This window comes from Erinaceus europaeus, chromosome 5 (genome assembly GCF_950295315.1).
Source record: "Erinaceus europaeus chromosome 5, mEriEur2.1, whole genome shotgun sequence".
Classification (NCBI taxonomy): domain Eukaryota; kingdom Metazoa; phylum Chordata; class Mammalia; order Eulipotyphla; family Erinaceidae; genus Erinaceus; species Erinaceus europaeus.
The window spans coordinates 110,850,157-110,994,335 of NC_080166.1; the positions used below are offsets into that span (position 1 = coordinate 110,850,157).

The window sequence follows — 144,179 nt, forward strand, 5'->3', positions numbered from 1 at the left end:
TGACATGAGTGAAATGTATTTCATGGTTGTCTTTATTTGCATTTCTCTGACAATCAGTGACTTGAACATTTTGTCATACATTTGTTGGCCTGTTGGATATCTTCTTTGGTGAATGTTCATATCTTATCCCCATTTTTGGATTTTTTTTTTTTTTCTGAGTTTGATGAGCTCTTTGTATATTGGCCTCTTGTCTTATGTATGGCATGTAAAGAACTTCCATTCTCTAAGGGGCCTCTTTGTTTGGGTGGTGGTTTCTTTCTTTGTTGTTGTTGTTTATTGCTGTTGTTGTTGGATAGGAAAGAGAGAAATTCAAAGTAATGGGGAAGAGAAAAATATTTACCTGCAGACCTGCTTTACTGCTTGTGAAGCGACAGTGGCATTCTTTATGCAAACAGTAAATCTGAAAAAGAGAATATCCAGAATTCACTCCCATTCACTGTTGCAGCAAAATCAATAAAATACCTAGAAATAAACATGACCGAAGAAGTGAAAGACTTGTATACTGAAAACTATGAGTCACTATTCAAAGAAATTTAGAAAATGATACTAATAAATGGAAAGACATCCCATGCTCATGGATTGGAAGAATTAATACCATCGAAATGAATATTCTCTCCAGAGCCATATACAAATTTAATGTGATACCCATCAAAGTTCCACCAAGCTTTTTTAAGAGAATAGAATAAAAATTACAATAATTTATCTGGAACCAGAAAACACCTAGAATCGCCATAACATTCTTGAGGAAAAGGAACAGAAATGGAGGCATCTTTCGAGGTCTAGGCCCATCACGTCTGTTTGGGAATCTCAGGACTCCCCGAATAGGGCCCCAGCTGATGGGGTGGCCTGATAGTGACTGAAGAGTCAACATTAAAGTATGCCAGTCTCTTGCCCTTATTCAACTATTGCAGTCCTTACTTTGATAAGGTTAGCTTTGGAGTGAATGAGAGAAATATAACAGGAAGTAGGTGAGGAGGGTATCTAAGTCTAAGTAGACACTATTCCATTAGGAACTTTATGGTGTCTTTTTAGGTCTTTCTACTTGCTTGCTGCATGTACTGACTCACGGCAGACTATCGTGCACTTTTGCTTTCAGGTATATATTTTGCCCTAATTTATGGATACAATGTGAGTATATGCCTTATCTCATGGGACCTGGTCTATATCTAGGTTTTGGGACTTTCTAAGGAAGTGGACCACCAGAAATGGAATTAGAGAATCCTATGAGAAAGGAAAGGCCTCACCTAAGTAAATAAACAAATCTTTTTAAACTAGCAGATATAAGTGACCAAAGTAGGAAAACAAAGCAATTTTAAAGCACAAGTCTATCTGATTTCAGATTGGGAGTACCTAAATTTATGCCCTTTAATTTTCCTTATAGCAATACTTGTCTATAGAGTTATTTCTTTTCAATTGCTTGGTCTCTGGGTTATTTTATCCCTTAAATAAACCAAATAACTGGAAATTATGAATGTAAGTAGTATGTATGAATTTTTTGTTTAGTTTTTCTATTTTAAGAGAAAGAAGGCAAACATGTCCTTTCACTTTTCTTTCTGATCACTGCATATTAGCCTTTTCAGTTTAGTGGATTTGTTCAGTTAAATACCAGAAGTGCAACTGTTGGATAATATAGTCTTTTAAAACTATTTTTAGAGGAAACTTCAGTTATGGTATCAGTTTCCACCAACAGTATATAAGAGCCCTTTTCTGCATATCCTCACCAACACTTGTTATTTCTTTTTTTTTTTGTCTTTGTTTTTTTAATAATTGGTCTCATTTTTCACTTCATTGAAATATTTAATGTATTTGTATGAATCACAAACTAACATTTCATTACCTATTGAGAAAGTAAATATTTGTCAAATCAAACTAAATTGGCTCATATTATAATGTTGGTTTTGAGGCAAAAAATTGAGCCTAAATTAAGTTAACTCCTTTATATCTGTCTTTTACTACATAGATACTTCATATTATTTCTGAGTAAGACTAAACTATATAACACAATTTTAAATATTCCTTTTCTACAACAAAAAGACTTAAAATAAAGGAAGGAATATGGGAGATAAAATTGAATGAAAATGTGATGAAGATAAACATATATGAGTCTATAATGTCTTGAGTATGACCTATCTTCTGGTTCAAATGAGAAAAATAGATTTATCTTGGTTCCCTTCTTTCAAACCTTTCTGAACATGTTAGCAGCATCTAATTATAATGACAAAATCTAAATATATCCTAATGACACTGGCAGCCAAAGTCAGCAGTACTCTCTCAGTTCCCCCTTGATGGCTGCACAGTTTTGGAAGCTAGTTTGCAGACTCTCCATAGGCAGACATCTGTAGAGGGGAGTTTCAGCTGGAGAGGACTCAATCTCACTGCAATCAGTTCTAAAGAAAAAGGAGGAGGAGGAGGAGAAGCTGACAACTCTGCTTTCATACAGGTAGTTTATTCTCTTCCCACTTTCTCAGCTTATCCTGCCCCCTTTTTGTAGATTCATAACTAAATATGTTCTCATGCTCATATTATTATATTGCAACAAGAAGACACTATACATTCTTCACACACACACAAAAAAAGATCTGATTGACCAGTGAAAGAGTTAGTGATCCTGTGAAAAAAATCATTGAACTTTACCATTCAATTAACACTCACTTATGCAATCTACAAGTAGCCCATAAGTGTCAGGTGCTTGCCTATGTGCTGAGTGTACAATTTTTAATAAGACAGAGAAATTTTATGGCTTAATGAAAAAAATTGACAAATAATTTAATAGTAGTGTGTGACAAGATATTAGGAAATAAGCTTCAGAATGTGAAAAAGGAAAATGGAGGGTGAATGGTGTTCTCATAAGAGATGACACAAAACAAAGATTTTCTTAATGTTTTTTAAAAATTTTAAGTAAACTCAAGAGGAGACAAAATCTTCTCAACTGGACATAATTTGCCATTGGTTGTAAATATCTCAGGCTCTGTCACTGAACAATAACAAATTTCCTGTTGCACTTGAATATATATTATCTGTAAAGCTAATAGGTAATATAGCAACGATATGTAAATTAGCCAAGAGAAATAGAGTACAAAGGCTATATTTGAAATTCTCTGTGCAGAACTAGTCTCCTGGTGAACTGGTTGCAGAAAAGCAAACATTTCTGTCTCAAAGAAGGAGCAATACAGATACCAGAATAATCCATGCTCCTCCTTTTTTTTTTTTTCTTTTTAAATCTGGAAGAAAGCCCTCACAGGGAGAGAGACTGTTGTATCGGAAAGCCAAAGTAGCATAGTGAATGAAAACATCAAAGTGTGAAATGTTGTGTAAAGATAACCTATCTCACATATTTTAAGTAACACAAAATGATGACTAAGAAGTGATTTTTGTGTTTTAATAATGAAATTCACTTTATCCTGTCCAATATAGCACGTCAATTCATAATTTTTCATCAAAGGGTTTTCCAGTGGCCCAATTATAGCTATTACTGAGTTATTATCATTTTTTATTTATTTTGACCCAAGTTCTACATTAGCTTAAGGAGTTGACATGAAGGAAGTAAGTCTTCTTTCTTTCTTCTATTGTAATGGCCAGTGCACCTTTGATAGTCCTAGTCAGTGTACAAACCAAGTAAGGTACAGGTGACAGAAAATAGGTTTTATAGCAAGGAAGACATGGACTTTAAATCAAATTTTATTACTTATTATTGTGAAATCTTGAATCTACATCAGAGCTCCCTGGATATGCATTAGGAAATATATTTAAATTATATTTCATCAAATTCTAAAAAGTAGGAGGTAAAATACTTATAATTTAAAAAAAAAAAAGGAAGCCATTAAACTTGCCAAGTGTCCAGCAATTGTCCTATTACACAAAAAGGGTCTTCTGCAAGGGAATACATAAAATTGTGTTATAAATGGGGTTTATCAAGTCCCCGGACAGGGAACAAACTAAATATTATGGAATTTGAATTTGGCAGTAGAAGAATATACTGAAGCTCTGGTTAATCCCACAATTTCCTGACAAAACATGGAGATGTAATCAGAGAATATGATTATCATTTAACTAGAAACCTAGAATGCATTCCTACAAATGAGTTTTGACCTTAAAAAAAGCAATTTCAGGAACTATGAATCCATATAAACCAATGAACATGCTATTATATTTAACCCCCAAATCATCATGGTCAGTTCAAAATCCACATAAAATCAGTATCACATCAGAGTCAAAATTTAGTCATCATTAAAAATCCAAGTATCAGGCAGAGGGTAGATAGCATAATGGTTATGCAAACAGACTCTTATATCTGAAGCTCCAAAGTCCCAGGTTCAGTCCCCTGCACCACCATAAGCCAGAGTTGAACAGTGCTCTGGTTAAAAGAAAGAAAGACAGAAAGACAGAAAGAAAGAAAGATCCAAGTATCTATTTCATGTACCATTTACACAGTAAAATTAATTTCTAATAAATTTTTTACTATTTGTTTTTCTTATTTTTAATTGTTTATTAGTGATTCAATAATGAATAACAAGATTGTAAGATAACAGGGGTATAATTCCATACCAGCCCCACCAACAAAATTCCATGTCTCATCCCGCCACTGGAAGCTTCCCTATCCTTTATCCCTCTGGGAGTATGAACCAAAATATTCTCTCTCTCTCTCTCTCTTTCTGTTTTCTAACCCTTCTTGCCATGTTGTATCTTTTATTTTATTTATTATGTGATTTAATATTGATTTACAAAATTATATATGTCACAGGGGTATAAATCTACTCCATTCCCACCAAGAGGTTTCTGAATCTTCAGTTGCCCCATTGCAAGCCACCACATGGGCCAGCCATCATCTCTACCATTATCTTTCTACATTTATACATTATTTCCCCATTTTTCTTCCTGATCCAATCCTCTTTTCCCCCCCAAGCCATTCATGACAACATTATTACCTCCATATGTCCCTCTCCTTTTCCTCCTCTTTCTCTGGGTGCTGATAGAGCTGGTGTTCAGAGCCCTCTTAATTTCTTCCTCCTATCATTTCTTCCCCACTGGGAGTATGGACCAAGGTTATTTTTGGGGGTGCATAAGGTAGGAGTTCTGGCTTCTGTAATTGCTTCTCCACTGGACATGGACATTGGCAGGTCAATGTATACTCCCAGCCTATTTCTATCCTTTCCCAGTGGGCCAGAGCTCTGGAGAGGCGAGGTTCCAGGACACATTAGTGAGGTCATCTATCCAGAGCAGTCAGGATGGAATCATGGTAGCATATGTAACTTGGTGTCTGGAAGGTAGCAGGACATAATTTGAGACAAAATGGTTAATGAACAGAAACCAAAAAGCAGGAGTACAGCAGATGATATTAGGGATTTTAGGGTAGAAGAAAGTTAGAAAGTCCATCTTGGACATGTTCCTGGGGGCACACAATTATGATAGTTTTGCTTGAGTTTGATAGCTAGTATAAAGTTGGATAAAAATATTGTCTGAGAAAACGGTGTCAGAGTAGAAAAAAAAAAGGGCTAGAAAGTTGGATTAGGGTAGTGAGTAGCTTCCATTCTTGAAAAAAAAAATTCTGTGGATACAATTAACTATTTACTGTCATCCAAACTGACCAGGATATAAACCTGTGTAACCTCTGAGTTCCTGTTGGTCCGAGCTCGCAGGTCATGGTCATGTCTGGGAACACTGCAGACTGCACTCATTTCAGGACCAGTCTTCCTTGAGTGGCAGGCAGGATACCCCAATCTCCCTTCAGAGACAGGGGCTATCCCTACTGTCACTACTTTATGGTGAGGGCAAGGTCCAGGGAGGGCCCACAATAGGGCTTATGATGATGTTCCTTGTTGCTGAGGAATTATTCTGATGCAGTCTCTGCCCCCAGGTTTTACCACCCCTGCAAAATCCTAGCAGTGTCCCCTTCAACCAATCCTGGCCCCACACGTCACCCCTGGTTGTCGCCCAATAAAAAGCCCCCTCACCCCCCCTGTCTCTCTATCTCCCTATTCCTGTCAATTTCTGGCTGTCTCTATCCAATAAAAATAATTTTTAAAATGATGCATTGTATGCACTAAGCTACTCTATACAATAACTATTGTTTTGTAGGATAAGATAACCTGTTTTTGAATAATGCTGAAAATAGATTGCCTACTACTTTACTAAGGATAGTGCCAAGTAAACAAATCTGTTTTTTGAAATTCAAGAAGTTTAGAAAATGAAACATGGGGGATGGGTGGTAGCATACCAGGTTAAGCGCACTTAGTAGAATATCAAATTATTAGCTAGAAATTGACAGGAATAGGGAGATAGAGAGACAGAAGGGGGGTGAGGGGGCTTTTTATTGGGCGACAACCAGGGGTGATGTGTGGGGCCAGGATTGGTTGAAAGGGGCACTGCTAGGACTTTGGGGGGCGTGGTAAAACCTGGGGGCGGAGACTGCATCAGAATAATTCCTCAGCAACAGTTCCTTTTTTTTTTTAATTATATATGTATTTTATTTATTTTTTTTAATTTTTTTTTTATTTAAGAAAGGATTAATTAACAAAACCATAGGGTAGAAGGGGTACAACTCCACACAATTCCCACCACCCAATCTCCATATCCCACCCCCTCCCCTGATAGCTTTCCCATTCTCTATCCCTCTGGGAGCATGGACCCAGGGTCATTGAGGGTTGCAGAAGGTAGAAGGTCTGGCTTCTGTAATTGCTTCCCCGCTGAACATGGGCGTTGACTGGTCAGTCCATACTCCCAGTCTGCCTCTCTCTTTCCCTAGTAGGGTGGGTCTCTGGGGAAGCTGAGCTCCAGGACATATTGGTGGGGTCTTCAATCCAGGGAAGTCTGGCGGGCATCCTGAAGACACCTGGAACCTGGTGACTGAAAAGAGAGTTAACATACAAAGCCAAACAAATTGTTGAGCAATCATGGACCCAAAGCTTAGAAGAGTGGAGAGGAAGTATTAGGGAGGTACCGATGCAACAGTTCCTGATGCAAGTGGCCAGTGGTGGTGGAGAGAGGGATCCATTAGAGGACCAAAATTATTCTTTATGGGATGCAGAAGGTGGAAGGTCTGACTTCTGTTATTGCTTCTCGACTAGAGATGGGCACTGGCAGGTCAATCCATACCCCCCCACACACACACCTGTTTCTATCTCTCCTAACAAGATGAGACTCCCCTGAAAATATGTAAAATAGTAAAATGACTGTATTTTCTCAAAAAATATTTTAAGGTTAAGTTAGAAATGTATGCAGATTCTACTAAGATGACTATCTTTAAGAGCACTACTCTTGAAAGCTCAGAGGAAAGTGCACAATTTGCAAACTTAGGGCCTTGGCTCTCCATGTGATCAAATTAGTGTTCTGGTCTCTCATTAAGTCAATATTTTTTGTAAAAAAAGAGAGTACAACTCTTGGTCCAGTTCTAGGTACTGATCTTAGGATATTTTTTTTGAAAAACAGAAGGAGGAGGAGAAGCATCAGATTTTATTCCATATTTGATTCCTACACTCATAGATAGGACGATATTTTAGCCTATGAGAAATGATTTCCTTTCTAACTTGCTTGCCCTTTATCAGTAACCTAGTTACACTGTGGCTGCTGCTGCTCGAGAGCCAAGTCAGCTTTCTGAGGGAATAGCAGCCAGCTGAGGAACAGTGTTAGCCCTCTGCAAAAGCTTATCTAGGCGAATGACTATATATTATCAGCTGAGTAGCAAGTGAATCACAACATACATCAGTGGTAGTGGCAATGTTATTCATATAATATTTAATAAGTAAGTTTATGTAATTGAACCAAGTTTCATTAGGACTTGTTGCAATAAAACTACAGACATTTCTCAAAAAAAAAAAAAAAAAAAAACAGGGCATCCAGCTAGAGGCTATAGACTGTCTAACACTGATAAATACACAATCACAAGCTTTTAGAAGCCAGAACAAAAAAAATAAAATAAAAAACAGGACAGCAAAAAATGCAACAGTCAAAACAGGGAGGTTGAGTGGGCAACCTAAAAGCAGGAAATCAAGGGAAATTTCATCTTGCTATCACTAATTCTCAGGTCCACTGAGCAATTATTCTTACAACACAATAGAGCTGATCTTTCTCTTTGATTTTTTCATTAATTGCATATGTCTTTCATTATATTTCTGTTTTTCAAAAAATGTGTCCTCATTGCAAAGATCTATTCTTACAATATCATTTCTCTATTACTGTTTGACAGAAGTCTGTATTCTATTTCTGATTAAATTTCTGTTTTTCAAGAAATGTATCTTCATTGCAATAAGACCTGTTCTTAAATATGGTTTCTTCCATTGCAGTTTGTCACAGGTCTTTATTCTAGTTGTTAGAAGTATTTTGTTGTTGTTTGCCAAATATTGGAATGATAAAATGGAAAAAGTTATATATCTTCACCTATGTGGTATAGTTTAAGCAAATATTAACCATTACAAACTAATTTCCTCAAATTTAATGTGATGATAATATGAAAAAGTACATCAGCATTAACAAACAAAGTTTACTTACGAGTAACTAAATAACTAAAATAGGTAAAAATTGGGGAGGGGTAAAAGAGTTCAGTTGCCTACAAGTTATAAAATTTTACGAAGCCAAAATCACTAAAAATGTTAGTCAATATTAATTCTGATTGTAGTATATAGTAGTAATAGTAGTATATATAATAATAGAATATAATGTAGTGCAAAGCACAAGGACCAGCGTAAGGATCCCGGTTCGAGCCCCTGGCTCCCTTTACAGGGGCGTCACTTTACAGGCGGTAAAGCAGGTCTGCAGGTGTCTTTCTCTCCCCATCTCTGTCTTCCCCTTCTCTCTCCATTTCTCTATGTCCTGTCCAACTACGACATCAGTAACAACAACAATAATAACTACAACAATAAAACAAGGCAACAAAAGGGAATAAATAAGTAAATAAATATTTTTTAAAAAATATAATGTAGTATATAATAATAACAGTATATAGAATAAGTAATTATTGTATTATTCCTTGGCCTTTTTACATTTTTTCAAATATAATAAAGAGAAAATTAAAATGTAGTCGTCATTATAAAGTAAATGGTTAAATCAATATACATGGCTTTTTGGTGAGGTATGTTGGTTATAAGATAGTATATGTTTCAAAAAAAACAAAAAAATTTAAAAATTTTAAAAAAAGATAGTATATGTTTCACCTCTCTTCAAATCCAGTCTATAACCAAGGTGCCAATTTCCCTCTTCCACTGCATTTGATCCCCACCTCCTTTCAGCACCCTCTTCTCTCCACTTGGTGACTTCAATTCTTCATACTAGAATCTTTGCATTTGTTTTTGTTTGGCTTTGTATATTTCTTTCCTTTGCTTCTCTATATGCCATATATGAATGAGGTTATCTAGTGCATGTCCATCTTCTCCTGGCTTATTTCACTTAGCATGGCCACATCCAGCTCCATCTATGTTGTCAGGAAAAGGTAAGGTTATATAGTATCCCATTGTGTGTATACACTGTATCTTCATTATCTACTCATTAGCCATTAGACAATTGGGTTGTTTGCACATCTTGAACATTATGAATGTCACTACAATGAACTTAGGTGTGCATAAGTCTCTTCAAAGTCTAGGTATTATTTTTTAAATGTTACTTACCTTGCTAAGTGGGAAGGAAAATATCCCCTTTATATAGTGTTTGTGCACATTTAAAATAGTAGAGCTCTCTGGAAGCATTTTGTTAATTATAAGAAATGTTTGTTCTTTCTCACTTAATGATCAATTTTAGTGATTCATCCTTTAAAAATTGCCAGGATGGGGCGGGGTGGTGGTGCAACGGGTTAAATACACATGGCACAAAATGCAAGGACCGCTTAAGAATCCCGGTTCCAAGCCAGACCTTCTGCACCCCTTGGGGATCCTGGATCCATGCTCCAGGGAATGGAGAATGGGGAAGTTGTCAAGGGAGGGGATTGGATACGGAGTTCTGGGGGTGGGAACTGTGTGAAGGTGTGCAGGGGGCAGGGGTCACTTCACTGGTGGTGAAGCAGATCTGCAGGTGTCTTTCTCTCCCCCTCTGTCTTCCCCTCCTACCTCCATTTCTCTCTGTCCTATCCAACAATAACAGCAATGGCAACAAGGGCAACAAAATGGGAAAAATGGCCTCCAAGAGCAGTGGATTTGTAGTGCAGGCACCGAGCCCCAGCGATAACCCTGGAGTCAAAAAAAAATTGCCAGAAATGTGGTCAATGATTTATACAGAGAGATGTTCAATGCAGTACAATCATAGCAAAAGAATGTTCAACAATGATAAAGTGGTTAGTTAAATTATGGTAGCTGTCTAGTAATTGCTGTTTTCATATGTATCAAGCATAAGTGCCTTGAAACTGATACAGTGACTTCATACTTCAGAGATCCTCTAACACCTTTCATCTTTTCCCCTAGCACTGTTCACAACTTTATGAGGTGAATAAAGAGTCTTGCTTTTATTCATGTCAAAAAGGTTCAGTTCTACTTTCACATGTGAGGCAGGAAGGGGTGGTATGGACACATTCCTTTCTTTAAATGGTAAAACTCTAAAACTTCATACATTGCATTCCATTAGAAATAAACCACATGGTAACACAAAAGTATAAGTTAATCTGAAAAATAAAGTCATAAATTCCATTACTATGGGAAAAGGAGTGACAGGCTTGTAGCAGGCAATTTCTGCCACTGTCTACTTCTTTGATATGTGCTCTTTTCTTCAAACATATAAAATATACTCATACACTGCCCCCAAAAGAGAAAAGTCCAAAATTTTACCTAATTATAAACTGTAGCTTACAATTCATGACTTACGAAGGCTATCAACAGAGGAAGTGTATCTGTACAAGTAACACAACAAAATAGATTAATTTCAAAATCATTATTAAGTGAATGAAGTCATACATTCATTTATATGAAATGGAAGCCAGATTTAAGTTACATGAAATCCAAACAGAGGCAATGTTAATCTAGAGAAGAGTCAAGACTGGGCTTGGGGGTGAAGTGGGGAGAAAAAGCAGAAAATGATGTGTGGAAATTTACAGGGAATAATTGAAATTATATCTTTTTGAGGCAGTAGTTACATAGGTTTGTATACGTGTCAAAACTTACTGAAGTCTGTGATTTTTTTTTGTGTGTTGTGCAAATTATAAATCTGTGTATGTGCTCCTCCTCCTCTTCTTCCTTCTCCTCCTCCTCCTCCTCCTCTTCTTCTTCTTCTTCTTCTTCTTATTATTATTCCTATTCTTCCCCTTCCCCCTTCTCCTCCTCCTCTTCCTTCTTCTTCTTCATGTAAGTGATAGGTTAAATAGAGTCAAATTCCATGTCGTATTTCCATGGGCACCCTGAGACTAGGCTTGCTGTCTTCCTAAGCCTACAATTTGATTTGGATGTATTCATATTCATTTCATAGCCCTTAAGTTGATCATTCACTCCGTGAACATTTCTTGAATCCCCAATATGTATCAGGCACTATGTTATGCAAGTTCTTCCCTTCCCTATATTTTAAAATGGGTGGGATCTGGGAATATAATAGTCCTGACTGTCGCAATCCACATTATCCCCCAGCCCAGAAAGAAAAGGCCACAGATGTCGAAGGAGCAGAGAGAAAAATTCCAAAAAGCATGCATTTCTTTATGCTTTTCATTGTGACAAAAAGCTAGTCACACCTCTACCTAAATGCATCATATCTTCCTACATGTCATTAAATATGACACGTCATTAAGTGTATTGTCACTTTCTGCAACATATGTGATCGCTGAGTGCGTCCACTATTCCTATCGAAGAATGTCAAAGATGACAGGTCCCAATGTATAAAGACAGAATGAAATTTTCAAAAGCTTCTTTGGTACTTTTCCCTACTCCTCTTTTTGTTTTCCTATCACTGTTCTATATGAAACTATTTAAAAATACATATAAAAATCTGGGGAATGTTATGCATGTAAAAAAAAAAAAAAAGAAGTAGAAACGCAAAGCAGAAATTGACTGAGTTTGGAGTATGGCACCAAAGTAAGAAAGCAGAAGTATACTAGAGTTTGCAGTGAGTACCTCCCTAATACTTCCTCTCCACTTTTCCAAGCTTTGGGTCCATGATTGCTCAACAATTTGTTTGGCTTTGTATGTTAACTCTCTTTTCAGTCACCAGGTTCCAGGTGTCTTCAGGATGCCCGCCAGACTTCCCTGGATTGAAGACACCACCAATGTGTCCTGGAGCTCAGCTTCCCCAGAGACCCATCCTACTAGGGAAAGAGAGAGGCAGACTGGGAGTATGGACCGACCAGTCAACGCCCATGTTCAGCGAGGAAGCAATTACAGAAGCCAGACCTTCTACCTTCTGCAACCTTCAATGACCCTGGGTCCATGCTCCCAGAGGGATAGAGAATGGGAAAGCTATCGGGGGAGGGGGTGGGATATGGAGATTGGGCGGTGGGAATTGTGTGGAGTTGTACCCCTCCTACCCTATGGTTTTGTTAATTAATCCTTTCTTTAATAAAAAAAAATAAAATAAAATACATATAAAATTATATGTATAATTTCCATTTATCAAAGCAAATTTTCTGTCAGTCTCGCATGTCCAGTCTTGTACATAAAACATTTTAATATTACAAAATTAAATACTTTATTTAAATTTATTTATTTATTCCCTTTCGTTGCCCTTGTTTTATTGTTGTAGTTATTGTGGTTGTTGGATAGGACAGAGAGAAATGGAGAGAGGAGGGGAAGACAGAGAGGGGGAGAGAAAGATAGACACCTACAGACCTTCTTCACAGCCTGTAAAGTGACTCCCCTGCAGGTGGGGAGCCGGGGGCTCCAACTGGGATTCTTGTGCTGGTCCTTGCACTTTGTACCACCTGAGCTTAACCCACTGTGCTACTACTGCCCAAATCCCACAAAACTAAATCTTATTTAAAGATGTAGATGTCTTTTACACATCCCTTCTCCTCTTAAAAAAAAAAAAAAAAAAAAGCACTGATAAAAATATATTTATCTGGGAGTCGGGCTGTAGTGCAGCGGGTTAAACACAGGTGGCGCAAAGCACAAGGACCAGCATAAGGATCCCGGTTCGAACCCCGGCTCCCCACCTGCAGGGGAGTCGCTTCACAGGCGGTGAAGCAGGTCTGCAGGTGTCTATCTTTCTCTCCTCCTCTCTGTCTTCCCCTCCTCTCTCCATTTCTCTCTGTCCTATCCAACAACGACAACAACAATAATAACTACAACAATAAAACAACAAGGGCAACAAAAGGGAATAAATAAATAAAATAAATATTTAAAAAACAAAAAAAATTTATCTGAAAAGTAAAACTTTACAGTGAAAATCTCAGTGTGAAAAGATAACACTAAGTACATTAGGGGGAAAAAAAACTAACTGGAGTAGGGAGACAGCATAATGGTTATGCAAAAAAGATTTCAGTGCCTGAGGCTCTGAGGTCCCAGGTTCAGTCTCCAACACCACCATAAACCAGAGCCAAGCAGTGTGCTGGTCTTTCTCTATGATTTTTTTTTCTCTGTATCTTTCTTTCTCTTTTTAAAATAAAAGGAAAGTATAGATAAGAATGTAGTGGGTCTATAGTTGTAATCAATGATGACTTTCTATCAAAGATAAAAATGACTTTTCAAAAGGGTAAAAGTATCATTGCAAATGAACTAGGAATTGAAATTATGGCAAGAATGAGATAGTCCCATAATATAAATTAATTCTGTTTTTTAAAGTAGAGGTTACACTTATCAATAACAAAAAAAAAAACTGCCAATAATAAAATGAGCCTACTTGTTGGAAATTTCAAAGGGTTGGTGTAAAATCAGATGTAATTGAAGTTTTAGGAGATGAAATGTACCAAGGTATTAATATCATCAGTGGCTTCTTGATGTTCGGCTTATTCAAATCTGTTGGAAATGGGCAGTCCTATAGAATATGGAACATGGTCTTCGATGATTAGACGTTTTTTCCAACTTCTAGTACACTGACCTGGCTTCAGACCAAAAGTATGCCTTGTACTTTAAGAAATACTTTTGTATTTAACAGCTCAATAATTGTTTCATGGATTTCTTCACAGTAGCTTAAACAGCACTAGTTCACATTGTATGGCACTACCTGCTCTTTGGCAGTCGGGCGGTAGCACAGCGGGTGAAGCACATGTGGCGCAAAGTGCAAGGACCTGCTGAAGGATCCCTGCTCGAGCTGCCGGCTCCCCACCTGCAGGGGAGTCGCTTCACAGGTGATGAAACAGGTCTGTGGGTGTCTATCTTTCCCCTCTCTGTCTTCCCCTCCTCTCTCCATTTCTCTCTGTCCTACCCAACAACAACGACATCAATAACAACAACGATAACTACAACAATAAAACAGCAAGGGCAACAAAAGGGAATAAATAAATATTTAAAATAACTACCTGCTCTTCTAAGTAATATATGCTTATTTGATGCTTATTTCTCCTTTTACTCAAAAGATACCATATAATATCAAAATTTTTAAATAATTTTGTGTTGTTAGGATCCACGTCTTAAATTCAGAAAGAGTAAACAAGCAATTTTTTAATCCGAAGTGTGTGTTTTAATATGTAAAGTACAATAAAGTCATCTGAAGATCATAATATCAGCATTGATTTATGGATTAGTTGTTGTAGATAATCATCCAAAGAGCTTAGAGACTCTCAAATCATTCTATAGGAGGAAAACTGTCAGAATCTTTACAATTCACTCGTTCTCACCCAGCAGGAAGCCAGGCCTTAAATAGGGACAGAAAACTTGCCTTAATAAACCCAATATTTCATATAAGTCAAAGATGGGATTATTTAATTTAATAGGAATCAAGAATTGCAAGACTACAAGAGAGCAGCAGAGCCTGCAGTAGTGCGTGTATTACCATTTATACAATCTATCAGAATTCTGGCCCTGGTCAAACAATGCCAGCCTGACACAACAGTGGCATGATTTTGAAATTGATCTTTTGGGAAGAGGGTACAGCATGGGGAGTTTTACCCAGGTTGATTTTATCTGTCTCTACCAGTTCTTATTTTTCTCTCATTTGTACATACAATAAGTATTAATATTTATCCTTTAGTATGGAACTATATTTCTGTAATCTTATAATTGTTAAATCACTAATTTATATATTTTAAGTTTTATTTACTTATTTGATAAAAGCAGAGAGAAATTGAGAGGGAGGGGAGATAATGAGGGAGAGAAACAGATACACCTGTAGCACTGCTTCACTGCTCATGAGGCTTCACCGTTACAGGTGGGGACAAGGCTGGTGGGCTTGAACCCAGGTCCTGACACATGGTGATGTGTGAGCTTAACTGGGTGTGCCACTGCCCAGCCCCCTAAAACACTAATTGTAAAAACTATGTATTTCTCCTGTAGAAGTTGATTTGCTAGCATTTGTGAAAAAGCCACATAGTAACAAGTACATAATTTCATCATAGATGGTGATGTAATTTAAGAAGAAAGCAAACGGTTACCTGGTATTGCTAGAGTAGATGTTAATCAGCTCAATACTAGTCCATTTCCCTTAAGAGTAAATAATCTGAGGGGGCTAGGCTGTAGCGCAGCAGGTTAAGCACACATGGCGCAATGCTCACGGATCCTGGTTGTAGGTCCCTGCTCCCCACTTGCAGGGGGGCCTCTTCACAAGCGGTGAAGCAGGTCTGCAGGTGTCTATCTTTCTCTCCTTCTCTCTACCTTCCCCTCCTCTCTCCATTTCTCTCTGTCCTATCCAACAACAACGACAGCAATAGCAATAAAAACAACAAAAGTAACAATGATAAACAACAAGGGCAACAAAAGAACAACAAGGGCAAAAAAAAAGGGAAAAAATAACTTCCAGGAGCAGTGGATCCATAGTGCAGGCACCGAGCCCCAGAAATAACCCTGGAGACAAAAAAAAAAGAGTAGTCTGTTTATTATTATTATTATTATTATTATTATTATTGGGTAACTTTTTTTTTCAATGATTTTTCTACTTGAGAAGTCATTTTTGGGCAGGGGTAGATAGCATAATAGTTATGCAAACAGACTCTCATGCCTGAGGCTCCAAAGTCCCATGTTGGTATTCTTCATATTGGCTTGGTCCTCTTCCCCCCACCTCTAGGAGATTGTGGTTTAGCCCTGCTAGTTTCCCGGGGCCTGCTTGTCCCCGCCCCAGAACCCTGACGAAGGGGCAGACTTGAGTTCCAGAGTTCTTGGCGCAGCTGTGAGGAGAAGGATGCAGGAGAGATCTGTGTGGTGATTAGTTTGGGTTAGTTTATGAATGGTTGTTCGTGAATAAAGAAATACAGCTTCCCGGCCCAGCCGTGTGTCCGCAAGCCTCTGTCTCTGTCTGGAGCCCGGAACTTAAACGACAGTCCCATGTTCAGTCCCCTGCACCACCATAAGCCAGAGCTGAGCAATGCTCTGGTAAAAAAAGAAAAAAGAAAAAGAAAAAAGATAGAAAGGCTACATTATTAAAGGCTAGATTTTAAAGTTATAGTATCAAATGAAAAAATATGGTTACATGGGAATGACCAGAAATAGAAAGTGCTTTCTCACATCTATAATCTCGAGAAAATGTTCATATTTCAGTTGGATCAGGAGATTAAGATCATACTTCACAGGGTAGTAGATAGTAGAACTATATTGCCAAGCAGAGGAAAGCCATTGTAAGTACTTATAGATAATGTGCTTAAAACATATTCTCCAAAAGAAAGATGAACTGTATGTAATCATATAATTATAAATATAATCTCAGGGTAATTTTTCTAACATCCTATCAGTATTTCTGTGTTGATCTATGAAAGCTATAACCATAGCAAAATATCTGAGAGTATGTTTCATTTCTCATAAAAAGGGCAAGGTCTGACATGAAAGTACTAAATTGGAATCTTAATTAGCCACTAAGAAGCAATGCAATCTTGAACAACTAATATTTCCAAGGTTTCCATCTCTAAGGAAGGAAAATAAAAGCTTCAGAGGTTTGTTGCCTGACTTATTTGAAATAACATGAAAATAACCTAGTGCTTAGTTGAAAGCAGCTATTTCACACCTGGCAGTGTTTTCTTTGTTTTCATTCAGGCTAGGGATCAAAATTTCTATAATTTCTTATTATTCCTCTACAAGGTTAGGAATTCTACATACAATAGACACTCAATAATTGCTGAGCGATGGCATCACAATAGCTCAGTAAGCCTGAATATTCAGACTTTTATCACCACCACTTCCATGTAAACTCGGTTTCTACAACAGGATTACAACCACAAAAAGGATTAATGATCAAATTAAAGAGCAGTAGATATTTATGACTTATACTGGAATAAATTCTAATGGTTCTAGTGGAAAAAAAAAACTTTGCACTTATATGAACTCTCCCACCTCCCATCATATCTAAGTTAAATAATGCCCAAATATAAAATTATGCTACTGCATGCTAACAATAGAATCCAATATTGATTTGTTTGTCCAAAACACATAAAAAGCAAATCTTATGGAGAGCTTTCTGATGTTAATAGTTTGCCTGATCACATTACCTGGAATACAACACTTTATCTATTTTTAAATGAGTGTAAAAAAAAAAAATCAATGTTCACTCCCTGTACTACCTGTAATGTTGCTACTGCATGATGTACTCACAGTTTTCTAGCTATAATTTCAAATCAAAACTGCTTCAAAAGTGCCACCTACATTAGCTTTATTTGGACCTGCCTTGAGACAATTGTTACAATATGAGCTACAATTGCGTACATTAAAATACAGCAGAAAAACTAACCACTGTGCATGCTAAATAGTTGTTTTTCTTAAACTTAAATATCTCAGGTGGCTCACTTTTATGCCCTAAGTCCCTATGGGCATTTTTCTATATTAAAAATTGCCTGCATTCAGGTAATTATTTGCAAAAACTCGAATCAACAATCCCTTTGCTTATTTGTGATACTGTCTCAATTTTTCTATGTCTGTTTCTAAGCTGCAAGGGTGCCATGAGAGCTGAATCTTTAGGAGTTCATATTTGCTTGCTATTTCTCTTTCATCTCAAGTCAGCCTCTCCTGCTACAAAGGGCATGTGCTAATGATCCAAGTCACAAGTGAATATATAAAAGAGGGGGAAAAAAGACTATAGTCATATTAATGAAATGAGGAAGGGGGGTTTTAGGCAGAAAAGTTTACAATGCTTTGAAAGGTAGCCCTGTTGCCATTCACCGTACCTTATCTATCCTTCCCATTGCCAGTCTCCTACCTGAAATCTGGTTTATACTGCTAGCATAAAATAGCACCAAAACCCAAATGTGAAAATTTTTATTCCTTAAATAACTGGTTCTATTTTAAACCACACACCTCTGACTACAGGTCAGTGTTTGCCTGAAGCTAGGTCAATGAGAGTCAATGCAAATGAAGGCAATTCCCCAGCAAGGAAAAAAGTAACTTAGGGAACTTTTTGGACGTAATTCTTTTTCAAAGCTGCACCAGTGATGTTCTGTAAAGTGTGGCTTCATCATCCAGGTGCTGATCCAAGATCTCCATGATGATCAAGTAGGTTTGTGAGAATAGAAGCTACTTCTCCCACTAGACCACTCACACAAGGCTTTTATTGATTCATGGCTACCACCATAGTAAATGAAAATAATACGGGTCACAATGAAAGACCCATGGTGCACTCTGTACACCATAGTAATTACAACATTAGTTGTTCTTTTTTGAAAAGTATTCATTAGAAATTGTCTAACACAAATCTCATTAGAGTGGATAATACCCCTATCTAATCCTCCCTTATGAGCACATAAAGCCAGGAAATACAGTTGAAGGGCTAAGTGTCTGGGTCTTAAGTTCCAAGACCATGGAAATTCCTTTCTCTACTCTCAGTGACTTTCTGTAGTAATAAATTGTTCTTGTTCCCAAGATCCTACCTGAAATTGGAAGTTAAGAGAGGAAAAACAAACAAAAAAAAAATAGATAGAGGTTCTCTTTGAAGATTTCTCTGTTGGCTTCAGACTACTTGTTTTTAAATTTAGCTACCCATTTGGGGAGTTTTCAAAAATGAAAAGACCATAGGGTGGTATGGTTTGACAAATACTTGCTAGATTCCATTGTTTAGAGTTTAGGCCAGAGGTTCTCAAATTCTAATGAACATATTAGTTACCTGGGATTCTTGTTGAAATACAGATTGTAATTTTTTTTTCCTTTTTTTTTTGTATATAAAAAGAAAACACTGACAAAACCATAGGATAAGATGGGTACGACTCCACACAATTCCCACCACCAGAACTCCATATCCCATCACCTCCCTTAATAGCTTTCCTATTCTTTATGGACCCAAGATCATTGTGGGTTGCAGAAGGTTGAAGGTTTGGCTTCTGTAATTGCTTCCCCACTGAACATGGGCATTGACAGGTTGATCCATACTCCCAGCCTGTCTCTCTCTTTCCCTAGTGGGGAAGGGCTCTGGGGAAACAGAGATCTAGGACACATTGGGAGGTTGTCTGTCCAGGGAAGTCTAGTTGGCATCATGCTAACATTTGGAACCTGGTGGCTGAAAAGAGACTTAATATATAAAGCCAAACAAATTGTTGAACAATCATGGACCTAAAGGCTGGAATAGTGCAGATGAATTGGGGAGTGGGGGATCTCCATTTTGTAGATAGCTAATAGGCATATTTTAGTTATATTCCAAAGGTCCTGTGGCTATACTAGTTTTTTTGTTTGTTTGTTTTTCCCCTGAGCCTGAAATCTGATATGCAGATTGTAGATTTGATTGTGTATGTCTTGGTAGGGTTCTAAGATTCTACTTTTCTTACAGAATCCCAAGTGATGCCAATACATTGGATCTAGAGACCAAATTATAAGCGAGACTGTAAATCAAACGGATATAGAGTGCAACGAGACAAAATGCCCTTTATCAATAAACTAAATCTTTACTTTTTTAATCACAGTATAACCTATTCCAGTGAATATATAATGACATATGCAAATAATAAACATGAACATGCAACTGAAAAAGCCACTAAAGTATAACTGCTAGCGAATAAATCTGGCACTCAGGTATCACATGACTAGAAATGTGATTTTGTTGTATATTCAGTTTAGATACAAAAATATTTATAAAGATATCAATCAGATATTCTATTTGGTAAATCTTCTATGGGACAAAACAGATGAATGTGGAGGTGATTATTCTTGGCAAAATAGGTAAAGAGGTAAAAGACAATTACTGGGTGGTTTCAGTCATGTGGAAGCTATAGAAATGAAACACATTGACTTACAAAAAAAAAAAAAAGAAAGAATGTTAGAAATAAATTGACCTGCTCACCCTAAAAGCAGACTGGGGAAACTTAAAGAAAAGCAGGAAGGAAAAGTAACAGTCTAGCAACCAGATAGGTGGCTTAGCAGTTGGGTGGAGGACTTGCACACCTAAGGCTCCAGGCTCAATTCCTAGCAAAACATACCAGAGCAGTTATCTGACCCCACAGTCTCTTTCTCAATAAGGAAAACTTTTTGTTTTAACATTTTACTTTATTTTTGAAAAAATTTTAATTATTGATTTATTGGATAGAGATAGCCAAAAATAGAGAGGGAATAGGGTGATAGAGAATAAGAGAGACAGAGACACACCTGCAACACTGCTCCCCCACTTGCAAAGCTTTCTGCCTATAGTTGGGAACTGGGAGCTCAAGCCCTGGTCCTTATACATTGTAGCCTGTGCATTCATCCAGGTGCACCACCACCCAGCCCTCTTAAAATTTCATTTTATTTTACTTATTTCTTCATTTTTTAATAGAGACAGAGAAATAGGAAGTGGGGGTAGAGAGGGAGAGAGAAAGAGACACCTATACCACTGCTTCATCACTCATGAAACTTTCCCCTGCAGGTGGGGACCAGGGGCTTGAACCTGGGTCCTTGCATACTATAGCATGTGTGCTCAACCAGATACACCACCAGCTGGCCCCCAGAAAATCTTTTTTTAAGTGATAGCCTATACTGGTAATTGCAAGATTTTTTTGCTAACTAAAAGAACAAAGGAGTCAAATTAAAAGCAATGAGTAGCTAGCATAATTTACTTCAAAACAATAGATATGAGCTTGTTTTAAACACTATGTATTGAAAACTATTTGAATGTGTGTGTTGTATGTGTATCTAATACACTTAACCTTCCATGGGCTCTTACAAGGTACCTTTCTTATCCTCATTTTTAATAGGAAAAAAAAACAGATACAAGAGGTTACACAAGGTCAAAGGAAAAGGTAAACAGGATTCAAAGCCTCAATTTCAGAGTCCAGAATTTTATTCTTACCTGCTTTATTACAATTTCTTGAGAAAGAGAGAGAGAGAGGGGAAAAAAAAAAAAAACCTTTGATAGAAATTTGATAACCAAACCTACTCTTTACTCAGTAAAGCAAGCTTTAAGGAATTATCCTTCTATGTACAAGAAATGCTTTTAGAAATAGTCAAATGCCGAACTTGCTTCCCCACCTCCAGTTCTTCTAATCCATTTTGAGCACTTACATGAGCACAGGACAGAAATTAGAGAGATAAAGTTGATCATAAGATTTCTAAAACAATCGCTATCAGTAACTCCCAGGCAGACTAGGAGTGAGGAGGATGATATGAGCCCTAAAAAGCAGAAGATATGAATGCTTGTTTGAAGGAATTCATATTTTATTGTGAAAGACTGAATACTTTCCCCTAAATTCTGGAAGAAGCCAGCTTCAGCTTAAGACTTATACCAAATTGTTCAGAAAGGAAATAGTGTAATGTCATTGATACAGCAATTAATAGCACAGGAGCACTGGTGAGCTTGTTAGAAAAGCAGAGTTTGAGACCAGAATTGGCAGTTTAAAATAGTCCCCAGATAATCTATATGCACAATATTATTGGTGAAGTACTGGTGTAATGTAGTAGAAGAAAAAAAGCAGAGATTTCTAGATTGATAGGTAGCAGACTTCACTTAGAGAACTTGATGAAATCAAGTACTCAGGTACGTGTTTTCAAATTCTTGTTTTTTTTGTTTCTGTTTTTTGCCTCCAGGGTTATTGTTGGGGCTGGGCACCTGCATCAGGAATCCACTGCTCCTGGAGACTATTTTTTTTTCCCTTTTGTTGCCCTTGTTGCTTAATGTTGTGGTGGTTATTATTATTGTTGTTGTTATTGATGTCCTATTTGTTGGATAGGACAGAGAGAAATGGAGAGAGGAAGGGGAAGACAGAGAGGGGGAGAGAAAGACACATGCAGACTGCTTCACCACTTGTGAAGCGACCCCCTGCAGGTGGGGAGCCAGGATCCTTACACCTTCTGGTCCTTGAGCTTCATGCCATGTGCGCCTAACCCATTGTGCTACCGCCCAACCCCCTCAAATTATTATTCTCTAAGCATTACTTCCTTTTAAAAAAGCACGTGATGTGGGAATAATGGGAGGAAATAAAGTACATTAGAGATGGAAGTCACCCGCACATGGTGCAAAGCGCAAGCAAGGACCAGCATAAGGATCGCGTGTTTGAGCCCCTGGCTCCCCATCTGCAAGGGAGTTGCTTCACAAGCGGTGAAGCAGGTCTGCTGGTGTTTTTCTCTCCTCGTCTCTGTCTTCCCCTCCTCTCTCCATTTCTCTCTGTCCTATCCAACAACGACAACATCAATAATAACAACAATAAAACAACAAGGGCAACAAAAGGGAATAAATAAATCTTTTAAAAAAAGTTGCTAGAGAGATGAGACTCTGATATCCCCAGCCAGATGAGAACTCAACCAAAGGTCATGTACTCTCTCTCTTTCATTGTTTATAAAGCATGGGGGGGGTTATTATTCATCTTATTTGTGACTTAATATTGATTTACAAAATTGTAAGATAACGGGGGTATAATTCCACACCATTCCCACCACCAAAGTTCTGTATACTCATTCTCTCCATTGGAAGCTACAATAGTTCTCCCAACGTCACAGATATGGGTTAGCTGTAATTTTTATATCTGTCTATATTTATATATCTTTGCCCATTTTTTCCCCATACTCCTGCCTTCTCTTCCTTTCCATGTCACACCTACACCTATGGCTACTTTTGAATGTCCTTCCAAAAATATTGCTTGGGAAGGTGGTGTCAGAGTTGAGAATCAGGCTGGAAAGTTGGATTAGGGCAAAGAGTAGCTCCCAGTCTTGAAGAGAATCTATGAATAAAATTAGCTGTTTACCTCATCCACTTGACCCATTAGCATAGAAGCCTATGTAGCCACTGAATTCCTTCCTGTTGGTCTGAGTTTGCAGTTCATGGTCACAACTGGGAACATTCTAGGCTGCACTCATTTTCAGGACCAGTCTTCCTCAAGTGGTAGGGTAAGATGACCCAGCCTCTCCTCAGAGAGGGGGGCTGTTCCTACTATTGCTACTTTATAGTAAGGACAAGTTCCTGACGTGACCCCCCAAGAGGGAGAGGACTTATGTTCATGTTCCTGGTGGAAGATCACATCCTCTTAACAAACTTCTCCAAAAGTAGTTCTAGGGGAAATATAAAATTATTTTATCAGCCTGCAAAATACAAAGTGGCACATGGGGAAGACTTACCTTAGAACTGCTTCAGTTTGAACTAGCAATGAGAAGATCAGAAACATTAATTACATCGTTCACGTTGGTCAAAAAAAATTATGAGGCTAAGGAGTCAGAACAGGTTTTTTTTTTTTTACTCTTAACTCCAATGTTCAGGAAACTTACAGTGACCTGGTGTTTCTTTGTCTGATTTATTATCTTCCTGCTGCTATTTTAGCCACTGTCCTCTTTTTGTCCTTAATAAGGACAGTCACAGTCATCTTTGCAAAAATCTTTGGCAACCTTATTAAGTCATCCTTCACCTTTCTTCTCAGCCTGGCTAAATTTATTCCTATGAAGGAACCATTTTTCCTGTTCCCTTTCACTTCAGTAAGAAATCAAATCTGTCCTCTTCTTCTTTTTGTTTTTTTCTTTATTGGGAAATTAGTGTTTTACATCCGACAGTAAATACAATAGTTTATACATGCATAATATTTCCCAGTTTTCTATATAATGATACCCCCACTAGGTCCTCTGTCATACTTCTTGGACCTTGAGAGCTTGTTTGGAGGTTCTAGCAAGGGAGCGCAGCTACTCATATACCCTCCATGAAGACCAGTCTGTTTCTATTCAGGGAAGGCCATCCTCGTCGACTTAATGCACAACTTCGGGAGGGACGCACATGGAGCCGTGAGGGAGGAAGGGAACACCTGCCTAGCCAGCCAGATCAGCAGAATCAACCCTGGCGATCAATGGGGTGACAGATGTGAAAACCAGATTGCCCTCACATCCTGTCATCCTTCTTGGACTTGTTTTCTCCCACCACCACTCACCCCAGAGTCTTCTCTTCTTCTAGCGTTTGCCCTTCTTCCGTAGCCAGTCAACAGCATCAGGTTGAGCCTGATGTAAAGTTTTGAGACCTCCTTTGAATCTGGAGAGGTGGCAGTCGTTGACTATGTGGGTCATAGTCTGTCTGTAGCCGCAGGGGCAGTTCGGGTCGTCTCTGGCTCCCCAGCGTTTACTTTGGTGCAATACGCCAATTCCAGCTCAGGTTCTACTTGTGTTTTCTCTTCTGATCTTGTTTTTCAACTTCTGCCTGAGAGTGAGATCATCCCATATTCATCCTTCTGTTTCTGACTTATTTCACTTAATATGAATTTTTCAAGGTCTATCCAAGATCAGCTGAAAACAGTGAAGTCACGGTTTTTTATAGCTGAGTAGTATTCCATTGTGTATATATAACACAAATTGCTCAGCCACTCATCTGTTGTTGGACACCTGGGCTGCTTCCAGGTTTTGGCTATTACAAATTGTGCTGCTAAGAATATATGTGTACACAGATCTTTTTGGAAGGGTGTGTTAGGTACCTTAGGACATATCCACAGGAGAGGAGTTGCAGGATCATAGGGGTAGGTCCATGTTTAGTCTTCTGAGAGTTCTCCAGACTGCTCTCCACAGAGGTTGGACCAATTTACATACCCACCAGAAGTGCAGGAGGGTTCCTTTGACCCCAAAACCTCTCCAGCATTTGATGCTGCTACCCTTTCTGATGTATGACATTCTTACGAGAGTGAAGTGGTATCTCATTTTTGTCTTTATTTGCATTTCTCTGACAATCAGAGACTTGGAGCATTTTTTCGTGTGTTTCTTGGCCTTTTGTATCTCTTCTGTGGTGAATATTCTGTCCATGTCCTCTCCCCATTTTTGGATGGAGTTATTTGTTTGCTTGTTGCTGAGTTTGGTAAGCTCTTTATATATTCTGGTTATTAGCCTCTTGTCTGATGTATGGCATGTAAAGATCTTCTCCCATTCTGTGAGGGGTCTCTTGGTTTGGGTAGTGGTTTCTTTTGCTGTGCAGAAGCTTTTTAATTTAATGTAGTCCCATAGGTTTATTCTTGCCTTAGTCTTCTTTGTAATTGGATTCGTTTCATTGAGTGTGTCTTTAAAATTTAAGTGGAAAAGACATCTGCCAATATTTTCCTAGAAGTATCTGATAGCTTCTGGCCTAACATCCAAGTCCTTGATCCACTTGGAATTTACTTTTGTATTTGGTGAAATATAGTGGTTCAGTCTCATTCTTCTGCATGTTTCAACCCATTTTTTCCAACACCATTTGTTGAAGAGACACTGCTTTCCCCATTTAATAGTCTGGGCACCTTTGTCAAAGATTAGATGCCCATAGGTGTGGGGGCTTACTTCTGGGCTCTCAATTCTATTCCACTGGTCAGTGTGTCTATTCATGTTCCAGTACCAAGCAGTTTTCATGACAATGGCCCTATAATACAATTTGAGATCTGGAAGTGTGATACCTCCAGTTCTATTCTTTCTTTTAGACCCCTCTACAGCCATGAGCAACCTTTACCAGAGTTTATAACTGTTTATCTTATGGGACTAAACTTTGATAACCATATTCAGACTTTATAGACCTAGCGTACACTTAACCTTGATGATAATTGCTTATTTTGCCTTTTACCTGTTTCACCCTAATAGACCATGTATTGATTAAACCAGTTCCCAGCTCCCGCTGTGAATTCTTCTATATGTAGCACAAGCAGCCCCCGCACCCATACCTCTTTTTAAGTTAATTTACAACACACGAGCCACACGTGTTTGCACTCACTGGTGATTTGGTGGGTTCCTGAAGTCGTTCTAGTCCTGTCTTGTTGTGGTTTCAGGTGGTCTCCTTTGGTATTCCTAGTTGACTTGGGAAAGGAGCGGAGAGAAACACAGCTGCTGCTCCTCCATAGCCCCACCTCCGAAAGTTTGTCCTCTTCTCTTCTTACTGCCTTGAATTCCTTTCAACTTTTAGAGACTTTTTTTTTTAACTTTGTAAAGTTTTGATTACTGAAAGAGCTGTATAGCCCTCACCTGCCTCTTGCCTGTTATTTCTTTCCACAACACCAGAGGCAGGCCTCCTGTAAGGTATGGCCTACATCCTGAGTAGTCCTAGTACGTGCTGCTGTGTGGTCCCACACTAGACCTGGTCCAGCAGATGCTATCCATAGGGACAAAATTAAAACCCAGGCACTAGTGTGAGTTTTCACTAAACAACTCTCATTCCATAAAGAAAAAAAATTACTTTCTGTTCTAAGACTACATATTTATTATTTCTTCTGTTTTTCCTCAAATAATTTTCTTTTGTTGGAGTAGTGAGACTCCTTTCCCTTATAATTAACCCTATTTTGCAAAGCCAAAATTCTGACAAGTATCAATCTCTTCATCTCTGCTATCATATCATTGTGTTCTTCTGTATGATCTTAGAGGCTTTGCTATGTTTGTGATCCTGGTTCAAACCCACCCTTTAAAGAATTGAAGGAAACTTTAGTATTATGGTTTCTTTCCCTTCCTCTATCTACTTCTATGTTTCATTCTTTCTACCTTTTTTTTTTTTAATGAAAAAAAGTACTGAACTTATTCAAACTAGTCACCTCTAAGCTGGTTATCCACCCTGCCTGGACCTTCCTGCAAGAAAACAAGAAATTTTTGTTTGTTCTTGCTTTTTGGTGGAACACCAAAATAATTGCAGAATTTCAAGCTCTGGGCCAATTTGTATTCAGAGGCAGAGAGACAAGAGAGAGAGAGGGACATCACAGCAAAGAAATTTCCTTCTATGCCATAGCGCACACACACACACACACACACACACACACACAAACAACTGCCATGTAGTTTTCCAAGTTTTGAAACTGGGTCATAAGCACAGCAAGGCACATGTTAAGCTGGTTTGAAGTTTTTAAACTATGTAATTTTCTGGCTATTAGCACCATTTTGTCTTCTCACCATTTCTGATACTGTTCACTGAGAAACCAATAAGAGTTATTAGTTATCACTGATAGCAAACAAATGAGATTTAAAAAAAATTAATAATAAAAGGTGTATTTGTTCCACTCAAGAAATAACTGCGGCATCCAAAAATTTAGGATTTTCTTTCTTTTTTTTTTTTTTCCCTCCAGGGTTATTGCTGGGCTCGGTGCCTGCGCCATGAATCCACTGCTCCTGGAGGCCATTTTTTTTCCACCTTTTGTTGCCCTTGTTGTTGTAGCCTTGTTGTGGTTATTATTATTGCCATTATTGATGTTGTTCGTTGTTGGATAGGACAGAGAGAAATGGAGAGAGGAGGGGAAGACCAAGAGGGGGAGAGAAAGATAGACACCTGCAGACCTGCTTCACCTGCAAGTGGGGAGCCGGGGTCTCGAACCGGGATCCTTACGCCGGTTCTTGCGCTTAGCGCCACATGCGCTTAACCCACTGCGCCACCACCCGACCCCCAGGATTTTATTTCTTCATACAACCCCTAAAAGTCTTCTTGGCCAAACTCCCACAAATTTCCTCAGACATTTCTCCAAAGGATCTAAATGATCTCCCATTACCATTTGGAGATAGTAAAATGGAGTGTAGAATTTTAGTGGCTCTGACTTCCTACTTTTTTGATTCACTCTGGACATTGGTCAGAATAACCTGCTGGGAGACTCCAGTATAAAGACCCTTCACAAACCCTTTGCCTTTCCCTTCATTTATATAACTGAGGCTGAACTTGTCAATGAAATTTTCCAAAGGCTATTAACTACTATACTCTTAGCCAAGGATTTACATTCTTTCTTCTTTCCCAATCAAAAGCAAGACCTTTTTTTTTTTTTTACCTTAACAAATAAATAGGAGTAAATGACATTTGGAAGTAAACTAAGCTCTTCTACCCTGGTTTTAAAAGCTACCCAATCTAGCAGAAATGTATCAGAGACAGTTAGATCTTCTCTCCCTTTTTTCTTCCTACTGCAGCTCTTGTGATGTGGACTAAAGGTATTTCTAAAATGGAAAATTTAAGTCTTTTTTCTTCTGCCTATGCTATGGCTATTCATTTCTTTTTTCCCCTTCTTTTCCTCCATTTTTTTGTTTTTATAACAAATGAAATGATGAATCACTAAATTTAGGTGTATTTTTTTTCCCAAATATCCGTTGTTTTTACTGGGTTCTTAGGTCTGTGTTCACATTTATTTAAAAAAAAATCATCATTTGTAGACTTTTATTTAGAAATGTAAGGCATCTACAGTGACCAGGACATTCCTTGACTTCATCTTGTTAGTCATCATTATTATTTCCCACTGTTTGCACAATCACCAAATACTTAAAGTAACTCTTCTACTTGTAATATTTACTTATTTTTACCTCAAACTTATGCAAATCTAGATTAATTGTACCCAGACTATGTACATCATTTTTTAATTAGCAGAGTTCACTGTGCTTAGAGAATATGGTGATTAAATAAGACAGCAAAATGACTAATCCTTCATAAAATTTATAAGTTTCTCACCCCAAAACATTTCAACTTAAGAAGCTTTCATTCACTTGAACAATTCAGTCTTGCAATAAAAGACAAGAAGGCAACTAATGTGAGCTAAAGCCTCATCTTTGCATTAACATCAGTCAATAGAAGAAAACAGCATAACCTACTTATAATTACATTCAAGGTGTTCATACTATTAATCTGAAAAATTAAACATGCAAAAATAAATTCTACTGATAAAATATTACTTTCTAGCATATTAGAAAAGGCAATAAAATCACTCTGGGTATAAAACACTGTGTGGTGAACCCTACTTACAAATAGTTACAGGGTAGTTTCCAGGGAAACCAAAACTCTGCAGATACACAAACTAAAATGCAGATGTGTGCATCTCTAAGAACTAAATCCAGTTTTCACTGCTAATGAAGCAAATTCATTTCCAGAGTTTTATGCTGAATACCATGCCTCTCTAAAATGGAATAAAGATCTGATGCTGTAAGCATGAACACTGATGTTCTTTCAAGATGAACATATATTCAGTCAAATTTGATTCTTAAACCCACATAATATATGTTCTCCATAGATTGTCAACTAGTAACCTACTCAGTAACCTTGTTCTTTGGTGTCTCACCAGGGACCCTGATGAATCATAGTCTTACAGGGTGTATTGTGTGCCAACTCTGGAACAAGTGCAAATGTACATTTCCTCTCCAAATGCCACACTACTGCCAGGAAACTAACAGATGCACCAACAAATGTTGCAAGTCTGCCTATTAAACATGGAGCTCATTGAATTTCTATTGCATTTCTCCAGCACAAGTGCATTTGGAGCAAAGAAAGAAATTAAAATGAAGTCAGGTGTCATTCAAGAAAATTACAGTCCCACAGAGGATAGTTTTGAGTTGCAGCTTTGAGTTGCCATGCTGTGCCTTTCACAGCTGCCTACAGTTCTTGTCATTAATAATCAGTAAATAAGATCTGCAGGTGGGCCTGGAAGGCACCCGAGCCAAGATGGTAGTTAGAGCTTCTGTCTCGAAGATGGGTGGCCAGGCTCATTTGCACAACCCAGCTTATGTTTCCACACAAAAGTGCAACCCTACTTAGCATAGCTTCGGGGAAGCTGCCACAATATAGGGGATGCTAATTACTGTAACCAACTGGCAACGATGCATCCAAAATTAAATGGTCTATGACTGAGCAGATGAACAATTTTTATGGCCCAAAGATCAGGGAACAGTGATAGTTTGTTAAATTAACTGACAGCCTCTTTGGTCTAAGTAGGTGAGTTGAAGTCATTTGAAAGCCATGTTTGCATGCAGTTACATACCAGAGTCTCTCCTGCGTAAGTACAGTTCCCCCTGCAGTTTTATGTGGGAGTATGGCTACATTGAGTACATAAAATTTAAAAAGTTCCCTGGTTTAGTTCATAAATGACCAGGAGAAGCTATACTGAATCCCTGTGGGATTGGTTTTCACACACAAAGGTTTGATCTTTTAAAATTCACCTTCAGCTAATTCAGATGTTATAGTTGCATAGAGAGGTGTTTAGTAATCTTACAGAACCCTGCATGAACAAAAGCTTTTAACTTTTAATTTTCAACATTGATCACACTTAGGAATTAAGCAGTTTCACTAGCATATCAGAAATTGCTGGTTTTCTATGTTCATTTACAATAGTTAATGCATGTCTACTAAAACACTTCCTGAAAAACAAAAAAATGAAGAGCATAGTCTCTATAATTTCCAAAGCTTTGCTTTTAGCAAATATTTCCATATCAGAACTTGAGCCAGAGTTACTCAGCTTCTGCACTGCATCCTTTTGAACTGCATCCTTATTTGTTTCTGAGGTAGGGCAGACATGGTGCAGAAGGACTGATCTGTCCATTGTACAATGTTTAAATCAACATCTCTGACCTCTATCCACTAGATGCCAGTAGCAACATTCACATGTGCCCCAAGTTCTAACAATGAAAATATCATGACATTGCCACTTGAACTCTGAAAAACAAAATCACGACTCTAGCTAAGAACAGTTACCAACAGTTCAGCAGAAATTTTTCCAAATCTATAATGTTATATTAGGTTGTGCTAAATGAAGAGCATAATATGGGTTCCTCCCTATAAAATAGCAATCATGAGGACTGTCCCGCTCTCTGAAAGGAAGGTTGGGTCATCCTACCCTACCACTCAAGGAAGACTAGTCTTGAAATGAGTGCAGCCTAGAATGTTCCCAGCTGTGACCATGAACTGCAAACTCAGACCAACAGGAATTCAATGGTTACACAGGCTTGCTTCTATGCTAATGGGTCAAGTAGATGGGGGTAACAGTTAATTTTATTCATAGATTCTCTTCAAGACTGGGAGCTACTCTCTGCCCTAATCCAACTTTCTAGCCTGATTCTCAACTCTGACACCACCTTCCCAAACAATATTTTTGTCCAACTCCATGTTAGCTATCAAAATCAAGCAAAAAATTACAAAAGTCATAGGCCTCTAGGTACATAGTAGACTTTTTCACTTCTTTCACCCTAAGATCCCTATTCTAATCTGCTCTATTCTTACTTTGTGGTTCCAGTTCATTAATCACTTTATCCTGCTTTATATTTTAGCACCTTTCAGCCATCAAGTTGCACATGCTATCATGATTCCATCCTAACTTCCCTGCACAGATGACCTCACCAATGTGTCCTGGAATGTTACCTCTCCAAGCCTAACCCCACTAGAGAAAGATAGAAACAGTCTGAGGTTATGGATCCACCTGCCAATATCCATGTCCAGCAGAGAAGCAATTACAGAAGCCAGAATTCCACCTTTTGCATTCCAAAAAGAACTTTGGTCCATTCTCCCTGCAGAGGAGAAGTAATGGAGGGAAGATGACCAGAGGGGCCTGAACTTCAACTTCATCAGGAGCTGGAGAGAGAAGGGGAAAAAAGGAGGGACATTCAAAAGTACTCATAGGTTGCTGGCATTTACGTGAGGTAGATTCCAGCAAGGAAGGTAAATGACCGGTTCTCTCTCGCTCATTCAAGAGACGACTCGAAATAGAGACAAGTGACACCAGGGAAAATTGGGACACTCTCAACTCTTGATTTATTCAGGGGTGGGCTTGGATATATAAAGAGAAAGTTAAAAATTACAGGTTTCTTAAAGGTCAGCTTGCCCCTATGGTAGGGGGCTGGTATGACAAGAATTGATGCAGATACATAAAGGTCAAGATAATTAGTCTCCTGATGCAGGCATTTAATTACCCAGAGGCATCTGAGAGGAGAATAGGGGTTAAACCAGTTAAGGCAAGATAGAAGATAAGCAAATTAAGGACATCAAAGGGCACTGTTAGGAGTGTGTGATAAGGTGTGTTTTCCTTTGTGATCAGAAGGTGAGGTGAACTTTGAGTAAATGAACCTTAAAGCAGGCAGCCATGTGGCCTGCAGTTAGCAAGGAGAAACTGTGAGATCTCTGTGGGCTTGAGAGGCTAACAAGGCAAGCTTAGTCTGGGAGACTTTTTCCCTCTTGGCTCATCTCTATGACGAGAGAGATTAACAAGCAGGATGTCTTTCCAGACCTCCATCCAAGGATGGGAGAGCTCCCCTAAGCTCTACCAAGCTTTCACATAGTCCCACAATAGGTGTAGGTGTGACATGGAAAGGAAGAGAAGGCAGGAGTATGGGGGAAAATGGGCAAATATATAAAAATATAGACATATATAAAAATCACAACTAACCCATATCTGTGACGTTGGGAGAACTATTGTAACTTCCAAAAGAGAGAATGAGTATACAGAACTCTGGTGGTGGGAATGATGTGGAATTATACCCCCGTTATCTTGCAATTTTGTAAATCAATATTAAGTCACTAGTAAAATTAAGAAATAAAGAGTGGAATGTGAGTAAAGGTTAGGTTAAGAAATAACCTGTGTTGGCTCAGAGTGGTCTCTGCTCATCAGAAAGTTGTCATCTGCTTGCTCGTCGACTGTGGCTCTGAATTGGGCAGCAGAAGTGGCGCTGTGATCCAAGAAGCGGCCTAAGACTTTGGCTTAAGGTAGGAGAAGATGGCCGGAAACAAGCAGACTGCGTGTAAGTCGACCAGTGGAAAAGTGCCCTGCAAACAGCTGGCAACTAATGCCGCCAGGAAAAGCGCCCCCTTTATCGGCGGAGTGAAGAAGCCTCATTGCTACAGGCCTGGGACCATGGCGCTGCAAAAAATCCGTCGCTATCAGAAGTCTATGAAGCTGCTGACCTGGAAGCTGCCTTTCCAGAGGCTGGTGAGGGAGATCGCCCAGGATTTCAAGACCGACATGAGGTTTCAGAGCGCTGCCATCGGCGCGCTGCAGGAGGCTAGTGAAGCGTACCTGGTGGATTTATTTGAAGAAACTGTCTGCCATCCACGCCAAGAGTCACCATCATGCCCAAAGACATCCAGTTGGCTCGACGGATGGGATGGGGGGAGAGCATAAGCGAAGGCAGTTTTTATGGTGTTTTGTAGTAAATTCTGTAAAATACTTTGGTTTAATTTGTGACTCTTTTTGTAAGAAATTGTTTATAACATTTTGCATTTGTACTTAAGTCATCCCATCTTTCACTCAGGATGAATGCCAAAAGTGACTGTTGACAGACCTGTGTTGTGAACGTAGTTGCTCTGAAGTGACAAGTTGTAATATGCAGATGGGATGGGATGGGTGATACTTCTTGCTTCTCATGATGCATATTTCTGTATGTTAATGACTTGTTGGGTAGCTATTAAGGTACTAGAGTTGATAAATGTGTACAGAGTCCTTTTGCAATAAAACTGGTTATGATTTGATCCAAGTGTTTAACAATTGGGGCTGTTAAGTCTGACTATACATCACTGTGATAGAATGTGGGCTTTTTCAAGGGTGAAGATACAAGTCTTAACCACAGTGTAACTTACAGTTTCCTAAAAAAGAAAAAGAGAGAGAGAGAGAAAGAGAAGTAGACCTAGCAGCTATAGAATAAATACACGATGTGCATTTATAAAAGCTATTTTATATATTGTAGTGTCAACATTTTTAAATTAAATGTTTTACATTCACATGTGGTGAGGAGTCAGTCTTGTCATTCAGGTGTGTGTAATTTAGAGTCCAGTTGGTTTTCTCCTGACCAGACTGCACATGTTCTCATAGTAGTAACATGGTTTGTGCATTATATCCCTTGCATAAGTCCTCACTCTACCACTTGTTAACTAATCCTCTAGTTGATAATGCAAACACTAATGGGGGGGCTTTATTTATAACTGCTCTAGAATATACGAGTTACTCACACCAACATCATTTGTTAACTAATATTCTGAACTAGTTAGTGCAGCTTTTCTTTGTGTTGTGGTTAGTCTCATAACTAGGCTGAGTTTTTCTCTAGCGAGAGGAAACCGTCCTTTCTCCTTGTGGTGTTTGTATTATAACCCTTACCTAACACTCCCTATAGGGCGCACAGCTCCAGCCTATTGAACCTTTGCCAGCTGAGGTGGTGTTGGGTTGGGCAACATCTGGTATACACTCCTGGGAAAATCACTATAGATAGTCTTCCTAGTGGTTTTAAAATTTATCCTTTTGAAGATTTTAGGTCAATTATGTATGTTGACTAAATTTACAAATAAACTTGTTTATCCAAAAAAAAAAAAAGAAAGAAAGAAAAGAAAAGAAAAGAAAAGAAAAGAAAAGAAATAACCTGTGTTAACCAGAGTCTGCGATTATAATTTAACAGGGGATATAAGCATGTGAATAGGACATTTCAATAGGATCTGATAAGGGCTAAAGTAGAAGAATGCACAGCATAACCCTGGAAATATAGAGGAATGACAAGTGAAGTGCTGAGAATTCTATTAATAGTATTTCCCTGAGTATCTGAACTGGCACTTGAGGAATGAGTTACAGTAGGTCAGGTAAAGAAAGATGAAAAGAGCATTCCAGGCAGAGAGCAAAGACAAAGAGGTGTACTGTAGTAGCATATATCTGAAGTACTAGAGCCAATTCTAAGCAGTTAGATAATAAGGTGTTTTTTTTTTTTTAAGTCATGTTGGAGGAGGAGGAGGAGGAGGAGGAGGAGGAGGAGGAGGAGGAAAGAATGCTGAGAGAGGAGCCAAGTGGTGACGCACCTAGTTGTGCAGACCACACAGTATCATGTGCAAGGAAATGGGTTCAAGCCCCTTTCCCTCCTCACCAATACCCACCAGCAGGGGGCAAGTTTCAGGACCTGTGAATCAGAGCTGCAAGTGTTCATTTCTATTTCCCCCAGCCCCTCTCAAAATCTGTCTTATGAAAGAAAGAATGGAAGGAAAGAAGGGAGGGAGGGAGGGAGGAAGGAAGGAAGGAAGGAAGGAAGGAAGGAAAGAAGGAAGGAAAGAAGAAAGGGAGGGTGCAAAGAAAGAAGGAAGGGAGGGAGGGAGGGTGGAAGGAAGGAATAGAGATAGGAACGAAGTATATTTTGAGGCTTTTTTGTTATAGGAAGTTTCTTCATTATCATTAATTCAGATACTAGTTAACTGTCATATATATATACATACATATATATATATATATATACATATGTGTGTGTGTGTGTGTGTATCTTCGACTTTTACATGTTGATTGTTTACTAATTAATGGGAAGTATGACCTTTTCTGTACATTAGAATGTAACACCACGCATATTCTACCATCCTCTAGAATCTTCTCTCACATATTGAATTTCTCCAGAAAGCAGTTATCAGTCTTCTGTGACAGTTGAAAACATGAAAGAATTGAAGATAGATAGCTGTAAGAAACTTAAAATTTAGTCAGGAAGATAAAACTCAGCAAAAGATTATGGATGATAAAAAGTAGGAGAAGTTTCAAAGATAAGGTAAAGGTTTTTTAAATAGAAGAAGCAGAGGGCTGAGGAGACAGCATAATGGTTATGCAAAAGACTTTCATGCCTGAGGCTCCCAAGTCCCAGGATCAATCCCCAGCACCACCATAAGCCAGAGCTGAGCAGTGCTCTGGTCTTTCTCTCTGTATCTTTATCTCATTAAAATAAAATAAAATAAAATAAAATAAAATAAAATAAAATAAAATAAAATAAAATAAAATAAAATAAAATAAAATATTGAAGAAGAAGGAGAAATACCAGTAGATTTTCATGATCAGGAAAGAACTAGAGAAGAATCTTTTTTAAATTTATTTTTTATTTAAAAAAGGATAAATTAACAAAACCATAGGGTAGCAGGGGTACAACTCCACACAATTCCCACCACCCAATCTCCATATCCCATCCCCTCCCCTGATAGCTTTCCCATTCTCTATCACTCTGGGAGCATGGACCCAGGGTCATGGGTTGCAGAAGGTAGAAGGTCTGGCTTCTGTAATTGCTTCCCCGCTAAACATGGACGTTGACTGGTCGGTCCATACTCCCAGTCTGCCTCTCTCTTTCCCTAGTAGGGTGGGTCTCTGGGGAAGCAGAGCTCAAGGACACATTGGTGGAGTCTTCAGTCCAGGGAAGCCTGGCCATCGTCCTGATGGCATCTGGAACCTGGTGGCTGAAAAGAGAGTTAACATACAAAGCCAAACAAATTGTTGAGCAATCATGGACCCAAAGCTTGGAACAGTGGAGAGGAAGTGTTGGGGGGGGGGGTGGTGGTAATCACTGCAAACTCTAGTGTACTTCTGCTTTCCGGTATATATTTTGCAGTAGTTTATGGATACATGTGAACATATGCTCTCTCTCACAGAATCTGGTGAATATCTAGGTTTTGGGACTTTCTTAGAAAGTGATCTACCTGAGACGGAATTAGAGAATGCTATGAAAGGAAAGATCTCATCCGAGTAATGAAGCTGAAGGGTTGTCATTCCACACCTGAAGTCTCTGGACACAGTCTGAAGTGAAGCATGTTGAGGAGGCAATCCTTGCGTTGATTAGGTTGCGATCAGCTGATGCAATATTATTTGATATGGATTGGGAGAGGCATGCAGGAAAGTGGGCCCTATCCTAAGGTTCCAGGACTGGGAGAAATATAGGCTCTATAGTGGAGATGTGAGGTTCCTGCTGTCTTAGGGTTCAAAAAGACAATCGATAGTTAATGTTATCATCACATTATTTGGTAATTAGGTTAACTTTGAAAAGTCCTTTTGTTAGGGTTTGCTGTATAGTACCTAGTATCTTGTAAATAGCTGTTCCTGGTTGCCTCTGATCTACTTGACCTAGGCTTTTGAGAGAGTCTGCATATCAAATACATAGCCTATATATTAAGAAGACTCTGTGTTTTAAAAACTTCGAGACATACAATTAATTTTTCCCCTCTCATATTAATTTACTAGTGATTTATATGACTACACTTTACTAGGAGTGTACATAAAAACAATTCCCACCACCAAAAGACTGTGTCCCATCCCACCCACCCCCACCCCCCACTGGCCCAGGAAGCCACGTCTACCCCTCACCACAGGGTTTTTACTTTGGTGCCCTACTTTCAATTTAGTCAGATCCTGCTTTTAGTTTCACTTTCAGATCTTCTTTCTCAACTTCTGTTGATGAGTGGGATCATTTCATACTCATCTTTATCTTTCTGACTTAGCTCACTTAACATAATTCCTTCTAGCTCTGTCCAAGATGGGTCAGAGAGGTGGGTTCATTGTTCTTGATAGCTGTATAGTATTCCATTGTGTATCTATACCACAGCTTTCTCAGCCACTCATCTGTTGTTGGGCACCTGGGTTGCTTCCAGGTTTTAGCTGTTATGAATTGTGCTGCTATGAACATAGTAGTACACACTTCTTTTTGGCTGGGTGTTATGGAGTCCTTGGGGTATAACCCCAGGAGAGGAATTACTGGATCATATGGAAGGTCCATGTCTAGCCTTCTGTGAATTGAGGGGGTTACTTACTTGCCCTATTTTTATAGTTCATGATAAACACTACTTATTTTTTAGCATTGTGCTAGCATATTGGTTAGCATAAATAATTATAAGAACATTCAAATTTTAATAGAAACTCATTAAAGTCATGCATTAATATGGATCATGCTTCTGCAACCAAATGCCAAACCTCTAGGAAATGACTTTTGCCCTTCTCCTTCTGACTTCAATAAAATGACATCCACTTTTCTCAGCCCCATAGACTAGTCAGTAATAATGCCTCCCAAACACAGATGCCTCTGTCCCACACCCCTTAGGGACTCTGTTGCCCAGAGCCAGTAAACTTAGGTGCATTCCAGCCTAGAGCAGGTAATAATCCTGTCCAGCTAGTTAGCATCCTGAAAATTAACTCCTTCCCTTCCACGGGGCAGATGTGGGAATCTCCTCCTGTTTTTTTATGCTTTCTTTAAAATCACAGAATTTCCCTTGTAAACGGCATGAGATTGTTTATAATCTGTCTTTTTCTGAATCTAAAGCTCCTACACAAAAGACAATATTGTATAAGTTACTAGACATATACAAAAAATGGCATGTCAGCAAATTATTCTCATGTTTGGATGTATTTATGAATAACATGGAGACCCACAAGCTAGAAAACATAGATCTGACAATGGGCTTCTATCAAGAGCACTTCAAGGCTGAATGGTGGTGTGCCTGGTTGAACACACATGTTACAATGCACAAGGACTCGGGTTCAAGCCCCCAGTCCCTACCTTCAGGGGGCAAGCTTTGCGAGTGGAGAAGCAGGGCTGCCAGTGTCTCCCTGTCTCTCTCCCTGCCCATTCCTCTCAGTTTCCAGCTGTTTCTATCCAATAAATAAAGATAATTTTAAAAGAATAAATCAAGAACTATTTTTATAAAGAATATGAAGGGGGTAGGTGGAGGCACATCCAGAAGAGTGCACATTATTATCATGCACGTATTATCAAGACCCAGGTTTGACCCCCAGACTCTACCTGCAGGGGAAGAAGCTTCAATAGCCGTGGAGCAGTACTGTACATGACCCTCTTTCTTCTCCTTACTCTATCTCTTTATCCTCTCAGTGTCTCTCCTATCAAATAAAGAAAAGCAAAATATTAAAAAATAAAGAAAAATTTTAAAAATATAAAAATTTGGGGGGTCAGGTTTTGGCACAGCGGGTTAAGCGCAGAGCACAAGGACCGGCATAAGGATCCCCATTCAAGCCCAAGGCTCCCCACCTGCAGAGGGGTCACTTCACAGGCGGTGAAGCAGGTCTGCAGGTGTCTTTCTCTCCCCCTCTCTGACTTCCCCTCCTCTCTCGATTTCTCTCTGTCCTATCCAACAACGAACGACATCAACAACAGCAATAATGACCACAGCGAGGCTACAACAAAGGGGGCAACAAAAAGGGAGGGAATGGTCTCCAGAAGCAGTGGATTCATGGTGCAGGCACTGAGCCCCAGCAATAACCCTGGAGGCAAAAAATATATATACATATATATATATACATATATATGTATATATATATATATATATATTGAAAATTGGACAAAAGCTGTAAATGAACACTTGACCAAAAAAAGATATATGATTAAAATAAGCATATAAAATGATCCTTTAGAGGAATCAGTTGGTGGTGTACCCAGTAGAGTGCACATGTTACAGTGTACAAGTGCCCAGGTTCAAGTCCCCAGTCCTCACCTGTAGGGGGAAATCTTCATGAGTTGTGAATCAGTGCTGCAGGTGTCTCTCTCTCCCTCTATCTCTCTATTCTCTTTCAATTTGTCTCCTTTTCTATCCAATAAATAAATAAAATAAGAATATTTTAAAAGGTCCTTTAGGAGAATTCAGATTAATGCCTTAAGATTCTCCTGCCCTGTTAGACTGATTGAATTTATAAAAGCCTAAACCAAACCAACTATTGGGAAAGACTGGATGTAACTGCAAGTCCCAAATACTGTTGGTGGGAATTTAAAATGATAAACTGCCTTGGACAACATTCTGGTAGTTTCTTTAACATGAAAACACTAACAAGCTAGATCTGTCAATTGCTAGAGGATTGCTTTGTCACTCAAAGACTTAACAAACTCAAAGACTGAGCTTCAATTTTAGGTATTTTTCCTTACTGGGCAAATGAAATATAATAAGACAACTAGCAAAAAGAGGCTTCCCTTCTGGTGTCTGTCTCAGATGTGGCCTGTATGCTTACTGCCCTACTGCTTAGCTGTGCAGATTCCATGATACTGTCCTTGTACAGAGGATGCCTGTTGCTAACAGTATTGTGCCAGCAGGGGCTGTCAGTTTTGCAGCTGTTTCTCAGCTGTTTACAACAGAGCTACTTTGCTTCAGGATGAATCTATGCTTTGGCTAGTCACCTGGCTTAATTTCTTCTGCTTATTCTCTATAAATCTGATGATGACTGTTTAAGTTGTTATGCTATGCTATTGAGAATACAGTAAACTTTGATAGTCTCCTTAAGAGATGAATTATAGTTTAGTGGCTGCCCAGGGTAGTGCTAGACATTCCCCTTTGGCCTAAAATGGCTGTAAGATTAGCTCATGCAGTTCCAGAGGTATATCTGCCCCCTAACTCTGCATTCTGGAACTTTCTAAAGCTTTCTAGTCACTGTGGGGTTAACTCCTATTTCACTCCTATTTTTGCTGTTTAAAGGATTTTTATTATTCTTGAAACGACGAGTCTGATGAAAACGAGTGGCATAATTCTATCCATCCTTACCCTCATCTACCAAGACCTTCCTCTCTTTAGCAAATCCAGCCAATGTTCTATGCCCAGACCAAATCATTTTTGCTCTAGGAAATATTTCAAAATTCCAGCCTATAGAGATTCAACTCTCTTATTCCTGGATGCATACAGCATATACAACACTCAGCCTTCTAATTCTACAACACAGCCCACTTTATACACAATTAATAGTAATTTTTTTGAAATAAAGCTCTGATCACACACTTTTTTAAAGAATTTTTTATCTTTATTTATTTAATGGATAGAGACCACCAGAAATCAAGATGCAAGGGGGTAGTAGAGAGTGAGAGAGACAGAGAGACACTTGCAGCACTGCTTCACCACTTACAAAGCTTTCCTCCTGCAGGTAGGGACTGGGGGCTCAATCCCGGGTCCTTGTGCACTGTAATCTGTGCACTCAACCAGGTGCACCACGGATCAGCCTCTGATTACAGACATTTCTACTGAGAAATTTCTATTTGGTTCCAGAAACTAACAAAGCAAAGTCCAAAGTCTATTAGATAGAGTGCTTTTCAGATCACTTCAGTGGGAAGTTCCCAAAACTTTGAGCTTTGCTTTAACTTTCATTAGACTCTGGTCATAGATCTTATCATTCCTTGCAATTGGATCTGAATGGGGTTAATTTCTAAGAGGTTGGGTTCTCCAATGTGAACACCCAAACTTGTTCGTTATGGATCGAAAAATCTAGAAAAGAATTAGAAGGCACATTCTGGTTAGTGTTGATTGCCCGGATATGCTTCTACCATGCTAAACAGTATCACGATCAGAATATGGAATGGAAAAATCAAATTTTGCTATTCTGATCATGATAATGTTTGACATGGTAGAAGCATCTCTGAGCAATGATAGCAGTAATGTATAACAGATAAATAATCAGTACTCAAATAATATAATGCAATACAGTTAATAGCAGTATTAACCTTGGCATAATTAAACATGTCCATGAGATTTCCAGAGGCATCTCAAGGTCTTCTGAGTCACAGGATCATAGTTAAGGATTTCAGTTATCATTGTATCTCCTGTTTCTCTTGTTTGTGTAACCCCATTCTGTTTTGATAGAAGACTTACTTTAGTACCTGTTTCCATCATCCCAAATAAACCCAAAGAGAAATGTTACTTTTATGACGAGAAGACAAAAAAAGTTTAAATAAGCTTCAGTGTTAGTACTGCAAAGCCCTTATAAAAGCAGTACAGCAAGAGTGGCCCCACCTAGCTCCTCCCCAGGGACCTCCATACAGGCTGGGTATTTTTCATATTACTCCTACTTTTACTACATGCTGTTGTTTTAGGTTTGGTTTGTTACTTGGTACAGTTTGATAGATTACTGTTTGGGTGTGTCTGGGAATATTAGATTATATATATATTAATATACATATATTCTCATAATATTGGCTTCTCTGCTTGATGCCATTTTTGCTTAGAAGAGATTTCATAGGAAGGCATTACTTTTAGATAGCAGAAAATCCTTACCAATGCTAGTATCTGGGATTTCTGATTTAATTCTCTGTTGGTTCCATAGTTACATGAAGGCAGGTGTTTGTGGCAGGGGTATGTATATCTGCATACAGCATGATTACATTCTGAATAAAGATAGCATATGTTTCCTTTCCTGCTTTTCTTTTATTTTCTAGAACATGGTCTCTATTTTTCTCTGAAAAGCATAGGATATTCCAAGGTAAAACACATTCACCAGATATAAAAATGTGACTTTAAGTGGCAATGTAAATTTTTCCTGTTTGGCTCATTCTTTGATTTCTAAAGATTTGTTCTTTTGTACTTTCAAAAATTTGTTTTAAAACAATGCTGCTGTATCCCTGCAGGTCCATCCAAGTTATGATTAAAATGGTAAAACACTGAATAAGCTATTCAAATGTCAGTGAATTTAGAATTTCTTTTTAAATGTATCCTGTTATCATTCAATAAGACAATTTTCTGGTGACTATCATTATTTATCTATTGTGTTGATTTCTCAAATCTGTATAGACACTTTAAAACCAAACTGTTTTATTAATTTGTTTATTTTTTCTTTCTTTTCTTTTTTGCCTCGAGGGTTATTGCTGGGGCTCAGCGCCTGCACCATGAATCCACTGTTCCTGGAGGCCATTTTTCCCCCTTTTGTTGCCCTTGTTGTTGTAGCCTTGTTGTGGTTATTATTGTTGTTGTTGATGTCGTTCGTTGTTGGATAGGACAGAAAGAAATGGAGAGAGGAGGGGAAGACAGAGAGGCAGAAAGACACCTTAGACCTGCTTCACTGCCTGTGAAGCAACTTCCCTGCAGGTGGGGAGCCGGGGGCTTGAACCCGGATCCTTACACTGGTCCTTGCGCTTTGCACCACATGCGCTTAACGGGCTGCTACCACCTGACCGTTATTTATTTATTTTGCCTCCAGAGTTATCACTGGGACTCGGTGCCTGCACCACGAATCTACTGTTCCTGGAGGCTACTTTTTCACTTTTGTTGCCTTTGTTGTTTTATGTTGTTGTGATTGTTATTGTTGTTATTATTGTTATTGTTGTTGGCTAGGACAGAGGGAAACTGAGAGAGGAAGGAAAGACAGAGGGGGGAGAGAAAGATAGACACCTGCAGACCTGATTCATTGCTTGTGAAGAGACTCCCCCCTCCCCCCCACATGGAGAGCCGGGGGCTGGAACCGGGATCTTTAAGCTGGTCCTTGTGCTTTGCGCCATGTGCTGTGCTTAACCGGCTGAGCTACCTCCCAGCCCCCCTGTTACATTAATTTTTAAGTGCAGATTTTAAATCAAGAGACTCTTATGGGAGGGGAGGGGGGAGGGGAGGGGAGGGGAGGGGGGAGGGGAGGGGAGGGGAGGGGAGGGGAGGGGAGGGGAGGGGAGGGGAGGGGAGGGGAGGGGAGGGGAGGGGAGGGGAGGGGAGGGGAGGGGAGGGGAGGGGAGGGGAGGGGAGAGGAGAGGAGAGGAGAGGAGAGGAGAGGAGAGGAGAGGAGAGGAGAGGAGAGGAGAGGAGAGGAGAGGAGAGGAGAGGAGAGGAGAGGAGAATTTAAAAAGTACCCTCATGAGACTTGGCATATAAACTCATGGGATTCCAGTTATTAGAAACTGCTACCCCCCACCCCCAACCCCCTTCTTATGTTTGGTCTTATGATTTCAAGTCAGGTTTAAAACCTCAAAACCACTCATCCAGACAAACAGGTAATCAGAAAGATTATTCCTTCCCCATCTCCCAAACCCCAATAATTATCAAGTCAATTTTATGACATGACTCCAAACACTGGATTGTGGTGACAAATGCTAGATCCAGTTTCTTCATAATCCTTTTTTGGTGTGGTATACTTGGCAGAACTCAGGTGTGGAAGCCAGCATGAATCCTCCAAACCAAACTGCTTATCGCTGCACGTGGTGTGTGATCACTTGTACATCAATAGGTTTTGGCCTTAGTCTACCACCACTTAATTCCTCCAGCATGAATCCTCCAAACCAAACTGCTTATCGCTGCACGTGGTGTGTGACCACTTGTACATCAATAGGTTTTGGCCTTAGTCTACCACCACTTAATTCCTCACTTAATTTCAGTCTGGCAACTACAGTTCTTTTCAAATCTCTTTGCAAGCGATGTCCAAAGTCCCTGAACATGGTTGAACCTCCGGAGAGGACATGAGTGTACATAGTTCTCTTGTGATAAGTGTATTTGCCTTATTATGAGAAGGATTTTTTTTTTTACTTTTTTAAAAAAATATTTATTTATGTATTTATTTATTCCCTTTTGTTGCCCTTGTTGTTTTATTGTTGTAGTTGTTGTTGATCTCGTTGTTGTTGGATAGGACAGAGAGAAATGGAGAGAGGAGGGGAAGACAAAGAAGGGGAGAGAAAGACAGACACTTGCAGTCCTGTTTCACCGCTTGTGAAGCGATTCCCCTGCAGGTGGGGAGCTGGGGGCTCGAGGATTTTGTTTTATACCTTAATAGCCACTAATTGATATCCTGACCCATGTGATCCATGAGTGGAAAACAAAAGAAATCATTCAGCTGCCGAGTTCTTCATGACTAAGTGCAGGATGCAAAAAATTACTCTCATGCAAAAAGTACTCTCAGGTAGTACGCAATCTTTTATAGAGCTTCAGTCAACAGGATGAAAACAGAATCCTGCCTTTGACATCCACATTGGAAGATCTGTTCATACCTAGTATAAGAGCAGGAAGAGGAGGAATGTGCATCTAAAAGACAATGGCAGCCAGGATCTCAGAGCTGGGGTCTCTACTCTGCTACTTTGGTAAATCCCATAATCTCTCCATTTGTAGATCCTGTTATGATACTCCCGGAGGTGATATTTCCATTTGTTCTCTAGCATTCAACAAACATTTGTGAAGTACCACTTAGCCTTAGGTGAAACTAAAATATTCTTTTAAGAATTACCTAATTTAAAACAGTCACCCAATTTGCAACATTTTAAAATATTTAAAATTATAACTTGAAGTGTCACAATGCCAGGGGCTAGCCAACAATAAGAGTATTCAAAAGAGAAATTACTGTAGAAATAAGCATTTTCTGATAGTCTAGAAGAGTTGGGCTCAGTATTTCCATTTATAAAGTGGTTCATTAATAGTGCAGTGGTTGGCACATCACTGTAGTTAATAAAATATTTGTTGAGTTAGTAAATGAAGGCAGAGATCATGCTTGTCTCATTCACAGCTTTGTACATTTAGACCAGTGCCTGGAACATAAAAGTACTTAAATATTGCTATGGAAGAACAAATCCCACCTATTTATTCTGCAATCAGTTTTATTGTGATTACATACAAATTTAATGCTCAGATTCAGTATTGAAACTTCAGTTCCTACTCAAAAAGCTGGCGGTTGATTGCAAGCCTGTGTTATATAACTTTCACACTGGACTCTTAGGACCAGAAGACAGAACTTTGTCTGAGTTAGATTTTCCTTAGTTTTTAATAAAGGTATGTTAAATGAGTAAATGCTCATTTCCTGTAGTTATGTAATGAACGTGAAAAACTATCAATTTGAAATGGCGAAAAATGGGGTTATAGAATGGCTCAGTGGGTAAAATGCATCTCGCGTCATCTATGGTACCCAGGATTTGGTCTTCAGCACCACATGGGAACATAATGAACAGCATCAAGGAATTTCAGGGGTGGTGGAATATTACCAAGGTGTCTCAGTCTCTTCTTAAAAAGAAAGTTGTGGGGGCCCAGGCTGTGACACATCTGGTTAAGCACTCATTACAGTCCACAAGGAATCAGGTTCAAGCCCCTGGTCCCCACCTGCAGGGGGAAACTTCAGAAGTAGTGAAGCAGGTCTGCAGGTATCTCTCTATCTCCAGCTCTATCTCCCTCTACCTTCTCATTCACTCTCTGTCTCTATCCAATAATAAATTTAAAAATACTTAAAAAAAAAAAAAAGAAAGAAAGAAAGTTGTGGTGTCACGGTGTCTGGTATCTATCTGCCTTTCTGTCTGTGTCTATCAGTCACTGGATCGACCTTCTCGTGGTGCATCCCGTGAGTACCCATGCATTGGGGAAACTGACGATCCTTCCTAGCCGACTGAATCCACATAGATCCCAGTCACTTTCAAAGCCAGCAACAAGCAGCTCCTGACAGCTTTCAACCTGACGCTGTTGACTGGCTATGGAAGAAGGGCAAACGCTAGAAGAAGAAGTCTCTGTCTCTCTTTCTGAATGAAAAAAGTCAGCTTAGAGCAAGGAAATCACTCATGTGCAAGGTCCCAGGGATACCAAAATAAAAATGAAAAAGGATTCCCCAAGCAAAGCAATCCACATACTTGGCCCCACTATAGTGAAGTATTTCAACCTTCTTAGGAAGTTATACACTTTACCTATTAAATACTTTTAAATTTTTTTTCCCTTTTTGTTGCCCTTGTTGTTTATCGTCATTGTTATTGTTATTATTGTTGTTATTGCTGTCGTTGTTGGATAGGACAGAGAGAAATCGAGAGAAGAGAGGAAGACAGAGAGGGGGAGAGAAAGACAGACACCTGCAGACCTGCTTCACTGCCTGTGAAGGGAACCACCTGCAGGTGGGGATCCAGAGGCTCAAACCAGGATCCTGATGCCAGTCCATGAACTTTCCACCATGTAAATACTTTCTTACTGCAGTTGTTTTAAGTCTGGAGAAATATTCTGAGTGTTAAAAGAAAAACTTTCAACGGGCTAGCTGGTTGAAAGCACATGTTACAGTGCAAAAAGACCCAGGTTCAAGCCCCTGGTCCCCACCTGCAGGAGAAAAGCTTCATATGTGGTGAAGCAGCAATGCAGGTATCTCTCTGTTTCTCTGCCTCTCTATCACCACCTTCCCTCTCTATTTCTGGATGTCTCTATCCAAAATAAATAAATAAAGATTATAATAATTTTAAAAGCTTGCATGGCAAGAAAAAAATTTTTTAAAAAGAAACCTTTCATAATAAAGATAACTAATTGTTAAGTTTTCATACAGACAATAAAGTTATTTTCCATCTTAAAAAAAAACTGTGAAAAAAGAGACACATGTTCTTCTGCTTTAGTAACAAGCATTTTTTTTTATGCCACCATCTTGAGATATTTTAGTTGAGAATTCCCAGCTTATGAGAAGATGGTACCATGCACATGCAACTGGGCCAACACCTCTGATTAATTTTTAATCCATCTTTTATGAGTTTTCTCAGTGTTAACTACAATCCAAGTGGTGTGAGGGGGGAATGTATAAATTTTATAACAACAACAAAAAAGATTGTCTTTCAGGAATGAAAAATAAATTTAATCTGAAATCAATATTTATGAAGTTGTGATTAATTGACTGATGACCAAATGATTACAAAACGTCTGTCTGAAACATCTACTCAAATTTATTAGCTTTGACCAAAAAAATTAAAAAACAATCTGAACTGGGTCAATGAAAGAATAATGCATTCCTAATCAATTTTTAATAGCACTTAAGATTTTATATTTTTTTAAACTTGCTTTTAAATAATTTATCATAAAAATGAATCTGATTTAAACACGGGGTAAAAGGTGTTTCATAGCTATTTGATGGTTTTCTTAGCAAAGAAATTCAATTATGACTGACTTTTTATTACTGAACTACTTTATTAATAATAATACATCTAGCACTTACATAAAGGCACTAGGCCAACAATCTCAGACTGTCCAAGTCAGATCTAGGATTTCACTCACATTTGCCGATTATCTGGTGATTTACCTTACCTAGGCCTCCATTTTCCCCATTTGTGAAAAGAAAGATTTACATAAAATTTCTTAGTAGTCTTTATATCAGTAGTTCCAAAGGCTTATGATTCTAAGGGTTTTAGGAGACTTTAGCCTGACAGAACTCTAGCTCACAGAGCTACCCCAAATGCTGCTGCTGCCACTTTTTCTCCTCCTCCTCTTTCTCCTCTTCCCTCCTCCACCTCCTGTTGTTGTTATTATCATTTTTATTATTCAGTTGAGTGAAAGGGTTTCCTTTTTTTAATGTTTTATTTAGGGGCTGGGTGGTGGCATACCTGGTTGAGCACACATGTTACAAAGTGCAAGAACCCAGATTCGAGCCCCCAATTCCCACCTGCAGCAGGAAAGCTTTGCAAGTGGTGAAGAAGTGCCGCAAATATCTATCTCTCTTCCTCTCTATCATCTCCTTCCCTTTGGCTGTCTCTATCCAATAAGTAAATAAAGATAGCATGGGGATAGTTAGTATAATGGTTATGCAAAGACTCAGGCTCCAAAGTCTCAGGTTCAATCTCACATCACCATAAGCCTGAGCTGATCAGTCCTCTCTTAAAATAAATAAATAAATGATCATGTTCATTTATTGGACAGAGACAGAAAAAGTTGAGAAGGGATGGGTATATAGGAACGGACAGAAAGAGAGAGAGACCTATAGCACAACTTTACCACTTGCAAAGCTTCCCACCTGTAGGTGATGGTCTGGAGGCTTGAAACCAGGTCCTTGCTCACTGTAATATATGCGCTCAGTCAGGTGCATCACTGCTTGACACAGGACTGACTAAAATGCTTCTTAAGTGGTTGAGAAATTAAGTAGTCTATAGGACTTGTAAGTAAGTTTTGTTTTCCTATTAGAATGATGGCAGCATTACTTTATGTTTTATCTATTTAGAACATGAGACAGGAAGGAAGAAGGAAGGAAGGAAGGAAGGGAGGGAGGGAGGGAGGGAGGGAGGGAGGAAGGAAGGAAGGAAGGAAGGAAGGAAGGAAGGAAGGAAGGGAGGGAGGGAATGTCCTTCATAGTAAGGGATAGTTCCTTACCTAAAACTATTAGCATTATTAAAAGTAAAGCCAGGGAACTAACTTAGGATCAATCTAGAGGCAAGCTGGATGGAGTTCAAATCAGTCTGAATTGTTAACACTAGTTAGATGTGCTGTTAACCCTTAACACACCAGTTTAGGTGTGCATTTACCTACATAGCAATAGTGAACAAAGCAATTATGTTGGGGTAGGATCCTATTTGTGCTTATATATGTTGTAATATTCAATTTAGATGTCTGTAAGGTCGGGGGGGGGGGGGAGATAGCATAGTGGTTATGCAAAAAGGCTTTCATGCCTGAGGCACCATAGGTCCCAAGTTCAGTCCCCAGCACTATGCTAAATCAGAGTTGAGCAGTGCTCTAGTTAAAACAATAATAATGTGCTCTAGAATGTTTAACAGTGGTTACCACATGGATAAGAAAGGTAAAGCACCAGTAAAGAAGAACTTTTGATTATTAGTGACATTTTCTTTCTTTCTTTCTTTCTTTCTTTCTTTCTTTCTTTCTTTCTTTCTTTCTTTTTTGCCACCAGAGTTATTGCTGGGGGTTCAGTGCCTGCACTATGAATCCTCTGCTCCTAGAAACCATTTTACTTTTTTTTTCTTTCTAATTTTATTTTATTATATAGGATAGAGAGAAACTGAGAGAGGAGGGAAAGATAAAGAAAGGCAGAGAAAAATAGATGCCTGCTTCTCTGCTCCTTGAGCTTGGTGAGCTTAATGTGAGCTTAATTGGGTACGCCACTGCTTAGCCCATCAATGGCGTGAGGGTGTGATTTTCTTCATCTCATATTAAGAGAGAAAAAAAAAAGCAATATAGCCTTGAAACAATGATTAAAGTGAAATGGCCTGGTTGGTAGAAAAGGAAAATATTATGACTCATGGGATGGGACTTGTGGATTATAGTCACAGTACCAGAAACTTGCTAAGTCAGATATAAGCCCTGCCATAAAGAAATAGTGAGCACTGCTCACTCCTTGGTGGTGTTTTCCTTTGATGCTGTGCATGGTGCTCCCATAGAGTGCTGGGGCTCAAACCCAGCTCCTCAAGCATGTTAAAGTGTGCGCTCTACCAGGTGAACTATCTTCTGGGTCCAGGGAGCTTCTGTATCTGAAGTTTAAACTGTGTAGTCAGGAACATGAAATTTACAGTAGCCAATTTTGTGTATTCCCATATACATATACATATACATGACTCTGCCTTCAAAAGCCTGGGAATAACCAAACCAGGTGACTTTTACACCCTAGTATTCTGAAAAAAATGATCATTAAACAAAGAATCAGTATGACTTATTTTCCCAGTTCTCCAGTTCCATATATATGATAGTTTTCAGTGCCTAGGAAATGAAGTTACTGAACTGTCAGAAAGACCCCTGTCACCTGAATTAGTTGTGAGTTTAAGTGAATTTCTAGCTGGTCCAATCTCTTTATTGACTGGCTGATCCTTTCATATTGCACATATTGACCTCTCTTAATTAGAAGTACAAATAAACATTTCTTAAAAAAATTTTATTTTATTTATTTATTCCCTTTTGTTGCCCTTGTTGTTTTATTGTTGTAGTTATTATTGATGTTGTCGTCGTTGTTGGATAGGACAGAGATAAATGGAGAGAGGAGGGGAAGACAGAAAGGAGGAGAGAAAGATAGACACCTGCAGACCTGCTTCACCGCCTGTGAAGCGACTCCCCTGCAGTTGGGGAGCCGGGGTTCCAACCGGGATCCTTATGCCGGTCCTTGTGCTTTGCGCCACCTGCGCTTAACCCGCTGCGCTACAGCCCGACTCCCACAAATAAACATTTTTACTAACAGGAGACTAAGAATAGCAAAGCACACCACTCCCAAAATACTGAGAATAAGGCGAGAAGCATAAAGATATATATATATATATATATATATATATATATATATATATATATATATATATATATATATATATATATCCAAAAGGGCAGGGCAGTGGCACATCCAGAAGAGCTTGCAAGGCACAGTATATCTGGACTTGAACCATATTAAGGATTAGGGTCCAAGCCCAGGGTCCCCACCTGCTGGGATTGGGGTGCAGTGGGAGAAAGGCTTCATGGGCTGTGTTGCAGTGTGCTAGGTGTCTCGCTTTCTCCTTTCTTCTCTTTCTCTCCCTCTATATTTCTTTCTAGCAGAAAAGAAAGAAGGGGAGTGGGAAGGCCACCAGAAATGGTGTAGCTATGCTAGAGGCTAGCTCCAGTGATAACCATAGTTAAATAAACAAACAAACAAACAAACACATGTCAGAAAAGCCAGGGCTTCTAACCCTGAAGTTAGTTCAGGTCTATAGCCTCTGTGTAATACTGTCTCTTTTTATGCAAGATTGGTAAAAGTAATCCCACTGGCTTTGTGTCCAACTCACATTGTATTTGTTTGCATGAATTGATCACATGGCTTCTATTCAGAATAATTTGTAGTTAAATTCCAAATCTAATTTATATTCAGAATTCTTTTCGGAGTTTTCAACATTTTCCTTTTTCACTGATGGGAAATGCTAATTTATAACTTCACAGCTCAACAGGACCACGGTACATTTCAAAACCATCATGTCCGTGAAATGGAGGCTTTCCACGCTGGTGCAAGTACATTCAGGAATGTGGATGGACTTGCACCATGTGCAGCTTTTCGATCGTGTGTGCAAATCAAAGGCCGGGTCTCTGCTTCTGGAATCTGAGATAGAAATCACGAGAGGGTTAATGGTGAAAGCATATCTTCACCCATATACACCCAAAACGCCTCGGGGGGAAAAAAGACACTTTGATGTTTCCAGTGACGTTTCATATTTTAAAAAGAGCTGAGTGACAGAAAGATGTAACAGAAATATATAGATAAAGCTTTTTTAAAAACGCATCTGTGTGTGGCGGGGGGTGGTGGTGGTGGTGGTGGCGGTGGTTAATCTTTAAACAGAAATCTACCTCTGCCTCTCCCTCCAAAAAAGATTAAAAAATCTCTTTTCCGCATCTTTCCGCTACTATTTTAACCCAGTCACTTAAACTTTCAAGATTCTCGGTGCCTGCAGTTAACAGTCTTCCTTCCTTTCTCAATAACAGAGCTCCCGAACCGGGGAAAGTCGTTGGCTTTCCGGTCTTTCAATGAATGGAAAGTAGAAAGCGCGTTTCGGAAGCGCGTTTTCGTCTCCTCCCGGCGACGGGCGCTGGCCCTGCCAGGCTGCCGTAGCCGGCCTCGCTCGGCCCCAGTCGCGGCGAAGATCCGCTGTCGGCGGGACTTCCGTGTTGGCGGGATTCTGAACGCTGCCATGGCTCAGACCGTGCAGAACGTTACATTGTCGCTCACTCTGCCCATCACGTGCCACATTTGCTTGGGGAAGGTAAATGGATGATCCTGGGCACAGCTACCAGACAGGGTGGGGTGTGAAGTGGCCTGCAGAAGCCGAAGGACCGGCTGTGAGCGCGGCGGGGCCGGGGCGTGGAGCGCCGAGGTGGAGCGAGCTGACCCGCCTTCTCTCCGGGCGAAGGGAGGCCGCGTCCCCGGAGGCCGTGGGAGCTGCCAGGATGGATGGGTCACCTCTGCGCTTCTTTCCGTGGAGGATGACAGCCGCCTGGGGCCTGGGGGGAGGGCGGCGAGACGGCTTTGCCACCGCCCGTGGCCTCCCCTGGCCGGTGCCGGCTTCCAAGGAGGCCTAGTGCGAGAAACGATTGATTGCAACAATATTTTACACCCCATGTGCAATCTTGCGGCGCGTGGAGCGCTGTACAGCAGCTTTCCTGGGAGTCTCGCGCAAGGTTCTTTCGCCCCCTGTACAGCTCAAGTGGTCGTGCTCTTGGGCCTATTCCCCTAGCAGGGGAAGTCCTTTCCGTTTTTCTAAGATCCTTTCCTTTTCTTAACCCAGTCTTGAGGGATTCCTTGCTTTGAGTTCAGAATTGTAAACTCCGTGCCCCGGAATGGTATTTAGAATGAAAGGTGTGGTCTTTTAATTCACAGATCGAATAGTCTCTCTTTGAGAAGCAAAGGTCCCCAATTCTTTGTGAAACAAGGTGGTGGAATTAGCAAGGTAGTTCTGAATGCCCTAGCTTATCCCTGGCCTCCTTCATGTCCTTCTTTGCCATTCTTTCAGTTAATTATTTTAAGTATTTCTTTACCAGATAGGTCAAGGAGGGTGAGAGGGCACTGAACATCACAACTTTTCCAGCTTGGATTGTTTTTGATGTTTGTGTATCTATATGTGTTTACACCCAATTTCAGTGAAACTATAGTGCAGGTGTAGGACTAAGAAGAACAAACTTTACAGACAGATCAAGCTGCTTGCTGGTCAGTTTCATGATCTGCCTTAGGTATTTGAGTTTCTGTGAATTTACTCAGATCAGAAAGCAGAAGTCCAGCTTCGGAGCAACAGATATCACTCTCACTTTAAGATTTAGCAATGCGCAAGAGAATGACTGCATGTGTGTCAGCATCTCTGTGCCACATGGGGTGCCAGGGATGAAACTCCAACCTCATGCTTGAAAGCCCTGTGCTCTACCACTGCCCCTCCTCAGCCCCTGATATCTCTTGATACCGACCAGAATGAAATGCCAGCAAAATAGCAAATGTGTTGTGAAAGCCTGATCAGTTCTGACTGGAGAGATCAAGGATGGTCTCATGGAGCGCTTGACATTTGAGCTGGCATTTGCTACCACTGCCTGTATACATGACTGGGAAGAGAAGATGAAGTTTCTGTTTGCTGCAACCTGCATGTGGCTTCTAACCTGAAGTTCCCATAGTATATGTTAAATTCTGATTTAATTTCTTACAGTAGTAATTTTGAAGAGTGACAAAAATATCCATGGGTAGTAGTTTCCCCTGGGTCTTAATTGTACACATTACATATCAAGTGTCCATGAATTAGCAAGCTGGCTGTGGTAATTGCGTATTGCTTTGCCAGTTGGATTATCCATACCTATGCTTTTTGTGATTAACACAAGTGATACCAAGTAGAATACAGTTATTCACAAATTACAGAATGCTTTTTGTGCATTTAATTATTTCATCTGCTCTCACTACCACTGTGAGATAGGGTAATTTTAAAATAAGGAAACTAGGCATCAGAGAGATATCTCATTGCGTAGGGGTGAGTTTTGCCATGTCTGTGCCCTAGGTTCAAGACCCAGAACTACATAGGAGTTACCCAGAACTGTGGAAGTCCCAGTAGTGTGGTTTACTTATTTTTATTGCCACCATGGGGCTCGGTGCCTGCATAATGAATCCAGCGCTCCTAGTGTCCATCTTTCCTTCCCTCCCTCCCTTTTTTTTTAGTTTTAAAGGAGGTAGAGGGAGAGAGAGACATCTGCAGCACTTGCTTCACTACTCATGAAGCTTCCTCCCTGCAGGTGGGGAGGAGGGACTCACCTAGATTCTTGAGCTTGGTAATGTGTGCACTGCCCCCCCCCCATGTATTTCTCTGTCTCTCCCACTCTTATCTAAATGAAAAACAGTCAGCCTGAGCGCAGTGAAATTGCACACATAACAATGAAATCTGTAAATAAATAAAGAAATCAATAAATAGGAAAATTAGGACTTAGAGCTTCAAGATCCTCTAGTGTTATTACCTGAAAATTCACTTGAGTTTACCCATGACAAAAGACACTTTTGGTAACTTTACACTTTTTTGTTTGTTTGTTTTTACTGTCTACTATGGAATTAAAGAGATATGGCAGTTAAGGAACAGAGTTCTGTCTTTAGACTGCATGAATTATAATCTAGGTTCTTCTGCTTAATAGTAATATGACCTTACAGGTGTTACTTAACCTCTCTTAACCCAGTTTCCTTATCTGCAAAATAGAATGGAAAGAGTGCCTCTACCATTCTTACATTTTAGGTGAGAATTAAGTAACGTAGTTCATATCCAGTGCTTGGCATAAAAGTGGCGCATAGTATTAATATTCAAGAAACCATGAGTACTGGGGCAAGCCTTTAAACTGAAGAATTTTTCCATTTGCATTCTTCCCAGTTGCTTTATGAGGGTCAAGCACTTTTAAATGAACATTTGCCATTTCTGAGTGTGTGAGACTGGGTCATTCTGGAAATTGCCACAGTTCATAGCAGTGTTTTTTGTTTTGTTTTGTGTTTTTTCCTTCTTTTGTTATTATCATGGTTTCACTACTTTCGCCTTATGGCCTTGACTATTTGTGAAGCTTCCCTCTTAACAGGTAGGCACTAGGGGCTTGAATCTCAGTCCTCACTTATGGTAAATGTGCATGCTCTATGAATGTACCACCACCTGGCCCAGCATTGTATATTTCTTCCTCTAAGATGACTAGACTTACTAAACCTGCTCCAAGGAAGAAATGACATAGAATGGTGGTTGAGTGCTGGCGCTGCCCTTTATAGCCTGCATAATTATTTACTTGCATCTGCTTGCAAAACAGAACATGAATGTGGTGCTACAAAACCCCCAAGTTTGTTAGAAAAATTCATGTGAATATCCTAGACTGGTGGTTCTAAATAGGGTGGGAGTGCATTTCACCCCAAAGGGATGAAATGTCTCCTAGGAGGTATCTCATGGCTAGAATCCAGCTGATAGCTAAAATGTCCCACTTTATACAGAACAGCCTATAACAGGAAGAAAAAAGTCTGAAATAATCACTCTTTCCAAAGTTGAGAAATTCTGTCCTAAGCCAATGATTTTCTTCCTAGTAGGTGAGTCTAGAGTGATACAAATATTAATGGACAACACGTTTAGGCATGATTCTCTCCAGGTACATTTGTTTTTTAAGAAAGTGTTTTTTGTGATGGAGTAAAATCTTGTAAGACAAACCATCTTTTAGAAACAATAACTGAGGGAGTCGGGCTGTAGCGCAGCGGGTTAAGCGCAGGTGGCGCAAAGCACAAGGACCGGCATAAGGATCCCGGTTGGAACCCCGGCTCCCCAACTGCAGGGGAGTCGCTTCACAGGCGGTGAAGCAGGTCTGCAGGTGTCTGTCTTTCTCTCCCCTCTCTGTCTTCCCCTCCTCTCTCCATTTCTCTCTGTCCTATCCAACAACAACAACAACAATAATAACTACAACAATAAAACAACAAGGGCAACAAAAGGGAATAAATAAATAAAATATTAAAAAAAAAGAAACAATAACTGAAACTTCATAGTAGGATTTGTAGATTATGGAATTAATCTTTGTATCTGGAATTACCCTTCAGAGTTGTTTTCAATGAGCAGAGCCCACTTTTCACATCTTGTTTTCTTTTCCTCTTCCTCCTGAGTCTCAAAGAAGCATTGCCTTGGGATATCACTTCAATATGCTTACTCCAGTTGAATGTGGAATTTTACTTGTCACCCTTGCCATTGTCACGTTGCATTTTTATTTCATTAGAGTACTGTTTTGTTGCCACAGATCTCATTTGAAAGTAAATTGGGTATAAAGTCTAATAACATAAGCAAATTGTGACTGTTTCTGTATCTTGAGACGATCTTGTTAAAGAAAATTATGTGCTTGTTTTGGTGGTGTATGTAATAGGAGCTTGGGAGAAAAGAATGGGTATACAGGAGTTGAAGGAGGACTAGACACTTTATAATTTGCATCTGTAGGTTCCACTCAAATAAATAACAAGCAACTCGTTTTAGTAGTACTTTCACCTTTGTATATTTCCTTCTAAGCTAAATTTAAACTTGTGTTACATTTTTTTCTTTTGGTTAATTACTCAAGAGAGAGGCCCAGGGTAATGCCCCCAGCAAATGCAGACTTGGGGTCTCCTGCATGCAGGTCCTGTACTTTACTGCTGAGTCAGTTGAGTCTTAGTGTCTAGAAATCATCATTTGGCAAGTACATAGTCAAAGAAATAAATTGGTCAGCTGTTTCAGTCATTCAACACAAAGACAGTGACAGTCCCAGGGATTAAACAGTGAAAATGATTCTTTTGTGGTTTTCATTGACATGGATTCTCAGCAGACAGAACCCAGTAATCTGCCTGTGGCTGTTCTTTTATCATGTTTTGTAGATTAAATGCGAAGATGTTTCTGGTTTCTCACAGTTTAGCAGTGACCATTAACCTTTTGTTTCTTGAGATGTTTTTAGGGATATTATTACAACCTTTCATTTTCATACATCAAAAACCAGTTTTATTAATGTTAGTGTGTTCAAGGCATTGTATCAGGAGTTGTGAGTGAACAGGACAATAACCCAGTCCTTAGGGAACATGAAATCTAGTAAAGAAGGCAGAATATAAACTATTTTCTAAGTATAACTGAACACAAAAAAGTGAATATTGAATCAGTGCATAAGGAGCACCTTTTAAGAGTCAAAGAATAGGGAGTCGGGCGGTAGTGCAGTGGGTTAAACACACATGCTGCAAAGCGCAAGAACCAACATAAGGATCCTGGTTCGAGCCCCTGGCTCCCCACTTGCGGGGAGTCACTTCACAGGTGGTGAAGCAGGTCTGCGGGTGTCTATCTTTCTCACCCCCCCCCCGTCTTCTCTCTCCATTTCTCTCTGTCCTGTCCAACTTCAACAACATCAATAACAACAACAATAATAACTACAACAACAATAAAAAACAACAAGGACAACAAAAGGGAAAATAAATAAATAAATAAATATTAAAAAATTATAAAAAAGAGTCAATAGTTTTTTCTGGAATGTCTTACAGGAAAGATATAATTTGATTTGTGCATTTTTATTTTACTTTTTGCAGAGCCAGGTCTTTACACATACACACTTTTACTACTCCATGGTTTTTTTTTTTTTTTTTTCACTCAGATAGAGAGACAGAGACAGAAAGCACCTCCAGCATGGTACTGGGACATAAACTTGAGCCAACCACAGTAAGACATATGGCCTACTTGGTAACTTGTCTTTACAGCCCTGATTTTCATCTTTAAAGTGTAGGACAAATTTTATTTTGATCAAAGAAGCTAGAGAAGCCATTAGGACATATCAGTCTGAGAGCTGAGAGCATAATAAACAGTGAGCTCCCACTGTTTGTGTTCTTTTGTGTCAGACACTGAAGTAACAGATCTTGAGACTAAGAAGCAGATTTTGCTTGTCTATGAATGCTACTCATAAAAGTTAGAGCAAGGAGAAACCATTGGTCTTTTGCAACAAAGCAGTGAAAGCTGCTGATTCACATCTTAGGGGCGTTGTTCTGGTGTCAGTATGAAATAATGTACTAGAGAGGTGGATATTTGAAAGCAAGGAAACTTGTACAACTTCAAGGTTGTAAGACTGAGAACTTCAGCACATTATCAAGGTGAAGAGGAAAGCTAAGGGGTAGATAGTAAATAGAAGAACATCTAGAAGTAGATTTATTAGGTTTGGACAATTCTGTGATGCTCTACTTCACAACATCTCTGAGATCTGGTTGCATCTTATAAGTAGTGGCCTTTTATAGTTATAATATTGGTAGGTAGAATCTTTTCTTAGTGGCATATAAAATATTGGTGCATTTTAAGATTTGTGGCCTCTTACATGTGATGCATGATACCAGACTTTGGTAAGAGATTAGGTGGTGAGGATAAGTAAAACAGATGAATCAAAGACAGATTGAGTTTTCTGACCTAGGAGTATAGAAGCAGGAGCAAAAGTATAGAGAAGGCCAAGTTCAACTTTGAACATGCTATGGGTGAGACAACTAAGAAGTACTTATGGGAGTCGAGCAGTAGTGCAGTGGGTTAAGTGCACGTGGTGCAAAGCACAAGGACCAGCGAAAGGATCCTGATTCGATCCCTTGGCTCCCCACCTGCAGGGGGGTTGCTTCACAAGCGGTGAAGCAGGTCTACAGGTGTCTTTCTCTCCTCCTCTCTGTCTTCCTCTCCTGTCTCCATTTCTCTCTGTCCTATCCAACAACGATGACATCAATAACAACAATAATAACTACAACAATAAAACAACAAGGGCAACAAAAGGGAATAAATAAATAATTTTTTTTTTAAAAAGTCCTTATGTGGAGTTGATTCCTGGGCATTTAAATAGAGTTACATTATTGACCTTTACTTTTGTTTAGAGACTGTTCTATGGAAGTTTCTTTGCTAGCATTATTACCATTATTGAATCTTAAGCAGCACCTGAATGAAAAGTGCACTGGGTTAAACCATAATTTTATTTTTTTTAATTTTTATTTATAAAAAGGAAACACAAAAACCATAGGATAAGAGGGGTACAACTCCATCAATGCCCACCACTAGAACTCCGTATCCAGTCCCCTCCTCTGATAGCTTTCCTATTCTTTATCCCTCTGGGAGTATGGACCCAGGGTTATTATGGGATGCAGAAGATGGAAGGTCTGGTGTCTGTAACTGCTTCCCTGCTGAATATGGATGTTGGAAGGTCAGTCCATACTCCCAGCCTGCCTCTCTCTTCTCTTAGTGGGCCGTGATTCTGGGGAAGCGGGGCTCCAGGACACATTGGTGGAGTCCTCTTCCCAGGGAAGTCAGGTTGGCATCATGGTGGCATCTGGAACCTGGTGGCAGAAAAAAGAGTTAACATATAGATCCAAACAAATTGTTGACTAATCATGAACCTAAAGGCTGGAGTAGTTCAGATGAAGAGTTGGGGGGGTCCTCTTTTTTATATATAATTTTATTATTTTTATTTTTTTAATATTTATGTATTTATTCCATTTTGTTGCCCTTGTTGTTTTATTGTTGTAGCTGTTATTGATGTCATTATTGTTGGATAGGATAGAGAGAAATGGAGAGAGAAGGGGAGGACAGAGAGGGGGAGAGAAAGATAGATACCTGCAGACCTGCTTCACCGCTTGTGCAGTGATTCCCCTGCAGGTGGGGAGCCAAGGCTCAAACAGGGATCCTTGCGCTTTGCACCATGTGTGCTTAACCCACTGTGCTACCACCCGACTCCCAGGGGTCTCCATTTTGTAGATAGTTAGTAGTCCTATTTTATTTAGATTCCAAAGAGCTCATGACTATACTAGTTTGTTTTTTTTTTCCCCCTGAACTTGACATCTGATATGCAGGTGGATCCAAGTTATTGTCTGGGAAGATGATGTCATGGCTGGAAAAAGGACCAGAAAGCTGTATTAGGGAAGAGAGTAGCTCCCAAATATGGGAAAGGTGTATAAATGTTGTTGACTATAAACCCTATCAATTTGATCTGATCTGGGCCCCATAATTTTCAAGAGCTGTAAGCGGATACCCACAAGAAACTAAAGAACTTAAATGACTCATCAAGTGGCCAAGTGAGAATTAACCCCGGTTGTGTGTGTGTGTGTGTGTTTTGATGATTTACAGCAAACACAGTTGTTAGTATATGTGTAATATTTCTCAGTGTTCTACCAAACACTCTGACTCCCAGCCTGTGGTGGAGGAATTTTGTCTTTTGAAGCCTGAGCTGTGCCATTTACTAAAGTCTTATTATCCAGGGATTGGCAGGGACTTTTAGCAAAGAAAAGTTAACCCTCATGATACATGAGATTGTGACTGAAAATAGGATGCTATTAGATAAGATAGACCATGATTAAACATAAAAAGCTGACTTATCACCTCTGGTGTTCCCCCAAAATCATTTTATTAGGGGAAAAAATGGTTTGCAGTTCAGTTGTTGATACTTGAACTGAGTTTCTTATCTGCCCACGATCAGTGTCAGCACACTCTTCCCATCGCCAACACAAGTTTCTTCACCATTAACTAAGTATCTCACTCTCCCTGGTCCTTCCATTATGCCTTCTCTCCAGAGTTTCTTCAGCTTTGCAGAGGCCCATCTATTGACTCTGTTACTTTTTCACTGTCATCATTAACATTCACACACTCATTTCCCTTATTAGCCATAGTAATTTATTATCATCATCCCTTGTCTCTTCCTTCTTCCTTGGCCAAAGCCCAGCTCTGGGTAAACCCAATTACTCATCTACTTCCTGCCTAAACCTGAGCAGCTAAATAGTGGTTATGAAAAATGTGTTAATTAGCCTTACTTTACAGTCAAAACCACAGACCTCAAATAGAAGCTAAAAAAGTGTTTGGAAGCTCTGCTACATGTCTTAAATAAACTTTTTCACTTTCTTAATATTTTTAATATTTTATTTATTCATTCATTTATTGGATAGAGGCAGAAACTAAGATGCAGGGGGGAGATAGAGTCAGAGAGAGAGAGAGAGAGAGACACCTGCAGCACTGCTTCACCTTTTGTGAAGCTTACTGACTGTAGGTAGGGACCAGGTGCTTGAACCCCTGTCCTTGTGCATGGTGGCATGTGCATCCAACCAAATGTGGTACCATCCAGCCCCACTGTCTCACTTTTCAAAATAACTGTTTTATTTGTTTTATTCTCTTTGTCAAGTCTTACTGTCAACTAGTAATCTCACCTCATGTTTAAGGATAATGTAGAAGCAATTGAAACGAGTTTCCCCATTATTTATCTTTTTTTTCCTAATCTCACCTTTATTTGATAAAACAGTAAAGTTAAGAGGGAAGGGGGCAATAGAGGGGGAGAGAGAGACACCTGCAACACTTACTTCAGTGCTTGTGTTACACACACAGGTAGAGGCTGGGGGCTTGAAATCAGGTCCTTGCACATGATAATGTTTGCACCTAACTAGGTGTGCTAGGGCACTGGCCCCTCCTCACCTTTCTGTTAACAGATTTTTAAATTTTATTTATTCATTGTTTATTGGATAGAGACAGAGAAAATGTGTGGTTCGGGAGATGGTGCAGCAGATAAAGCACTGGACTCTCAAACATGAGGTCCTGAGTTCACTCCCCAGCAGCACATGTACCAGAGTGATGTCTGGTTCTTTCTCTCTTTCCTCCTGTCTTTCTCATAAATAAATAAATAAATAAATAAATAAATAAAATCATAAAAAAGAGAAAGACAGAGAAATCAAGAGGGAAGGGGAAGAAAGAGGGATAGGGAAAGACACCCGGGTCACAGCTTCACTGCTCGAGAAGCTTCCACCTTACAAGTAGACACCAGGGACCTGAATGAACCTGGGATCCTTGCACCTGGTCACATGCGCTCAACAAGGTGCAGCAGCACCTGGCCCACTTATTAACAGATTTTTTTCCAGCCCTTTTGTATTAGTTCTCATGTTGCCAGCCTGGCCTCCTCCCGCGCGCCGCCCCCCCACCCCCTTTTTCTTTTGTAAGCAAAATTTTCTCCAAAGGCTTTGGAATTTATTTGCCTTTTTAAGGACTTTGCTGTCAATAGTCCTAATCCCTCCCCTCTTCCTATATCATTAATATCCCCCTCTTTACCATTATGTCCTTCATCATGAAATGTTAAATATTCTCGTGTCTTCATTTCTTCACCTTTCATTGTCTTGACCTCTGGTCAAGTTGCCCTTTCTCCCTGCCTCTCACTGAGCTAGTGATTATCAGTAACAGATCCAAGTGACCTCCATTCAGGCAGATCCTGGTCACTTCTCTGTCTGCATCAAACCCCACCTGTCCTCTGTATTTAACATCCTTGGCTGCTGTCCCTCTCCTGAAAGACTTACCAGTTTCTGTGGGAACATTCCTGGCATCCAGCACACGCCTCCTCCCCCTCCCCCTCTCCCCTCCTCCTCCTCCTCCTCCTCCTCCTCTCCTCCTCCTTCCCTTCTACTTCTCTGCTAGCTGGAATGCTTTGTCCCTCCCTAGCTGCTCTGTCAGTGCAGGGGATCTGCCCCAATCCTGTGCCTTATTTTTATGCCACCAATTCTTAGACCCTGCATTGCCATATGTGTCCCACTTAGCACTTGGCTTTAGTAATCACAAATTTGGCATGATCCAAACAGAGCTTTTGATTTCTACCACATGTGAAAGCTGTTTCTCCTGTCTGTCTCACCTTACTTGATGATAGTGTCAAGCATTGAGTTGTCAGAAGATGTTTGTTTTCCATTTTTCTTTCTTTTCTGATAGAGACGGGGAGGGGATGGTGATGCAGCGCTGTTCCATCATTCTCGAAGACTGGTTTGAACTCCTGTCCTCAGTCATGGTGACGTGCACTCTACCAGCTGAGCCACCATCCGACCCCAATAGTCTCTTAAATCACCCACTCTGCTGCACTCTGGACAAGCAGTTTGCTCTAAATTAGACTGTATCCACATTCTAGTTATGACTTTAGCCCTGCATTGAAAGTAATGTTTTTCTTTTCATAGGTACGTCAGCCTGTCATTTGTATCAACAACCATGTATTTTGTTCAATTTGCATTGATTTATGGTTGAAGAATAATAGCCAGTGCCCAGCTTGCAGAGTCCCCATCACTCCTGAAAATCCTTGCAAAGAGATTATCGGTAAGAGCCTTTTTTTTTTTTTTTTGTAAACATGTGGAAACAGATTTGAAATAATCTCTAACTGATATACCTTTGGAGAAAGACTGAAATATACAGTTTTCAATTATTTTATTTTCCTAGTGTTATGCTAGTGGTTTGTGTAATTTTCTGTAGAGCATTTGGGGATCACAAAGTACCATGAGTGACACTAAAGGAAATCTTAAGAGTCCAGTGGAATTTATGTTCTCATAGATACTATTCATATGGACCCACAATATAGTGGTTTAAATCAGTAGATGCTTAAGATCATAAAAAGGTCTTCTGACAAGTAAAATCAATTAATAACACTGATGAGGGCTTCATGAAGTTTGCGACTTTTAAAACAGAAGTTTATGGATAAATAAAATTTCAGCTGACAAAGATTGGGGAGGAGGGTATTTCGTGAAGAGAGACTAGTGTGAGCTAAGGGTGATGCTGAAAAGCACAAAGCAGTTTTTGGAAATGATCAGTAGTCTAATTTTGGACTGACTACTGAAATAAGACTCTAAAGGTAAATTAAGATCTCAGAGGAATCTTGAGTAACAAACTAAATCATGGACTTACTCGGTGAATAAGAGGTAATGTAAAATGGAGACTGTGTCTTTGAGCAAAGGAATGGCAGACTTTAAAATGTACTTTTGGAATATTATTGAGCCAGGATATAAATAGATCAAGGAGGAAATGTTTGCCCACGTGAGGGAGAATGTAAAAGAATATTCATGGTCACACTAGTGGGGGGAGGAAGGTGGAGAAATGTTGTATGCTTTACATTGGGTTCTAGTTCTCCCCCGCCAAGAGAATTAGATCAGTCCAGTTAATTTCGCGGCCTGCTTGGCCCCGCCCCTAGGAACCCCGCCAGAGTTGCAGAGTTCCAGAGCTGCTGAGTTAGAGAGTCCCAGAGTTCAGAGGGTTCCTGAGTGCCAGAGTTCGAGAGTTGAAGAGTTGCAGAGTAAGAGAGAGTGCTTGTGCCGCCGCAAAGAGACAGCAGAGTTCTTTCTGTTTGGTGATTAGTTTGTCTTAGTTTATAAATCGTTGTTCCTGAATAAAGAAATACAGCTTCCCTGCCCAGCCGTATGTCTCCGCGTCTCTGTTCACCACTGTGAAGCTAACCCGCCAAGCAAGAGCCTCCGAAAATTTTAACAACAGAGAAACTTGAGTTATAAGATCCTTGGAAAATAAAGCATTTAATAAAATTTTTTTTAGTGTCTGGTTTTTATTCTGCTCACGTAAGTTATTTCTGTTAGACTGCAAAAATTGAAATGTTTCATGATTTTACTTAGGAAAAACTGAAAGTGAATCTATAATTAGAATTGTCTGGAAAACCAGAAAATTTAGTAAGTTGTAATGATTTCTAGTTAACTGAACTTTAATGAGATGTTGATAGAAACAGGAAGGAAGATATGTATTAGAACAAAAGAACTCGGGGACTTTGGAAGTAAGAGATCGGAAAGAAAAATCAGAGATAGCTCCAAGGTTTCTTTATTAGGTATCTGGGTGAAGTTAAAAGAATTTTTTTTCTGTTATGCTGTATGCTGCAGTGCTCACCCTTCTGCCTCGAGATTTTACCTGTACTGAATTTCACCAAGGAGTCAAGACTTTTCTTACAGAATACAAGCTTTGATGATTAAAAATAATTTTAATGTTTTTTTTTCTCAGCTTCTTTTCACAATCTCTTCTGCTTTCATTCATTTATATCCAAGTGAATTTTATAAAATTCCTCAAGTAAAATAGTTCATCCATCCTTGCATTTGGGTAGAACATTCTGAAAAAGAACATCTGTAAAATGCCTTTACTATCGTGATGCTAGAAAGTGCTAAGAAGTAACCACAGTTTAAGTGAAGAGTTCTCAGGAAGAATTCGTTTTGAATGTATCTGTAATGAGTCATTTTGGAAATAAAATTAATGTGACTCATGAGATGTTACAACAGAGTTTTTAGAATCAGTGAAAAGACATGTCAATCTTTTCAATTGTGTTACTAATTAAATTGGGTTGCTTGACTGAATACTATGATTGTAGTAACCTGTATAATGTTATATATTATACAGATAATATATGTTGGAAATATATATTAGTAGTATATAAACATTGATGTCATTATTTAACAGTTGTCTAGTATTCAGATTTGCAGTAGTCCAAACAAGATAATAATAAAAGTAACCTTTGCCTTCATTGAGTTTACTGTAGTAAGATACATAGGTAAATAATAATATTTTACTGAAGGCATGTTTTCTGGTATAGCTTTATATGTATCTAACTCAGGATTGAGATTAAGAAACAGCATAGATGTCAGCTTCAAGTTTATATAAAAGGAAAGGATGGAAATTATAATGAACTATATGAAACAGTGGCAAAGTCTCATTTTTGTCTCCTCAATTCAGAATGAAGAGTTACATTACTGTTTTTGTTTTTGTTTTCCTATAGGAGGGACAAGTGAAAGTGAACCTATGCTAAGCCATACAGTCAGGAAGCACCTTCGGAAAACTAGACTTGAGTTACTCCATAAAGAATATGAGGTAAATAGTACTTAAAATATAAATCAATGAAAATAATAATTAAAATGATGAATGGTAACACTGACTTGCTTCAGTCTCTGAACTTGAGTAAACATCCAATAAAATCATGTTTTAAATGCCAGATTTAAAATATCTTATTGGTAAATTCCCTTTCCCTATTTCAAAAAGAGGAAAAGTTGTCCTAAAGAAATAGGTTATTTTGCATTTGCTTTGCTAAGAAGTTGTGTGAGTGTTCCAGGAGATGGTGCAGAGATTGAGAAGTCATGAGGTCCTGAGTTCAGTCCCCAGCAGCACATGTACCATAGTGATGTCTGATTCTGTTTCTCTATCTCCTCCTATCTTTCTCATTAATAAGTAAATAAATTTTTTTTTAAAGTTGTGTGATAAAAAATTTTTGTGAAACTCAGTCTTCCACAAGACATTATGAATATTCTGGTAAACAATAACTATAACTTTTATTCTGTTTTTGTTTCTGTCTATAATTCCACTGGTAATATAAGGCAAATTCTGGTATGTCCACTACCAGCAAAAAGGTTTTAGCATGAAATATGTTACCTTCTAAATGTGATTTTTTTTTTAATTTTTAGCACATGTATATCTTTATTTTGGGGATTTTTTAATTGTTATACTACATTATATTACAGATTCAATTATAATATTACATATTTTTAAGTTGTGTATCATTGAATATCAGTGCATGTTTCTCCTGATTTACTTGCCCTCACCCCCCTTAACCACTAATCAGTCTTAGCATCCAAATTATCATCCCCCCTTATAATTAATAATTGTTTTACAAAATTATAACTTTTCAGGATATATTTTACACTCACCCATAGTGTAAGTCACCACACCTTTCAACAAAGTTCTGTGACACTCCTACCTCCACATTATTTCACTTAGCATAATCACCTCCAGGTCTATCAATTCTATTCCAAATGATACCGTCTTATCTTTTATGATTGGGTGGATATATATCCTACAACTTCTTTATCCAGTCATTGACCTTAAGCATTTAAGTTTTTTTTTTTTAATATTTATTTTCTCTCTTGTTGTCCTTGTTGTTATTCATGTCGTTGTTGTTGGATAAGACAGAGAGAAGTCAAGAGACGAGGGGAAGAGAAGGATAGACACCTGCAGACCTGCTTCACTGTTTGTGAGGTGACCCCCTTGCAGGTGGGAAGCTAGGGGCTTGAATCAGGATCCTTACGATAGTCCTTGCACTTTGCATCATGTGCACTTAACCCTCTGCGCTACCACCCAACCCCCAGCATTTAAGTTTTCTCCTTAGGGTGGCTATTGTCAGTAATGCAACTGTGAACATAGAAATGCATATATCCTGTTAAATTAGTGTTTTCGTGTGCTTCGGATATATGCCTAGTATTATTGGATCACAAGGTATTTTTGCATTTATTTACTTATTTATTTATTTATTACCAGAGGTAATAAATAAGGTTAATGGATTGAACTTGGGGCTTTAGAGCCTCAGGCATGAGAATCTCTGCATAACCCCTGCCCTTCAATTTTATTTGTTTAAGGATTCTCCATACTTTGTTCCACAGGAGCTATACCAGTTTGTACAAAGTGTGTCAGGGTTTCTTTTACTCCATATCCTTGTCCACATTTGTCATCGCATGTTTCATTAATGTGAGCCATTTTTATAGGTATGAGGTGGTATCTCATTGTGGTCTTAATTTGCATTTCCCTAATGATAAGTGATGTGGGGCATTTTTCATATGTCTTGACCAGCTGAATATCTTCTTTAAAGAACTGTCTATTCAGTTCTTTTACCCACTTTTTTATTATAATTTTTTTGCATTGTTGTTGAACTGTTTAATTTCTTCATACATTGTTGATATCATTCTCTTGTCAGTTGTGTGATTGATGTGCACATGTCTTCTCCCACTTGCCTGGATGCATCTTTTCTTTGTGGATTTTTTTTTAAAATATAGAAGCTTTTCAATCTAAACTAGTACCATTTGCATATTCTTTCTTTAGTGTCCTTTTCCCATGACTTTGAGTCTTCAATTAGAGTAAGGTGATACCTCAGTGTTGTTTTGACTTGTATTTTTGTAATAGAATATGATGAACATCTTCTCATGTGTCTGTTGGCCATTTTGAACAAATTATCTATCTATCATCTCTACCTATCTATCTATCTATCTATCTATCTATCATCTATCTATCATCTATCTATCAGAGATGCCACTATTCAGCTCTGGCTTATGGTGGTGCTTGGGATTGACCCTGGGGCCTTAGCACCTCATGCATGAAGTTCTTTACATAACCGTTATGCTGTCTCCCCAGCCCAAAATGGAGATAATACGTAGTACAGTTCCATCTTTAAGTCTTTGGAGAAGTGTCAGTGTCTGTTCAGATACTATGCTTTTTTGTTTGGGGTGTGTGTGTGTGTTTTGTGTTGTTGTTACAACCAGTGTTTCACCATGAGCTCTGGAATTATTTCTCAGAAAGACAGAGACAGAGAGAAAGCGACCAAGCTAGAAACACCACAATGCAAAAGTTTCTTCCATTGTGACTGTGCTGGAACCCAAGTCACATGCATGGCACAGGATACAGTCTAGTTGTGAGCTACTTGGCCAGCCCTGCATCTGGTTCTTAACTGCATCATTAGTTAAGTTTAATGATTGCTTTGCATATTTTGGATATAATCCCATGTTGGATATATTATGTGCAGATATTTTCTCCCATTCAATATTAAGATATCTTTTCATTAGCAGGTTTCTTAGAGCCATTTATTTTTGCTTATATTTCCCTAGACACAGAAATCAAGTCTATAAAGTCATCATGTTAAGATGTATGCCAAGGAGTGTATTGCTTATACTTTTTTTTTTGATTTGACTAAAAAGACTGTATACTTTATAGTGTTGAGTCTTACAAGTCTTTAATCCATTTTAATTAACTTTTTGCATATGGTCTTAGTGGTCTGTTTTTATTTTGTTACATGTGACTGATCAGTTTTCTCAAAACTGTTTTGTTAAACAAATTTTGTGCTGTTGTGGACGTTAGCTTCTTTGTTATAAATTGGTTGTCAAAGTATGTATGGTTTTATTTCTGCACACTCATTATGATCTATTGATCTGTGTGTCTGTTTTTATTCCACTACTGTGTTGTTTTAATTATTGTTTTGTAGTGAAATTAGTAAACATTATGACTCCATTTTTGTTCTTTTGCCTCAGAAATGATTTTACTTTTTGAAATTTTTTTTGTATTTCATAATTTGTTCTACTTATAGATTATTTGGAATCTTGATAGAGTTTATGTTGAGTCTGTATGTACGTCTAGGCAATATAAAGGGTCATTTTTGTATGTGTGTGATGTCAGTCCAATCTATTAACATGGTACATCTTTCCATTTCTTTATGCCTTCTTTTTCTTTCAGTAATGTAGTTTTCCATATTTTTGCTTCTTTGGTTAAATTTATTATGAAGTTTTACTTCTTTCTGATGCAGTTGTAAATGAGATTACTTTCCTCACTTTTCTTTCTGCAAGCTAATTATTTGTTATTTTTTGTTTTTGTTATATATTTCATTATTTTTGTTATATTGTTGCTAATTGTTTGTTATTTTTGTTATATTTGCTAATTATTTGTTAATTATCTAATCATAGAAGTGGAATGTGATTTTTGTATACTAATTTTATACCTAGCCACTTACTGTATTTAGGATTTCTAGCAGGTTATTTTATTTATAAAAAGGAAACACTGACAAAACCATAGGATAAGAGGGGTACAACTCCACACAATTCCCACCACCAGCACTCCGTAGGGGCTGGGATATGGAGTTCTGATGGTGGGAATTGTGTGGAGTTGTACCCCTCTTGTCTTGGTTTTGTCAGTGTTTTTTATTGAAGTTTTGTGATTTATTTTTCTGTGTATCATGTCATAAAATAGTGATAGTTGTTTGCAATTTGGATTCTCTTTATGTCTTTTCCTTGTTTAATTGCTTTTACTAGCACTTCTAATACTCTACTGAATAGTAATGATAAGAGTGACCATCTTTGTATTATTCCTGATCTTAGAAGGAAAGCTTTCACCTTTTTGTTATTGAATGTATCGATAAGTAATGTACTTAAATATTAGAGTTCTGTGTTGAAGTAGAAGAACATTCCTTATTCCTAGACTGGAAGAATAAACCTTATTAAAATGTCTGTTCTACCAAAAGCCATCTATAATTTCAATGCAGTCTCTATCAAAATTCCAATGGCATTTTTCAAGCAAATTGAACAATTTGTCCAAAAATGTGTGTGGAACCACAAAAGGCCACAAAATTGCCAAAGCACTTGTGAGAAAAAAAAAAAAAAAGGAAAAATATGGAAAAAAGGAAAAAATATAGGCAACCCAGAAAATGGGGGAAGATCACATGTCAGGCAAGTGACTGATATCAAACATCTGTACAGAATTGGTACAGATCTACAAAAGAAGCAAAAATGCCACAGTAAAAAAGGAGGCCAAAGAACTAAGCAGTTTTCTAAAGAAGGGATCCATATGGCCTACTAACACATGAAGACATGTTCTATTTCACTTACCATTAGAGAAATGCAAAATAAAACTACAATGAGACACCGTCTCACACCTGAGACAATGGCTTGCATCCGCAAACCAAGAAATGAGATGTGTTGGTGAGGTTGTGGAGAAAAAGGACTCTGCTACACTGCTGGTGGGAATGCAAACTGATGCAGCCTCTGGAAGACTGTATGGACAGTCCTTAAACAAATAAAAATGTAATTACCTTATGATTCAGCAATTCCACTCTTTGGCATTTATCCAATGGATACTCAAACGCTAATTTGAAGGGCCATATGCACCCCTATCTTCATAGCTGCATTATTCACAGTAGCCAAAGAGTAAAAGCAGCCTAAATGCCCATCATCAGATGACTGACCAAAGAAACTATGGGATATATACTCCATGGAATATTACTCTGCAGTCAAAAAGATGATATTGTGTCACTTGGGACAAAAATGGATGGAATTGGAGGTGATGAGGCTTAGTAAAATAAGTGAAGCGATGAAAGACAAGTACCAGATGGTTTCACTCATATGTGGAATCCAGAGAACTGATTCATATGAACTTGCCAACAAAGCAAACAAAAAAGACACCAAAGCAAGCAAACTGCTTGTAAAACATTTGAGAACTATGGTGGTTCTCTCTGTGAGCTGGGAGGGTGGGGATACAGAACTTTGGTGGTGGGTGTGGCATGGAACTATACACTGTGAGCTTACAATCTTATAACATTCTATTAATAACAAAGATTAATTAAAGTTCTGTGTTTTAATATGTACATCAACATTATATATATATGTGTTTATACACACACACACATAGTGAAGTGATTGCTTCAGTTAGACTAGTAGCCTCACTTTGTGCGTGGTGAGAGCACTGGAAATTGCTCTCTTAGCAAAGGTCCTGTGTAGAGGACAGTACTATTAATTATAGTCATCATGCTGTACATAGACTTTCTAATCCTATGTAAGCTGCAACATTTTACCCATTTCCTGATTGTACCACTCTTGTTCATGCAAGCACTAGTCACTCTCTGATTGTATATAGTATTATTTTGAAAAGGATTATGGAAGGAAATGGTAGATGGTTTCAATCCTACTTCAGATATAATATCCAAAATATAAACAAAGCTATACATCACTATGTTCTATACTGTGTTTTTAATTCCTCTCTGTAAAGCAATAAAATATACCTGGGAATTTTCTTCTGAAACAGAATATACTTCCTTGTATCCTTGTGTGTTTTTTTTTATCTTAAAATTGAAGATTTGACATTTTTAATTATAAATTAGCTCTGAATTAAAAATGAAACTGGTGAAAAACAACAATTTTTACTGGTCAAATACATCTTGAGAATTTCAAGTTGATGTGACTTTTTATCTATAGAACCATTATGTTGGGAGCTGGCAGTGACGCACAGGGTTAAGTGAACATGGTGCAAATCACAAGGACCTCTGCGAGTATGCTGGCTCGAGTCCCTGGCTCCCTACCTGCAAAGGCGTCACTTCACAAGCGGTGAAGCAGGTCTGCAGGTGTCTTTCCCTTCTCTATTCTCCCCATCTCTCTCAATTTCTCTCTATCTTATCCAACAGGAACAGAATGGAAAAGATGGCCGCCAGGAGCAGTGGATTCATAGTGCAGGCACCGAAGCCCCAGCCATAACCTTGGAAGCAAAAAAATAAAATATAAATAAATACCCATTACAGTGCATAATTTGTGTAGATTCCGAATTTTGATTGTAAAAAGATAAAACACATTGATCTTAGTTTAGCATACATTTTCAGAACTTGTGTCTTATGGCTTTTTTTTTTTTTTTGCCTCCAGGGTTATCACTGGGGCTCCGTGCCAGCACTACGAATCCACTGCTCCTGGAGGCTATTTTTCCCATTTTGTTACCCTTGTGGTTGTTATTATTATTGTTGTTATAGCTGTTGTTGGATAGGACAGAGAGAAATCGAGAGAGGAGGAAAGAAAGACACCTGCAGACCTGCTTCACCGCTTGTGAGGCGACTCTCCTGCAGGTGGGGAGCTGGGGGCTCGAACCGGGTTCCTTCTGCAGGTCCTTGCGCTGGGCCTCCTGCTTTGCACCATGTGCGCTTAACCCACTGCTCTACCACCTAGCCCCCGTCTCATGGCTTTGTAATGCTTTTTCAGGATGAAATAGATTGTCTGCAGAAAGAGGTAGAAGAACTTAAAAGTAAAAATCTCAGCTTGGAGTCACAGATCAAGACTATCCTGGATCCTTTAACTTTAATGAAGGGCAACCAAAACGAAGACAAACATCCAGTTACAGATACTCCAAATAAAATTGATCCAGAAACTGTATCAGAGTGGAAGAAAAAACTAAGAACAGCTAATGAAATATACGAAAAAGTGAAAGATGATGTGGACAAATTAAAGGAGGTAAGTTATAGTTGTTTTCTAAAATCTATATGATGGTTGTCTTTTAAATTCTGTGATATTTTAAGTACCGTCAAAAGTTCATAAATAGACATATTATCTTGTCACTAGATGAGTTGTGGGGGAAGTCCAAAAACCCTGGATAAACATTTGTAAGCAGTGGGAAAATTTTTACTCCTTAAATAGCACCATTTGGGGAGAAATATCAGGTGGTTCCTCTTATTACTATACTTGAAGGTGCCATCATGCTTTCATGAGTTTGCATCATCCTTTTAAAAAAGGACGTTAATTATTTAAAGGTTGTATCTCTAGTTCCCCTCTTCGTGGTTTGCTTTAACTTTATAAAATTTATTTAATAAACTAGTTTATGCATATAAAGCAAACACAGTATATTTTTCTGCCTATAAAGTGAAAAATGTGGACTATCTTTCTGACTTTTAAGACTGTAAATAGTTAGCAGACTTCAGGGGAACTATAACAGTTTAGGCAGTTGCATACAAAAAAAAAAGATTATCATGACTTACGTAGTAGGTTTATATTTAGTAGTTGTTCTTTCATTTAAAAAGAAAAAAAAAGACCTAGGATTTTTTACTCTAAGAAAGGAGTTAGAATTCATGGCATCAGCACTAGAGGTTATAATCAAATGTCATTCAGTTTTGCTGGTCAAAGGATCCGATCTTAGCCCCCCGCCCCCAGATTTATATACAGTGGTGTCCTACTATATTGAATGTTGGTAGTTTTGTGGGTATCCAGTGCACAGTCATTCATCTGAACTATCTGTGCTCCCTTGAAATACTATTACTGTACTGAATTACTAAATTCTGCTCTTGAAATTATTTATGAGCTCCATATTCTGATGAAGTGCCTCCACATACTGGGCCTGAGATCCTCACTGGGAAACGTGAAAGTTAGTGTAAATAAAGCCAGCTTCACATACTATATGTAAAATAAATGCTACTTAGACTGACAAAATGTCAGGATGAGAGGAAGAAGGGAACGAACGTAGTGTTTTCAGAGAATAAAGAAATTCCGATATAATTACATACTGAGTTTTTTACTAGTTTAGGGGAAATAGGTACTGATGCCCAGTGTTGCCATGTTTGGTCGTCTTAAGAGGAAGACGTGAAAAGGAAAGACAACCGGAAAGCTAGAATATTTTATCAGTCCATCATGTCTCCTTTCCTTCTTCTTCTTCTTTTTTTTAATTGGATAGAGACAGAAATTCAAAGGGAAGGGGAGATAGAGAGGGAGAGAGACACCAGCAGCACTGCGTCACCACTTGTGGGGCTTTCCCCCTGTAGGTGGGGGCTAAGGGCTTAAACCTGAGTCCTTAGGCATTGTAACATATGTGCTCAACCAGGTGTGCCACCACCTGGTCCCTCATCTTTCCTTCTTACCTCCTTCTGAGCCAACAGTAAGTTCTATGTAGCCTCCTTTATACTTAGTAAAGTCGATTAAAATTGTTTGGCAATAAATGCATTCCAAGGCGTGAGGCTCTGTGTGAAAACTTTACTCTGGACTTCTAAGAGTGTTGTGGGTGATATTTGTAAAAGAGGAGTACAGTTGTAGTTCTGTTTTTCCCCCCTTTTAATCATTACCCGTTAAATGCTCAAAGCTGTCTGAGATGTTAGTTTTATTGGGGATCTTTTTAATAAGCACGCCATTTTGAATGCTTAGTAATGGTGTTAAATAGGATAAGGCAGTTAGCAATCTGGAATATAAATAGATTTTTTTAAAAACAAGGACTACAGTGATAAAACTTGATTGTGGAGTAGTACAAAAACAATATAGTGTAAATCAAATACAGGAGTACAAAAGATTCAGAATAAAGGACTGCTTATAATGAGTAAAATGGACCCCCCACACACACACTTTCCATGTACTAGGTGAGTTCTGAACAATGGTGAGGCTGTTATCAATATCCAACTGTAGTAAGAATGCAAAGTTATTAGCCAAAGTCTTCATTATTTGTTTAGGTGCACTGGTCAGAACTCTGTTCTTTGTAACTTTCACCTACCTAATCTACTGAACTTGAAAATCTTTCTGGTTTGAACAACTAGACAGCCTATAATGAGAATACTAGAGAACCATAGGACTAGTGAGAGACTTTGAAACATGGCCAGACAGTACAAAGGGGATGAAGAAAAGAAATCAAACCAGTTTCTAATTTAAGCTTGTCATCATCAAAAAGCATTCACTAAGTGCTTCCTCTTATGGTGCTATACTTTAGAGCTTAATTCATTGTCTGTGCATAGAAGGAAGTAGATGATTTTCCTTATATCTTCCGGAAGGCAGTAATGGTATTTATCAGTCAGTCACTTAAAGAACTAACCCTCCACCATCCTGGTTGATTTGCAGCCACAAAGATAAGCAAGTTCTCAGAGCCCATATGAAACATGTGTGAGTCAAAACAACAGAATAGTTAGGCTTTGTACCTCAAAAACATCCCTTTTCTCTCTTTCTTCCTTTCTTCTTCCTTTTTTTAAATTTTTGCTTCTCATATTCTTGGTGTATTTGTGAGTTGGTGCGCAATTGAAATACAAGTTCTGGAAGTTGCCAAAGACATTGGTCAGCTTTTTTTTTTTTAATCTGCTTCTTAATTCTTCCTGTTTTATTTTTTTTGTTGTTGTTAACAATATTTTTGTCACCCATTCACTTTTAATATTACTATTTCTAGTCAAACAAAATTTTTTCTTGCTAGCTTAGTGAGAATGATTTCTAAGTCTAGGGAGTTTTACTGTTCTTAGGATTTAGTTAATAATTTCAATCACTAGGGATTTGTAGAAAGTAGATTTAAGAAGACTAAAATTTAGGCAAACTACTTTTCAGGCTTCCCAGAATCAGTATCAAGCCTCTAGATTTTCTAATAGTTTATGTTTTATTTAGCAAACTTTAGGTGTCGTGCAGTTTAAAAAAGAAAGCCATACCTTTTTCTTCAAAAGGCAGTCTGTGGAATTCATTAAAAAAAACATTTATTATTGACCCATGTTGAGAGCTCCACATGTTGTGTGGGCCAGGACATTTAGAAAGTCTTTCTGAGGGAGTCCGGCGGTGGCGCAGCAGGTTAAGCGCACGCGTGGCGCAAAGCGCAAGGACTGGCTTAAGGATCCGGTTCGAGCCCCGGGTTCCCCTCCTGCAGGGGAGTCGCTTCACAGGCGGTGAAGCCCGTCTGCAGGTGTCTATCTTTCTCTCCCCCTCTCTGTCTTCCCCATCTCACTCCATTTTTCTCTGTCCTATCCAACAACAATGATGTCAATAACAATAATAACCACAACAATGTTAAACAACAAGGGCAACAAAAGGGAAAATAAATAAATATAAAAATTATAAAAAAAGAATAAAGTTTCTGAATAAAGAAAAAAAATTGCTTTAATTATACTAGATTTATTACCATCAAAAAGCTACTTAAAACAATCAGAAATCATTCTTTCAGCTCAAGCTTTGGTTTGTTTTGCAAATAATTGTGTTTGGTGTGTCACCATACTTTGTATATTCAATAATGTGAAAATGAAAAAAAAAAAAAAAAAACCTACGCTTGGTATTAGTAAATTTCCTTAATGATTCTAAACTAACAGACAGCTCTGTTTATTTCCCTTGGTAGGAAATTTGCATGGGGTGCTTAAGGGAATATGGATTTAGAATTCTTGGTGAGTGGTATACATGTGTCATTTCTAGTGGTGATTTTCAAATTTCTAAAGAGCACATCCCAGTATCCGAGTAGCCCTTTCCTGTTACCACTCTAAAAACTATATAGACTGCTCATGTCACAATTTTTGAAAGGTACTTTTGTTTTTTCTTACAATTAAGTATTTCAAATTTTTTTTTTAAGGTGAATAAAAAATTGAAATTGGAAAATGGTGGCCTGGTGAGGGAGAATTTACGACTGAAAGCTGAAGTTGATAACAGATCGCCGCAGAAGTATGTATTTTGCTCTCAGGGCAGTGATTCAGATTATGTTGAGTTTTTGAGATTGAGCTACTGTGATACTATGTATTTTTCCATTTGGTTCCTTTCACTGAAGTATGTTAGTTAAGTATGATATTGGGTTGTGGGAAAACTCATTACACATTTTTACATAGAAAAATACATCATGGCTTTGCCAACAACTCAGTATCTTGTCTCTAAAAGTCAAGTGTATACTGAAGTTATCAATATTATCTTAGTTTCAATTGAGGCTAATTTTGAAGGAGTAACTTCATTCTTTTTTATCTGATTAGCAAAGAGATTTGTGATATAATAAAATTGGGGGGGGCAGGGGAGACAGCATAATGGTTATGCAAACAGACTCTCATGCCTGAGGCTCCTAAGTCCCAGTTTCAATCCCCCACACCACCATAAGCCAGAGCAAAGCAGTGCTCTGGTGTTTCTCTGTGTGTGTGTGTCTCTCTCTGCATCTCTCTCAAAAATAAAATTAATGAATAAAAAAAAGAAAGAAAATTTTGTAAACCTTTGCTTGATTTTACATATAACTGTGTGAACGTCTTAAATAGTAAGGAGGTTAACACAATGTCCTTGAGATATTTTTTGAAATTTTAATAGTTAGCATACATAGTACTTTTTCTTTGCTAGGTATAACACCCTTTTATATAGAACTATTACTATTCTCTATTTACAGATAAGAAAATGGAGGTGGGGGTCAGGCGGTAGCGCAGGGGGTTAAGCACACATGGCACCCAGCTCCCCACCTGCAGGGGAGTCGCTTCACAGGCGGTGAAGCAGGTCTGCAGGTGTCTTATCTTTCTCTCCCCTCTCTGTCTTCCCCTCCTCTCTCGATTTCTCTCTGTCCTGTCCAACAACGACAATAATAACAACAACAATAACTGTGACAACAATTTAAAAAAAAGACAAGAAAAGGGGAAAAATTTTTTTAATTAAAAAAAAAAAGTGGAGGCATGGTAAGATTAATTTGTCTAAAATTGCAGAGCTAGTAAGTGGTGAAGTGGGATTTTAAGCCATGTAGTTCAGTCCCATGTTACATACTCTAATATATGTAACAATGAATTCCATTACACTAAAATGATATAATACTTGAATACTCATTCCTCTTAAATTCTATACGACATAGAATTTAAAGCTTTTGTTGTGGCTTGAATTAATATAAGTAAGTGAATTTTGACTTTTGTGATGGGATAGGTTTTCTTTTTTTTTTTTAAGTTGGGGCTTTGTGCACATGTAATTTTGTTGCTTCTATACTACTTTTTCATTCAGATAGAAATATAGACAGGTAAGGAGAGTCCACACACAGCACTGGAGCTTCCTCCAGTGCTAACTACCTCCTGTGTGGTATCAGGGTCTGAACCTGGGCTGTAAACATGACAGGACACACAGCCTACCCCATGAACCATCTCTCCAGTACTAAGGTTGCTTTCATTTCATTCCAAATGATAAAAGATTTAAAGTATTAGTTCATTTTATAATTAAGTTGTATAAATGTATGAGTTAAGAGTTGAAAATGGAGGAAAAACAGGTGATAGTATTTGATATTTCACTTCTTTTTGGAAATGAAAAAGTGACAGGAGAGAATGTTGTCCCCCACGCTCTCAGAGGAATGATATATCAGAATGCCATACTTCCTTCCAAATCCAGCCAGTTATTAGACTTCTTTCTGTTGGAAAAATACATGGGAGATATAAGAAACAATGGAAATGCATCCTGCCCAAAATAGCTCTTTGCTTATCATTTGAAAAGGAGATAATGCTGCTTTCACTAAAACCAAGTGTGGAATCAGGAAATGGTAGAAGTAAACCATAATTACTCAGAGCAGTGAGAACTAACAAGTAGAGAAAGAAGCATAGCTTTTATTTTTAAATAGTTTCTTCCTCTGCTCTCCAATCTCATTTTTCTTCCACTTTGGATAATGTCCTACTTTGACAAATTAGTGAAATAAGCTTAGGAAGTGTTGTTGTTATGCAGTGGTTTGAATCTCTTCTCATTTATTGGCAGCTGGCTTTGCCAGTCATAGTAATGTGTGTCCATTAGCCATTTCCCACAGCATGCTGAATGGAACTAAAGCTATTTCGTTTATAGCTTTTATTTCTTGAAAAGTTGCCCACCAGATTTCAAATTATTGCCAGCCACTAGGATGTGTGTTTTTAAATATCCATGGCTCCAACCTAATAAAGAAATGAAGAATCTCACCTGAAGAAACCTGGCCCGTCCACTAACGCAGCCACACTTCTTTGGTCGCATGTAACCTTAGGATTTGCCATCTTCCAAGTCCATACCACCCCTTGAGGGGAAAGGAACTGTTTCACAGAAAAAATGCTTTCAACTGACCCCTAGCCTATTCTAGATCAGTTTGCAGTACATTGAGGTATTAAATGCATTGCAGTTGATTTATAGCCTTGTTTACTCTGCATCACCAAACCCTAGTGGGATTCAAAGAGCTGACCACAGCTGAAAAATATCCAGATCTGGTTCACCTGAGGAGAACTCCTATCTGTTTTGAAAAGAATATAAAATTCAAAGAATAAAAGTAATTGTAAGCAAAGAAAAACCATTCCATTTCATTCCCATGGTTGCAAAGTGCCCTTAATCAGTTATTTTTCTCGTTTGCTTTTTTGTCAAGATATGCTTTTCATACATATGGCCTTAAGTTTTGATGTGCCTTCCAAGTTTTACACACAATTTCTAAAATCATGCAGATAGGAGAGACTTAAAACTTAGATATCAGGGGAGTTGGGCAGTAGTGCAGTGGGTTAAGCACACGTGGCACAAAGCACAAGGACCCGCAGAAGGATCCCAGTTTGAGCCCCTGGCTTCCCACCTGCAGGGAAGTCGCTTCACAAGCCGTGAAGCAGGTCTGCAGGTATCTTTCTCTCCCCCTCTCTGTCTTCCCCTCCTCTTTCCATTTCTCTCTGTCCTATCCAACAACAACAATAACTACAACAAGAAAACAAGGGCAACAAAAGGGAATACACAAATATTTTTAAAAACTTAGATATTAGAAAGGAAATAAATTAGGATGGTGTATGTGTCAGGCTAGATTGCTATAGAAAAATACTATAAAGAGGGTGACCTTAAAACAATATTTTCTCACAGTCCTGAAGCTGAGAAGTTCCAGGTTTCAGTTTCTGACCAGGGCTGTGTAAGGTAGCAGACAGCTGAATTTTCTGTGTCCTTCCATGTCAGACAATAGAGAGCTCAGTACTCTTGTAAGATTAAGGTTCTCATCCTTATTATTGCATTTGACCTTAATTAGCTTCTAAAAGGCCTTTTTCCAAAGAAGTCAGTTTGGGGGGCTAGAGCCTCTCAACGCGTGTTAGGAGGAAAGGTGTGATTCAGTTCATAGTATTGAGGTATTTATTTTCAAGTTTGTAGAGCAGTGAGATATTTGATGCCCAAGTAAATAATATGTTTTTGTCACAAAACTAAAGTAAAATCTGGTGGGAACTGGGAAACTCAACACATTTACATTGGTCGTGTAGTGTTGTATAAAAGTTATTTATTTAGGGGAGGGATATTCAAAACAAGTCATCTATTTAATAGTATTATTTAAATAATTCTGTGATCTTTTAAAATGAAGAGGCGGACTGTCATGTTCTTTATTGTTTTTCTGTTCTTTTTTTACCCTCCATTACATCCAGTCAGTGTACTTGAGCATTTTTTTCTCCCTCAACTTTAACTGAAAAGCCCTTTTGAGTAGTGGCTTCCCTCTGAGCATGCTCTTCTAGTTCTACTAATGTCCTTTCTGTTCCTTGTCAAAAAGTCATCATCCTAGTATTTAAGTTGGTGGTACATAAAATGTGATCTTTTTCTTCCAGTTTGTGTAGCTGTTTCTTGAATTATGATTTCCCTTTTATTTTTTTAAAGATCTATTTATTTACTTATGATAGAAGGGAGAGGGAGACTCAGAGCATTATGTTGTTTTCTACGGGTTAAGTTGTTTTCGCCGGGCTGGCTTCACGGGCGGGTAACAGATGACCAGGGACTCATGGTTGAGCTGTAGGCAGTATCTCTTTATTCATGCAGGACGCAGCACAATCTAAGCCGAGCTAAGTTAAACTCAAGGTACAGTACTCTAAAACTCACAATGCCGTCTTTATATATACTTCCCAAGTAGGGTGGAAACAGGATGTGACATAGAGAGGGTGGAGAGAAAAGTGACTGGTGAAAATCAGGGTGTGACAAAGAAGGGATCAGGGTGTGACAAGGAGGGGGGGTGGAGCAAAAACATATCATGAAACAGTGGGGCTTGAACCAATGCCCTGGAGGGAGGTGCTTGTTAACAGCGGTTATGTAAATAGAATGAAGTGGTTATGTAAATAGAATAGTGTTAAGCAGGGGGGATTTAAACCAAATGAAACAGAAGGGGTCTCATGCATACCAACAAGACATCACGTTAGCATATGTGATGCCAGGGATCAAACTTGGGACCTCATGCTTTTAAGTCTGGAGCTTTACCTACTGTACCACTGCCTTTCTTCATTCCCTCTCCCTCCTCCTGTCCCTCTCCCCTCCTTCTCCCTTTCTCCTTCTCTCCCTCCCTGTCATTCTCACTTTCTCTTTCTTAACCACTAGTGTTGTCATTTGTTCTCAGAACAATTCCACCACTCCTGGCAACTGTCTTTCTTTCAGACAGAGGGCAAGAGAGGTAGATAGGCAGACAGTCACCATAGCACTGCACCACTGGTGAAAGTTTCCCACTGAGAATGCCTGCATGGAGTGATGATCAGGCACTAGGACCTGGGTCCTCACTCATGATAATGGTTGCACTCTACCAGGTGAGCTACCTCCTCTAATACAAGTTACCTTACCTGGATTAAATTGTCTGTGTGCTAGTTCTATTTTCTCTAATAGGAACTCCTGAAAGAATCCAACTGAGTTGATCTCAGAAATAAAAAAGTGGGGACATATTTGGGTTTTTTTTTTTTAAAGATTTTATTTATTTATTAATGAGAAACATAGGAGCAGAGAAAGCCAGACATCACTCTGGTACATGTGCTGCCGGGGATTGAACTCAGGATCTCATGCTTGAGAGTCTGATATTTTATCCACTGTGCCACCTCCCAGACCACTAATGATATTTTCTTTAGTTAATAAGCATAAGTCTCCTTGCTATGCTTTTACTGCTTTCTGCTTTTCCATATTAGCATATATCACAGCTGCTAACAATATCTGGTGTGATCATTTGTTTCATGGTATTCTTCTGTTTGAGCTAGGACTGTAGTTGTGTTCACTATTATAGTCACCACACTTTATAGATCCCTGCTTCATGTTCTATCATAATATGTACTTCTTAAGTAAATTAATTAGAAGCACAGCTCTTATTGTTGAGGAACCAAGCAGACAAGTCCAGAATGTGATACAAATAGTCAGTGGGGGAAAATGACTAATTTTATTCATGATGTCTCTGGCAAAATGAAATGGGAGTGACCTATTTTTTTTTTCATTACTAGACTTGCATTCATTTTCATAATTCCCACACATCTCAAGTGAGATTAAAATTTGTTGTGACATTTTTAAGGGAATACCTATATCTTATTTTTTATTTATTTTTTATTTTATTTATAAAAATAAACACTGACAAAACCATAGGTTAAGAGGGGTACAACTCCACACAATTCCCACCACCAGAACTCCATATCCCATCCCCTCCCTTGATAGCTTTCCTGTTCTTTAACCCTCTGGGAATATGGACCGAAGGTCATTGTGGGATGCAGAAGGTGGAAGGTCTGGCTTCTGTAATTGTTTCCCCGCTGAACATGGGCGTTGGGGGTGACCTATTTTTAAAGCAGAGAGAACTGAGAGGCATAATAACCAAATGTAGTGTATGGATCTTGTTTGGATATTCATTAATGATAAAACACATATCACAAAACATTTCTCAGACAATCAGGTAAGTTTGAAGTTAAATATTAACTAGATATTAGATGACATCAAGAAATTAATGTTAATTTTGTTTAGGTATTTATTATGACTACTTAAAAACATGTCCATATTTTCTTTCAGAAGTACTTAGTAAATTTTTAAAATATTAATTTTTTATTATCTTCATTTATTTATTTATTGGATAGAGACTGCCAGATATTGAGAGGAAGGAGGGAGAGAGACAGAGAGACACCTGCTGCCTGGCTTTACCACTCATGAAGCTTTCCCTCTGCAGGTTGGCGCTTGAACCTGAGTCCTTAAACATTGTAACATGTGTGCTTAACCAGGTGCACCACCACCCAGCCCCCCAAATATTAAATACCTTTTTAAAAAAACTATAGAGTACTTTAAAAGAAGGTAAAAGATATATATGTTTATAGATATGCAGATATACGAAATGAGTTAAAATTTTCTTAATTTTAAAAGTGGCTGACAGAATAAAAATCAGATAGTGGCAAACCTGGTTGAATGCACAGGTTTTATGTGCAAGGACTCAGGTTCAAGCCCCTGGTCTCTACCTATGGAGGGAAGCTTTTATAAGCAGTGGAAAAAGTGCTGCAGGTGTCCCTCCCTCTCCCTCCCCCTTCCCTCCCTCCCCCCTCTCTCTTTCTCTCTGTCTTCCCCCTCCCTCCCTTTTTCCCTCTCTCCCTCCCTCCCTCTGTCTTCCCGCCTCAGTTCATCTCTGTTTATGTCCTGTTAAGTTAAAGAAAAGAATAAAGGAATGAAAAAAAAAATGACTGCTGGGAGCAATAGATTCATCGTGCAGACACTGAGCCCCAGTGATAACCCTCTTGGCAAAAATCAAATCAAATCAAATTAAAACTATCAGAACATGATACCTGCCTCCAGGAAGCTTTAGACTAATGAGGGTACAAACAAGAATATATGAACAAATAGTAAAAAGATACCAAGTCTGATAGGAGAGGCATAATATGAATTCAGAGAAAGACAAGTTGGTTACAATGATGAGATTTTTTTATCACAGTCAGACAACTCATCTGACTGCTTGGAGTAAAAACCTCAGTCTTCCTCTATTTCTTCACTCCTCCTCATCCCACACCTAATTATTTATTCTGTAGATCCTGCCTCTTAAGTCTCTGTAATCTTTTTTCCCCTTCACATGAGTTTAGATCTTACTTAGCCTATGATAACCTTCCACTTCGAAGAATGGAGATTCCAGTGAGGACAAAAGACATTCTGAGTGAGAGAAAAGCAGCATGAACTGTTAGGAGCACTAAGTGGTTCCTTTAGGTCTAGATCCTTGTCCATGGTAAGCATACATCATGCTTCTGCTTAAACATGCTGGCTTTCTTCTAAAATTCATCAGAGCAGAAGTTCTCTATGTAATTTCTCTTTAAAAAAAAACATTTATTTATTTATTTGTATTTTCTTTATTGGATAGAGACAGCTAGAAATCAAGACCTGCTTCACGACTTGCAAAGCTTCCCCCCTGCAGGTGGGGACTGGGGGCTTAAACCCAGGTCTTTGCATACCATAATATGTGCACTAACCAGGTGCACCACCACCCGGCCCCTCTATGTAATGTCTCCATCTTTTCATTATTTTTTAAATTTTTTAAAAATTATTTATCGGATAGAGACAGCCAGAAATTGAGAAGAAGGGGGAGACAGAGAGATACTTGTAGCACAGTTTCACCACTCCTGAAGCTTTCCCCCTGCAGGTGGTAACCAGGGGCTTGAACCCGGGACCTTGCACATTGCAACACGTGCACTCATTCAGGTACACCACCACTGGTCTCCATCTTTTCAGTTTGATGGTTATTATTCATTTGTTTTCAGTTGTTTTAAAGTAACATAGTTGTTTTTTGTTTGTTTGTTTTGTTTTGTTGTGTGTGTGTGTATGTGTGTGTGGTTGTTTTTTTTTGCTTCCAGGGTTATTGTTGGGGCTCTGTGCCTGTACTACACGAATCCACTGCTCCTGGAGGACATTTTTCCCATTTTGTTGCTCTTGTTGTTACCCTTGTTGTTGTCGTTATTATTGTTGTCATTGCTGTTGTTGTTGGATAGGACAGAGAGAAATCAAGAGAGGAGGGGAGACAGGGAGAGAAAGACAGACACGTGCAGACCTTCTTCACCGCCATGCCCCCCCTTCAAGTGGGGAGCCAGGGGCTCTAACCAGGATCCTCATGCCAGTTCTTGCACTTCGTGCCATGTACACTTAACCCACGGTGCTATCGCTCACCCCCCCCCCGTAACATTTGTATTGAACAAAAGGCCTGATTTTCTTTGTTGCCAGTGATCAAACTCATGCACACATGGTTTGCTGTACCACTAAGCTGCCTCCTGCAACCCTCACTTTAACTGTACATTGTATGATTATGAGCACAGACTCCCTGTGTACTTACTAGATCTCTTATTTGGAGAGAAGATACTAAACCTTTCTGCATCTTGGTTTTTGCTTTTGGTGAAATGATATCAATAGACACCTATATTACAGGTTTTAATAAAAATTATTTGAAAACTTGAAATGCACTTTTTACAACAGAGCGCAGTTAGTTCTCACACAGTGTCATATTATTGTCTTCTTAGCTTTGATCTGAAGTTATCTTGTTCATTAAATTACCTGTTTGTTGTCTCTCTTCTCCACTATAAGCTACACAGGGATAAGGACCTTGCTGCCCATTTCCTTTACTCGCAAAACTCTAGCACATGGAAGGTACCTGATAAATATTAGTTGCATGAAATGATGGCATTCAACAAATTATTATTTAACCCTTTGGAGCTATCTTCTACGTAAAATGTATATAATGTGCTACTGTAAGGATTAAAGAAAATAATTCTGTATCCTTAGCACAGTATGTAGCACGGGATGGAATGGAAGCATTTATCTAAATAATTGTGTCCTTAACCCTCCCTCCCCCATCGCACAGGAGAGATTTCTTTTCTACCTGCTCTTGTTTTTTCCTTTCCTTCTTAATGACTTGACTACTCATCTGGCTGCCTGGAGTAAAAACCTCAGTCTTCCTCTGTTTCTCCACTCCTTCTCCTCATCCCACACCTAATTGTTTAGTTTATTCTGTAGATCCTACCTCCTAGAGTGCCTCTGCAACCTATTTTCCCCTTCACACAAGTTTAGATCCACATGGTTTCTTACTTAGCCTATGATAACCTTCCACTTCCTTATTCTTCTTTTCCATTTCCAGCCTTCAAACTTTGCTGTATTGCTGCCCAAATTGCAGATCATAAATTTGATCACCTCGATTCTTCTCAGCCTCAGGTGATTCCCATTGCCTGCAAGTGAAAGCCCAGGTTTCTTCTGTTTCTATTATTATGTGAGCTTTTCACTAAAAATATCGTCAGCGTAATCTTCTTGTCTGCTCCCCAGCCTTCCCCATGTGTGCTGCTTTGGCTATACTCAATTCTATTTCTCCATTTCGCCTTCATTAGACGTGTGTGTGGCTTTGCTTATGTTTTTTCCTTCTCCATGAGCTTCACCTTTCCTGGTTAACTCCTCCCCACCCTTTGAGATCTAATTCAGCCATTACTATATATCTGTTAGACCTTTGTAATTTCTCTAGACAGAAGATATGCCTTCCTCTTGTTCCTTCCATTGTTTGCATTGTATGCTGATCAGTTCCATGCTCCTGGTAGTTAAAAAATGTGTGTACGAAATTTGAATATGTGCACATGTACATTTTTATCATGTGTGTGTTTTCTCTGGGACCTGTCAGGAAGAAGGAGTTGACAAGGGACTTGAGAAGGTTACAAGTCAGAGTTTTTTTTTCTCCAGATAAGGAAAACAGAGAATTTATTGGAGTTCTGTCAGAGATTGGGGACTTAAAAAGGAAAAAGGAGGGGGAGCTAGGCAGGTTAAATGCACATGGTACAAAGTGCAGGGGCTGACGTAAGGATCCAGGTTCAAGTCCCCGGTTCCCCACCTGCAGAGGGGTCGCTTCACAAGCAGTGAAGCAGATCTGCAGCTGTCTGTCTTTCCTCCTCTCTGTCTTCCCCTCTTCTCTCCATTTCTTTCTGTCTTATCCAACAACAACAGCTATGACAACAATAACTACTACAACAAGGGCAACAAAATGGGAAAAATGGCCTCCAGGAGCAGTGGATTCCGAGTGCAGGCACTGAGCCCCAGCAATAACCCTGGAGGCAAAAAAAAAAAAAAGGAAAAAAGAAAAAGGAGGTGATAGAAGGGCTTGCCTGGCTCCAGGACGTGGTTTCTTGTCTGGATCTCCTACCTGAACCAATTTTCCTGCCCCAATCTGTCTCAGTACTGACTTTGAGCGCTGGTTCTTCTCGTTCCCCAACCCTGTGCTTCCTAAATTACCTCAGGACAGGCCAGTACCTCTTGACTTTTGACTTCTTCAGCAGTACTCTGGTCTTGCTGATATTGGCTATTGTTCCTTCTTGACCTAATCTGGCCCTTTTTGTGTCTTACCTTCCTGCTCTGAATAAAATGCATTATTACCAGTGTTTGACCCCAGCCTGATCCTATGACTGATTCTGCTCTGCCCTTTGGTTTTCCCGGAAGGGGAACTTGTAGACTCTCTGGGGAGCCTGATGATACCCTGGGGCCAGACTGTGACAGCCTAGTGTGCTCAGGCCCCTCAGCTGCCTGAGGGGCCCTTCTCTGGATATTCAGCTAATTGGGGATGGACAGTTCCTGCACTTTCTGTCAATTTGTCTTTATTGTATTGATAAAATATTTTAAGAACCTGCAATGCATGCTAATGACTAAGCATTAAGGTTGTCAGAAAGATTATGAACTGCTTGATAATGTCTTCTGCTCCTTTTGTTTTCCTTCCCCATAGCCTCTCAGTATGAATTAATCCTCAGTAACTGTCATTTGAGTCATAATTACAGGGTGACTAGATCCCAGTTTCTTTGTTTTGTTTTAAGATGTGCCTTATGCTGAGAGACTAATTAGTTTCTACAGAAATGTTTAAGTATATTTTCATCATCCAATAACAGTTGTGTACTCTTACATGATTGAGATTTTGTTTAAATTATTACATCTTAGGAAGGAATAAATCTTTTAATCCTCTTAGACCTATAAAAAGATAATGTTTTAAGGTTTTCTTCTTCTGGGAAAGAGTTAAGATCCCCATTGTTGTGCAAACATCAAGACTGTTTTCTATTGTTTTTAATGGATATAGGAGGATATAACATTAGGGAATTTTTGTGTGGGATTGAAATTATCAAATAGGATGACATTTACCTCATAGAAAAAGAATAATTCACTTTTTAGACAGTGAAAAAATATGTGTGTTTTTATGTATATGTAGCCAGCAGTTTCAGAGAATTGCCACAAAAGGGAATCTGTTGCTCTTCAGTTTACATATGTATTTTTAGGTATATCAGCTACCGTTTTCAAAACAACTTTTAGTTATAAATACATCACTAATTCAATAAAACAAACTCAGATTCTCTTCTAAAATAATGTTAATATGAGCTGTTATTTTAAAATCCAGATTTACATTTGAAAGCTCGCAAAGAAGGCTCTGATTTTTAAGCAGTACTTTTGGGAGGTAGAGGATAAAGAAATGGCTGTGAGAGCTGTTCTCTCCGGAATTCTTGCAACTAGCAAAGAACAGGTAATAATTAGGTCTTTGGTAAAAGTGAAGTAGTATAATATGACCTTTCAAAAACCAAAGGAAACCTACCTGTACAGTGGAAATTCTTTCCTTTGAAGCTCTTCCTGTTTTGTGTTTCAAATGATAGAGATAGGGTAGAGACGATTTTGGGGTCCTGGTGTATGATAGTGGAAAAGGACTTCAGTTGGAAGTGAGAGTGTTTTGCAGGCACCTATAAAAAGGAAATAAAAAATTGTACCCATGCACCAACAACCATACTGTAAACCGCCAATAAATGATAAAAAGAAAAACAAATAAAATTATGAAGATAACTGTTTTTCTAATAGCTCTGAAAGGGAAGTAGAAGTTAGGCAGTTGTGTGTATATATATATATATATATATATATATATATATATATATATATATACACACATATATATGAAACTATCTAATAAAATCCATTCTATGAATGGATTATTATTTCTGAAGGTGTGGGAATCATTTCATTAAAAATTTATGAAATTCACGTAAGTTTATTTGACTAGCTCATATACCAACCATTTTAGAATAGGTAAGCCTCACTTCACATGGCTGTGTAGGACCATAAAAGTGACTGCTCAAGCTAAAACTAAGCAAAACAATCTTAAGAATCAGTAAGGAATAAAGAATTCTGGTCCATATTCCCAGAGCAGGAGAAATGTAAGGGGAAGATGACCAGAGGCCTCTGAAGTCAAGGAAGGACACTCGGAAATAGTAGGTGTGACTTAAAAAGGAAAAAAAGGCAAGACCTAGGAAGAAAAAAAAAAAGGACAAATACATATACATATAGATAGATAATTACAGAAATAAGTCAAGCTATATCTGTGATCTTGGGAGAGGTAATGCAATTTCCAATGGAGGGGATGGGGATACAGAACTCTAGTAGTGGGAAAGGTATGGAATTATACCTGTTATCTTGTAAATTTATAAATCAATATTAAATCACTAATAAAAATTTTTAAAAAGGTTTAATCAGTAAGGAAAAGAAAATTGTCTTATAACTTTTAAGAACTTGTGTTAAGGGGCCCAGGAGGTGGCACAATGGATAAAGCATTGGACTCACTCAAGCATGAGGTCAGTACCTATCTCTTCTGACTCCTTCTGGCATGTTGGAGGTTTCTGGACTGGAGACATTTTCAACTGTAGCTATATTTATATTTGATTCTCACTTTACTTCCAGCGTTATCACTTCATATGTTTGCTACACCTTCATTTTTAAAAAATATTTATTGATTCCCTTTTGTTGCCCTTGTAGTAGTTATTTGTTGTTGTAGTAGTTATTATTGATGTCGTTGTTGTTGTATAGGACAGAGAGAAATGGAGAGAGGAGGGGAAGACAGAGAGGGGGAGAGAAAGATAGACACCTGCAGACCTGCTTCATCACTTATGAAGCGACTCCCCTGCATGTGGGGAGCCAGGGGCTGGAACCGGGATCCTTATGCCAGGCCTTTGTGCTTTTTGTGCCACCTGCATTTAACCCGCTGTGCTACTGCCTGACTCCCTACACCTTCATTTTTATTAGTCCGCCTTTGAATAATTCATTTTGTAAAATGTCAGGTAATAGCACAACTGTGTCTATTGTGTGTATATGAACTGAATGAGGCATGTGTAGGGATCAGTCACTTTGAGATTTTGAAAGAAGTAGCCTGATTGGTCACTGATGAAGAAACACATCTGTTGTATGTGAGGGCAATCTCACTGTGACATCTGTCACCCCATTGATTGCCAGGGTGTATGTGGCTGATTTGGCTGGCAAGTCAGGTGTCCCCTTCCTCACCATTTCATGTGCCTTCCATGAATGGAGATGTTCCAGTGCTCAGTCAAGGGTATAAGAGTAGCTACACTCCTCTACTTGAACCACCAAACAAGCTCTTGAGAAACACACCTGTTATGTATATGGCGTTTGTAACTTTATGCATTTAGTTAGTATATGTGGTAACTGAAATTCAAACTAGGTGACTAGTAGGTGACTAGTGTTACTTAATTAAACAGTGGTCATTAAAGTTTGTGCTTAGTTGACCCATTCACAACAAAGACATCAACATTGATAACCTGTCAGGTAGATCCAGTCACCTGAACTGATGCAAATCTAAAGACTGATTTATTTTTTGTTTCCCTGTGCCTAATATGGCAAGCAAGGGAAATACAAAGATACACAGGAAGGAGCAAGTTGACTTCTTTAATATCCCTCTTATGCGTCAAGAAGATGTTTCTGAACTTGGTGCTTTCAGTAGTGTTAAACGAGAAGTTGGTACTTTATAACTGGTTCTGGCATTTACTCTTTTTTTAAAAATTTTTTATTTATAAAAAGGAAACATTGACTAAACCATAGGATAAGAGGGGTACAACTTCACATAATTCCCACCACCAGAACTCTGTATCCCATACCCTCCCCTAATAGCTTTCCTATTCTTTTTTTTTTTTTACTTTTTTAATATTTATTTTTCCCTCTTGTTGCCCTTATTTTTTATTGTTGTTGTAGTTATTTTTGTTGTTGATGTCGTTGTTGCTAGATAGAGAGAAATGGATAGCGGAGGGAAAGACAGAGGGAGAGAGAAAAACAGACCCCTGCAGATCTGCTTCACCGCCTGTGAAGTGACTCCCCTGCAGGTGGGAGTCGGGGGGCTTGAACCAGGATCCTTACGCCGGTCCTTGTGCTTTGTGCCACATGTTCTTAACCCACTGCACTACTCCCCAATCCCAGCTTTCCTATTCTTTAACCCTCTGGGACTATGGACCCAAAGTCATTGTGGGATGCAGAAGATGGAAAGTCGCTTCTGTAATTGCTTCCCCACTGAACATGGGCATTGACAGGTCATTCCATACTCCCAGCTTGTCTCTCTCTTTCCCTAGTGGGGAAGGGCTCTGGGGAAGTGGAGCTCTAGGACACATTGGTGGGGTTATCTATCCAGGGAAGTCTGCTAGGCATCATGCTAGCATCTGGAACCTGGTGGTTGAAAAAAGAGTTAACATACAAAGCCAAACAAATTGTCGCCCAATCGTGGACATAAAGGCTAGAATAGTGCAGATGAAGAGTTGGGAGGTACGCATATTTTAGTTATATTTCAAAGGGCCTGTGAATACTAGTGTTTTTGTTTGTTTGGTTTTTGCCTGAGCCTTAAATCTGATGTGTAGGTGGATCCTAATTATTGTCTGGGGAGATGATTTCATGGCTGAAAGAAGGCCCAGAAAGCTGGATCAGGGAAGAGAGTATCTCCCAAATATAGGAAAGGTGTATAAATCTTGTTGATTGTAAACCCCATTGATTTGATGTGATCTGGGGCCCATATCTAGCTTAGGAGCCTATGTGACCTCTACATCCCTCTAGATCTGAGCTCACATTCTGTGGTCTTAAGTAGGAATGTTCCAAGCTGCCCCAATATCAGGACCCATCTTCCTCAGGTATAACATAGAGTATATTGTCTAGCCTCCCTTCAGAGGATGGAATATTCTCTACCACAGTTGATCCAAGTTGAGGGCAAGGTCCTATGGGGGCCCACAAAGGGGTCTATTGTGTTGTTCCTGATGAAAATGACCAGTAACAATGGAGAGAGGGATTTATTTGAGGTCTAGTCCCTTCTTTGGGAATCTCAGGACTCCCCAACTAGGGCCCCAGCTGATGGGGTGGCCTGATAGTGACTAAAGAGTCATTGTTAAAGCATGCTATTTGCTCTTTTATCAGTTACTTTCTTTTGGTCCTCTACAAACACATCCTTTTCCTTCTATGTGGTGGCCACCAGAAAATGTAGACTTAGGAATGTTTCATTGAGAGAGATGATCTTATTCTACTGATAATATCTCAAAGGCAAAACCAATAGGATTATCATTTCTCTTCTAGTAGGGACAAGAACAGTCTTGTACCACTAGCAATTTGGACAGGGAGAGCCCTCAGCCAGAATGTAACAGTTAACAGGGCAAACTGAAAAATGCTTTAAACTTCTCCTAGATTCAATCAGAATATACTTCTGCTATCAGTTGCAGCTCCCAAACTGCTCTAGGATGTTTTCTCTGGCTTAATGAAGCCTTTGGCCATCACTGCTACTTTGAAAATCAAAGCCTTTTGGTCTCTAATGGAATGTTTATAAAAATACTCCATTTTGAAATTTGCTCAGGAAAAGGAAGTATGGTAAATGATGTTAGAAATCCCTTCGGCTTGCCTTGGCATTGACTCATTTAATATTATGTACTTTGGAAATATCTGGAATTAGTGAAATATCTGGAATAAGAGAGTATTAAATCCTAACATAAATAAGCTCTTCTCACTGCTCTTTCATGGTCCTGTAATATCAGATATGCACCCCTAATTGTTACGTCTGTAAAACTTATTAAATTTTCCTTTGTCTAATCTAGTATAGCTATCCAATATGAGTTTTAAAAAAATCCCTAATACTTCTGTCAGAATTCTCATTTCATTATTTTACTAAGGTAAAAAAATGGAAGGTTTAAAAAAAATGGGAGTTTTTGGGGGAGATGAACAGTAAGTATAGAGTAGCAAAACCTATGGTAAAAAGCTATACATGCTCATTTGTTTCTGTTGCTTGTCTTAGCATGAATGAAATGAGGAAAACTGCCAAATCTATACAATATTTAGTTTAATGATGGAATAGCTAATAATACTTATATGTACTTACTCTAGCTTATCCTGTGGTTAGCACTGTCTGAATGTAAAGTAAGACAGTATTTATTCAGCACATACTGAATCAGTGACCACTGCATTAGTAGGAATTGTTTTTTTTGTTTTGTTTTTTCAGTCTTCCAACTTTTTTATTCTTTTCCATAGTCATTTGAGTAGGAATTATTTTAGGGAATTAGCAGTGAATTTAAAGTATGTCCTGCATTCTTGGAGCTTATACTCAAATAAGGGGGACAGAAAACAAATTAAATGGATTAATTAGTTTATCAGTTTCATAGTTTTCCCTGTACACTTCTGTTAATTTGCTCACCAGTATGTTAAGTCATGAGTATGGTAACTCAACACATTATAGACTTGTAAAGTGTTGAGATGAAACTTTGGGAAATTGAAGACATTGGTCTTGTAGAGACCCGCCTGCTTCATTGGTGACTTAAGCTTATTTGCCTCTCTCCTGTATACTGTTTTCCTAGTCATTATTATTTCTCATGGCTTTTTCTCTAAAGTAGAGCAATAAATAAGATTAGAGCTAGCATTTTTACTTTAACACAGAACCATTGTTAACTTCATTTAAAAACATAATTAAAAAAAAATATGTAAGGCATGAGATAGCTCATACTTTCCTTGTACAGAGATCCGGGTTTTATCGCACACACACCATTGGGGCATGCAAAAGGGAAGCTTCAGAAGTGGTGGAGCATCACTGTGGTATCTCTACTTCTCTGTCTAGAGGGAGAAAAAGAGCGCTGGGAGCAGTGGCATCATACAAGCATGAAGCCCTGACTACAGAACATATGTCTGTACGTTTGGAAATTGAGCATCTTAAAATTACATATTTAAAACCCTAGGCTAAAATTTGGAATAAGTTACTGCTATTAGTTTGGAAAATAATTTTCAATCATTAGTCTTTCCTTATGTAAGCCTCTGAGTTTCCAAAGACATCCTTTAGTATCAGGTTGTCAGCAAAGTCATAACTCACTTTTGCATAGAAAAATATAACTTTTCTGACAATCCAATTATAACAGACTTATTACCCAGTGACTTTGATATTTTTGCTTCTGAGAATACCTTGATTGTAAACATTTTACTTAAAACCTAATTTTATCTTGATAAGTAAATTTAAGGATGTCCCTTTGGTTGTTTGCATTAAACATGTTACACAGTTTTTCCATTTAAAAATATGTGAGGTGTTTGACTATGCAGAATAGTTACAGTCAAGAATGCATGTCTTTGTTGAACATTCCTAAAGGTCATTGTCTACCTCTTAAAGTTATTTTGCTGATAACTGCTGCTCTGAATACTACATTTATGAATGAAACCTTTTTCTTTAAAAAAAAAAAAAAGAAAGAAAGAAAGGAAGAACAAAAACTCCCATCATTCTTCCTATCAACCAAATACGTACAGTAGTAAATTTTGTCTTTTAACACAGGGATTCTTGGTATTAAAGTTCCTTTTGTTTTTGTTGTAACTGTGGTCCCTTTTCTTCTTTTGCAGTGAGAAAATCAATCAATATTATCTACTGTCTGTCTCTTAAGGTCCTTTCTAGCTCTGAGATTTTATAAATCTCTATTTGCCTTTCTCCCTGTATCTTTCCCCCCACTTAGTGGTTTGAGCAGAGATCATATGGGGGTAAATTTGTTGGAGAGTGAACTTTTTTCGATTGTAAATTTTGTTGGAGAGTGAATACAGTTTAGGAGGAGAAAGGTGGGTATTGAGTAGAATTCTGCAACATGTTTGCTCCTGCTGCTCATTTTCCCTCCAATATTTAGTACATTTTTAATTACAATTTTTTAAATTGCCACCAGCTTTGTCACTTGAGCTTGGTGGCTTGCACAACAAATGCACTGCTCCTGGTAGCCACTTCACTCTCTCTTACGTTTTCTCTCTCTCTCTCTCTCTCTTTTCCTTTTAGACAGAGAAATTGAAAAGGAAGGAGGCAATAGAGAGGGAGAGAGGAACAGACACACCTGGAGCACTGCTTCCCCTCTTATAAAGCTTCAGTCCACTGCATATGGAGACTGAAGGCTTGAATTTATGGCCTTGTGCATGCTAGCTTGTATACTGTACTGGACTCACCACCTCCACCCCACATTCCTCATTATAATAGTTTTGCTTATGGGGAAAAAAAGAAAAAGATAATTTCATGGATAAAAGCAATTTTTAGAAGTCACTTTCTCAAGAACCTTCTTCCAAACATAGTTCCTAAATCTGGGGGCTCGAACCTGGGTCCTTGTGCACTGTAACATGTGCGCTCAACCAGGTGTGCCACCACCCGGCCCCAAAACTTTTGTGGAGAGTTGATTTCACGGGGCTAGATTATAAAGCTTATGTTTATGGTTCATAAGAAGTAGTTTCCTGGGCCTGGAGAGAGCATAATGGTTATTTAAAAGTTTCGTGCCTGAGCCTCCAAAGTCCCAGGTTCAACACCTAGGACCACTATAAGCTAGAGTTGAACAGTGCCATGGTGTCTCTCCCTCTCTCTCTCTCTCCTTCTCTCTTTCTCTCTCTATTTTTTTCTGTATATATTTCTCTCTTTAAAATTCATTAAATATTTTATTTTTAAAAATAAGTAATTTACTGAAAGATGGAATTCTCCTTTGTATTGGAATTTAAGGTAGACAATTGTTTATTGTTGTGTAAGGTAAATAGTAATTTATAAGATAGTCATTGTCACAAGACTGCACTTTCTTATCTTTTTGTGACAGGTATCTTCACATTTCACACCACTCCCACCATCAACTTAAGGCTTCTTCCACCAGAGTGCACTGGGTCCCCAATGCCCATTCCATCCTGCCCTGCCCCTGCCTCTGCCTCTTCCCTTCCACCCCCACCCACCAGAGTAGCACTTGACCTTGCTGCAACAATGCCTAGTTCAAGTTTCTTTCTCATCTCATCTTTCTCCCTCTGCATAATCTCACTTTGTATGATTCCTTTAAGTTAAGGTAGATATTTTATGTCCATTGGAAGTTAATATTCTTGTAGCCTGGGAGATGGCACAGTGGATAAAGTGTGACTCTCAAGTGTGAGGTAGGTCCCAACTTCAGTCCCTGGCAATATGTGTACCAGAATGATGCTCAGGTTCTCTCTCTCTCCTCATAAGTAAATATTAATAAAATTACTTTTAAAAATACATATTCTTATTGATCTTTTTATGTACCAATCTCTGTTTGAATATACTACCAATAGATATCACATATTCAATAACCGTTTTCTGAGCTGAGCTTAGTACTCTCTCTAAACAAATAAGATAAAATAATCCCAAATCCAAGAATGAATTTTGGAAGTGTCCTTTTCACTTATATTTCAAAATACTCCTTAGAAATGTGAAAATATTTTTTTTATTTAAGAAAGGATTAATTAACAAAACCATAGGGTAAGAGGGGTACAATTCCACACAATTCCCACCACCCAATCTCCATTTCCCACCCCCTCCCCTGATAGCTTTCCCATTCTCTATCCCTCTGGGAGCATGGACCCAGGGTCATTGTGGGTTGCAGAAGGTGGAAGGTCTGGCTTCTGTAATTGCTTCCCCGCTGAACATGGGCGTTGACTGGTTGGTCCATACTCCCAGTCTGCCTCTCTCTCTCCCCAGTAGGGTGGGTCTCTGGGGAAGCGGAGCTCCAGGACACATTGGTGGGGTCTTCAGTCCAGGGAAGCCTGGCCGGCATCCTGATGACATCTGGAACCTGGTGACTGAAAAGAGAGTTAACATACAAAGCCAAACAAATTGTTGAGCAATCATGGTGAAAATATTTTTATGTGTAATATATTGGAAGCACAAGCACCGACTTTTTATTTCAGAGTTCTAAGAAATGAGATTGATGTCTCCCATGGTTGTAAAATGCCAAAAATAAGTAGAACTGAAATGAATTAAAGCCCAGTGTACAAAAAGACGAAGTAAAAGTTTCAGATCAAGGGTAACTATAATTGAAAAGGTCTAAATAAGTATTTAAAACCACCCCTGCTGGGACTGCTAAGATATCTGAATTCCAGATTGGCACTTTATGTTTGACAAGGTGACATTGTAAGAAATGTATTGTAAAACACTGCTGTATGATAGGAAAATGATTGAATGTAAATATTTCAAGATGTGGACCACTGTTCAAATGTTATCATAAATCTTTGCCATTGTTTTAGGGAATAACTCTTCATGCATATATGAGCTGCATTGACAGAGCTAGCTCTTGGAAGGGAAATCATCAGCAAATCTCTGCCTATCTGATACCACTTTCTAATTTGACCCTCAGACCATTATATTAGATCTTTGCCATTATTTTAATGTGATTGCTATTACGTTAGTGGTGAAACCCTGTTTTGAAGATACTATACTTGACATTGCTATTGTCTTGTTCATCAGATTATCTTAATTGTCACTGTCAGGTAGAATTAGAATGAGTGAAACAATTTGCACTTTTAAACTTTGAAAAAGAAAGTGAAAGACTTGAACTACAAAGTTAAGTATCCTGTTGTTCCTTACAGGTTTGGAAGGTTTACGGTAGCTGCTCTTCAGTCCAAAGTAGAACAGTATGAACGTGAAACCAATCGCCTTAAGAAAGCCCTGGAACGAAGTGATAAGTACATAGAAGAACTTGAATCTCAAATTTCACAGCTAAAAAGTGCAAGTGAAGAGAAGGAATCTCTGAATTCCATTTGCCAGAGAGCACTTTCTACAGATGGCAGTGGCAGCGAGGAAGATATGGCATCAAAGAATCAGGGTGATGGTGCCAGAAAACAGCTTGGCTCCTCTACCTCTTGTTCTCACCTGGCAAAACCTTCTAGCAGTTCTGCCAGGCAGGAAAGCACTAATGAATCAGAACCAAATTGTTCTAAGAACAAAGATCTGTATCAGAAGCAGGTGGAAATAATGTTAGATGTGGCAGACACAAATATGGACACTTATTTGGAAAGAGAGTGGAATAACAAGCCAAGTGACTGTGTATCCTACAAAGATGAAGAACTTTATGATCTGCCAGCACCATGTACGCCTTTATCCCTTAGCTGTCTTCAGCTCAATACTCCAGAAAATAGAGAGAGCTCCGTGGCCGAAGCTGGAAGTTCCAAAAAGCACTCAAACCACCTCAGAAAACTGGTATTTGATGACTTTTGTGATTCTCCAAGTGTTTGTAATAAAGATTCTTCTGAAAATGACAGAAGTGAAAATGAAAAGAAATCAGAATGTTTTACTTCCCCAAAAACCGGATTTTGGGATTGTTGTACTACAAGCTATGCCCAAACCTTGGATTTTGAAAGTTCAGAAGGGAATACAATTGCAAATTCTGTTGGAGAAATTTCTTCAAAATTGAGTGAGAAATCAAACTCATGTTTATCCAAGAGGCTGAATTCTATTCGCTCATTTGAAATGAATAGGACAAGAACATCCAGTGAAGCATCAATGGATGCTGCTTACCTTGACAAAATCTCTGAATTGGATTCAATGATGTCAGAATCAGACAACAGCAAGAGTCCTTGTAATAATGGCTTTAAGTCTGTGGATTTGGATGGGTTATCAAAGTCATCGCAAGGCAGTGAATTTCTTGAGGAACCTGATAAGTTGGAAGAAAGAACTAAGTCACATCTTTCCAAAGGTTCTCTAACTACTGATCAGTTAGAAAATGGAAATGACTGGAAACCTACTTTTTTTCTCCTCTCCCCTTCTGACCAGGAAATGAATGAAGATTTTCCACTCCATCCCACTTCTAACTCAGTAACTAATGAAATTAAACCCCCAAGCTGTTTGTTTCAAACTGAGTTTTCCCAAGATGTTTTGTTAAGCAGTTCCCACCGTCTATTTGAAGATCAAAGATTTGGGTCATCTTTGTTTAAGATGTCTTCAGAGATGCATGGTCTTCATAACCACCTTCAGTCTCCTTGGTCCTCTTCATTTGTGCCTGAGAAGAGGAACAAAAATGTCAATCAGTCAACAAAAAGAAAAATCCAGAGCAGCCTTTCCAATGCCAGTCCCTCAAAAGCAACTAAAAGTTGACTCATTAGATTGTTGTCATTTATGATTCTGTCCTGTGAGGAATATGTGTTGAAGGTTACTTTTTTTTCTCCCCCTCATGAAAGTTATACACAATTTTAAATTGGTAATCTTTAGTCAGGTATCAAGTCATAATTGTGATTCCACATGTATTTTAATTTCCACATTTATTTTAACTCATTTAGAGTTGGCTTTCATTTTCATGTGGGGATCTTTTTGACCAGAAAAAGTAGGACAGGGTTTTCGTTTTAATGAACATGTTATGTCACTGGTTTGGGCTGTACTTTATTTTCTGCAGTCTTGGCGTAAGTATTCAACTATCCTGTTAATGGGCCTCAGTTGTCTTCAGAACTTAAGTATCTTAAATAAAACTTTTACTTTTGTACACTTCTTAAGATCCTAGAGTTTCTGGAAAGCTTTGCCTAGAGTGGAAAGTATTCTGCCTGCCCCCTTTTATTTATGTTTAGTGATGAACTTTTATGCAAGGCCATGATGAAGAAATAGCACTCTTACCTTAGTCCAGTGTGCTTAGGTTTAATGTAATCTGTTTGTTGCTCCATCTCTTTTTCCCCCCTCCCTTTCCTTCTCATCCTCCTCTTCATCTATTTTAAGGTGTCAGCAGGGCTTTGTGCATGTGCCATTCATCATTTCAGAACACTTTTTTTTTTTTTTCTATTCAGAGACAGAGAGAGAGAGAGAGAGAGGTAAAGAGGTGGGAAACACCATAGCGCTGAAGATTCTTCCATTGCCACAGTACCTCCTACATGGTGCTGCAACCTGAACCTGAGTCACCTGACTGGCAGTGCAGATACCTGCCCAGTGAGCTATCTTTCCAGCCCCCTGTGTTTGCATTTTAACATTGTGTGGTGTCCAGTTATTGTGAAAATGTACTGCTAGTATGAAAGAATAGATTTTCAATATAAGAAGTATTTGTTTTATGTTCCTATCTTTCACTTACTCATCTTTTGTGTATATTGTAGATTAGAAACTGAATCTACTTTGGAAAGAAGGCATGGAACTGTTGGTTGGGAGGAATCTAACCATAGTAGTATCATTGTGTCAGATACACAGGTGCAAAAGTACAAATAACTAAGTTCTTGTTTCATTTACATCCCAGGGATTTTTTTCTTGTGATAAAGTTATTTGCATGTTGCTGTTCTTGTGAAAATTCTGTATGCATGATAGCATTCCTGCTTGCACTATTTGCTTACTGAAAAGAAATTTCAATTGGCTAATAAAGTAACTTTAATGTAGGTCAAAAAAATAAAATCGAGGGGTTGTGGATAGGTGGGCTAAGCACAATTTTTTAAAATTTAGGCTCTGAAAAATCTATACATGTTTGGTATGCCCTATGTAAGCCTTTAAAAATAGTTTGTATGCTAATGACTTGTTTATCTAATGTGCACTGAACATTTTACATTAATACTGTCCGGTTTTACATTAATACTGCATGCTTTTCTATGTGAATTGAATAAAATATGTCATAAGCACTGTAATCCTGGTGTTGTCTCAGATACTGAGTTAATTTATAAAGACCAGTAAAAGTTAGTGTTTTTGCTTGCCCTTATAATACAGGGGTAACCTGTGGCTCCTGGACCAAGTCTGACCTGCTCCTGTTTGTGTGAAAGTCCTGTGAGCTAAGATGAGTTTTCATTTTCTTTTTTTAAATTTTTTAATTATTTATTTATTCGACAGAAATAGCCAGAAATTGAGAGGGTGGGGGAAATAGAGAGGGAGAGAGACAGAGATACCTGCAATACTGCTTCACCACTTGTGAAGCTTTCCCCCTGCAGGTGGTGACTGGGGGCTCAAACCTGGGGTCCTTGTGCTTAGTAACGTGTACTCAACCAGGTGTGCCACCACCTGACCCCTGGGTTTTCATTTTCTAATGGTTTTAAAAAATTGAAATATCTGCTAATACAGGAAAGTGATATGAAATTCAAATTTCAGTATCAAAGTGTTACAACACAGCTACATTCGTGTGTTGATGTATTTTTTAAGTATTTAATTTAATATGACAAGAGAAATTGAAAGGGAGGGAGGGAGAACTTCAGAACTACTTCACTGGTTGTGAAGCTTCCCCTCTGCAGGTGGAGACTAGGAGCTTGAACTTGGGTCCTTGTACGTGGTAATGTGTGTACTCTACCAGGTGAGCCACCACTCGGCCCCCATGTGTTTATATATTTTCTATGCCTGCTTTTGCACAACAATAGCAAAGTTGAAGTTGTGACATATCACACACAAAGTCAAAAATGGGGTTTTACAGAAATTTGGAGAGTCAGACCCTCCACATTTAGAAATAATAAAAACACAAACACGTACACACAAGAAGCCAGAAGGAAACCTTTATATTATATAAAGCATAGTTTTTATTTCATCATATAGATCTTTCCAGTAACTGCATTATTGGAATTTTATATTACAACTGATATAGAGAAATTAGCAGTTGAATATTTTGATAATGTGATTATATGTTAGAAAATACCTGCCATATCCATGTCCAGCAGAGAAGCAATTACAGAAGTCAGACTTTCCACCTTCTGCACCCCATAAAGAATTTTGGCCCATACTTCCAGAGGGGTAAATAGGGAAGTTTCCAATGGAGGGGATAGGAAATCACTCTGGTGGTGGAAACTATATGGAATTATACTCCTGTTATCTTACAATCCTGTTAATCATTATTAAATCACTAAAAATAGATACTAATATAATTAATATAATATTAATAATAACTAAAATAAATGTAGAAACATTTTTTTCCTGACATTTCTGCTATACTAGTAACTATAGTCAATTTAGGGTTAAGTCTCACTTTAGTTCTGTATGAAACTCTTATCAAGAATGTACCTGTCTTTAAGCCAAATATATCAGCATCATGCCTTGGAAATCTGGAGGCTATAACTTGGCTTACTAATGTCTAACCAGAAGAGAGTGTTATTATTAAACCAGCACATTTCCTAGCTGCTTCAGAAACGCCATTCTGTCCTCCTCAAAACAATATTTCCTATACTAATCTGGTCAAAGCTCTGACACTGTTCAGTTGAAAAGTAACTGCCAGAATTGCTGCTAGTCACAGTTTTTCTTTGTGACTTGTATTCTTTACTACTTTCTGATACGTAATGACAAATCTGGTGGTTTCGAGTATTTGAATAATTTACATATTCTCCATATGGAACTGTCCCTCATACTGACACCAAGTACTTTGCTAACTTCTATCTCATCTAATCTTCAAACTCTGAGAGCCTAGAACTGTTATTTCTGATTTACAAATAAGTGAAGTGAATAATAGCAATGACAGCTGCAGTGCGATAGAAGCATGCTTTGGAACTAGATGTGTATGGTTTTATACTCTTCCTAGCCCCATGCATGGATGCTCACATTTATAGATCAGTGAATGGATGGATTTCACATCTTCAGAGACCATTTTTAATGTATTTTGGAAATGTTTTTAGTATGCTTCCTTTCAAATAACATTGAATTCCTGCGAAGTAGAGGCTCTATGTTGGGAGTCTTGGATACCGCTTTTATGTCTACAAACCTCCACATTACTCTAACATATAGAAGACTACTAACCTGGAGAGTTAAGTAGCACTCAAGTGTTAGAAACAGATGCACTAGTAATAAAGGAAGCTGATACTTATTGTCTTTATAAAGACATCTTTTTAAAAAAATGTTCACCTTTTTAAGTGCTAAAGGACACATTTCTTTGGCATGAGCTTTGTTTTATCTTAATTTTTATCATCTCCAGCCCGTTCAAATATAACAGGTCTTTTTCCTGTTTTAATCATTCACCTGAGACTAAATCTAAAAATAATAAACTTTCATATCAGCTTTATTTTCCGAAAATCTCTTTGGTGTATACTTGTTCAAAACAAAAGATGTTGGGATACAAGGAAAGAACTTTTGCCTCGAACCCTAAAATGTCCCAGGAGCTTGTTTCTATATACTTAAGTGGCTTTTAATTCTTCCTAGTATAATGTGTGCACTAGATCCCCTCACCTGGATTTTGTGTTTGTGAGTATTTGTAGAGAACACCCAACAGAGGAACAGTTCGCCTTTATGGAGTGTGGCCTATTACAAGGGTTTCCCAGAGCTTCATAAGGCCTTTTGTTCCTATTTGTGGGAGTTCTACAACAGTATTTGCCTATCTCCGTGTAACCTGATCCCTCTAATAATACTTGGCAGAGAGAAAAAAACCTTTTAAGCAATGATCTCAGAGTGCATAGTGAACATTTATTGCCTAATTCTCGGAACCCCACTCTGAGCGAGGAAGCATCTATTAGAATGTAGATTTCTTTTAAGAATCCATCTGGAGCTCAGACTGGGGTGATCTTCAGTTTTATATGACAGAAGCAGTACAGATAGAATACCTTGAATTGAAACTCCACTTTCTTGTTAGAAGGTCGATTCCTAGGTCAACTGCATGCCAACAGTGAATGGAAACTATCTGGTACTTGTATTAACCAAATGTATGTTAGTGTTTGTCTCTTGTAACATATCCTTTATTTGGGAGTTTAAGGACCTGGTCTTCTGAAACAGGGATTTGATTTGTCCACTGAGCTTTCCTATGAAGAGGGAGGATCTAGCTCTTGTCTTTTTTGATAAAACATTGGTGAGTAGAAAAGTATTGGCACTGAGAATAGCGAGGAGCACATTTGAAACCAGGCCCCTTCAGGGAGATGCTGTTTGTTCTTGGTCTTTAAAGATGTGTAAGAGTTCCTTGCAGACTAGAGTCTCTGTTGGTTCACATTCTCTTCTTCCGCAAAGGCTCCAGTTCAGCGGACCTCTATGGAGAGGTGCTAATTAACTATTCCCTGTTGTCAGAGCTGTTTGGAAAAGGTTTCCTGATGGTAATAGTTTGAGCTTGCAAATTTGGCTTTGCTCCGCCTCCTCTTTCTGAGAGTCCTCTGGGACTCCAGGCTCGGCCCTCGCCGCCTGGGCCGGCGGCCTGATGGCGAGACAGTGACTCCCTGGGCGCGGGGAGGATCAGGAGGTGGCAGGGTTGGCCCATCATCTGTCCATTAAGTGGGACGCGGCGTTCTGAGGGCCGGAAGGGGAGACCTTGTCTCACTCGTGGGTCATTTTTGTGTTGGGGGGCGGGGAGTGAGGGCTGGCAAACCAGCCTCGCCCCAGAGCCGCATCCCTCCCACTGATTCCAGCAGACCCAGGCTTCCTGGATTCCGCAGTCTGTGCCCACCCCCGCCACCCGCCCGCTCTCGGACCCGGGACCCGAGCTCCCCGCGCTCTGGAGAGCTCTCCGCAAGTCCCACCGGGGCGGCCACCTAAGCAACGGCCCTACGCTACGGTCCCTCTTTCTTTTTATCACCCATCACCGGCAAAACCTGGCGATTGAGACGCGAAACCCAACAAAGACTTTTTTCTTTCCACCTTAACCTTGCACACAATCCTTTAACAAATTAATTAATCCTAATGAATTAACACTTCATTTGTTTAAACGCGCTACAGTCCATGAATTAAATTTTCATGCAGTGATTAAAGGCTGTTAAAATATGCATGATTTCGTTAAAATTTTATAATAAATCAGGGCAATGTGTTACATGACAAGGCAACTATTTCCCAGTCCCTCCTCGCAAGGGGCTTTGATTTGTGCGGGCCGCTGGCGGCAGCGCGGGCGAGCCGGGAAGCGGGGCGGCAGACTGAGCTCCACGCTCGGCGCTTTGCTTGGCGGTTCGGGGGCCCTCGCGGGGACCCCACTCCCGCCGGCACAGCACCGTCTGCGGGGGGGGGGGGGCGGAGAGAGGCCTCAGCGGTCGGTCTGGCCCGCGGAGCTCCGCCAGACAGGACGCGCCTGCGTGCGGGTGGGAGCGGGGCGCAGGCAGCTTCCCGGGCCAGTGGAGACTTCAGAGCTGCCTCCTCGCCGAGAGGTGTTCTGGCCGGCGTGTTTGTGGGGGGCTTTGGTTTGCTCGCGGTTGTCTTCACGGCTGTCTTCAGACCTTGACCCTGCTTGGGGACCGGCTTTGCAGGGCGGGGGCGTCTCTGGCCCCAAGGCCCTGAGGCTGGCGCGGAAGAGCGAGACACGGTGCACTTGCAGAGAGAAACTGGGGTGGGAGGTGGGGGTGGAGGGCTCCTGGGTGGAGCCCAGTGGTTGTCTGCAACCGCCGCTGGCCTTTCGCAAAGTGCGTGAGTCTAAGGTACACACACACACACACACACACACACACACACACACGTTAGCGTGGAGACACAGACTTCAACATGTGGCTCACCCCACGCGGTCGTGTCCGGCAGTGAACTTTCCTGGGCCTCAGGGTGGGCTGGTTAGCGCCCGGGAGAACAGAACCCCCGTTGCCAGAAGGTGCGTCTAATTCAGTGATCAGGAGAAAGAAATCCGAGGGTCTGTCATCAGGCTTGCTAAAAACCCGTCCACTGCGGAACCCAGCTGGAGCCCAGCGTGACGCGGGGTGGATCTGATCTTACCGGGGAGCCGGTGACCCCAATAACTCACACACCCGGGCCTTGGGAGCTGCGAGATTAGCGCAGCCCCCACCCCCGCGTGGAGCCCCCAGAAGCTGAGCTGGGGCTACTTGCTTTTAGGGACCGGGCTGGGCCTTGGGGAAGGCGGGGCACTGGGGCCAGTGTCTGGACGGGACAGAGCTGGGTGGGCTAGAGGCCTAGGGTGCTGCCTGGGGAGCTTGCGGGTCTCGGACTGGGCAGACAGGGAGTCCGCAGCAGAGGTGGGGCTAGGCAGCCAGAGGGGTAGCGCTAAACCTCTGAGGATCTAACTGCACAGTCCTGGCTCTGGGAAGGCAGGGAAGAGGATGTACCCCAGGGGTCTCGCCTCTCTTCAAACCCTTTGACATAGTGACCAAGCTGGAGTGCCCAGACCACCCAAGTGCACTCCCCTAGCCGGAATCACATAACCCCACCACCACCTGCTCTCCCCCTCTACACTGGTGTGCACCCAAGTGGCCTCTAAAGCCGGCTGCCCTGGCTTCTGGGAGCTTTCCCTGCTGGGTGAGATATACCTTCAAACAGCAGCTGCCTTGGGGAACCCTGGAGCTGGAAGGAGCCAGTCTGGATTAGATCGTCCAGGATCCGAGGTGTCCGAGGCTGCAGTCTGAGCAGATCTAAGCACTTAAAAGACTTTTCCCCAGTGTCAAGGCCTGTCCCTAAATCCCAACCAGTAACTCGATTCAATTCAGGGGATGGGGATGGGAGAGTAGGGTAGGCTGGGGGAGTGGGGGACCTGCTGGCAGTAGCCCAGAGTTAACTAGTTCACTGTTCCTGTACTGCTACACCTCACATGCCCCCATTCCCATCCTCATCCCAATCCCGCTTGGGGAAGCAGAAAGGCAGCTAGGCTAAGGGGGGTGGGGGGGGGTGGGAAAGAGTTCACCACCTTCACGGCCCACCTTCCACAGCAACTTGCTAGCTCCATGAGTCAGGAAAGAGGGGCTGCCAGTGGAAATGTGAAGTGGGGCCTGCCAAAGGAGGAGGAGAAAATTAATTAATGAGGGAAAGAAATGTGTCTCTGATCCAGATGATAGACTCCCTGTCCCTGGGGGCAGCAATGCCTTGGAAATCAATAGCTATGCATTCATTATCCCCCATCCTGATAAAACGCAAAGCTGTGGGCTGGGGGTTGGGGTGGGGGAGAGCAAAGGAGAGTGTACTGGTCGTTAAGTAAGAACCACCAGGGGAAGCCTGCCCAGGAATCTGTGCCAAGGGTTAGGCCCCATGTGGGCATCATTATCACAGGCAGGGGCCAACTAGTAACTGCACTTGCCAAACTGGGGCAACAAAGTAGTGACATATTGATGTGTTTAGCTTTGTCCACAACAGGATTCTTTTTCCTGGCCTTGGAGTAAGTGGGAAAGACTTGGTAAAATTTGGGGAGCTTAGGTTCTGCCCTTTCCCCCACTGCCACACACTCAAGCCTAGGGCAGAGGCCAGAGGAGCCATAAGAAGATATCACCCCCCCAACCAGTGCTTCTGTAGACCTCTCTCTCTCTCTCTCTCTCTCTCTCTCTCCTGTATCTTGAACCTTCTCATCTACAATTGCCCCAGTTTTGTGGCAGATTTCTCTGTGTTACACCTCACTCTCTCCAGAGTCTCACTCTGCTCAGCACTTGAGCAAAGAAGGTAAGGTAGAAAGTAAACAGGGGAGCAAAGAAAACTTGGGCTTCTGGGAGGTGGGAGTTGGACTGCAGATTACCATATCAGTATGGGGACAGCAAAACCCTTTGAATCCAGGGGGATCCCCTTTCCTCATCTTCCTGCTGGCTGTCCTTAACCCTGGCTTGTTGGACCCACTCTAGCTTTTTCTGTTGGTCCTTCCCTACCTGACATCTCTTCTTTCCTATAGGTCTGTCTGTATGGTTTTGTGTACTCTGTGGCAAGCACTTTGAGTTGCTAATACATTTGACTGGTTGGGGACTTGGGGGTGAGAGAAGAGACTTGGATATTGTTCCCAAAGTTCCTTTCTACCCCAACAAAAGCTAGATATTCTGGGCAAACGTTGGATGCTACCCTTGGTGGGTAAGGATTCTGTGTGTCCAAAGGGGATGATAAACTGCTGACCTCAACAGAGGTTTTCCTACTTCCTTTTACTCATATCCCCATCTTGTCCTCAAGTAAGTAAGTAAGCTGAAGGTAAGTTTCTGGTACTGGAGGGGCTTAACACAGTCTTCTTTTTTTCTTTGGGGGGGTGGGTCCCATGGTCACAAACCTGTGCGATCCCTACACCCTCCAAGGTTCCTAAAGGCCAATTTCCCTAGAGAGCGAATGGGAGCATCCAGGTGCTGGGGTTCTGCAGGGAGCTTCCTCCCACCCTCTTCCAGGGACCCGCAGCGCTGGGTGTCAGGAAGGATTAGGTTAAGCCTAGACCCCCAGCGTGAAGACCACCCTTAGACTCACTTGCTCCCCCCAGCGCTGTCCCGCTTGCGGTCCATTCATTCCCCTTAGAGATAAAGTTTCATTTAGCACTCCCAGGGGGCCGCGTAATGGATGGAAACGCTGCTCCTTCTCGCACCAGCAGGAGAACATCCTTCTTACTCGCCTCTCCTGCTGCAAGGCTGCAAGGGGGTGGGGAGAGGAGGTAGCGAAAAAAGAAAGGAATGAAAAAGCCTTAGTGATGCCTGTGGGCTCTTCTTGGAATCTGAGTAGTGAGCTGGCATGCCAAGTGCGCCTGGACGTTTGTCTAAGAGAATGCAAATTTCAGTTTATTACAATGAGGTCTACTCTGGTGGGAGTGTGGACCTCATTGGTGTGAGAGAGACCAAAAAGATTATGTATCTAATCTCTCCTTCCATAAGCAGCCAGGTGCCACTTTCCAACTCTTGCTACAGATGTGTTAACATCTGGGCTGTATTATCACCTAGGTAACCGCTGGGTCCCTGGGGACTCAGGCACCTGAATTGCAATTCTCCTGGGAGGCCTTTGATGTCCCGGCTACGTGAGGGCCATGTAACAGGCTGGCTAATTGATTTACTTTTCACAACAATGAAAAATAAATAAATAAGTGGTCCGGGAGGTGGCGCAGTGGATAAAGCATTGGATTCTCAACCATGAGGTCCTGAGTTCAGTCCCCGGCAGCACATGCACCAGAGTGATGTCTGGTTCTTTCTCTCCGTCTGCCATTCTCATGAACAAATAAATTCTAAATAAATAAATAAATAATACCTGGCCCTAACCTTGGGCCCCATTCCTTCAAGTAGATTTGAATTAACATTTTAAACATGTTTTTCTATAATCTGACTCACTGACTTGATTCTGTCTCCCATTGGAGAATATATATATATATACATATATATGTATGTATATCGTAAGTAAACAGATGGAGAAGAGAATCAAGATCTCTTTCCAATATTTCATTGCATTATCTCTGAAGTGATTTCCTTTTCTTGGAGTTTCCTGTATAAAGTGTGTGTGTGTGTGTGTGTGTGTGTGTGTGTGTGCGCGCGCGTGCGCTGAGGAAAGCAGAAGATCCCAACGACGCCCTGTTAACTATTTTTTCCTTTTGATTACTAGAAGTCTCAGATCACCGGAGCTCGTTTGAAATGTGGGTTTGTACACGGTGAAAAGAGACAAACAATAAGAGAAATGCACAATTTCATTTCAACAGCCGTTCCTGAGTAGAAAGCGCACGCTCCTTGTGGTTCCTAAGTGGTTGTCACTGTCGGTGCCTGACACAGTTATATTCGCAGCAACAACAACAACAAAGTATGCGGAGGAAATTAAATTATATGGAAATCAATAGCGTCTGACTGCTTCAAACAAATGTCTGTCACCGCGATTATTCTCCTGGAACCTATTTATAAACCATCAAAGAAACAGGTTCTTGCAGCAAAAGACAGAGTCTTCTGCTTTCCTGTGTTATTTATACCATATACTGAGGAATGTGCGGGCATAATTTAACATACAAACGCTCAGCTGTATGCATTATATAACTGCTTGTTAGACATCCAGGAATGGAGGTGTGCCTAAGCGATGCGCATATATTCAGGGCTTGCAGGCGGAGTGTTGGGGTGGAGGGGGCGGGGGTGGGTGGCGGCAAAGAGACTAAAGAGGGGCTGCCCTGCATCTGATTTTTCTCCCCTAAAAGGTGCTTATCCTCAGACAATAGCTGGCCCTTTTGATCTCTCCAGACCCGCGGAGGGAAAAGGTGAGGCACACAGTGCGCATGCCAGGGCAGCTACAGGTGCTTCACCTGCGCTGTCCTTGCTGCTGGTCACTATAAGAGAGGCTCCCACGCGCCGCTTGCTACCGGGAGAGCGCGCGCGCGCTCAGACGCACGGCGCCGCGGAGAGGGAGAGCGCGCGACAGACAGAAGCAGACAGCTGATGCCTGTCAGCGCGGTGGGGCCGCGAGCTCTCGCGAGAGCTCCCCGGACCGGCCGCGAGACGTGGGGCTCAGGTGTAAGAGGAGTGCATCCCGTCGGCGCGCGGGGCTAGAGCTCTCGGAGAAGTGGGGCCGGGAGGCCGGTGCGCGGCGCTCTGCGCGGTCAGAGGAGGCGCTGGGCGGCAGCAGGAGCCGCAGCAGCCCCGGCGCCGCCGCAGCCTCCTCAGCCTCCGAGCCGTCAGGAACCCCGGCTGCAGCCTCCTTTGAGGAGGCCGAGGGGCGGGGGGAGAGCCGGCGCGCGCACTTTCCCGCGGACTTTCCGAGTGTTTGTGGATTTACATGCCCAGCCGCCAAGATGATGTCCATGAACAGCAAGCAGCCTCACTTTGCCATGCATCCCACCCTCCCTGAGCACAAGTACCCGTCGCTGCACTCCAGCTCCGAGGCCATCCGGCGGGCCTGCCTGCCCACGCCGCCGGTAAGCGCCCCCCGCCTGCGGCCCCGCGGCCCGAGCGCCGCCCCCTCCCCGTGTCCGAGGCGCTGCATGTCGGGTGCCGGCGTGAGCACCGCTCCCGGGGCGGGGGTCTTGCGGCCGGGGATTTTTACTTTTTTTTTTTTTTTGGAGCCGTCCTGCTGCGGGGCGTCTGGCACCGTGGGGGCTTCGTGTCGCGTCCCCGTCGCCTCCGCCTGGGAGCCGGGCGCCTGCGAGCGGGTGTGGAGGGGTGGGGCGGCAGGACTCTGCACTTGCCTCCACTTTCTCTGTCCATTTCCTGCGCGTTCGGGTGCGTGACGCGGGGCCCCAGCTGCGAATTTCATGTTTCTTCTTTCTCTTCTCCTCCACCTTCTTCTTTTTTCCTTCCCGACTTTTTTTTTTTAAAAATTATTATTTTTGTCTCCCATATTCGTCCCCAAAATGTGTCCCCGTGCCCCACCTCCCCCCCCCCACATACTCCATCTCCACCGTCCCCACCCCGGTTGTCCTTATATTTTGGTTGGTTTTTGTCCGTCCGTCTGTCTGCCTGCCTGTTGTGCTTTCGGCTCGTGCGTGGTTTGTGTTTTGGTTTTGGTCGTGCGTGTGCGTGTGCCTTTCGGTTTTGCTTTTGGTTTGTGTCGCCTGCAGCTGCAGAGCAACCTCTTCGCCAGCCTGGACGAGACGCTGCTGGCGCGGGCCGAGGCGCTGGCGGCCGTGGACATCGCCGTGTCCCAGGGCAAGAGCCACCCGTTCAAGCCGGACGCCACGTACCACACGATGAACAGCGTGCCGTGCACGTCCACGTCCACCGTGCCGCTGGCGCACCACCACCACCACCACCACCACCACCAGGCGCTTGAGCCCGGCGACCTGCTGGACCACATCGCGTCGCCGTCGCTGGCGCTCATGGCGGGCGCGGGCGCGGCGGGCGCGGCGGCCGGAGGCGGCGCCCACGACGGCCCGGGGGGCGGCGGCCCGGGCGGCGGCGGCCCCGGGGGCGGCGGCCCGGGCGGCAGCGGCCCGGGCGGCGGCGGCCCGGGCGGCGGCGGCGGCGGCGGCCCTGGCGCGGGGCTGCTGGGCGGCTCGGCGCACCCGCACCCGCACATGCACGGCCTGGGCCACCTGTCGCACCCGGCGGCGGCGGCCGCCATGAACATGCCGTCGGGGCTGCCGCACCCCGGGCTGGTGGCGGCCGCGGCGCACCACGGCGCGGCGGCGGCGGCGGCGGCGGCGGCGGCCGGGCAGGTGGCGGCGGCGTCGGCGGCGGCGGCCGTGGTGGGCGCGGCGGGCCTGGCGTCCATCTGCGACTCGGACACGGACCCGCGCGAGCTCGAGGCGTTCGCCGAGCGCTTCAAGCAGCGGCGCATCAAGCTGGGCGTGACGCAGGCCGACGTGGGCTCGGCGCTCGCCAACCTCAAGATCCCGGGCGTCGGCTCCCTCAGCCAGAGCACCATCTGCAGGTTCGAGTCGCTCACGCTGTCGCACAACAACATGATCGCGCTCAAGCCCATCCTGCAGGCCTGGCTGGAGGAGGCCGAGGGCGCGCAGCGCGAGAAAATGAACAAGCCGGAGCTCTTCAACGGCGGCGAGAAGAAGCGCAAGCGGACTTCCATCGCCGCGCCGGAGAAGCGCTCCCTCGAGGCCTACTTCGCCGTCCAGCCCCGACCCTCCTCCGAGAAGATCGCCGCCATCGCCGAGAAACTGGACCTCAAAAAGAACGTGGTGCGGGTGTGGTTTTGTAACCAGAGACAGAAGCAGAAGCGGATGAAATTCTCCGCCACTTACTGAACGGGGGAGAAGGGGGGCGGGGGGTGCCGGGCGGGACCGGGGGGAGCTGAGGGGCTCGGCGGGCGGGGGGGTCTCCCTCCCCGCGCTTGGGGTTCGGAGTGTCCGTCACCCCGCTGGCATTTGGGGGGGTCCCTCCGAGCGCTGCCCTCTGCCCCTCCCCCTCCAAGCGGCCCCCCCCCTTTGCCTAGAGGACTCGGGGTGCTCAGTGTGGACGCCGAGAGGCTGGCGGGGCACGGGGGGCGCGGGGACGAGGAGAGGACTGGACGGGGTTTTGAGGAGCAGGATGGTTCTGCGGGCTGGGGTGGGGGGAGACGCGGGAAGGGTGTGGGATGGACTGTTTGAGACCAGAGCCACTTAAGAAAAATCTCCTGGGGACCAAGGAACTCTGTACAAAACAAACCTACGAACCACCAAAACAAAACAGTTAACTAGAAAAATAATAAAGCAAACTAAAAAATAAAAGAAAACAACAACAACAAAAGCAAAGACAAGTGCTTTAGAAATTTAACTCTGGGGAGCCATATCCTGCAGCTTCATTTCCCTCTAAGGAGGCGAAAGAGCACCACTGCCCCAACCCTCCACACACTAACTGAATCAAACCAAATGAACCGGAAGGTAAAAATCTGGGTAGTGAAGCTAGTTGTTTTAAATTTACTTTTCCCCTCTAAGTCTCACCACCACCCAACCCTGTCTCCGTGATTAATTTCCCCCTTTCCAATGCGACTCCATTGGCTGCTCGCTCTCCACTGCCAGAAATGATTTGGAGCACAGCTGAAGGGCGGGGGAGGGTGCAAGAGGGTGGCCGCTTGTGGAGGTGGAATTCAGGTTCTCTTTGACCTGGATCTGGTCAGGGGAAAATATGTAGGAAGAGAAAGGCAGTTTTTGACCTAAAAGGCAGAAATTGGGGGCTCCGAAATATTTTATTCTGAGAAAAACACCTTAAACTAGGTTTTTCTGTTTTTGTTTTCTCTTAAATCAGAAAAAAAAAAAAAGCCCATTTCCAAGTAAGCTGTCACCTGCTCACAGAACTTGCCTGTTTACTTACTTTCCTGAGTGTTATTTGCTTTAAAACTACTGGTTTCCCTCAGTTGATTCAAATAGATCGAGAACATGGAAGATACTAGGAGAGTCTCTGTCCCACTCTCCCAAAACAAGACCCACCGTGCTCTTCTAAGTCCCCTTTCCTTCTCTCTTGGGAGAACATGAAATCTGGAATGTTAACAAGTTTCTGCTTTTAGTTCAAGCAGGGCTTGGCTGTGAAAAAAAAAAAACAAACTAAATTCCAGATGAGAAGACAGATTTAAAATCCTCTGTTTCAAAAGGGTCTGCATGTTGGGGTGGGGGGGAGCAGAACAACTATGTTTCATTATTATTGTTATTATCCAAAAGTAATTTGCTGGGGCTAAATGTTGGGTAGCAAGAGCTTTCATTTGCACTATCAGTCCCCCAAATAGGAAATCATGTATAGTAATCCATAGTGATAATCAAGGTACTTGATGAACTGCTGATGAATTTATTTATTGAGACAGTTGAAGGTGGTTAGGTAAAATGCCTGCTTTGTGCACAAGATACTCTTTTTTATCTCATGTGAAAATGCTTTTTTCTTTACCATCCTTTAATAGTGACTAAAAATTGAAAACAGAAAAGAAGAAACTGCCATTTAACATGATTAAAGTCGTGCATGACCTGAAGGTGCAGAAAGAAACACAATTAGGTCTCACTCTGGTTAGGCATTATTTATTTACTTATGTTGTATATCATTGTTTGCAGCGCAAACATTCTATGCATTTGAAACTGAGCACTAAACTGGGCTAGCTTTCTGATAGACCATTTTGTGGATAGTGTGATATCACAGTCTACTGCCTGTTTTCACCAAAAATCACAACATTCTTGTCATATTCTTGTATTTAGAAGAAAAGGGGAAAAAGGAAGATTATTGTAAATATTTTCTTTAATGCACACACTCACACAGTGGTTACAAACTGCCAGTGTTAGTTCTGAAATGTCTCACGGATTGATCTACCTGTCCATGTATGTCTACTGAGCTTTCTCCTAGGTTATGTCTTTGCTCTCTTACCTCCCCCCCCCTCTTCTAGCAGAACCATTTTTGTGCGCCAAAATACAACAGGGGGATGTGTCCCAGTACACTTACAAATAAAACTTAACTGAAAGGAGCAGTTTTTATGATTTGGGTGCATTTTTGTGTTTATACTAGGTCAAGTCCTGGTAGAGTCATTTGAATAAATGAAAAAAAATCACCAAAAACACAGGGAAGGGGGAGGATGTTGGAAAAGGGATGACAAGGGGGGGGGGTGAGAATTATGTATTTTTCTGCTGAATCAGAATTCACTTTCAGATAACTCATGTCAAAAGTGGTGCTCTGAATAAAACAAATTCTATATTAGTTGCCTGTGTGCATCAAAGTTCTTTTTTTTTTCTTTAACAGGAAAAACTCAAGTCACAGCCCTCACTTTAGAGTTGTGGAAGGTGATAATAATCAGGCACCTCCAAATATTTGCATTGAAGTTCAGGAGACCGAGGCATTTGGAAGCTTACATGTGTTGTTCTATTGAAAGAGAGGGAAAAAGTTTTTAAAATATTAAATGATTTCTTTTTGGAGGTTAGATCATCCACTGATGTGTCCAGCTACCATGTCAAATTCCTCTGATAATTTGGAACGTTTAGTGGGCCACCTAATGCTCATAGGGGCCAGCAAATCTTTTTTTCCTTGGTGATCTGGAACAATATCAGATGCCAAATGTACAAAGTTTGTTAATAGCTAGAATATCTTCTGAAGTCATCTTATTTTAGACAGATCTTTTAAAATTCACCGGCAAATCTGTGAAACAGAACGCTTGATGTTCAAAAAAGAATGATACATTTTAAAAGATGTAATTTTAAACAGTTGTTAATGTTTAAAAAAACACTAAAGGTATTTTTTAAAATAGATCTCTTCCATCGAAATTGATTTCTTTGTAATTGACTTGAAATGTCATCATAGTTTTTAATAAAATGCATTTGTATAAACACATTATTTTATAGAAAAGTATGGCCAGATTTCATTGTTGGAGAAACAGGATTGAACAAATGAAAAGATTTACAGAAGGTGTTAAAAGAAACAGTCTTCCCCCAATTGTAAATGTAGCAGGCAAATACATTTGTATTCTGTAATTACGGCCGCTGTATGTAATAGAAATTCAAGCATTTGTTTTGTATTAACTTTACATCTTTACCAAAATAAAAGGAAAATAAAATGTTAATAAAACAGGTCATAAAAATATGCTTTGCAGAGTTTCCTATTTCATGCAGTAGGAAACTGTGCAAAACAAAGCAACAAAAAGCTTTGCTACCAGGTGAGTGAATCTGTATTGCTGAAAGTAATAATAATAATAAAAAAGACTAGTCTTAAGATCTTTCGTCAGCCTGTGAAGAAACAAAACAGATGTCCTCCCACACAAAGGCTTGTCACCCCTTGCAAAGTTTTCTTTGGAAACTTCACTCTTAAGAGAATTCTGTGCAGCAGTGAGTGGAAATAAGAAAACGTGTGGATTTGGTTTTCTTAAAGAGTAATCTAAAAATAAATTTAAGGGCATGGGGAAATTGTGCACCGGTTGTATTTCAGCTTTTCAAGACACTCATTGGGTGATGGACTTGAAATAGTCACAGAAAAATACGCATAAAATGCACCAATGGCTATGCCATCCATCCATTCTTCTTTTCTCTTTTCCTTCCAAGTCCTAGCTCTGGGCCATGTTCTTCCTGTAGGTCCGAGAAATGGTGTTCTCAAGATACACCGAGTAACTTTTGAATATATTTTAGTTTAATGCGGACTCTGAAATTGCTCTCAACTTCAGTTGCACTCTCATTAATAAATCGTAGGTACGTATTGCTATGATCATACTGATTTTTTACTTTATCGAGATATGAAGACTATTTCGGCCCTACATGTGGCCACACCGAGAGGACCAGGCCCCAGTGTCCACCTGGCCACCGCCTGGCTCGGGCCCTCTCACCTGTGGCCTCGGACTTTCCCACCGTCAGCTTTCTGTCCCTGCTCTGTCCTGGTGTCCAGGAGCTCTTAAGAGTTCTCACAGCAGCTGGGACTGCGGCTTCGGGCCACTGCCTTCCGCAGTGCAATTCGCAGGCACCAGTGGCCGGCGCGGTGATGAACGGTGACGACCACAGTCACTGCTGGGTATAGTTCTTTTTAACGGTGTTCTTGCCAGCACGCTCCTCGTGGGGTCGCTCCAAAAAGGGACCGCATGCCTGATTTTTAAAAAATAGCCGAAATTTAATTCTCACTGGGGGCCGGCCTCCTTCCTACCTGCGTTAAGCCGAGTTGCATTAATCACGCGGGTTGACAAGGCGGCCGGCGGCCCCGGGGCGGCTCACTCCCTGCGGCGCGGCCAGGGCCCCGCACGTGCGGCGGGGACGCTCAGCCGCCCGGCTCGGGGTGGCTTGCTGCCCTTTGAATAATTCATGGCACGAGAGTCCTGGAAATTAATAAAATGAATGACAACAGGAAGCTAATTAAATTTTTTTCCCTAATTGTTGTCAAACCTCTTTGATGAGCGAAGGGGACACCTCCCTCTAACCTCCTCCGAAATCCTGCCGAACTGCAGGGCGGGGTGCCCACGCCATGGAGTCTGGAAACTTTAGAAGCCCCGCGTTTCTGGGACACTGGAAGTTGTTTGTTGTCCGCAAACAGAGGGCCAGCTCCCCGCCCCGCCCCTAGCTCCCTCTCGTCCCGCCTCCCCGAGCAGCTCGAGCTGATTGGGTCAGAGTTTGCGGATGCAGCCCACCCTCCTCCCACGTATGCGGGATCCTCTCCCCAGAAAATGCCGACACCCCCCCCCCCCCCGTCGCCGCGCGCGTGCTCCCGTCTGCTCCCGCTCTGCAGCCTGGCCCGTGACTCGTGGCCCGGGAGCTTCCAGTTATCTGAACCTGCAGCGCCTCCCGGACGCGGAAACGTCTATTCGGCCGCCAGTGCGGGCCTGACCCTACCCAGGTGTGGTGGAAGCCAGCGCGTCAGGGGCCAGAGACCCGGTTGCACGGAGCGCGGGGAGAACTCGGCGTAGAAGGGGCGCTCGGGACGCGCTCGGGACGCACCGAGCTCGCGCATGCGCTCTGCGAGCGCGAGTCCCTGAGGCGGGGGCGAGCCGGAGTTCCGCGGCAGGTTGGGAGACGCAACCCGCAGTCCTCCGCTGCCCCTCAAGTGAGGTGCTGTCTAGGACGTCTGGAGAGAAAAGAGGCTAATGTCACAAAGGGAAAGGCAAAACAAAAACTCCTTTCTCCCACAGTTTGTGTAAGTCAAAAAGACAACAACGCAAAACTTTTCACACCTCGTTTACAATGTTAAAAAAGCCGCTGGAGCAATAGGATCTTGACTTTTGTTTTTGTCCGAAAGGTGCACAACACCAAAGGAAGCCCTACAACGGATTTAATGGACAAGGCAGGAGCAAGACAGCGGGCTCTGAGTTGTCCCGAACGTTTAGTGACATTCTGGGTCTCAAAACAGTTAAAAAACAAACAAACAAAAAACTCAGGTATGAGAGAAGGTGGTGAAACAAATGAACACAGCGGCGTCTCATTCCTACAAACTGGGCGAGAAAATCCCGAGCCCGCACGTCCCGAGGTCGCTTCTACACAGTTTAGAAAAAACAAAAACAAAAAGGAAGAAGCGAGGAACAAAAGAAGGGAAACGGCTGGAAAGAGAGGTTGAGGGGAAAAAAAAAAAGGCAGAATGAAGAAAATTATAGGGCGAGACCGAGACATTACAATGATTGGGTAAGACGAATTAACAAACAAAAGTTGGTCAACTTGGGCATCCGGGTCGCAGAATGTGTGTACAAACGTTTGCAGGCACGGGTCCGAATACAGCCAAGTGGTGACAAATTCCAGCCTTGGAGATGCGCACTCGTTGGTCTCTGCCTCCCCCCCCACACACACAAGTGCTGACAATAAACATTTAATGAAGGCAGAGACCGAGCCGTCACCAGTCAGTGTCAGAATACTTTAAGCAGACCATTAGCACGCTTCCTTCTACTTCAAACAGCGCGCTACACTCCAACATTATTAAAAATATACAAAATGTGAGACAAATAATACATTTGTATGAAAATCTGAAGTGGTTTGTAGTAGGTCTGACATTCACCGCCCCCCCCCTTATGAACAGAAACTAACTCATTGTAGATTACTCGCGCTTAAAAATGTTAAATACAGTTAATGCAATATTAATCGCCCTTTGGTGATATAAAATGCAATATTTTCAGGCAGCTATCGAGCTTTTCGAGAGGAAGAGCTGATGAAAAGAGTCACAGCTGAATAGTGGAGAGGAAAAGCCCGGTATTTATTGCTTTTGTTTGGCTTTTGGCTACAGAGACAGGAACCTTCTAATGGGGTAAGGACATTTATTTTATCTGCAATCTATTGCTTCGAGAACAGGAGCGGCAGATGGGGCTGGTGTGATATTCACAGTGTAATTTAGAGCAAATCCTAATAACTAATAATGATTTATGTTAATTTTGATCTCTTATTCGACTTATCGGAAAGCTTTGTGATAAAACGAGTATGACAAGGAACTCCAAGGTTGACGTTGGAGCTCAGCTGTACTTCTTAAAATAGGTTTTTATGAGTTAGCAATGCAATGCAGACATTTAAAAAAAGCAGGTAGGATCCTTTTAACTCTGGGCTGAGTTATCTTCTGAGAACTTTTTTTTTTTTTTTTAATACTTAAATGAGACAATTGTGACACCTCGGAGCAGGACAGCCTTTTATCTCTGTTTTACAGAAAATTGCTGTTTTGTTTCATATGCTTATATTCAGCCAAGCCTTCATCGTGTGTGTCTGTGTGTGTGTGTGTGTGTGTTTTCATGTAGGGGAATCAGTGTGTGCTAGGCATAAATGTGCACCAGTGTCCTCCCCCTAAAGTGTCATCTGAGCCAGAGATTTGAAACCATCCTTATCAGTCTCTCTCTCTCTCTCTCTCTCTCTCTCTCTCTCTCGCCCCAATCTTATGCAAAAGTTTTATTTCTGGTTATCCAACCAAGTTGGTTTTTCCTAATCTTCCCTTCTTATCTGATATTTGTTTGTTTGCTTAGAATCTTTGAAGAAGCTTTGACTTTTCTCCCTGTTCTCTCCCCCCCCCCCCCCAGTCCCTCAAGGGATCCCAGGGCTTTTAAACTTTAAAGTGCTTCCTTTCTCCTCAATCCCCCGGTAACATGGCATGGGTTCAGAACCCCAGGGGCTGCCTATGGGACACAGTTCTTCTGCTCAAGAACAGGTAATTCTGGCTGCCACACCAAGCACTGCAAGGATCGGGTGCAAATTTGAAAGGGAGGGTGTTCTTTGCTCTTAGCAATTTACTTTTTCAGTTACCTTTTGCGCTTTTGGATGCTTAAGGGCTATCATTTGAAAGTAAAACAGCATCAAAGCATCCCCTTATTAGCTCTGTATTTCCGAAATCTGGAGATGAAACTACCTAAAGGGTTTAATAGGGCAGAACAGAATTTATTTGCCAAGCAAACAACCAGAATATAGTTCAAAAGGAGTACGGTAGTTTATCAGCAGGAGGTTGGAAGAACGTTAGGCAAAGCAAACTTCAGTTACTATTTAAGGTGAATCAAGTAAGCTTCAAGTGAGGATCTGCTTTGATTTTGAATATCATCTCACTCATCAACAGTTTATACATACATACACGTTACATATTATCTATATGGCCATAGGTTAATCCTAGAGGCATTCTCACCTTTCATAGTTGTCAAGATCTCTCTGTCTCTACTCCCCCCGGTGTGTGTGTGTGTGTGTGTGTGTGTGTGTGTGTGTGTGTGTGTATGTGTGTGATATGGCAAGTTCCATTGGACAAGAATAGTTAACTCTAGAGATCTGATCTGCAAATGTATCTACAATGGGATCTTTTAAAGTTAACTTTTTCATTATTTTAGGGTTACAGATGTAAAAAAACGTACTAAATTTCTTCTGCTAGGGAAAAATGCCAAGCAACATGATTCAAAAAAGCTTCATAAGTGTTAATACTCTGCTTTGTTTTTGCTTTTGAATCAACTGTATCAGTAACTATACTGACATTCTATTGTTGGTGTTCCCAGTATAAAGAGGACTTTAAGCAAAATAGATCTTTAAACAAAATAAATCCAGGCACTGGCGTGGCCTGTTTACTGATAATACTCAGGAGCTGATGCATGTTTGTAAGCTTGAAACCATGCCTCCGTGTGCATATCCATATACAAACAAATGTAAGCACAATTTTTACTGTTGTTGTTGAATGTTACTAAATATTATTTCTAAACTTTATTCTGATTCTGTCCCAGTGTCTTAACACCAGAAGCAACTCACTTAAAATGGAAACGTGGTGCATTATTGAAATTCTCTATCAAACAGCTCTGGGGTGCAGCCTTTCTGAAAACACCCAGCTTTCGTTGAGGTCTGACTGTCTGACTGCACATAAGCCCCTAATATGTTAATGGCCGTAGGGGATGCCTAAGGTACTATCTCAAGCTGCTTCGCACACCATATGTCAGGCCGTTAGCCACATGGATCTATTAATCAAAAAGAGCTAGAGAGAGAGGAGAGGATCTTGGAAAGAGGGAGAATGAGAGCACTGGGGGGAGGGGGAGAGGGAAAGAGAAAGCTTTTAACATACCCACCATTCTGTTTTTTTTTTTTTAATAAAAGTAGTAAAAGTAAAGAAAACTCCTCCAAATACAGATTTTCTTTCTGTCAGATTTTCAAAGATTGGTTTTAAATATCTAGTGAAAGGAATGCCATCATATTTGCTTCTATTGAAACAGAAGGACATTTTACCTGGAGGGTCTTGTTTAGGGTTTCTTGATTGCAAAACTTTTATAAGCAGTATAAAAGTACACACAGTACAAAAAGAAGCTGTGTTTGTTATGTATGTTATTTTGTAGTTGAGTTTTATTAAAAGTAGTGGGGAAAGTGAAGAGAGCAAGGGTGTGTTAAGGGGATGTAAGAGGATTGATGTATAGAGGATTGATGGTGAGTATATAATTTATTAATAAATATATTAATGGACAGTTTCTATCACTTTTGTGGGTTTTTTGGCAGAAAGTGTAAAGTCTTTACATTTTTCTTTTCTCATTTCAGTTTTCTTTCTGATAAATGAAACTCCAGTGTTCATGGGGTACAAAGAGTATTTAATTCTTTCAGGATGAGAGGAAGTGAAAACATTAAGAATTCTCAATTTATTTCTGAATTTTTTTGTTTTACCCTGAGGGTTAAAAAAGTTTACTTTAGAAAGTTTTCACAGCCTTATAAATAATGATGTATTCAACATGAAGAAGTTTTCAACATGTAAATAAGTTCATATGTTAAATCAATAAGAAAAAAAGTTTCTTTTTAAAATGATAAATATATTTGTTATCAGATATTTAAAAGCAGCGCTTCCAAGAAAATGAAAACACTGCTTTTAAAATTATGCCAGAAAAATATCAGAAATAGAGCAAGAAAAAAAACATGTAGGCAATTAGATTAAAAAATTGCAATTTTTTCATATGCAGTATTACCTACGGGTGGAGATAAAAAGAAGTCAGATGTTAAGCTACTGGTTTAACTGATGGTCAGTGAAGAAGAATCATATGAAAACTTAATTTCTGGCTTACCAGTTTTAGATTTTAAACATATAATCAGTGATGAAATTTGGAGGATACCTTTGAACTCGATTTTTAACATTACCATGTTAAGCAAGCATGATTTCTAATATTGTCACAATTAGTAGACTTGTATGACAGTAACTTATAGGGTGATTGAGTGATTGGGAAGTATATTGATCATAAGTATATATAGATATATACACATGCAAATGATTACTTACACATACATATATATGTAAATAAATATATTTGAGAGCATAGATTATACATACCACATAGCCTCTGTCATTAACATGGATTCATAATACTCTTATTATATCAGACAACTAAATATTCCAATTTATGGCACAAAAATAGATTAAAGAAGAGGGTTGTGAAATTGTACAAACTTATACACAAATTTATATACATGACATCATTAGATTACGTATAGCTTATAAGTGAAGCACTTTGTAATGTACATTAGATTGTATATGTTATTCTTTACTTTCACAAAGTCCCCCCTCTTTTATTACATCACAGTAAAGTCTCAGTTACATGCAATGTTTAATGTCGGTAGGTGCTTTCATGAAAAGCACTAGTATGCTAGAGTGTTTGGCTAGAGTCGAAAATTATTTTTAACTCTTTTAGTTAATGCATTTGAAATAGAAAATCATATTGCACTGTAGAGAACTGCAGTCAATCTGTACATATGAAGGGCTCCAAAGCACTATATTTCATCCAGAGAATGATGAATATATAATGACAGCATCATTTTTTGAATTTCAGGAGTAGCTGGATAGAAAGAAACACTTATTATCTTTAAATTTTGGTGCATGCCACTAGCATTCATTTCTTTCCCTGTAGTTAAAAGGTAGCCCATATATCTGTCGCTTTGGGTTTCCAAAGACTCGTAACTTAATTCCTTCAGGCTATTCATCAGCACAGTAATTAAACTAGCAAATGGATGTAAATAAAGTGAAATTGGTTTCATGACAGATGAGGCGAAGAGGCCTCTGACATGAAACAAGGCAGGACAATAATGATTTCGGCAGCATTCTACTATGGAAGGAACCCCATCTGGATTTATTAGGTGCTGGAAGTGATTTGCTGGAAGCGGGCAAGGCATGAGCACTCTTTAATTTGACAGGAATTTTGCATCCTAAAGAGCATATTGAAAAATAAATCTAGAAACAAGTTCAGCCAGACTGTAAACAGATGCATTGCTGGACTGAAAGTACTGTTCAGTATGAAGAAAGAGAAGAAGGAGAGAGCTGTATCACCTCTCTAATACAACTTTCATTGCAGAACTTATTATTTAGTCCTGGGGAGTGGCAAACTAATTATGAAATGTTTCTTGCAGCTTGTGTATTCTGTTGTTATTTAGGGTTATCAGTTTTCTGTTTCAGAATTACTGGGAAAATTTATACAATAAATGATTTAAATAAAACATGATAAAAGCATTTGTAGAAACTGTGTGTACATGTATTATATATGTGGGAGGGTATATGATAGACAGTGAGAAAACCCAGTGTTAAAGAGTAAACATTTTACTTTATCTAAGAAAAATGTAAGGTTAAAACCTGCTGCCAGTTTATGACTGGAAATTCAGAAAATAAAATCTCTAACTACAAAGAGAAATGATTTCAAGCCCTTGAGATAAAGCCTTAAAATAAAATGTAGATGTGTCTTTGCAAAGTAAGCAATTCTGTTTTCTAGGGGGAATCAAATTATAGAAGAAATGCGTGACCCAAGAGAAGTTGTAGCAGGAATGCGTTCTCAACTAACTCAAGATTTCAGTGGAAACTGTGTCACCAACTTTACCATAGTAATGAAGTGACAGACAAGATAAGTCACAGATTTTCACACTAGGTGCAGATTATCCTGGTTTTTACTTGAGGAATGAAGGTTCTGTGCTTAAATGTAATCTTAGTTATTTAAGTTCTCTTTGATAAGCTGCAAATGCTTTCAGGAATAGTTTCCTCCCTTCCCATTAGAGTCACACTGAGTATTAAGCACCATGGTCAGCTCTTTAGTGGGGGGGTCCAAAGAGATGGTGAGTTGGGATGGTGACCTAGAGAAGGTGAAACCCAGATATTCCTGAATTCTATGCACGATTCAATTATTTAGCAGTTGATTCAGAACTGAGAGTGGATTCTAGCATGACCCAAATCCTCAAATATTTTAGGAAGCAGTTTTTAAAGGAAAGGATAAGGTAATAGGTTACCTAAGCTCTTAATGAAAATAAGATCTTTAAAAAACAAAACTAAACCACTCACTCACTTCATGCTCATTCCTTTCTAATGATGGGTGACTTTCAGGGCAAGAAAGAATTTATAATGAAACTCAGTTGGCTTTCTCCCCAAGCCTGTCTAGCCCCCTCTTTTTAAACAGAAGAATATGTCTAATTATTTTCAAGTTCTTTTCCAATTGCAAGGCATAGGCAAGTCCTTTAATTATAATACTGTCTGAAAAGGGGAGCATATGGAGGGGAATGTCAAGAAGAGGGTGCCAGGGGCAGATCCTCAGAAATCTGTATTCATTTCTGGCTCTTATTTGTTCAGTAATCTCTACCATCATAACTAAATCTTGAAGCACTGATGTAGTTTGAGTTGTTGTTGACTTAACGTCAAAATTCAATCACTGGGGGTTTTGCATCAGCCGGGCTACTTATTTGTCTAATAAATCCGTCATTTTGTAAGAAAAATATTTGAGCAGCCGTACTTGACCTCTTGGTATCCACAAGTCACATTTATTTCTCCCAGTTTACAAATGCAGAATTGAGATGATCATCTAATGCCTGGAGGAACTGTGTTGATTTCTGATTGGATTTTAGATGGAAATGTCTATTTTAAATACCTTGTGATTAAATTGTACATATAATAGAATCCATGCATTTTAAGCTGATCCCTGCTTGGAAACTTAACAACCTGCACATCTAGTCACACATACAAATGCCAAAAAAGGAAACACCCCACCCTAAACACTAAAATATGCTGACCCCACTTTCTCAAACAAATCAATACTTAACTTCATCCTTCATAGTAAGACTTCATTAAAGTCAGAGTCTAGTTTTATTAGTCTTAAAATTATTTTTGAATGGAGCCTCCCCCCTCCATATTCTAATTACTCCAGGAACAGAGCACACAGAATTCATGACTGACACTTCAATATCAGGGCTACAGTGTGGAGTCTGCCTTCCAACTGTCATTCAGGGTCAAAGCAATCCCTATCACCATCTCTGAGTAGTAGTAGTAGTTAAGGACATAACAGTGTCTGAGTGAACTGGATTTTTATTTGGCAGAGTAGCAGTGTGTTTGGAAATTGCTTGAGAGTATTTGTTCCCCCTTCTTTGACTCCTTTTTCCTGCAGCTCATTTTAGTGCAAAGATCCCTTCACAACTCAAGTGTCTTTCTGAAATTGCTGTGGGTTGGAGTGGGGGGGGGTAGGGAAATGACATCACCTACAGCTCCCCTATATTTGATGAAAGTAAATCTAGGGAACCTGTAATAACTGAATGGGTTCTGCATGTATATGGTAGACTTGCCTTATGGAGGCCCTGGCAAACTACTCTAGTTTCAGATTCTCTTGGCTTTCTTGTTGCTAGAGAGAGAGTGTGTGTGTGTGTGTGTGTGTGTGTGTGTGTGTGTGTTTGTGTACATGTAATATACAGAAACTGGGGACTCTATAGGGAAAATGTGGCTCAAACTTGTTTGTAGCTGAGACTGTCCTGGTAGTTCAAATCCATATTGCAAGAAATTTCCCACCCCTACCTCCACCATTCTCCACCCTGTTGGAATTTCTCTTCAAGCTCCAGGTGGAACCCCACCTGAGTTTAGTGTTTCAATTTTTTTCCCCTCCTGCTTTAAGTTTTGGATCTGTGAGCCCTTTTTGGCTTCCCTGTGGTGAAAGAAAAGTGCTCTCTCAATTGCCTCTCTGCTACTTGGGCCACCCTGAAAGGGACTCTTGTTGCATGACTATACTTGTTGCATGACTGTAGCTAGAAACATTTGCATCTGAAGCTTGTGGTGCTTTCTGAGACCTTTGGGATGAACAAAGTCTCTTAAAGAACTTTGAATTCTCTTGAGGCTGGGCTGGAGAAAGGAGGAAAGAGGTAAACAGGTGTCTGAGTAGGATTCTAGTAGCTGCTCTTTTCGCCCAGAGACCTGGAGGGGTCGCTAATCAGCCGCAACCTCAGGTGCTTTAATGGTGGCAAAGGAGTAAAGTGGACTGCCTGCCTCAGCTTGCATTCCAGAAGCTTAGTAGGTGCCTGCTACTCACCAATTCTAACAAGAGGTGTTGGGATCCAGAAAGCCTACCTATAATATTCATTTCTTAGTCTTTTTCATAGACATTTCATATCTATTTCCATGCAGGCCCTCCTAAAGCTGATTATTTCATTTCCCCCTTCTGGAACCTTGAGGCATTTAAGCATTCAAAGAAAGGCACTCAGAAAACAACAACAACAACAACAACAATTCGAGTTCAATTCTAAGCCCAGGGTTACATGTGATAGCAGCACTCTGCATGATTCTCCTTCCAGATGCAAAGATTGTGGAGGGTGCAAAGTCTCTTTATGATCTATGTCTGAATTTCTAGTTCAAGTATGAAGAGGTGAATATATAATGCCTTAGTATCTGACAAAACTGGTCAGACTACATTGGTAAATTTGCCTTTATTACAAAAAGGCACTGATGGAACTCTCCTAGTTATTAATCCATTCTGTTCTCCAGTCTCATGTTCCTCCTCTCTACCCATCCCTTCTCCGTCAAGTATCTGAGCTAGTAGGGGAGAAGGTGCTTCTGGCTTCCTTGGAATCTGCCAGTTAATTCTCCACATTGCCTCTGGATGTGGAAATTTCTGAGTTGCTTTTATTCCTTGAATATGGTTAGAAAGTAGATGAGGGAAGAATCTGGGAAGATCCAACTTCCTGGCCTTTGTTGCTAAGCAGTGTTTTGTTTAGTCTTCACCCAGGCTCCTTTTTCCTTTTTTAAAAAAATTAAAAATTATTTTTATTATATTAATTTACTTATTGGATAGAGACAGCCAGAAATTGAGAGGAAGGGGAGATAGGGAGAGATACAGAAAGACACCTACAGACCTGCTTCACCACTTGCAAAACTTTCCTCTTGCAGGTGAGGACTGGGGCTTGAACCTAGGTCCTTGTACATTGTGACGTGTACTCAACCAGGTGTGCCACTGCCTGACTCCCAGTTCCTTATTTTTCTGCAGGAGTATTGGAGAGAAGTAATGCTATAGGAAGGATTGCATTTCCATGGATTCACTGGTATCTTTTTTTTTTTTTTAATTTTATTTATTCCCTTTTGTTGTCCTTGTTTTTTTTGTTGTTGTAGTTATTGTTGTCATCGTTGGATAGGACAGAGAGAAATAGAGAGAGGAGGGAAAGACAAAGATGGGGAGAGAAAGATAAGACACCAGCAGACCTGCTTCACCACTTGTGAAGTGACTCCCCTGTAGGTGGGGAGCTGTGGGCTCGAACCGGGATCCTTACGCTTGTCCTTGCGCTTTGCGCCACCTGCGTTTATCCTGTTGTGCTACCGCCTGACTCCTGTTCATTGCTGTCTTAAGCAAGGACTGTAGTAGTAGTCTCCAGTAGAAGTAGATTATAGGCACTTGTGAATAGAGACTGTTAGGAGATGGAGGAAAGCAAGGTGTTTCAGAGATAGAGATAGTTTTAAACTTCAGTAATCCTAAATTTGTAAGTGAGTTAGATGTACATTCTGGAAGAAGCCTTACTCAAAAATACTCAAAACTTTTTTCCTTTAGGATTTTGAAGTTAGACTTCATTTATATAAATAGTTACACATTTTCATGAACTATAGTTTGTGAATCTTTGAATGAGCTCTCAACTGGAGTAAAAGGGAGGAAGTATGGTGGCAAATTGAAAATATTAATAGTCATTTGTGGAAACAGATGTACTATACTGTAGTTATTAGCAACTTACAAAACCTTAAATCAATACAGATTAATTTAATTATGATTTGTAATTGCATTATGCATGATCAATTTGAAACATTACATTAAAGATAATTAGAGTTGGGTGCCATCACTCCTCACTCCCTTAATAGCTTAATGAAAAAAGAATGTCATGGGCCACCTTTAGGTTAAACCTGTAAATTAGGATAAATTGTTGTTTTCCAATAAAAATGTGGTAAGATAATTGTGCATTTAATAGACATTTTTATGACTCAGTTGTAAATGTATAATGGATTTGGGGGGATTGTATTATTTTTTTCCTATGGACTTAGTTAAGTATTTATTAGGGTTGATTGAGCTGTCACTGTTTTTTCAGCATCAGACCTCAAGGACTTGAATGAAGACTAACTTTTATGTAAAAATATCATGCTGTCCTCGAAGCATGTGCCAAGAGGTCACTGCAGATGGAGGTCCTAACTTAGCATAATGGGTTTAACATTTCCATGACATCATCAGGGAATCTGAAAGGAGTCTAAGGGTAATCAGAGTGGTCATTCAGAAGAACAGTAAATATTTTATGAGAATATAGAGAAGACAGGAAAGATGGTCAGAAAGGTGATTCTTAGCTGCTGAGAGTTCTGTGAAAGAGACTTTTCAGGTACTCACATTTGAAAAAAGTCCCTGAATATACTCATATTAGTGCGATGAACTCCTGACACTCAGAGTAAGATTTAGATTTGGTGTTGGTTTGTATCTGAATCATTTTTGTTTCCTGAACTCTTCATATTTTCTCAGGGTGCCTATATTTATCCTTTATATGCTAGTAAACAGGAATACACATTCATTATTCCTGGGACTATTTTAGTTTGTTGATTTCTCAGAATTATCTAGTACTGCAAGACAGGTTCTTTGCTTTTAATGTGATAATTGAAATTGCCAGAAGCATATCAGAAGTGCTTGCAAATTAGATGAATTCAGTAAGTGCTTTATTTATTTATTGTTTTTATTTTCTACCTTTTATTTGAATTCTTATATTACTACAGGCATTTGATGGGATTAGGTGTTACCCACCACTAAATTTCTAACTTCCACTCCAGTATTCAAAAAAAAACAAACAAACATATGTATATGGAATTAAAATATACTGAGGGGGCCAGATGGTGGCATACTGGTTTGAATGTAGGCATTGCCATGTGGAAGGACCTGGGTTCAAATCTGTCACTCCACTTACAGGGGCAGGGTGGTGGTGTGAATCTTCAGCTCTGAAGCAGGTCTACAAGTGTTTATCTCTCCCGTGCCCCTCTCAATTTCTCTCTGTCCTATTAAATAAAATAGAAAAAAAAAGGGAAAAAAGTACACATATACACATATGTATTATATATGTGTTATGAAAGATAGAAGAAATAGTCTTCAGAATTTCAAACATTTTCTTTTTTTCTATTTTTTTAATATTTATTCCCTTTTGTTGCCCTTGTTGTTTTATAGTTATAGTGATTATTGATGTCATTGTTGTTGGATAGGACAGAGAGAAATGGAGAGAGGAGGGCAAGACAGTGAGGGGGAGAGAGAGACACCTGCAGACCTGCTTCACCATCTGTGAAGCGACTCCTCTGCAGGTGGGGAACCCGGGGCTGGAACCAGGATCCTTATGCTGGTCCTTCGGCTTTGCGTCATGTGTGCTTAACCTGCTGCGCTACCACCCGACTCCCTTTTTTTTTTTTTCTTCTATTTTTTCCCTTTTGTTGCCCTTGTTTTATTGTTGTGGTTATTATTATTGTTGTTATTAATGTCATTGTTGTTGGATAGGACAGAGAGAAATGGAGAGAGGAGGGGAAGACAGAGAGCGGGAGAGAAAGACAGACACCTGCAAACTTGCTTCACCGCCTGTGAAGTGGCTCCCCTGTAGGTGGGGAGCCGGGGCTCGAAGCAGGACCCTAAGGCCGGTCCTTGCACTTTGTGCCACCGGTGTTTAACCCGCTGCACTACTGCCCGGCCCTCTATTTTAACATTTTCTTGAAGTTCTTTTACCCAGCCAGATTTTATGTGCAGAAATGACTTATTACAAGTTACAATAAACATTTTACTTGAAAAAGTAGAATAGATTGATATATTGCCGTCTGGGAGGTATCACAATGGATACAATGTTGGAGTCTTAAGCAAGACATCCTGAGTTCAATCTCTGGCATTGCATATGAGAGAATGTTACTCTGGTTTTCTCCTTCTCCCCTTTTCCTTTCTCATTTATAAATCTTAAAAAAGAATAGTAGAATATATTTTTATTTCAGAATACCTGTAAGCATCCACTTTTTTTTTTACTATACTTTGTATTTAATGTTTGACATTAACCATTAAAATGGATATTGTAGATTCAATTTAAATACCAAATGTAGTGAATACTTATTCTTTATAAATTTATAGTTACACTTTTTTGATACTTAGGGAAATAAGAGAAAATTCATCACTCTTTGCAGAGTACACAAAGTGCATCAAATACTGCGAATGGCAAATAGTGTTTTTAATTGTAAAATATAATTTTGCATTTTCCCCAACTTTGTACTTTTAACATCCCAGGTATTGTGATACCATGAAGCCTTCTATATCTTCCAACCAGGAAGAAATTTACTTTTCTTCTTTGTTTGCATTGTTTTCTGTTGTGAAGACATATTTCTACTCCTGCCTTCCTACTATAAGTTTCTTATAGAAATTATATTTTATATTCTTATATTTCCTAGAATGTCTACCATATAGTAGATGATAAAACCATTGCTACATGTAAATTAAGGAATGCAAAGTCCCTCCCTGACTTAGCATAATGAATACCTATTTATGTAGTGTAGCCTCTTGCTTTTATTTCTTATAGTTCTGCATTACCTTAGTGATTTCTCTCATCATTATTTTTTTAAATTAAAATCATGTCATGTCAATTACAGCTCAGTTTCACAAAAGCTCATTATAGTTTTATTCTAAAGTAACTTAAAAGAAATTTATATCTTAAATGTTATGGTTGTTTTATGGTTGTTTTGAAATTTGTACAAATAGCTCATATAAAAACAATTAGTTATGGACTAATTTTTGTTTTTAACTAACTTCTGTTTTCATGACTGGAAGTTCATTTTTTTTTTTTTTGCTTAAGCCTTCAATATTTCCCCATATTTGAAACAGATCTTGCCTTAAATTTTTGACATTATATGGTGACCAGATACTGACTTGAGAACATCTCTGCATGATTTATCCTATCTTCCTCTTTGCACAGTCACTAAATATTGCAAATGCAATGATTTCTGCAAGTGGATCAGTCAGAAGTCAAATAAATCATTGCTCTATAAAATGGCAAATTTAAATCTCCAGTCAGAAGTTTTGATTCTTGGCAATGGGACTCAGCAAATTTTAGCTTGTGACACATTATATAACTCTTTAGAGTAGGTAGAATAATTATAGATGACTCAACCACCACCAACCCCTCACTCTGACCCCATTCCTTGATGCCAGGCTCTGTTCTCGGTCTCTCTGAGAATTCCTAGTGCAGCTTACTAAATTTTAGTGCATCAAATATCAAATATCATAGTGTTATCTTTGTGGATTATGATGCCTATTGGTTTCCACTAAGGAAATGCTCTTAACAAGGGCAAAAGTGGGTCTTAGTAAAGAAACAAACATGAAGTCTGTCTTCATGTCTGTTTCTTTTGATATACATATAAAATATTAATAATATATCTGTAAATAATTATACTTATTATTATTTTACCACTAGGGTTATCCTTGGGGTTTGGTGCCTGAACCACTCCACTACTATTCCTAGAGGGTTTTTTTTTTTATGTTTTTCTTTTGACAGAGGCTGAGAGCCAGAGAGAAAGAAAGACACCTGCAGCACTTTTCCATCACTCATGAGGCTTCCCCACTGCTGTGGGGGCTTGGGGGCTTGACCCTGGGTCTTCATGCGTGCAGTAGTATGCACTCTACCAGGTATGTCACTGCTTAGCCCCCTCCATTTTACATTTTAAAATGGCAAATAACTTGTATTTACAAAGACATTGTAAATTCTAGTTTCAGAACTGAGGGTATGTCTCCTATGTTTTTCTTTGTAAGAGAGAAGAAAGCACAGTACTTTTAGATTCAGCTTTTTTTTTAATACTAAACAACCCCCCAAAGGGAAAATGAATGGGTCTGGAGTCTGTACTACTTTCATTACATATCAGGAATTGAGGCCAAGTGATCAAATATTTTGTTAATCACAATCCATATTTTTTCATGTGTTGAGCTGTTTGCCAAACAAAGAGAAGGCAAAACCTCCATATTTACAATTTCGGCATTAAATGTAGAAACATTAAAAAATTAGATTAGGAAATAGACAAATATAATGATCTTTTTCTCAATCATATGCTGCCAGCTAAGTGCTTGAGACTGAAAAATTGCACTAATGAAGCTATTTGAAGGCTTTTGTGGACAACTGCTTCCTCTTTGAAGATTAAATGAATGATGTTGATGTGATTAATCTTAGTACAGGGAGTGATGCAGCAGCTAGAAAATACCTTGGTGATTTTCATAATTAAACTGAATCAACATTTCAAAGAAATGCCAGTGTTATCACTTGTATATTAGAATTACATTCATTAGACAGAAGAAACAAATAATTTGAGTTAACAGGATTTTCCTTTTGGTGTACTGAGACTTCTGTCATGTCTCAGAGTATCTCACTATAAATTATCTTTATTGTTTAATTTTGTCTCTGCCTTTTTAGTTGCTTTTGTATTTCTGTGTGCTTGTGTAGTGCTGTTAATGACTCAGGGCGTCTTGAGATCTTGCATCTCCTTAATTTATTGTTAAATCTTTGAATTCCATCTCTTCCTAACTCTACTTCCAAGGTAACTGTCTGACTGTGGCCTTATGTGGTATTTAAAAAGTCTGATTTCTGGGGGTTGGGCAGTAGTTCAGTGGGTTAAGCGCACATGGCGTCAAGTGCAAGGACCAGTGTAAGGATCCTGGTTCGAGCCCCCAGTTCCCCACCTGCAGGGGAGTCGTGTCTATCTTTCTCTCCCCGTCTTCCCCTCCTCTCTCCATTTCTTTCTGTCCTATCCAACAATGATGACATCAGTAACAACAACAATAATAACTACAACAAGAATAAAACAAGAGCAACAAAAAGGGGGGGAAAAAGCGAAAAAAAAGTCTGATTTCTAATGAAGTAAGACTGTGGAATTTCTTTGTTTACCTTGCAATGGATGGGAAAACAAAGCTGTCTCCATATATCTTTGATTTATTTAGATCTCACAGCACAATATTATTTTGATCCACTTATTAGTTGTAAATAATTTCTGAATTTTTTCCTTTAAAAATATTTCCTATTTTATAGAAGTATAATTTTTTAATTAGTCACATTTTAGTACTTTGTGGAGAGTTTAAATGATAAAATGATCAGCATTGTTCCCAGTCAATCAAAGTATGAGAAATTGCCTTGGTAAATCAAGTAAGAACAATCCTACTGACTTCCCAGCACAGGATAGGTTCAAGGGTTAAGGATTTCTGCGTCAGTAGAAAATCAGTGTGTTACTTGTTCTGTCACCACATTAAATTATTTTAAAAGTTTTTGGATGACTCTTGGTAACCTTGATATTTGCAGCGTGCCTCCAGTTGTTGCATGATCTTTCTTTTCTGGTTATTTAATAGAAATGAGAAGTGTTGTTTCTTTAACCTACTGAATAAAAGATCTGTTTTCCTCTTTAGGGACTTCAGGTTGAGTGCAATTTACAATTTTAGGTCCAGTGAGTTTGCTTGCTGTCACCAAGTCACTGATAAGTAAAATACTCAGCCCCCCCAAACTTGTTATTCTTTTGATTTTGTAATATAGAAATGATGGAATGATTAGGTACCCAATAGCTCTGGAATAAAGCTTTTAAAATCAGAAATATACCAAAATTGATCTAAGATGCTGGTACATATTCCCTGCTAGAAGAACTCTGCTAGAACATGAACTAATGGTTTGTAATCTGCTAGCATTGTTTGTGTAGTTACCTGTGTGTGCTCAATATGCCGGATAGTCACCCTATGCCTGGAGGTTGCCAGTTAACTATGACAGCAAATGAAAAATGAAACTGGCTTACTACATTTGGGACACTGTTCAGGATGGTCACTTGAAACAGATTTTTCAGCATGCTTCAGCTACTCAAACCAAATCTCAGTAATTAGTGAATCAGAACCATAGTCCTCCACCCACATCCCCACCCCTCAACCATGTCCCTTCCATGCTTGTCAGCAGTAACCACACAGTCATACAGTCACAAAGAAGCAATAAAGGTTAAGAATAAGTGGATACTTGGGATTCTGGAGTGCAAAGATAACTTATTGGGAGAAGAGATTTCACAAGGCAGGTATGAAACCAAGAGAGTGTGATTAGAGAGGAGGGACGGAAGACAAATCTGCAAATGGGGGATCTGATTGGCTTGGAGAACACAGATCAGAAAAGGACCAGTTAGTTATGCAGGAAGGATGTGAGACTTTGAATAACCATGCAGGAGATAAACTAATGATTATAATGTACTGTAAATGTCCTAAACAAGTGGGTCATAAGCAAGGACAGTGAAAGAAATTTAAAATTACAGAAACTATATATGGGACTGGGTTGGTAGTATACCCTGTAGAGAGCATATGTTACCATGTGCAAGGATCTGGGTTCAAACCCCTGGTCCTCACCTGCAAAGGAGGAAGCTTCATAAACAGTGAAGTAGTGCTATTGACCCTCTTTTTCTCCCTCCATATCTCCCCTTTAAATTTATCTCTGTTTCTATCAAAAAATAAAAGTAAAATGTTAATATATATAGTCACTAAATATTGAAAATGCAGTGATTTCTGCAAGTGGATCAGTCATGTATATACACACATATACATGAAACTATATGCAGAAATAGAGCTGCCTTGCTGGAAAACTGGAAAAAGTTAGCATCCTTAAGAAGAAGCTCTTCCAGAGAACTACAGAAATATAATTCACTAGACTTGTCTGCTGTCCAGTTCCAGAGAGCTGAGGGCGGAAAGAGATAACTGCTAAATAAATCATTCTTATCAAGTACATGTTCTCTTTTATGGAACACTGTAAGAAGCTAGATAGAGAGAAAGAGAAAGACTGAAATTGTCCCCCTTCCAATATTCTGGTTATGCTCATGAGCTAGTCTATTTATTATTAATTTTTTTACTTTTTTATATTTCTAACAACACATTGGAAACCCCTGCCTTCTTCATCTTTACTCTGTCACCACACTCTCTTTGATCAAGTCATCATTAGTATTACTTTTCTCCTAGAGAAAATTTTGATGTATATGTGTTTACCTTCTCTTTTCTGTTTTTTTTTTTTTTTGCAGGTGAAACAGTTTCTCTTTGCTTCTCAGCTGATTTTTTTTTCTTTCTTTACAAATTATCTAAAATGGAGAAGGTAACATTGAGAATTTTTTCTCCAGGAAAGTTTCGTGACTCTAACCACATTTCAGCTTAAATATAAGTTTGATACATCTTTAGTGTCATAGATGACAAAGACTGAGTACAAATGAAAGTGAACTGTTGGTCAGTACCAACAGAATTCTTACTCATAGGATGTCACTCTGTCCTGCTTCCTAAAAATAAACATGGATTGCTACTTGCCTATTAGTATTCCCCCAGATTCAAATTTTACCAGTAGTGAAATGATCCATTTAGGTATCTATGTTGAGTGAAGTTTTGTTTCTGCAGGAATGTAACAAAGTCCTTTCCCCCCCTCCCTTTCCTTTTCTTTTTAATATAGAGACAGAATGGCAGAGAGGCAAAGAAAGAGTGAAAGAGATCACACTAGCAAAGCATCCTTCAATGTTCTGAGGGCCTTGGACCTGGATATATGCATGGCAAAGCAGCACACTATCCAAGTGAGCTATTTTGGTGGCCTAAAGTCCAGTTTTGAGATCATATCTTTAACCTGAAATTGTTTTCACCTAAAGTTACATGAATTTTCTTAATCTTCCCCATCCTGATGATTTCATCTAATTTCTCCTTATATCCATCTACTCTGTTCAAATTGATGTCTTTACTATTCTTCTGATCCAAATCCCTTGCTCCACATCCGTCCATGGTCACTGGATTAGCTACTTATTCCTCTATTCCTCTTTTCCCATGCAGGTTACTGTAACCTCTTTATTCCTTATTTACCTACATCTGTACATTTATATAAAACTCAAGTATTTTGATAATAAAATGTATTGAATAAGAACATAGGTTAGTGCTGGGAATGGAATGGTGTGGAACTGTCCTCCTGTTACTTTGTAATTTTGTAAAGCACTAATAAAAAATAAATGAATTTAATTTTTTTTAAAAAAAGAACATAGAGTAGGAAAGTAGAATACCTGAATTTGAGTCCTGATTGTGCAATTTATTAGCTATGTAACCTTTGGCAAGTTGTATAAATTCTGTATGCTTTACCTTGCCCATTGGTAAAGTGGAGACAAGAATTTTGAGTGGTGGAAGAATTTGATGAAATCATCTAGTAAAAATAGCTAATACAGTATCTCAGTGCTCATCATATGTGTTATGTGTCCATTATAATGGATGCTTCTGTATGTTTGCTCTGCTGTATATTGAGCAAGACGAAGCAGGGATTTATTCTCCATAGCCATCACCCAACAGTGTTAAAAAGCATTAATAATGAGTTATTTAACCATTTCCTTATGGATTGTATCAAGTAAATTAAAATGTGCTAAGTGGTAAGAATTATTCACCATGAATGTCCGTGCAGGAGTTAGTTCGATTAAAAGGAGTATTAGTGGATTCTGTGTTTGAGTCTTACACAAAAGGCAACAGAAATATGAGCAGTTGTATAGCTCATTGGTTCAGAGACTTAGAACTTTTGTCCATGGCTTTTATGAAGTTAGATGGGCCTTGAAGTTCTTATATATCTCCAAGTTTGGTTTTGGGATTTCTTCTTCTTACCAACGAAAAAAAATTAATTTGTAATCCAGGCCAACAGAATGTGTAAACTAGGACCCCCAAAATGGTTTCAAGGCTGGGGATATAACATAGTGGTTATGCAAAGGCTTTCATAGGTTCTGTGCCCCAGGCTCAGTTCCTATCACCACCATAAGTCAGATCTGAACAGTGCACTTGTGTCTCTGTTTCTCTCATTAAATAAGTATATTGGGGGGGAAAAGGGGTGTATGGATAATGGTGCACCTGGCTGAGTGCACTTGTTACAGTGCACAAGGACCTGGGTTCAAGTCCCCCAGTCCCCACCTTCAGGGGGAACTCTTCATGAGTGGTGAAGCAGGGCTGCAGGTGTCTCTCTTCTTTTTTATTTATCCCTTCCCTCTCAATTTCTGACTATCTCTATCCAATAAGTAAATAAAAATAATAAAATTTAAAATTTTTTCAACAAGTGTAAGAAAAGTCAGCTTCATGTTTGCAAGAAGTCATTTCTTCTATCCCCTTTCATCTTCCCTTAAATGTTTAAAGATTTTGTGGTCTTTAGATTCATACCTGTATTATAAAAATTCCATATTTTAACTCAAAGTACTGTATTCTTAGTTGTTCCTTTTATCCAGATATTTTAAATGAAAACTAAATTGTTTTCCACATTATAAAAAAAAAAGTCTAAATAGCACTTCTTTTTTTAAAAGATTTTATTTATTTATGAGAAAGACAGGAGGAGAGAGAAAGAACCAGACATCACTCTGGCACACGTGATGCCAGGGATCGAACTCGGGACCTCATGCTTGAGAGTCCAAAGCTTATCACTGTGCCACCTCCCAGATCACAAGTAGCACTTCTTAATTACTGTTTTTATCACCATTTTAAATTTGAATTCTATGACTCCAGAAGCAGGAGTAGATATGTAGCATAAATATATTTTTATTATTCTCATTACATGTTACTTTGAATATGGCAGTAACCTTTTGTAAGTTACTGTGTGTATTTATTAATGAATTAGGAGAAGAGGACCAGAATATTACTCTGGCATATGTGATGCCAGGAATTGAAGTTGGGGCCTCATGTAAATCCAGAACGTTAGCCTCTACAGTGCTTCCCAAGCTGGCTGCTTATGTGTTTCTTATTCTTACTAAAGAGTCAAACATAATTTTTACTGTATATACAGGAAAAAAGACTAATGAATAATAAGAATATGAATTAATGTTTGAATTTATTATAGATAAAATATAAATATATAATTGATACTAGATAAAATTATATATGTGAAAAGAGAAATCTCAATTTCTCCAAAATGATTTGTGTTATTATTGGCTATGCTGATTTCTGTATTATATACTAGTTATATGAAGCCTATGTAAGAGAATTAAAATTATTTCTTCTGAAAGTTTAATTTGACTGACATAAAACAAGAATTATTTAAGAAAATCATACTGTATTTGATGCACCGAATTCTATTTTCAGACTAACATGAGCCATGTTATAGAACTGTCTGCTGCTAGCAGTATTTTCTATGTGTTTCCATTTAGGTCTAGATTTTTAATCTTAGTTTAGACCTAGTCTTTTTTTTTTTTTCAAAAATCACAATTTTGTGTTGAAACTGCTTCTAGAAGTCACACAACAAATTTTGTTTCTATTCTTCCTCTCCTTGTTCAACCTATTCCATGACCTAAATACATGCCTGTTGGCCTCTAAGATTCAGAACATCTGTCTACAACCTTTTTCGGTTTCCCTCTGGAGACCCAGTTTTGCTCTTTATTGTATATTGCTAACCACAGTAGAAGCCATGAACACATCTACTTCCCCTACAGGTCCCAGATTGCCTGTCAGTGACAGCAATTTATGCTCATATGACCACTCAGTGCTATAGCAAATTTAGTTTTTATGGTACTAACTTATAAACCCAGTGGTGCTTGTGTAATTCACAACCCAGTGGTGCTTGTTAGGTAACTACTAACTAACTACTAACTTTGCTGATAGTCTTTTTTCAAATGTTTTCATTTTTAAATTTTTCACATTGCCATATCCCAAAGCCATAGTGCTTGCTATGCTTGTTTATTCATATGAATTAGATTAGCAATGTAGCACGTTTAGATGGATGTTGTATGCTAGATGACATTTTATATTGCTCCCAAAGTATTGAGCATACAGAAATATCAATAATAAAGTGGTCCTCTATTCTTTAACCTTCACCTTGAGGACTAAACTATGATCAAAACATAATCAAATTTATACCATACTGTTAAAATTCTCCAAATTACATTTAAGAGTAACTCTGGTTTACAAATCAAGTATCTCTTGTCATTTTTACAGTTTTCAGAGACACTCCTATTATTTGATTTCATATGGAGAAACAAACTCAGGAAATAGCAGAAATTCTTGATTGGTTGGTATTGGCAAGAAGATGAACAAGTCATTTGATGGGGAAAAAGGCTGCTGCAACTAAAAGACTTAATCAAAGCCAAGCTGATTATGAGTCCACTAAAGAACAAGAGCTCCATTAAGTGAAAGTACATCTTCTGTAACTTTTTGAAGGTGGTCTCAAGGGTTTAGGGAAAAGCATAGTATGTTTGCTTGGGAAGAGAGTATGTACAGAACAACTGCCTGGTGCAATGATTAAACGCTTTAAAGCAAGGACAAGGGTAGTGAAAAGTTGGTAGGATTAATACTAACATATGCTGAGCACAAGGACTTTTAGGTTATAGTAAATCAAGAGATAAAGAAGGTAAAGAGAATGAACTATCAGTACATAGGGCGAGGGACATAGCATAGTAATCATGCAAAAAACTTCCATGCCTGAGACACCAGAGGTCTCAGTTCTGCCCCCCAGCACCACCATATACCAAAGCTAAGCAGTCCTCTGGTAAGACAAAACAAACAACACAACTTAACTATGTAATAGGTTTGTGAAATGAATGATGCTTCTAAACTGACTTATGATAAACATGCTACTTTTGTTTCACCAGAAATAAACTCATCTTGCTCTTGTTTGTATTTTTTATAGTATTCAAGCTCTGATACACAATGCTACTTAGACATCTTAAAAGGGGGGATTGGAATAAGTGTCTTGTTTCTAATGATAGAAAATGAAGATATTTTTAATTCACTAGCGCCAATAAATGAGTGGTGAGATGTCACTTGAGAGAGGAGGTTACAGAAAGACTGTGGCCTTTTTGTGGTGCTGTCTTGCCCAGTTTCTGGGGCTGGGGGTCACTTGCCGAAAGAGAAGCATGCCGCCATGTTCTGAGCAGTCCTGTGGAGATATGTGGCCTGATGAGGAGCTGACTCTTTAGTCCAACAATGAGGGCTACACTTTAGTGTGGTTGTCCTCACAGTAAGTAGCAGGATACTGCAGGCTTTGGTGATACCAGGGAGTTGATTTATCTGTAAAATGATATTCAATTTGTGAGCAAATATGTCCTGAAGAACACTTTGAATTCTATTAAGTATGAAACTTTTGAAACATGTTGGGATGAAGAGAAATATTTTGGGTTTTTTTTCTTTCTTTTTTTTTTAAAAGAATTTTAAATTATCTTTATTTATTTATTGGATAGAGACATCCAGAAATAAGAGGGAAGGGGGTGATAGAGAGGGAGAGAGACAAAGAGACACCTGTAACACTGCTGCACTACTTGCAAAGCATTCCCCCTGCAGGTGGGGACAGGGGGCTCGAACCCAGGTCCTTGAGCATTATAACATGTGCACTCAACCGGGTGTGCCACCACCCAGCCCCAAATCTTGTTTTCCTAATCTATATCACCACATATAACTTTCTGGATTGATTGTTTTTATGGCATGTCACAAAATATCTGAGAAGTTGATTGCATAGATAGCATTAACTGCCATTATCCTTTTAAACATGCCTTTATTGTTCACGCACATCAGCCCATTAGTACCCCACAATGACCTTGGAGTTAGCAAGGGCATTTATTATTATTTTCAATAGAGAGAGACTTCCCTCTATTAGTGACTTCCCAAATTATAGAATTAGAATAGAGTATACTTCTAGGTGAGTAGTCATCCCATAAGGTGTTTTTATTTTCTTAATTTCTGACAGGTACAGTCACACTGAATTTATGATTATAAATAGCTGCCAAAATGTTAGAAGACTCAGTGTGTTAACTCTGAAAGGCTTGGCTTAAGTGTGAAATAAAATATAACCATTTAGACTAGGAGTCTATGTTGTTCTCAGCCTATGTTAATGAAGCTTAGTAAAAACATGCAAGTCCAACTTAGTAAAATATACAGAATATAGTCCTAGTATTTCCATTTGGGTTTATGGCTCAACTTTATAAATATTAAGAGATTACCACTAATTTTAGCTTAAAGAATACTTAAAGCTGGAGGAATTGGCATATTACTGTCCGAAATTTGGGAGTGTGTAATCAAAACCCAATGCTGGGCTTGATTACTTTATCTGTAAAAGAGAGTTCTATTTGTAAAAATATAATATACTTTAGAGACTAGGAAATCAGACCACACCAGGCACTCAGTAAAGCTGTGTGTAATTTGGGGCCTTATCCTTGCTATCACTTGGTCCTTTTTAGGGGTTGTGGAGACTTTGGTTTAAGTCTTTGATTTAAGGGTCACTGACCCATAGAACATTGATCTTACTGCTAAGGGTTTTTACTAGCTGCTTTGTAAAGAATTTCATTATTAATATGCACATGTTGGTGTTCAGCAAATATTGTTAGCAAAAAAAAAAAAAGAAGTATTGTAGTGCACCAAAGTACAGGACTGTAGGGGACAAAGGAGGGAGTGGGGGTAGGGAAGGGGCTTTGAGATCCTGGTGCATGGTAGTAGTAAAGGACTCAAAGCAAAGTGTGAAAGTTTTGCAGACATCTGTTAGAGGGAGATGAGAAATTGTGTCCATGTGTCAACATCTGTACCATAATCAATTAACTCCCCACCCCCAATAAAGAAAAGAAGTTAAGTGTATACTTTTATAACTGAAAATTTCCACAAAGAGAAAATATGGCTCACAGATGATTGGGATGGTCCTGTTACTTCTTTCATCAGAACTTGAAATGTCAAACAGGGACTTGAATGGGTGTTCTGACCAGCAGTGGAAAAGCACTGTGGTGACAGAAGCATGGAAACTGGTGGGTTTAGGGAGGAGCCATGCTTTGTGTGAGGGGGGAGTTGAATTCTCCGTTCAAAAGCCCCTGGGTCAGCCAGCAATTTTGATCATTAACCCAGGAGGAAGTGATTGAGTGGGAAGCAGCAAGGTGAATTTGTTGATGAAAATTATAATGCAGCATTTACATTTTCAAGGTACTTTCTGGTTGCTAATGAGCCTCTTCTCAAAGTGGGCCTAAAAGGAAGGTCAGCACCATGGTCCCCATGATAGAAATGAGGAAACTGAAACATGAGGTGTTAAGTGACTCACTCAAGGTCACGCAGCAAGTTCACTGAAGAGGTGACTTGACTGAACTTTAGAAACTAGCTGTCTACCTCTGAGCTTGAGGTCCTAAGGGGTTTCCCCAAAGGGAGTTCATGCATCACTGGGCTCTCCTGTCTAACTATGGATTGATGTGGGATTGAGATCTTCTAGAGAAATGAGCAAAACCATTTCCATTCCTGAAGGATGCCAAATAATTGTAACTCTTGACAGATGGAGAAAGAATTCAGGAATTCACTGGTTTGTTCTTGGATGTGATTGTGCAAATTCTGCTCGTGGAGATTATTTCCAGGGTAACAGGGTCTCTGCTATCATTCCCAAACACATCTCCCAGTACGCTTTTTCTTGCAAGTCTACTGTTTGGGTTTAGTTCATATTTATTTATTTGTTTATTTATTTAAACAAAGGTTTATTTTATGAGGGAGAGAGACACTAGAAAACTATTCTGCTTTGACCAAGTATCAAACCCAAGCCTCTCAAGATGCAATACTAAATTCCACCTACTGAACCACTTATGTTCATATTAACAACCTTAGATTCTTATTTGAAACAGAATATCATAATCTTTTGTTGTTGTTTGTCATAAGGAAATGAAGCAGTTGTAGACCTTTATTTTTGTGTTTACAATATTATAATGGATGCATTCTCTCCTATGTTCTAGGAAAATTGTCATTACTTTGTCTAAGGTTATGTACCGTACCTGGTTAATCATAAGCACTTAATATTAAATAACTTTAAAAATACTAAAATAGGGTAGTCAGGCAGCAGCGCAGCGGGCTAAGCGCACGTGGCGCCAAGTGGAAGGACCGACATAAGTATCCTGGTTCAAACCCCCGGCTCTCCACCTGCAGGGGAGTCGCTTCACAGGTGGTGAAGCAGGTCTGCAGGTGTCTGTCTTTCTCTCCTCCTCTCTGTCTTCTCCTCCTCTCTACATTTCTCTCCATCCTATCCAACAACGACGACATCAATAAAACAACAATAATAACTACAACAGTAAAACAAGGGCAACAAAAGGGAAAATAAAGAAAGAAAGAAAAGAAAATACTAAAACACCTCCTGCCCTTTTTAAACAAGTAGTTAGTTTTTTTTTTTCCCAGGAAGGAGTAATAGAAATTGAGTGTGAAGTAAAGAGAAATAGTGCCAGTATGTTTTCTAGTAGCTATTGTCATATGTAACATCACATGTGCTTATTAATAACTATTTGTAGATGAAGAAATGAAGAGAGTGGGGTGGGGGGTGGAGGTCAGACAGACAGCTAGAGCTCTCACTGGTACCCAGATGTAAATTGACTCAATATTTGTACTTTTTTATATTTATTTATTTATTCCCTTTTGTTGCCCTTCTTTTATTGTTGTAGTTATTATTGTTGTTTTTGATGTCATTGTTGTTGGATAGGACAGAGAGAATTGGAGAGAGAAGGGGAAGACAGAGGGGGAGAGAAAGAGAGACATCTGCAGACCTGCTTCACCGCCTGTGAAGGGACTCCCCTGCAGGAGGGGAGCCAGGGGCTTGAACCAGGATCCTTATGTTGGTCCTTGCGCTTTGCACCACATGCGCTTAACCCGCAGTGCTACCATCCGACTCCCAACATTTGTACTTTTAATTACAATAAAGCAAAATTGGTGTTGCTGGGCTAGCTTCACAGGCAGGAGACAGACGACCAGGGGCTTATGGCTGAGCTGGGATGCAATGCAATGCAATGCAATGCCATGCTGACTTTATTCATTTGCATTTATACTCTCCAGGAAGGAAGTGGTAGGGTGTGACTAGGAGAGGGGGTGAGTGAAAAGAGAGCGTGAACCAGTGGGATTAAACCAGTGCCCTGCAGGCAGGGCAGGTCTCAGACAAAATAGTGATTATGTAAATAGACCAACAGGTGTCATGTTGAAAAATGTCATCTTTCCCTGAACCAAATTCTGAGATGGTCAGAGTCAGTAAAGGGAAACTGTGTTGGTTTTAAGGGACTTGATCTAAAAGTTGTAGATGAATCATCATCATGTTCCCTTTTCTAAAGTCTTTCTAGACCTTTTCCAGTGTGATTTTTACACACTGGAATGTGGGGTGAGAGATGCCACCCCTGATCTTTGCCAAGTATATCTGTTAGTTCCCATTTCTCACTTGTGATCTTCTCATATGCTCTGTTGGGATGTTCAGCTATCTGTTCTTGGAATTTCCTAAGGGGAGACTTAATCACAGTTCCACAGTGGCAGTCTCTCAGGAGAAAAAGTTTTGGTGACTCAGGGGATGAAAATGCCTGCTATTAGGAAAGGCTGTGTAGTATGAGAAAACTGATATATTGACCATGGAAAGTGAGTCTGAGACCCAAGTTCTATATCTATATCTGCCAGTTATTAGCTATACTGAGCAAGTTGCTGCACTTTTTTTTTGCCTTATGCTTTTATTACATAGAGATATTTGTACTGAAGAAAGTATGAAAACTAAAACAGAAAATATTAAAAATAATCTCAGGTTGTGGGAGAAAGAAAAACCAGATAAAGTAAAATTCTTTGTCAGACAAAAATGTCAACTAATGAATGTGGAAGGAATTATGAAAGTAGGAAATCACTATCTTTTTGTCTCCAATGTCATCATTTACTTAGGTGGCATGATCAGAGAATACTAAAGCCACTGAGTGAAAGAACATCGAGGACCCTTATATCAATCTGAAATAGGAAGAATGTTAAATTTACAATGGAGAGTATATGACACAGACCTTTGGTTGTGGGTGCAGGGTGGAACTATATCCTTGTAAACTTATAATCTTGTAAGCCATTATTAAATCACTAATAAAATAAATTAAAAATGAAAAACATAACAAAAACTCAGTGGCTAAGATTATTATAAAAAGGGTGCTTTTAATCCATATAATACTTTATTATTTATGCAGTTATCTTTACACTTAACTTCTCATATGATTCCCATCACAGCTTTATGCCATAGGTAAGATAAGTATCAGTATTCCTTTTACAAGACAGGAAACTGAGGCTCAGTGAGGTTAC

At 39.7% G+C, this 144,179-nt stretch overlaps 2 protein-coding genes and 1 pseudogene across 2 annotated transcripts; all 3 read left to right on the top strand.

Moving 5' to 3' along the window:
* The first annotated feature begins 32,680 nt into the window (after window positions 1-32,680).
* LOC103118778 (histone H3.3A-like) lies at window positions 32,681-33,195 on the top strand (annotated as a pseudogene).
* An 18,569-nt stretch (window positions 33,196-51,764) lies between these two features.
* On the top strand, window positions 51,765-99,739 carry OBI1 (ORC ubiquitin ligase 1). The gene is made up of 6 exons (XM_007528981.3): window positions 51,765-51,905; window positions 62,597-62,732; window positions 65,173-65,264; window positions 71,936-72,184; window positions 76,011-76,099; window positions 96,743-99,739. Exons 1-6 carry the CDS (start codon window positions 51,834-51,836, stop codon window positions 98,244-98,246), a joined length of 2,142 nt encoding a protein of 713 aa, XP_007529043.1. The 5' UTR covers window positions 51,765-51,833; the 3' UTR covers window positions 98,247-99,739.
* Window positions 99,740-109,095: 9,356 nt separating this feature from the next.
* On the top strand, window positions 109,096-113,475 carry POU4F1 (POU class 4 homeobox 1). Its single transcript, XM_060191596.1, has 2 exons — window positions 109,096-109,521; window positions 110,164-113,475. The coding sequence occupies exons 1-2, from the start codon at window positions 109,399-109,401 to the stop codon at window positions 111,301-111,303; spliced, it is 1,263 nt and encodes a 420-aa protein (XP_060047579.1). The 5' UTR covers window positions 109,096-109,398; the 3' UTR covers window positions 111,304-113,475.
* The last annotated feature ends 30,704 nt before the right edge of the window (window positions 113,476-144,179 follow it).

What these genes read in the sequence shown, in the direction of transcription:
- POU4F1 (XM_060191596.1), top strand. Translation starts at nt 109,399, where the DNA reads ATGATGTCCATGAACAGCAAGCAGCCTCACTTTGCCATGCATCCCACC. An exon ending in CCTGCCTGCCCACGCCGCCG is followed by an intron (nt 109,522 to 110,163) that starts GTAAGCGCCCCC and finishes TGTCGCCTGCAG; the next exon opens with CTGCAGAGCAACCTCTTCGC.
- OBI1 (XM_007528981.3), top strand. Translation starts at nt 51,834, where the DNA reads ATGGCTCAGACCGTGCAGAACGTTACATTGTCGCTCACTCTGCCCATC. An exon ending in TACTCCATAAAGAATATGAG is followed by an intron (nt 65,265 to 71,935) that starts GTAAATAGTACT and finishes ATGCTTTTTCAG; the next exon opens with GATGAAATAGATTGTCTGCA. An exon ending in GATAACAGATCGCCGCAGAA is followed by an intron (nt 76,100 to 96,742) that starts GTATGTATTTTG and finishes TGTTCCTTACAG; the next exon opens with GTTTGGAAGGTTTACGGTAG.